The following is a 144,179-nucleotide window of genomic DNA, read 5'->3' on the forward strand; positions in this document are numbered from 1 at the left end:
CTTCTAATAGGCTAAGAATTATTATAAGTAGGCACTGTGAAAGCAAACTTTTCTCTATCCTTTTCTTCTAAAGGTATAGTGAAGAAACAATCCTATAAATCAATAACTATGAGAGGCCATCCCTTTTTGGTAACAGAGAAGGCAGAGAAATTCCAGATTGTAGAGGGCCCATAGGTTAAATAACCTTGTTGATAACCCTTAGATCTGTCACCATTCTCCATTCTCCAGATTTCCTTTTAATGACAAATACAGGAGAAATCCAAAGGCTGGTAGATTCTTCTATACATCGAGCATCTAGTTGCTCTTGTACCAGCTGTTCTAAAGCCTGTAACTTTTCCTCAGCTAGAGGCTACTGTTTAACCCATATTGGTTTCTCAGTTAACCATTTTATAGGTAGGGCTGTTGGTACCTCTGAAGGTTTATCAGTTGCTTTGTGTTCTTGTACAGCCCGAATGGCTGGTGTCTGTCATCTAAAATATACTTTAATATTTTCCTCAGAAACATAAGCTTTGGGGCTGCAGGAATGTTAATCTGGGTATTCCATTGCTGCAATAGGTCACAACCTCACAAATTCACTGCAATATTGGTTATTAGTCTTCCTATTTGCCCTTCAAGCCCTATGCATTTATTCCCATTTCATGCTTTGCCTTACCTGAGATAGGGTTCCAGTTCCCAGGAACTAGACATCTATCCCTTGAAGAGGCCAATTCAAATGTCAAGATTCTGGAGTAATGATACATCCACACCCGTGTCTTATAAGCCTTCAATGTAAATGCCATTTATATAAACTCTTAGCTTTGGTCTTTGATCGTTTTTAGAAGTCTGCCAAAATACACTTTTCCTCTGTCCTACTGGATTTTTTGACTCATCCTCTACATTTAACCCATAATTCAGACCAGTATTGCTTTTTAGAGCAGGCATTGGATTTTTTAATTTTCTTGGTGAGACACATTTTCCACAGTAACTGGAAATGACTGGACCACATTCATCATGGGGACCTATGAGAGGATCCCCATGGCATTTCCCAATGGTATCAGATTGCCTTGTCTATCTTTCATTGACCTACATTCATTTGTCCAAAGTCGGCCTTTGCCACACATCCTACATACACCTGAAGTCTGTGTCCCCCTATTTCTGCCATTCCCAGAGGAGGCATTATTCCTAGGAATCTGTTGTCTACAATCCCTTCTCATCTGTCCCATTCTACCACAATTAAAACATTTGGTATTCTGATATCTTCTCCTACCATTGGAAATTGATTTTCCTACCCAGGCTTCAATACCATAGTCAAGTGTCTCGACATTCATTGTATGCAAGACCTGTTCACCTATGGGTGATGATCTGATCTTTAAAGGCCCAAGGATCTGTTTGCACTCAATGTTGGCATCCTCATATGCCAAAGATTCATTTATTATACTCTAGCTGCTGGGTCAGTCACCCCTATTTGTACAACCCTAGGTAGTCTTTACAAAAAGTCACTAAAAGGTTCTCTCTGACCCTGTTTAACCCTGAGATACGATTCAACTCTCTTTTCTGGTTCCTGAATCCTGTACCAAGCCTTTAAAGCTACTGTGCTACATAGGGAAAAGGTGTGGACATCATAAAGAGCTTGATCCTGAGGATCAGAGTAAACACCTTTGCCTAGAATTTGATCTAAGGAAATATCAAGTCCATTTTCTTTTTCTTGTTGCTCTAAAATTCTCCCTTCCTCTTTAAAAAAGAACCTCCAAAGTAAGTGCTGTCCACTTTCTAGGACTGTGGAGATTAACTGAGCCCAATCTTGAGGAGTTGCTTTGTTACTGAAAGCCCAGGTTTTGACCATTTCCCTAACAAAGGACAAATGCAGTCGTAAGCTACAATTTCTTGTTTAATTTCCTTTAGATCAGTCATAAGTATGGGCTTCCATGCATATTCTTTGACAACATTAGGGTAATTGGGGCCAGATACTTTTTCTGTTATTACTGGAAAGGCAGGTAGAACTCTGGGGAAGCTATCCCGGAGATTTTTACATAGTGAAAAGGCTAAATTTTGCCTTTGTACCTTTTGTTCCTGGTCATCAAATTCGATAATTTCCTCAATTTTTTTTCAAATCTATTTACCATTTCCTTTAATAATGTCTGGATCTCCTGTCCAGTGTTCTGCTCTAATGCCCTCATTGAGGATTTCAAGGTATGAAGTCTGTCCAGTAGAGATAATGTCTCATCCTTGGACATAATCTTTATAGCATACATATTACCTTCCTGTAGAGACATTCTATTCGTCAATCTGTCATACCACTTTGATAGAGTCTGATTAGTACATTCAACAGTATGAATTCTCTCAAATAATGTTTCAGCACCCACTGTCATTGATTGGGTTTTATGTGCCAAATCATCTGTTTCCTTCTCCAGAGTGCTTAATCTTCCATTAAATTAAGTCGTATCCTTCTTCAGATTTCCAAACTCTTTCTTGAGAAACATGGTTTCAGTCTGTAAAGACTGCAGCATTTCTAAAATGCCTCATTCTTAACCCTATTGTTAAACAATTTTTTAAGAAAAAAATATTGAGGACAAAACTATTCCCCAGAATTAAGATTAATGATGTAGAAGGGACATCATATAAGTTTTGTAAAACCTTGCACATGCTGTAGGTAAAGAGACTATTTAAACCTTGGACGGTTAGGCTGTCTAACATATTGCCCTTTTAAATTAGCAACTTATGATCTATATTTAGGATATTAAATCTTATCTGTGGTTTAATTAGCAGGATTAGGTGCAGTAACCATTACCTGCCAGTAGGTGTCGCGGATCACCTGTAAAACTAACCCAGCAGGGTGTAGGAGTGCATGTGAGATCACATGGTCGGTTTGAAATCTGATTTTAAAGCGAAATGCTGAAAGATAAACCACGGACTGTGTGTTCTGCAGATGTCTTTAGAGCAGTGGAATGGGCAAATGCAAACAAATCATTAGAAAGCTGCAGAAGAGCTGAATCAGACCAGGGAAGCCCGCATCTCATCCAGATTTCTGCAGTGAGTCCTGTTGGGAGGTAAACAGTAGGGTGCGTGGGGGGACTTGAAGCCATACTGAGGCGTGTAAAGAGAAAATATCAAGATTATGGCTGATCTGTAGCAAGAAAAGTCGCTGTTCTATATTGAACTGCTGGCTCCATGCACAGGCCATGGCTGGCTGAGGGAGGGCTCGTGCCAAGCCGGGTGCAGTCCACACTGGTGGCAGCCGAGATGGGGGTTCTAAAACCAAACGTTGGGCACCAGATGAAGGCGTAAGTCACAAAACAATCCCACAACAGTTTGGAATTATGATTAACAAAAGTGTTATTTATTTAAGGGGAAAAACTTAGAGATCACTGTCCTAGACAACAGCCCCCGGCACAATCAGGAACAGAGTCTAGCATCTGGAAGCAGGAGCCAGAAGCAAGAAAGCAAGAGCAGGGCTACTGCTGCTTTTTAAAGCCAAAGAGACCGTGCCCAAGTGGGCTGGTATCTTAAAGGCTATTGGCTGAAGGAGTGGAAGGAGCTCCTGCGGCACAACACCCCAATATCTAAACTTATAAATAAATAAAAGGCTAAAATTAAGTTCACAGCTATGTGTACCATATACTAAACACTTGAAACTGGGATATTCCTATCTTGCAATGCAGCAAAACAATGACCTAAGCTGTCTAGCAAAGGGCTTAGAGCATCTTTTCAGCCTGTAAGTATCAACACTTTGGGGGTTGAAATTTCTTTTTACAGGGATAACCTAGGACCACCTGCGTGTCAGAGTTTGCATTGAGATCCCTAAACCCCGCAAAATTGCAACTGTGAAATAATGACATGAATGATTTTATGGCTGGGTGGTCATCACAATCTAGGGAACTGTTTTGAAGGGTCAATGCATTGGGAAGGCTGAGAAATGCTGGGTTAGAGAATATCTTCTTACCTAAAGTCTATTCGTGCCGAAGAATGCATGTGTGGCCTCATCTTTGCTGACTGTTGCAAAGCTATTTTGATAAACTCAGTGATATAAGAAACTGTTATATTCTGTAATAGTATACTATAAAAGTATTAGGATATCTCTCAGTCTCTCTGGAGGATTGTGTCTATGACTTAAAGTTTTATTTTGACACTAAAAGGAGCTTCGATTGAGAAATTATTGTTTGTTAAGGCCCAACTTAACAGAGATAAAGGTATAAAGTCCTTTTCCCAAGGTCAGGCATTTAAAAGCTCATATTTCCACAGGGTCTTGAAGAAAATTTCTGCTTGCTAAAAAGGGAGTCATTCTTCTTATCTCAGGCAATAGGAACTTATGGCCCTCCCATTAACATAAGATTGTGGTGCCTATTAGCTTGTCAAGGGGCATTACTATACTCTAGGCTCCCTCATTTTCTGCTCATAAATTATTTCCTAGAAAAATCTAAGTCTTATAAAAATTAATAAATTATTGTAAACTGCCTCATGCTTTTTATTAGGTAGCTTTTTCATTTAAATTAACTCATATTTCTTATCTATGCTTTGCCACATGATTCGTGGCTTGTTACCTCACTTTCTACATGTCTTGCTTCCTCAGTGGCTGACTGGCTGGCATCTCTCAGGTTCCACATTTATTCTTCTGTATCTGTTTGGATATACTGCCTGGCTGTACCCTGCCTTTCTATAGGCCAAAGCAGCTTTATTTATCAACCAATGAGAGCAGCACATATTCACAGCATACAGAAAGACATCCCAGAGCAAAGAATAATTAATAAAAATATGACTAAAGTAAAGTATTTAATGAACAAATGGCAGCTTCTGGGAGACATTGAATCCTGGAAGGAACTGCTGAATTAAATCACCCTATATACTTTAGGAATGTCTTGGCTTCAGAATAGAAGAAGTTGGGGAAAGTATTGCATTGGGGAAAAGATTGTGCTTTTGTTTCCACAGGAAATGAAAAGCTACAGATTCCTTCAAAATTAACAAAGACCAGATTTGACCAGGGAGATATCCTGAGGCTGCCAATGTGAAGAAGGAAACCAGGAAAGGCTACCGTCCACATGGTGTATCTTTGCTGATTCCTCTGCATGGGAGCTGTTCTGAGATTGGACAGCAAATGTGACGACTAGTTTTCCTGGGACTTGGCCATTTTCTCAGCATACCTTGTAGATGCCATCACCCCAGACAACAGGACGCAGTCTAGAGATCACAGCATCCACATTCTCAAGAGGTGAGATGGATGATTTCTGGTCATTCAGAGGATGTTTATCATTGTTTAGGGGGATTGGTTGCAAGTTATTATGGCCATAGTCAGGGAAGAAACTCAACAAAGGAGGTTAGATTCAGTGATTTTTTTCCAAAATAAGTGAGTATATAAAAAAATATAGATTATTGAATCTACTTTTTGAAATTATAGGATAAAAAAGTAAATTATTGAGTCTGCTTTTAAATTAAAAATGCAACTACTAGTTTCAAACATTTCACATCGGTATGAATTTTTGTATATTGATACAAATTTAAGGTTATTTTTGTTTTGCTATCTATACATTTCTATTCTTGTTTAAGGTATTGTACCTATGCAACTCATTTTAAAATGTAATATGTAATAAAAATACAGGCTAATAGTCACTTATAATAATCAAACTTGTAGTCTTGTTAGGTGTGTTTGTAAGGTTAAACCTAGGTTTGTTTAGCTCAGATACAATTAATAGATAACACTTCTCAAACTTATCAGTGATCGGATGACTATGGCATTTAAAACGCTTAATGGAAAAAGTTTGCTATAACACAGAGAGATTCCCAGCTCCTAACAGTGATACCAAGGTCTCCAAAGAAGGGGACAGAGCAACACAACAACTCTATCTGGATTGTGGTAATGCCTACCCCTGGGCAAGAATGCCCCAATCCTGCACCTTCTGCCAAGACCCTGCAAAAACTGTGGATAAACAGGACACTGAAGATTTGATTGACCCACTTTGGCTATACAAAGTAAGGTAAGTCTCTCCCATACTCTTCCTTCACAGGAAAACCTCTCTCCTTCTGGGCCTGGTAGGCAAAGACTGATGCTACCATAGTACCTCTGTCCCTAATGCCATGGAGACCATAGGAGCCTGGGATGACTGTCTAGGTAATAGACATGTTATGTTGCACAGGTCATTTGGATTATACTTCATGCTATAATTTATCCTTCTCAGATCTTTGATGGTATTGATGACTAGGCTATTTCTATGTCAGCTTAGCAGCAGCAGGCAACCAAATTCTTCCCCAAGGCTGCAGCCAGCTTGTTAGCTCATTTTATATGTAAAGTAAAAAAAATCAAGCCTTCCTTCTTCTAGAGCTACTTAGTATCTTATAGAGGAAAGGGGTAGACAGGTTTGCCTTGCTAACAGACTTTATACTAAAAGAGAAACAGGTTTCAGATGTGACTGTCCACTAAAGAAACATGATTTTCAATGACTGTTCTCAGTAATAGCTGTTTATATTTCTGATATATAATTAGATGGTGTAAAAGATCTAAGGGACTAAGATATATAAATACCCAAGGATATGAAATCTTAAATAAGTTCTGAGAGTCTTGGAAAAGAATTTAAGATTTAATTGCAAGTTGTAAAGGTATAAATAAGTGATTTAAGGTGTGGGAAATAGTTCAGATTTTCCCCCGTCTATGTTACTGTCACACTAAGAGCTCAAAGGTCCATGGTTTAACATTGATCGATGGAGTTCTAATAAGTTGGTTAAAACACTGACTGCTTACTGCTCAATCAACGCTCCATATTTTAGATTTCTTTTTGTTTTCTTTTCTAAGTATAGACTTAAGGGTGCTTTTCACCAGGCCAAAGAGTTTTCTGTCCATTCTATATCTGGCTCTCTGGTCAGAAAAAAAAATGTTCACACTTGTTAACTCATATAGATTTTGCTAGGATTCAAAAATATGAGTGTACTCCAGCTGTTTTACTTATACCTGTTACCTACTTTTTCTCCAATATGGATGCCAGTACAGATTGGAAATGCTAATATTATCTAAAACATTTATGTCTTTTTGAAAACTAAAAAAAATTAGGTAAGCTTAAGAGAATCAGGGGAATCATAAGGCTTGGATCCACCTGTCACAGATCACAATGAGTCCAGGTAAGTACAGCCTAGTCTTCCTCACCTGTCTGTTACTGAAGATGGCATCTGTCTTTCTTCTGGTCCTAGGACTCCTCTGCTTCCCCAGTTACAAGGACTATGGGCCTGAAAGTTTCAAATGTAATATTTTATTTTAAGTTTATTCCTTTTAACTTCTGCTCCTAGTCTATATCTGTCTCAGCAGATTTCCACTTGGCTGCAGACGCATCCAAACATCAGCTGCTCACTGCAACCTGCTCCAAATGACTGTGAGCCCTGGACTTGCTGAAAGCTGATGTGGACCAGTCCAACTAATATGAATGTTCTCTTTCTCTTCAGCTGTGTCAGCAAATCAGATGATTCTGATGAATTCCCTCCTTGCCTTTGACTAACATTCCATCCTTCCTGGGCCCTAATACCAACAGAAAGTAGTTGTGGAAGAGAGTGTGTCACCCTTGCCCTCCAACAGACTGGAATGTTAGATCAAAAGGAAACGTCCTGTCATAGGGGACAAAATAGCTACCTATAGTGCCTGTTGGAATACCAGGAAAGATACCTGTTAAAATTAGACCCAGAGCAATCAGCAGACAGACTCATTAGCTGAAATAGTTCTATAATAGGACACTCAACCTACTCTATGTAAAACAGAGGCATTATTATATAGCTTTAAGAAAAATATTGTTTATATATAAACCACTCAGGAATTATTTTTTATTTTATTTTTTATTGATTTTTACTGAGTTTTACATTTTTCTCTGCTCCCCTTCCTGCCTCTAACCTCCCCTCCCCACCCCAACCCTTCCCCAAGGTCCCCATGCTACCATTTTACTCAGGAGATCTTGTCTTTTTGTACTTTCTACTTCCCATGTAGATTAGATCTATTTAAGTCTCTCTTAGTGTCCGCATTGTTGTCTAAGTTCTCTGGGATTGTGGTTTGTAGGCTGGCTTTCTTTGCTTTATGTTTAAAAACCACCTATGAGTGAGTACATGTGATAACTACACCCTCTTGTTTCTTAGGTCCATTTGATTGGTATATTTTTTCCCAACCTTTTACTCTGAGATGATGTCTGTCTTTGAGGTTGAGATGTGTTTCTTGTATGCAAAAGAAGGATGGATTCTGTCTTCATATCCAATCTGTGAGCCTGTGCCTTTTTGTAGGTGAGTATAACTTTTGTAGATTATATTAAGGGATATTAATGACCAGTGATTGCTATCTCTTGTTAATTTAGTTTTCATTGTTGGTGATGTTTTTCTCTTCTTTGGGATTTGCTGCTATGAGACCATCAATTTTCTGTGTTTTTGTTGGTGTAGCCAACTTCCCTGGGTTGTAGTTTTCCTTCTAGTATTTTGTGTAGGGTTGGGTTTGTGGTTAGGTTTTGGTAAATTCGAGATTTGTCATGGAATATTTTGTTTTGTCCTATGGTGATTGAAAGTTTTGCTGGGTATAGTGGTATGGGCTGGCATCCATGGTCTCTTAATGTCTTCATACGCTTGACTTTCTGACTTTCATTGTCTCCACTGAAAAGTCAGGTATAATTCTGATACGTCTGCCTTTATATGTTATTTGGTCTTTTTCCTTTGGAGCTCTTAATATTCTTTCTTTACTCTGTATGTTTAGTGCTTTGATTATTATGTGGCAAGAGGACTTTTTATTTGGATCCAGTCAATTTGGTGTTCTATAAGCTTCTTGTATCTTCATAGACATATTTTTCTTTAGGTTTGGAAAGTTTTCTTCTGTGATTTTGTTAAATATATTTTCTGTGCTTTTGAGTTGAACTTCTTCTCTTTCTTCCTTACTTATTATTCTTAGATTTGGCCCTTTCATGGTGTCCCATATTTCCTAGATATTTTGGGTTAAGCTTTTGTTAGATTTAATGTTTTCTTTAACTGATGAGTCTATTTCCTCTATAGGATCTTCAGCACTTGAGATTCATTCTTCCATCTCTTGTATTCTGCTGTTCATGCTTGCGTTTGTGGTTTCTGATGGTTTTCTCTTTGATAGTTCTCTGTTTAGGTCTGTACTCCATTTTTTAATTAGATTATTTGTTCTTTTGATGAACAACTTCTTGAGTTCTTAGTATATTTTGGAGATCAGACCTCTGTCTGATGTGGAGTTAGTGAAGATCATTTCCCATTCTGTAGGCTGTCATTTTGTCTTGTTGACCATGTCTTTTGCTTTATAGAAGCTTTTCAGCTTCAGGAGGTCCCATTTATTAATTGTTTTTCTCAGTGTCTGTGCTGCTGGGGTTATATTTAGGAAGTTGTCTCCTGTGCCAATGTGTTCAAGTATATTTTCCACTTTCTCTTCTATAAGGTTCAGTGTGGCTGGCTTTATGTTGAGGTCTTTGATCCATTTAGACTTGAGTTTTGTGCATGGTGATAGATATGGGTCTATTTTCATTCTTCTACATGTTGATATCTAGTTATTCCAGCACCATTTGTTAAACATGCTTTTTCCCTATTTGATAGTTTTTTTTTACTTCTTTGATATTTTTCACTTCTTTGTCAAAAATCAGGTGTTTGAAGGTGTGTGGATTAATATCCGGGTCTTTAATTTGGATCCATTGGTCCTCCTGTCTGTTTTTATGCCAATACCAGGCTGTTTTCAGTACTGTAGCTCTGTAGTAGAGTTTGAAGTCAGGGATTGTGATGCCTCCAGAAGTTCTTTTATTGTACAGGATTGTTTTGGCTATCCTGGTTTTCCCCCCACATAAATAGTAATATTTCTTTTACAAATGTTTGTCCTCTCACATATGGGGTAGAAATGTTCAGAACTGAGGCATCATCTTGGTGGATTTTTTCTTTGATGAGTGTGAAATGTTCTTTTCCATCTTTTTTGATTAGTTTTGTTTTGAAGTCGATTTTGTTAGATATTAAGATAACTAGACCAGCTTGCTTCTTAGGTTCATTTGATGGGAAAATCTTTTTCTAATGCTTTACTCTAAGGTAATGTCTATCTTTGATGTTGAGGTGTGTTTCTTGTATGCAGCAGAAGGATGGGATCCTATTTTTATATACATTCTTTTAGCCTATGTCTTATTGAATTGAGATTAAGATTGAGAGATATTGATGACCAGTGATTGTTAATTCCTGTTATTTTTGTTGGTGGTGATGGTGGTGGTGATTTTGTGTGTGTGTGTGTGTATGTGTGTGTGTTTCCCTTCTTTGGGTTTTGCTGATGTGAGTTTTGTGGGTATAGCATGAATTCTAATTGATCTTAATAACAAGAGTAAGATATTAGGGTAAATGCTGAAAGATCAGGGAAGTAAAAGAGCCAGTCACTACAGAGACCTTTTACCTCTAATGAGTCCTCAGAGCAAAGTGAGCAAAATCCTGACTCCACAAAACTTCAGGCTAAATGCTCCAAAATCCTGTCTCCTCCCCACACCTTATATTGTTCTCGTTGCCCAGCCATATTATTTCTGTCTCCACCTCCCTAGTGCTAGGATTAAAGGCATGGGATGCCAAGTGCTGGGATCAAAGGTGTGAGCTCTGTTTCTCTTTTAGACTGACTGAAGCCCAGGGTGACCTTGAACTCACAGAGATCTATCTGCCCATCTCCCGAGTGCTGGAATTAAAGTTGTGTGCTACCATTGCTTGGCCTCTATGACTAACTAGTGACTAGTTCCACATTGTTGTCATCAGGCAAGCTTCATTTGTTAGAGCAGAAACAAAATATCACCACATGTGGGCTCAGCTAACTTTTGTGGGTTGGAGTTTTCCTTATAGTACTTTCTGCAGGACTAGATTTGTGGATAGATATTGTTTAAGTTTGACTTTGTCATAAAATACTTTGTTTTCTCCATGTATAATTGAAAATTTTGCTGGGTATATCAGTCTGGACTGGCGTTCATGGTCTTTTAGAGTCTGTAGCACATCTGTCCAGGGCCTTTCCTACTTTTAGAGTCTCCATTGAAAAGTCAGTTTAATTATGATATGTTTGCCCTTATATGTTACTTGGCCTTTTTCCTTTGCAGCTCCTAATATTCTTTCTTTATTCTGTATCTTCAGTGTTTTGATTATTATGTGTAGAGGGAACATTTTTTTGGTCCAGTCTATTTGGTGTTTAAACTTCTTGTACCTTTAGTGTAGTGATTTTTTATTTGTATTTTAATAAGTAAAGCTTGCCTGAAGACCAGAAGGTAAAGCTAAGCCACCAGAGGCCGAGCAGTGGTGTCTCACTACTTTAATCCCAGCACTAGAGAGGAATATAAGGCAGAAGGAGACAGGAACTCGTTCTCTTTCAGTCTGAGGATTCCTTAGAGGTAAGAGCTCTCTAATGGCTTGGCTGCTTTGCTTTTCTGATCTTCACGTTGAAGCACAATATCTGCCTATGGGTTTTTTATTAATCATGCCATATTTATAAGCATGTCCTTCTTTAGGTTTGGCATTTTTTTGTATGATTTTGTTGAATATATTTCCTGGGCCTTTGAGCTGTGGTTCTTCTTCTATCCCAATTATTCTTAGGTTTGGTCTTTGCATGGTGTCCCAGATTTCCTGGATGTTTTGTGTTAGGAATTTTTTGATTTAACACTTTCTTTGACCAGTGAATCTATTTCCACTATCATATCTGAAATGCCTGAGGTTCTCTTTTCCGTCTCTTCTACTCTGTTGGTAATGCTTGCCTCTGCAGTTCCAAATCACTTACTCAGATTTTGCATTTCCAGAATTCCCTCAGTTTGTGTTTCCTTATTGCGTCTATTTCCATTTTACTATGTTGAACTATTTCCTTCACCTATTTGTTTGTTCTTGGCTTTTTTTTAAAAAAAAAAAGGGGGGGGGATTAATTTATTTCCTCCAATTTTCTGTCTTTTGCTCAATTTTTTAAACAAATTTTTGAAAATTTTCCTCTTTAAGGACCTCTATCGTCTTCATAAAATCATTTTATGGTTGCTTTCTGGTGCTTCGCCTACATTGGATGTTAAGGTCCTCCTGTGAAAGGGTAGATGGGTTCTGGTGGTGCCATGTTGCCCTTTCTATTATTGATTTTGTTATTATTCTGGCATTTAGGTGCCTGAAATTGGGGTGATTATAGGTCTGGTATTGATTCCTGTATTTGTCTTTGTTGGATGAATGTTTTCCTCCTCGGTTTCTGTTTTTTCTCTGGCCTTCTGGCCTTGGATCCCTAAATCTGGTGTGGCTTCTGGTATAGCCTAATTTTTCTTCCTAAGTTTTATGCAGGAATATGGAACCCAGGGTGTGGGGTGCCATCTTGAGTTGTTCAGTGGTTTTAGAGGAGTGTTAGCAGGTGGTAGGTATTTTTCCTTGGGTCCCTAGGACCAGCCTGGCCTCTGGCAAAGCTGACTGGGCTGGGGGCCAGAGTATGGTACCAAAGAGGGAGGGTGCCGTTGGGTGGGCTTTAAGGAGTGTTACTGGGTAGTAGGTGTGTCTTACTTGGGAACTTAGGACCAGTCTGACCTCTGGAAAAGCTGCAGGGTCTAAGATAACAATTTTTCTAATACCTGGGATTGACTGGGTGAAAGAGGCAAACGGATTTTAAATTTTTATTCATTTTACATACCAACTACAGTTCCCCCCACCCCTCCTCCTGCTCCCCCACTACCTTCCCCAACCCACCCCCGGATTCACCCCTCCAAAAGGGTAAGACCTCCTATGGGGAGTCAACAAAGCCTGACACATTATGTTGAGGCAGGACCAAGGCCCTCCTCCCTGTATCAAGGCTGAGCAAGGCATTCCACCACAGGGAATGGGCTACAGAAAGCCAGCTCATGCACCAGGGATAGATCCTGGCCCGACTACCAGGGGCCCCTCAAACACACTGTTGCCAACATGCAGAGGGCCTAGTTCAGTTGTATCACGGATATAAAAACCCAAAGAAGACATTCAGGTTCAAGCTGAAGATCAGAAAATCAAAACAGCCAGCCACTGACTCTTACCTCTACCTCAGACAGAAATGGGCGAGATCTTGTCTTCATGAATCCTCAGACTGAGGATTGAGACCTGTCTCCTCCCGTTTTATATTCCTCTCTAGTGCTGGGATTAAAGGCATGCACCACTACTGCCTGGCCTCTGGGGCTAACTAGTGTGGCTGCAGGGATTAAAGGTATGTGCCACCACTGCCTGGCCTGTATGGCTGACCAGTGTGGCTGCTTCGCTCTCTGATCTTCAGGCAATCTTTATTTATTAAAGCACAAATAATACACCACTATATTCAGTTCCATGAAGGCTCCACAGCTGTGGGTCTAGAGTTTGTGAGCTCCCAAGAGCTTGGTTTAGCTGTCTCTGTAGATTTGCTTGTTGTGATCTTGACTCTCCAGTCGTGTGCGCGCACGCACGCACACACACACACACACACACACACACACACACACGCTGATATAATCCCTCCTTCCTCTCTTTGACTGGACTTCTGGAGGTTGGCCAGGTGCTTGGCTATGGATCTCTGTATCCGCTTACTAGATGCAGGCTCTGTGATGACAGGGTATTCACCCATCTGGTATTGGGAGAAGGCTAGCTAGTTCAGGCACCCTCTACACTATTGCTAGGTGTACTAGTTGGGGTCATCCTTGTCGATTCCTGGGGTATTTCCCTAGCACTATGTTTCTCCCTAACCCAATAATGGCTCCCTCTATCACAGTATCACTTTCATTGTTTTCCAACTTCATCCCGTCCCCCAATTCAACCATCCTATTCCCTCATGTTCTCATCTCCCCTCCCCTCTACCAGATCCCACCCCCAATTATCCAGGAGATCTTCTAATTTTCCTCTTCCCAGGGTGATGCATGTGTCCCTCTAGGGTCCTCCTGGTTACCTAGCTTCTCTGGAGCTGTGGACTGTGGTCTGTTATCCTTTCCTTTACATCTAGCATCCACTTATGAGTGAGTGCAGACCGTGTTTGTCTGAGTCTGGGTTAACTCACTCAGGATGATTTTTTTGTAGTTCCATCCATTTGCCTGAAAATTACAAGATGTTATTGTTTTTTTTCCACCTAGTGATACTCCATTATACAAATGTGCCGCATTTTCTTTATCCATTTTTCAGATGAGAGGCATCTGACTTGCTTCCAGGTTCTGGTTGTTAGGAATAATGCTGATGTGAACATAGTTGAGCAAGTGTCCTTGTGGTATGATTGAGAATCCTTTGGGTATATATCCAAGAGTGGTATCACTGGGTCTTGAGGTAGATTAATCCCCAATTTTTTGAAAAGTTGCCATACTGATTTCCAGAGTGATTGTACAAGTTTGCACTCCCACCAGGAGTGGAGGAGTTTCTTCTTACTCCACATCTTCTCCTACATAAGCTGTTTTCAGTGTTTTTGATCTTAGCCATTCTCACAGGTCTAAGATGTCATTTGATTTGCATTTCCCTGATAACTAAGAATGGTGAGCAATTCCTTACATATCTTTCAGTCATTTGAGATTCTTGTGTTGATAATTCTCTGTTTAGATCTGTATCCCATTTTAAAATTGCATTATTTGATTTTTTGATGTCTAGTTTCTTGAGTTCTTTATATATTTTGGAGATCAGCCCTCTGTCAGATGTGGGGTTGGTGAAGATCTTTTCCCATTCTATAGGCTGTTGTTTTGTCTTATTTACCATGTGCTTTGTCTTTCATAAGCTTTTCAGTTTCAGGAGGTCCCATTTATTAATTGTTGCTCTCAGTGTCTGTGCTGCTGGTGTTATATTTAGGAAGTGGTCTCCTGTGCCAATGTGTTAAAGGATACTTGCTATTTTCTCTCCTATCAGGTTCAGCATAATCAGATTTATGTTGAGGCCTTTGATCCACTTGAACTTGAGTTTTGTTCAGGGTGATACATATGGATATATTTGTAATCTTCCATGTGTAGACATCCAATTATATCAGCACCATTTGTTCAAGATGCTTTCTTTTTTTCCATTGTACAGTTTTGACTTCTTTGTCAAAAATCAGGTGTTCATAAGTGTGTGGGTTCATATCCGGGTCTTCAATTTGATTCCATTGATCCACATGTATGTTTTTATGCCAACACCAAGCTGTTTTTATTACTATATAGTAGAGCTTGAAGTCAGGGATAGTGATGCCTCTAGAAGTTCCTTTACTGTACAGGATTGTTTTAGCTATTCTGTGTTTTTTGTTTTTCCATATGAAGTTACGTATTGTTCTTTCAAGGTCTGTGAAGAATCGTTGGGATTTTGATGGGAATTGCATTTGAATGGGCAAAACATTGTTTTTGGTAAGACTGCCATTTTTACTATGTTAATACTACCATCTGGATAGCTCAGTCTCTAGACCCTAGGCCCAGGGTAAACCCCATGCCCTCCCCCACCCATTGCATCTCCACTAGCCAGTCTGCAGGAAGACCATGCCACTTCATCAGACCCTGTAATCTACAAGCCCCACTCTGCCCCCCCCCCCGCCAACCCAGCCATTCACCGTGGCCTCAGTGGCCCCCAGAGGCACAGATACTGCCTGCACCAATCAAATGAAGGATGGCCCCCAGAGACACAGGCACCACCTGCACCAACTGGAGGAAGAGACGGCTAGATGCCAGTTCAAGAAGACATTCAACAACACTAAGAGTGGCATGGTACCACCAGAACCTAGTGGTTCTACAACAGCAAGACCTGAACATCCCAACATAGAAGTAGCAGAAGAAAATGACCGTAAAAATAACTTTATGAAGATGATAGAGGCCCTTAAAGAAGAAATGAAAAATTCTCTTAAAGAAATTGAGGCAAAGGCAAACAAAAATTGGAAGAAATCAATAAATTCCTTAACAAAAACAAAACAAAAAAAAACAATCAAACAGGTTAAGGAAACAGTTCAAGACTTGAAAACTGAAATAGAGGCAATAAAAAAAAAACACACACACCGAGGGAATTCTGGAAATGGAAAATCTGGGTAAACAGGAACTACAATTGCAAGCATAACAAACAGAATGCAAGGGATGGAAGAGAGAAGCTCTGGCATTGAAGATACGATAGAGGAAATATATTCATTGGTCAAAGAAAACATTAGAGTGAGCAAAATCATAACACAAGACATCCAGAAAATCTGGGACACCATGAAAAGACCAAACCTAAGAATAATAGGAATAGAAGGAGAATATCAGTTCAAAGGCACAGAAGATATATTCAACAAAATGCCTATGAAGATACAAGAAATTGTTGGGCCGTGGCGGCGCACGCCTTTAATACCAGCACTTGGGAGACAGAGGCAGGCAGATTTCTGTGAATTTGAGGCCAGGCTGGTCTACTAGAGCTAGTTCCAGGACAGGCTCCAAAGCTACAGAGAAACTCTGTCTTGAAAAACCAAAACCAAAAAAATAAAATAAAAAAGGAGGCCCCTCACTACATAATAATCAAATCACTAAACATACAGAATAGAGAAACGATATTAGGAGCTTTAAAGGAAAAGGCCAAATAACATATAAAGGCAGACTCATTAGAATAATGCCCAACTTCTCAATGGAGTTTCTAAACACCAAAAGGTCCTGGACAGATGTTATGCAGACACTGAGAGACCAAAAAAGAGGCAATCTTTATAGCAGTTGCCTATATTCTTTCTAAAAAGGGGGCCTAGAGAAAGCTGCCTCCTTCATCAACGCTGGACAGAAGGAAAATCCACTCTATCCTGACTGCATAGACTCACAGTAATCCCTTCTTTCCGGGAGCAGTTTCTCTACTCTTCAGAGAATGGTGGGTTTTGAGTTTTCCAACCATGTATGTCACTGGTTGTTGCTTATTCAGTAACTACTTACATTGTGGAAACACACACGTCCATCTATCTCCACACATGTATGTGACCACACTTTACCACGTACCTTGCATGCGTCTACTAAACACCAGCATGACAAGAGTATCCTGCAAGGCGACAGACATATTTCCTCCAGTTTATCTTTTTGGTGGAAACAACAAAATGTTCAATGTTGCCCATTACTAATGTTTCTACTAGAAGTTTTTTCAAAGAACTTGACTCAGAGCAATGTCTCCCCAAAGAATCAGACACACGAAGGTATCATTTAGGTAAGTGTTAACAAACAGGAGGTAAATTTTCCAGACATCACAATATTCTTTAGAATCCAGCAAAATAATAAATCCAAGTAATTGTAGAAACATAAATGTACGAAAATTGATGTAAATATATGCTCTTGAAAAAATTTTATTCCGTTACTTTAAAATTATCATGGGGCTGGAGAGGTTGCTCACTCAGTTAAAAGCACTTGTTTGAGAGGGCACATGCATGTTCAATCTCCATCACACATGGTGACTCACATGGAGCCTTTGACTCCAGTTCCAGGGAGATCTCATGCCCTCTTGTGGTTCACTCAGGAATGAGGCACCCAGAAAATGCATTTATATACATGCATTTGCCAATTACTGCAATTGGCATCTATATATTGGTTTAGGGTCTATTCTTTTTTTTTTGTTTTATTTCTTTTTTCTTTCTTTTTTCTTTTGGTTTTTCAAGACAGGGTTTTATAACATAAAGGGGCCTGCTTGTTGGGGTTTATGTCTTGCCCAGTTCCCCAAAGCCAGCAAGCCCCAAAGAAAATCACACAGAGATCTCCATAAGTTATAAAACTGATTGGCCCATTAACTCAGGCTACTTATTAGCTCTTGTAGCTTATATTAACCCATTATTCTTATCCATGTTAGCCACATGGCTTGGTACCTTTCTCAGCAGGGCAGCTCACATCTTGCTTCTTCGGTGATCTGGGCAGAACTGGCAGGAATGGGCTTCCTTCTTCCCAGAATTCTCTGTTCTCATTGCCCCGCCTCTACTTCCTGTCTGGTTGAACTGCCTATACTTCCCACCTGACCAATCAGCATTTATTTAAAACATGATTGACAGAATACAGTTATCCCACACCAGGGTTTCTCTGTAGCTTTGGAGCCTGTCCTGGAACTAGTTCTTATAGAACAGGCTGGCCTCGAACTCACTGAGATCTACCTGCTCTGCCTCCTAAGTGCTGGGATTAAAAGCGTGCACCACCACTGCCCAGCTGGGTTTATTGTTTCTTATATAGCTCCTTTACTTGAATGTTTTTCAACTTTGTCAATTGCTAATGTACTAGGGACAATGCATGTACTTGGGGCTGACGTGCTAACAAAATCAAGGTTCTGGGCAACAGTCTTGGCTTCCTGCATACTCTGAATGGTACTAATTTTGTACTTAGTAAAATATCAGCTAGGCCCCACAACTTGAATATGATAATGTTACTGTATTACTCATTCAGTCAATTTCAATTCTTATTTATATTTTAACTAGGATTACAGTGTCCATAAACATTTTCTTCACAGATTACTTATCCACAACAAATTAGACCTAGAACTCTGGTGGCATCCCAATTTACTCAAATGACCAAGCTTAATATCTTCAATAATGTGTTATCTGACACTAAATGTTTCTGGACATGTTACAACATGATAGACATCAGCAATATGTTCTTACTCAAAATGCTTCATATAAACCTAACTTCCCTTGGATGGAAGATACAGTGGCTCCAGGTTGGGAATGTAGTTTAGTGATTGAGCACATTCCTACCAGTCACAAGCCTCTGGGTTAATCAAAACTGAAAATTTAATGGACAGAGCAAGGCCAAATCTCTATCTCTATTGAATTCTCATTAGAATATATAGTTTGTAAAAACAGCAATTTGAAGGCCAATGACAAATTTCTCAATGACATAGAATTCTGGATCACTTCCTTAAGTATAATTATGACTGGAGTAGGGATGACATTCCATCTTGGCTGATGTAAGGGATGAAATCATGTCTACAATTTTATAAAGCGTCCCTACACAGCAAAAGTTGGACCTGTGAAGTCACTGTCTTGCTGTATTTGCCTCTAACTTTTGATCCTTCTGCCTCAGTTTCCCAATTATTTGGTTCCAGGCATACACTACTTCACCCAACTTTAAATGTATTCTTAACAATACAGCCCAAATACTTATCTATCATCTATCTATCTATCTATCTATCTATCTATCTATCTATCTATCTATCTATCTATCTATCTACAGGACGGATATAGGAAATCATTAACAATTTTGAATCTAGGTGAGCATACCAAACTGTGTTGTTACTATAAGTGGATCCAATTTGGCTATTTTTTGTTAATTTTTTTATGGGGAGCCCTTCAGACATTGTTCATAGTCAACTCAAAGTCTATTTCAGTTAGCTGGGGCTACACTCAGGTATTTTGGACCCAAGTGCAGCCCCAGGCATTTAGAGCAAAACCTACATCCTGTTATCCTGCTCAGCAGCTGAAGGAGGAAGCTTCTGCCCAAGCAGGCAGATTAACAGAAGCCAAGATAAGCATCATCTTATCTGGAGGACTGACAAGGCCTTACCTGGAGGGGGGCATTTGTATAAGCAAGTAGTTTAAGTCAAGATAAATTAATTAGCAGGGGCTTCTTGACCTCAGGTTCTGAGAATAATTTGGGTAATTTCCCACAATATTTTTCAACAAAGACAAATTCTTGCCCTGCTATAAATGTATAGTTTACCTTAACATCTGGGCAAAGAGCATAAATTTCAGGGTATTATTCTTTAAAATAGTTATAGGTTTAACGCCTTTAAAAAGTACTTAACAGCTGTGTTTTGAACATCTCCACACAAATATTAAATGGATTCTCAATGAATTCTCAATGAAAATCCTTTCACATTCCTTTTCATCCACCAGATTTTATCCAGAATGATGTTATTTAATAGTGGATGAATACATGGTGTTTTTACTAAACTATCTGCAATACAATTTTGCCTTTCATATGAGTTACAACAATGCCAATAAGAGGGAGAACAATGTAAAAGATATTTAACAGAACAATGGAATGAACCAAACATTCTCTCAAGAATTTTTTATTTATTAGAACCCCTTTCCCCACAACTTTGGCTGGTACTGTGTTCGCAATTAACAAATTATACATAAACAAAAAGTAAATGTCAGGTGGTAGTGGGGGCACACACTTTTAATCCCAGCACTGGAGAGGCAGAGGCAGGCAGATCTCTGTGAGTTCAAGGCCAGCATGGTCTACAGAGCGAGTTCCAGGACAACCAGGGCTACACGGAGCAACCCTGCCTCTAAAAAACAAAAACATAATCCAAAGTAAATGATCAGTCTAACATGACAGGAGTCATGGAACATTAATGGTGAAAAGGTGCCTCAGAGAAACTCGGCTCCAATAACTGTTTTCCCTATGCTCACTGTCCTAGGTGAGTAGTGTTTGAGAAATTATGTTTATATAATTAACAAGATGAGACTAAATCAAGAACATGATGGCTACCTTATTACTTCTGACGTTTATACACATTCTCAACAGAATATCACCTATGAACAACAGACGTCCCACATTCTCATTGGCAAAGAGGTCCTTGACATCAAGAATATATGAATACTCTGATGTTGACCAATTCTAGGACAAATTAAAGTTCTTTCCACATTCTTTTCAGTCATAGTCTTGGGATTATGAGTTCAGTAACATTTCCATACAAAGGATTGTCCACCTTCCTTACATGCATAAGACTCCTGAAGATTACATATTTTCTGATGTTATGATGTTGTATAAGCTCACCATTTCCAATAAAGGATTTCCCACTCTTTAATTCATAATGTTTCAGACCAATAAGGATTCTCTGATGAGCTTTAAGAACTGAGCTGATTCTATAAATAATCCCACATTCTTTGAATTCATAGGGTTTCACATCTGCATGGAATCTTTTATGTTGAAGACCTGAGCTCCAACTGAAGTCTTTCCACATTCTTTACAATGACAGGTGACTTCACTGTGCAGTGACGACTGAACTCAATCTAAACATTTCTCCACATTTCTTACATTCATACGGTTTCTCACCAGCATGAATTCTCTGATAAACAACTAGCACTGACTTATTGCTAAAGGCCTTTCCACATTCTTTACAATCATAAGGTTTTTTACTAACACGAACATTAGCATGCCAAACAAAGTTTCATTTTCAACTAAAGGCCTTTTCACATTTTTAACACTGGTAAGGTTTTTCATCAGTGTGGATTTTCTGATGTGCTTTAAGGTATTCACCACGAGTAAAGAACTTCCCACATTCTTTACATTCGTAAGGATTCTTACCAGAATGCATTCTAAAATGTCCAAGAAATTGGTAGTCATATCGAAAGGCTTCCCCACATTCCGAACATTTAAAGGGCTTCTCACCAGTGTGGATTCTCTGATGAATTCGAAGTCCTCTACCACGAACAAAGCCTTTCCCACATACCTTGCACTGATAAGGTTTCACATCAGTATGAGTTCTCTGATGTTGAGTAAGTTCAGGCTGAATTCGGAAGGCCTTCCCACATTCCTTACATTGAAAGGGCTTCTCATCGCTGTGAGTTTTTTCATGAATTCTAAGGCCTGTACCGCGAACAAAGCCCTTTCCACATACCTTGCACTGATAGGGCTTCACATCGGTATGAATTTTCTGATGCTGAGTAAGTTGGTAATGAAGTCTGAAGGCTGACCCACACTGCTCACATTTAAATGATTTCTTTCCAGTATGAATACTCTTGTGCCGAGTGAGCTGTGTCAGAACAGAGAAGGACTTCCCACATTCCTTACACTGAAAGGGTCTCTCACCAGAGTGAGTCTTCTGATGTTGCGTGAGGTTTGAGCGACGATTAAAGGCTTTCCCGCACTCTTTACATTGAAATGGCTTCACACCAACATGAGTAATTCTATGCTGAACAAGGGTGGAGACACGCTTGAAGGACTTCCCACATTCCTTGCATTCATACAGTTTTTCACTTGAATGAATTATTTGATGGCTCTTAAGATGGGCGAGAAGCCGAAAGGCCTCTCCACACTCCTTACATTCAAAAGATCTCTCACCACTATGGAATCTCTGGTGGCGAATGAGATGTGTATTAAGCCTAAAGACTTTCCCACATTCCTTACAATCGAAGGGTTTCTTTCCAGTGTGAATACTCTGATGCTCAGTAAAATTTGAACGTCGACGGAAGTGTTTCCCACATTCATTGCACTGATAGGGTTTCTCATCAGTATGGATTCTCTGATGTTGAGTAAGCAAAGATTGAAGTCTGAAGGCTGACCCACACAGTTTACACTTGAAAGGTTTCATGTTAGTGTGAATACTCTGATGCACAGTAAAATTTGAACGTCGGCGGAAGAATTTCCCACATTCCTTGCACTGATAGGGTTTCACATCACTATGAATACCCTGATGCTCAGTAAGGTGGTACTTCCGTCTGAAGGCTGACCCACACAGCTTACACTTGAAAGGTTTCTCATCAGTGTGAGTTTTCTGATGTTCAGAAAGGTACGACTGAAGCCTAGAAGCCTTCTCACATACTTTACACTCAAAGGGTTTCTCACCAGTGTGAACACTCTGGTGTTTCACAAGGTATGAGCCTGTACTGACTGTCTTGCCACACTGCTTACACTGAGATGACTTCTCTCCAGTATGACTGTCCTGGATCTGAGTGACGAGCTGTGCCAGTGCAGCGAGGGCCTTCTCACATTCCTTACACTGACCCGGTTTCTCGGCAGAGTGGCTTTTCTGATGTTGCATGAGGTTTGAGTGATGATTAAAGGTTTTCCCACACTCTTTACATTCAAAGGATTTCACAGCAGAATGAATGCGCGTATGTTGAAGAAGCATGGAGAGATGCTTGAAAGACTCACCACATTCCTCGCATCTGAAATGTCTCTCAGCACCGAGGGACTTCTGAGGTCTTGTGAGCTGTTGGGGTTTCAAGGCCTTTGCATCTTCTTCACGGAAGTCACAGGGCTTCTCTCCAGTGTGACTAGCCTGATGCTGAACAAGAGTGGACCTACAATCAAAGCGCTCCCCACACTCTTGACATTCAAGGGCTTTGTCTACATTGTGAGCAAGAGTCTGACTGGTGTTAGGAGGTAGTTTTTCCTTGTTACTAATTGTTTGGTCAGCATTTCCCTTTTGACAACTCTGTAGTTCCTTGAATGTACTACAGTCGGGGCCATTACTAAAACTGGAGCCCTGGAGGTCAAAAGTTTTACTTAGATGCTTTATGCTCTCTTTGGGTAGATTTATAATATGATTGTCTGGAGATATTTTTTGAGCTTCAGAATCTGAGTCCAAATCTGAAAGAAAATGAAAAAGCAAGAACATTTTAGTTTCCCAAGACACAAACACATAAAAAAGTCCATTTTATCAACGGCCCAACTCTAAAGTATTTTCTGAACTGAACAGCACAGAGAGCAGCAATAACAAAAGTTATGTGAGACAGTACTCTTTACAGTAGAATAGGTTGGAAACAGGAAGGCATGTCTGCTTAATGAGATTAAAACAAACTACTGAAGTAATTTTACATGCTTTATGCATACTACAGGAAATACACATGCTTTGGTGAAGCTTTTTGAAACAAATAACAACAAAACACAATACCAAGTATCTGTCATGCATTAAGAAAACTAGCTAGGGCCTGGAATTATTAAAAAAGAAAGGGAGTAAAGCTCGGTGGTGGTGGACAATGGTAATAATTCCATTAACAGGCAACCAGAAGTAACAGCGTCATGAGTCCCAGACAGCGTGGATTAGATAGAGAAGCTGCCTCCTGTGGTGTCTCCTGACCCTCTGACCTCTTTCCTAGGGACTGAGCAGATCCTAGTGGAGTGTCTGCTTTCTTCCCTCCTGTGGGACCCTTTGACAACCTCCATCCCCATTTCTAAGTGTCAGCTTCCAAGACATAGAAACAAATTTTACCTGGAGCCCCAGTGGCCACACCTATCAGGATCCCACAAGAATTCCCTACCAACAACACACAGCTACCATACTCTCCTAAGAACCAGAGAAGACAACAAAAGCCAAGAAACAAAACACTCACCCAACAAAGACGAGACCAGATATCAGCACCTAGAATTACAACCTTCTCAAACTCAGATGCCTAGATGCCAGCGTAAAAACACAGCAACAGCCACAGCAGCCTGTCAGCACTAGATCCAACATCCCTACTGCAGCAGGCTCTGAGTACTATAACATAGCCCCCCCTTAAAAGCCATTACAATGAATTTATGTATATGAATCTGATATTTATGAATATGATAGAGGTCGTTAAGCAGGAAATGAGGAAATGCCTTAAAGAAATCTATGAAAACACAAACAGTGGAAGGAAATGAATCAAACAGTCTAAGACCTGAAAGAAAGTAGAAACAAAATCGATAAAGAAAACCAAGCTAAGGGAATCTGGAAAAGTTCTGAGACTAAAAAGGGAACCTAAGTAGCAAGTCTCAGAGGGTGGAGAGGTGGCTCAGAGGTTAAGAGCACCAGCTGTTCTTCCAGAGATCCTGAGTTCAATTCCCATCAACCATATGGTGGCTCACAACCATCTATAATGAGATCTAGTGCCCTCTTTCTGGTCTGCAGGTGTACATGCAGGCAGAATATTGTATAAATAATAAATAAATCTTTAAAAAAACTTAAAAAAAAGAAGCAAGTCTCATGAACAGAATACAAGAGATGGGAGAGTGAATGCCAGGCATTGAAGACATGATAGAAGAAACGGACAGCTCAGTCAAAGAAAATGGTAAAGCTAAAGACATTCTTACACAAATTATCCAAGAAATCTGGAACACCATGAAAAGACCAAATCTAGGAATAAGAACAGAGGAAGGAAAAGAGAGTCGGGTCAAAGGCACAGGAAATATTTCCAACAAAATCATAGAAGAAAAGTCCCCTAATGTAAAGAATGTAATACTTACATAGGGCACAAGAAGCATACAAAACACCAAATAAAAAAAGACATAAGAAATCAAATGTACAGGACAAAGAAAGAATATTAAAAGATCATATGTACTAACATAAAGAAATTGGAGAGGATCTCATACTCCAACTTAATACTACAGCGGAAAACTCTAGAATAAAAAAGAAAAAATTAAGAAATAATGAACTCAGGGCTTAACTCAGTAAAATAGAAACAGTAAGTATAAGAAAAAATGCACAACAAAGCAAAGAGTTGGTTCCTGAGAAAATCAGTAAGACTGCCAACTCATTATCTAAATTACCTAAAAGGCAGAGGAAGAAGATCCAATGAACAATATTAGAGATAAAAGAAGGATATAACAACAGAGAGGAAATTCAGAGAATCAGTGGGGCCTAAGATAAAGCATTACTTGACCAAATTTGAAAAAAGAAATGGGTCAGCTTTCCAATACATACCACTTACCAAAGTTAAAACAAGATGAGGTAAACAACTTACACAGACCTATAATCTCTATAATCAGTAATTAAAAGACCCCCAACCCAAAAAGGCCTAAGGCCAGATGTTCTAGTGTACAGTTCTACCAGACTTTCAAAGAAGAGGTCAGGCCAATACTCAATTTAGTCCTCAAAACAGACATAGAAGGAACATTGTCCAATTCTTTTCTGGAGGCTACAGGCACCCTGATAACCAAACCACATAAAAACACAACAAAGAAAACTACAGGCCATTTTCCTTGATGAATACAGATGCAAAAGTTCTCAATAAAATACTTGCAAAATGAATAAAGAACACATCAAAAAGATCACCCACCATGATGTAGACTTCATCCCAGAGATGCAGGGATGAATCAAAATACGTAAATTGATAAGTGCAATTCCACCATAAAAACAAACTGAAAGACAAAAGCCAAACAATCATCTCATCATCTGTGGAAAAGGCCTTTGACAACATTCAACACAGCTAGATAACAGTCCTGGAGGACCAGGTGGTGGTGGTGCACATCTTTAATTCCAGCACTTGGGAAGCAGAGACAGGTGGATATCTGTGAGTTCGAGGCCCACTGGTTCCTCAGAGATATTTCCAGGACAGCTAGGGTTGTTACACAGAGAAATCCCATCTCAAAAAGTCATGAGAGAGAGAGAGAGAGAGAGAGAGAGAGAGAGAGAGAGAGAGAGAGAGAGAGAATGAATCCTGGAGAGATTAGGGATACAAAGGATGTTATTTCAACATAATGAAAGCAGTGTACAGCAAGTTCATGGCCAGCATCAACTTAAATACAAAAAAATTCAAAGCAATTCCAAAGTCCAGAACAGGACAAGGTTGTCTACTCTCTCCATAGTTATTTAGTAGAGTACTCAAAGTCTTAGCCAGAGCAATAAAACAATTGAATGGCTTACAAACTGACAAGGTCAGAGTATATCAATTTGCAGATGATACAGTATACACAAGTGACCCTCAAGACTCCACTAGGAAACTCCTACAGCTGACAAACATATTCAGCAAAAAAGGTGGATACAAAATCAATTCACAATAATCAATAACCCACTTGTGGTAGTGTCAAAGTAAATGGTCCCCAATGGGAGTAGCACTATTTGGAGGTATGGCTTTGTTGACGTGGGTACGGCCTTGATGGAGGAAGTGTGTAACTGTATGAGTGGGCTGTGAGGTCTCATTTATGCTCAAGCCACACCCACTGTCTCAGTTCACTTCCTGTTGCCTGCAAGATGTAGAATTCTCATTTACCTCTAAGTTAACATGCTTGCATACATGCTGCCACATGCCCAGCGGCAATTCCCCATTATGATAATGGACTGAACCTCTGACAATGTAAGCCACCAACTCACTTAAATGTTTTCCTTTATATGAGTTGCCGTGGCCATAATGTCTCTCCACAGCAATAGAAACACCTAAGACACCACCTATGTACAAATGACAAATGGACTGAGAAAGAGGCAAAAAGGTCAGGGAAACAGCCCTTTTACAAGAGCCTCAAATAATATACAGTATCTTCGGGTAACTCTAACCAAGGAACTGAAAGACTTGTATTAAAAAAACATAAAACATGGGAAAGATCTCCCATGTACATGGCTTGGTAGGATTAATATAAACACAACCATCACATCATACCACAAGTAATCAACAAGTTCAACAAAATCACTATCAAAATAACACAATTTTTCAGATATGGCGAGGTCAACTTTCATCTTCATATGCAAACATAAAAAAATCAGGATAACTAAAGCAAAACAAAAAAGAAAATCCTGAGTAATGAAAGAACTGCAGGAGTCACTAGCCCCAATCTCAAGCTGTACTAGAGAGCTATGGTAATAAGAGTGTGACAGGGACATAAAAACAGACAAGTTGATCAAGGAACCATACTAAAGACCCAGACATTGATCCGCAAACCCACAGACACCTGATTGTTGATAAAGAAGTCAGAAATAGCCAGGCGGTGGTGGCACACACCTTTAATCCCGGCACTCAGAAGGCAGATGCAGGGAAATCTCTGTGATTTTGAGGCCAGCCTGGTCTACAAAGATAGTTCTAGGACTGCCAGAGTTGTTACGCAGAGAAATTTGTCTCAAACAAACAAAAAGAAATCATAAAATTCAAAAGCAAATGGATGGAACTAGAAAAAAATCATTCTGAGTGGGGTATCATAGACCCAGAAAGACAAAAATGGCAATGGTATGTATTCAGTTCTATGATATTAGCTGTTAAATCAATACTAATCAACCTGCATTTGATAGAACGGCAGGGTTAGGTATAGAGTAAGAGACAGGTGGGCAGACACATAGATATCTTTTAGAAAAGGCAAACAGAATAGATAGTTATGAATGGATGGGGCGCTAAAATGGGAGGATCAATAGGGGAGGGAGAGAGAGAGAGGGAACAAGGGAGGAATTATGAGAAGAATACCTAAACTTTAGGGCCATTTGAGGGGTAGTATGGATATCTAATACAGTAGGAACGTCCTAAAATAAACACATATATGAAGGCTACCTGAATGAAATAGCCAAATAATGGGGGAGACGGAATCCCAACTGAGCGTATCTTGTCACTAAACGAAGGTTCCAGTGCCTAATTGAGCTATCCACCAAACAGGTGTCATGGGACCCCAAACAACTTAGGCTGTCGTCACAAACTGATGGCAAGCCCACAAAGCTGAGAACAACACCCACAAAACTCACTGAACATGAAGAAGTCGAGCTGGTGCCTACAGAGAGCATGTGCCCCCACGTTCCAGAGACTTTGGTACAGTAAGACATGCTGCACACTACCAGAAGAGAAACTTAAACACCAAGCCAATCACAAACCCTTGAATGTAGTCTTTTCTGCAAGTTATACCAGGGCCACGGAGGCAGAAAGTTTGTGGAAACAAAGAATCAATATGTAATTTCATTAAGGCCCACTCTACAAGATAGAACCCATTCCTAACACTGGCTGAATGTTTAAGAACATGGAACCAGACAGCCCAGGAACCTCTAGGGTCAAACTAAATATTACTGTTCGAGAAACACAAAAGCAAAAGACAAAGCAACAAAATGGGTCCTAATGACATTCTTGCTGTCATCAGAGGAGTTTCCTTCTGCAGAAGCTGCAAACAAGTCCAGAGACCCACACAGCCAGACCCATGCAGAGAATGAGAGACCTTGAGACCCTCAGCCCAAAAGGATGTTTCCATCAAATTTCTCCCATAAAAGTTCAGGTAACCCCATTGAAGAGGCAGAAACCAACAATGTAAAAGCCAGAGAGATGGAAGACACCAAGAAAACAAGGCCTCTAAGTCACCATGATCAAAGTTCTTATGATCTCACATACTGAGTACCACGCACACGGTCTGCACTACACAAACGTACCCGGTCCTTTGTGCACAAATTTATTATGGTTTCCAGTTTAGTATTTTTATGAAATTCTGGAGTGTGTAAACAAATGTGTTTCTGTTTCATGTGTCTACTTGCACAATGTTCTGTTTGTTCTGTCTAATTCCAAAGTCTTAGTTTTTGTTTTAGCTTATTATATTTTCTCCTAGAAGCCTGCTTTTAAAGAGAGACAGAAAAGAGTGGATCTGATGGGGGAGAAGATGGGGAGGAACTGGAATGAGCAGAGGGAGGAGAGGCCATAATCAGCTCTTATTATGTGAGGAATAAATACATCTCAATAAAAGGAGGGAAAAAAGACTAAGGAGACCCAATAATAAATCCATAAAGATGTTGGACACTGAAACATCCAGAAAACTAAAATCAACCCCAAAATGCTATTTAAAATAGAAAATTCATAAGGAAAACTACTTCTGATGATCCTGAGATAAAATGTTATTAGTATGAGAATATTTTGTTTTGATTAATTAGTATTGATGTAATGTTATTTGTGGATGATATCTTACTAGGAGATACAGAAAATACTTAGCATCAACTATCATATCAATGACTCACCATCAAATAGTACAACAAACAGTATTTAAGCATGTAGTTGTAGACGAAAACACAGCACCTGAAGCAAGTCTTTAATTAGTACATTTAGATAACATTTCTTAAAGCTGTTTTATTTGGGGGGGTTCTGTGGTTGAGGTTGTAATTTGGTTTTATTTGTTTTAAATGATTCGTTTATTTTCATTTTCTGTGTTCCCGTGAGTGCCTGTGCTGCGGTTTGCAGGATGTGCAGTGGCACTTCGGCTGACAAATCAGGTCAAAGGTCAACCACAGAACCATGCATTCTGATGGAGGCCTGCCTAGACCGAGGCACCGGGAATACTGCCTTTTGAATAGTAGCTGCTCTTCAGTGCGAATCTCCATGAACCCAGAGTAGTCTCCCTCTCTATGGGACTTGTCCCAAAAGCTTGAGCAGTGGATTAATCAATTACTGGGCACAATTGTTCTCATATACTGGTATATTGGGTGACTTTACCCCACACTGTGGGACCCTGGTGTGAAAGTAAGTCACATGGTCAAAAACCTTTGTTCTCGCAGTGAAATCTCTGCTCCATCCCCTGAGACAAACTTAGAAGTCAGCTCTCTGCAATTATCTTCTATGGCAGGACATTTGGCCAGAAGAGTCTGGCAAACAGACAGGGTCAACGATGAAACTAAGGCATGTCTGAGTCTGCTGATTCCTAGCCCTCACAGATGAGGGGGACGGATTCCTGAATCCACCAGAAGCCAATACGGGGAAGTGCAGCTTCAGTTAACCCTGCTCTAACCTTAACAGGCTATTCATATTCTGTACTTACATTTGCCTCGATTTACTGGTACAAGATCTTAGTCTAGGAAATTAACTGCTTGTGTCTTAACCCAGCTCTAGAGAGACACAGGCACCATGGGAATAAACAGCACAATTAGTCCCGGACTATAACTATAGATTTCCCTTTGTTCTAACTGCTCAGGATGAAAGATGTAACTGAGATCTGAGAGGTCCCCTTGAGCCTCTAACATCTGGCAAAAATGCTAATGTAGAACAAATGCCTCAAGGTTTCCTTCCTCAGTTTACACCCGTTGCCATAGCTACCCTGACGCTACAGGCTACAGGTCCAGAAAGCAAAGAGAGTGCCAGGAGAAAGAGGCGTGGCTACCCTTTTCCCCTTTTCATTCTTATATCGATTACAAACTTCTAGCTTAATTAGTCACACCTAGGATGTTGTACAGTACAAGAACACCCCTTGGCAGCAGAATTTCCTGCTGGCCTGGCACCGGAGAATCAGAAACCAGCTCTAACCCCCCTGCCCCACAACTGGCCCAAACCCATCCTTTGTTTAGCAGATACCTTTTGTCACTCTATGTGAATCTTGTTTGATAGTTTCCCAAGGATACAAAGTCTCTACAAAACTTGGTTGGGGGAGTTTTACCAACCCAATGGTATACCCAATGAATCAAGAATTTGCACTTGGACTTTTGGAAGCTTCATTCAGGTTGTTTTGAGCATACGAAAATCAACTGGCTTAATTGTACATATGGAGAAAAACAAAAATGCCTTGGGTGAAGGGAGGGTGCTTCAGTCCACCGAGACTGGGGATCCCTGCAGCCTCAAAAGGCTAAGTTCATTATCAAGTGTCTGAGTTTTCTTTCAATGGACCCATGTGAACACACATCTGTGCCACGGCATCTGTGACATCCCTTTTTCCCTTCTTAGAATTAAGTTCAATTCTTAATTGACCTTTTCACCTCTTAGAGTTGCCAGGGATTTTTACAAGCCATGCCTCCCCTGAGCCATAAAATAAGCTGACAGTTATTGGCACTGATCAGCCCTTATCTGTTTTATGACCTGAGAAAGTCAAGCCTTGTAACCATGCTATTGCCAAAGAATTGCTGATTGTGTGTGATGTCTATTAACTGAAAACTTTGCAGAGCGGCAAAATAAAGAGAAGATTCGGAAAAGCACATAATGAGAGAATTATTTCACCCTCAGATAATCTACGATCCTTCACTTGCTGTTACACCCCTTCTGAATTCTAAAAGGGTCACAGGGCTGGACCCCAAAGGCTCCCATTATACAGACATGCATGTATGTATGTATGTATGTATGTATGTATACAATTTGCATGGCTGGAGCCCAAGGAGGTCAAAAAAGAGCATCAGATCTTTTGGAACTAGTTATAGGCATTTGCAAGTCTCAGTGTGGATGTTGGGTACTGGAAGCAAAACATGGTCTTCTGTAAAAGTAGCAAGTGCTCTTAATCACTGCACTGTCTCTCCAGCCCCTCTAAGTTTTGAGAGAGTCTCAAGTAGCCTAGGTTGGCTTCAAACTCAGTATGTAGCTGAGGATAACCTTGAAGTTCTGATCTTCCTGCTTCCACCTTCCAAACATTACATGTGTGTGTGTGTTTGTGTACACCTTGTATTAGTCAGGGTTCTCTAGAGGAACAGAACTGTTCCTTTTACATATGTGGGATTTATGAGAGTGGCTTACAGACTGTGATCCAGCTAGTCCAACAATGGCTGTCTGGCAATACAAAGTCCAAGAAACCAGTGGTTGTTTCCTCCATGAGGCGGGATGTCCCAGGTGACTTTCGGTACATGCTGGATTCTGAAGTAGGCCCCCATGCCAGTGAAGGAATGGACTTGCCAGCGAGTGAGGGAAAACAGACAAAAGGCAACAGATTCCTTCTTCCACATCCTTTTTACAGCATGTCAACAAAAAGATGGGGCAAAATTTAAGATAGATTGTCCCACCTCAAAAATAGGTGGGTCTTCCCACTTCAAATGACCTAACTAAGAAAAGTCTCTTGCAGGTGTACCCAGGTGCTTGGGTTTTAGTTAGTTCCAGACGTAGCCAAATGGACAACCAAGAAGAACTACCACAGCCCCACGCCAAACTAGGCAGAGGCTGTGCTGTGTGTGCTCACATATTTTTTCCCTGCTTGTCCAGCTACTCTTTTTGAGTCAGGATCTCATTGGTCTGGAGATTGACAGGTAAACTAGGCTGATCCTTTGTTAGCCAGACAAAGGATCTGCCTTTTCAACTTCCCCAGTGCTGCAGTTGAGAGCACAGGCTACACCATCACACCCTGATTAGAGTCACTATGAAGACATGCAATTAGAATATGTACTATGCCTTATAGTGGTATATTATTTGTATTCTAATAAATAAATCTTGCCTGAGACCAGAGGCAAAGGTGAAGCCACTAAGGTCAGGCAATGGTGTCACACACCTTTAATCCCAGGATTTGGGAGATAGAGGCAGATGGTTCCCTGTGAGTTCCAGGCCACCCTGGACTACACAAGATCAATGCAGAAATAGATCCAGGTGGAGCCACACGCCTTTAATTCCAGCACTAGACAGAATATAAAATGCAAGAAGAGGGAGGCTTAGTCTGCTTAGTTTAGAGTCGCCCAGCATTGGCAGAAATAAGACTTCTCCAGTGGCTTGGCTACTCTGCTTTTCTGGTTTTCAGGATGAACTCCAATTTCTGTCTCTGGGTTTTTATTCTTCATGCTACAATGCCTCACCATGTTACTGCATTCACTGGTGTTCAAGTGTCTTATCAATGGATCAGCAGTTAAGAGACTGATTGCTCTTCCAGACGACCTGGGTTTGATAGCAGTTATATTAGCCACCTGCAACTCCAGCCCCAGGGGATCTGACGCTCTCTTATGGCCTCTTTGGGTACCTGTACACACACACACACACACACACACACACACACACACACACACACACACAAATACATTTAAAATGACAGAGAGAGGGTGACTGCTCCAGTACAAGGGAAGAACAACTTAGTGACTTGAACTGGCAGCCCCTGTGGCAGCTTTTGCTACGACCTTGACTTCCTTCCCAGGTCTCAGGCACGTTCTTCCATAGGCCTTGGTGCTCTGAAGGGAGTGTGTCAACCCCGGGTCAGGCATGGGGACCTCTCCGACCACACGCTGAGATGGCAATGCTGCAGCCCCTTCCTCTTACTCACCTGGGCTGGGCCTGTCTGCTTCTCCCGTCACAGCCATCCAGGGCTCTCTCTCCTGCTCTAGTAAGGTGATCAGATCGGGTTTGGAAATGGAACTTCCCACTTAAAAGAAAGGAAAAATGACACATGTGGAGACTTTCTTTCTTTGAAACTCGGCCTCTCTTGTTATCCCAGGATGTCCCGGAACTCAATATGTAGACCAGGCTGACCTGCAACTTTCTTGATCTGCCTGCCTCTGCCGCCCAAGTGCAGGGATTAAAGGCAGGTGACACCATGTGCAGATTTTTAAAAATACAGACTTATTTATTTATTAAAAAGGTCTCTATAGTTCAGTATAGTGGATCATGTCTATAAGCCGAGCAGTTGGGGAATGAGCCAGGCCAGTCTGGGCTGCCTAGCAAGACTTGTTTCAAAAAAAGGGGGGGAGGGGCTATGTTGATCTCATTTAAATGCAGACAGGATCTTCTCACATACGGAGAGAGTATATATAGTGGGTAAGAACATGAACATTTAGGCTACACTGTCCACTGTAAACCCTGTCTCTGCAGCTCAGTAATAATGGGCCATTAGTTTAGGCAAGTCCCATAAGAAGCTATGTACAATTATCCCATCTAAAAACTGGAAAAAGCGGCACACATGTCATCACAACACCTGAGGAGTGGAAGCAGGCAGATGAGAAGTTCAAGGTTGGCTTTAGTTTCATGACAGGTCCAAAGCCACTGAGCTACATGAGACCTGGCCTCAACAAAAAAGCAATTAATAACAACAACAATAGCAATAATAATAATTTAGATTGAATTGGTGATATCTATTGGATAGGGTTGATACTAAGATGAAATACTTTGAATGCTGTGAGACTAACACTAAAGCATCATTTCTCTTCACTTCCACTTATTACTTAGTAATGCTGCGGATGGAAATAGGACCTGAGCATGCTGGACCAGTGCTCTACCGTTGAGTTACATCCCCAGGCAAGAAAACTGTTATCGTTATTATTAATTATGTTAGCTTCATTCACATTAACACCTCATTGTAACAGATTTAATCGATGAAAATGAAAAATTCAGAGTTTGAAACTTCCACCACAAAGCAGGTAAAGGAAGTATTCATTAAGGGAAAAAGAATGTGTCCACTTCTATTCTGAATCGTTTCTATTGACTCATTAGTAAGTAAATTATAAAAGCTCTTGTATTTAATTCTGTATGCACACATGTGCAGTGTATGTATGTTCTTATGAGGGTGTGTGTACAAGAGTGTGTAATGCATGCATGGGTCTGTGCACAGGCCAGACAGCAATGTGAGGTGTCTTCTTTGATTGCTCCCCACTTTGTTTTTAGAGATAGGTTCTCTGTGAACCCGGAGCTCATTGAGAGGATTTCTAAGGTATGGACAGAAGGCAGGTGTTTCATGAAGCTCCTATTTTTAAACTAAGGAAATCCCACTTTACTCCTTTAAGAAAGAGGGACTCAGCTTCTTCTTTAAAAATTCTAATGATTAAAATTCATTTTATTTTATGCCCATGTGTCTATCCACATGTACGATGGTGACCACGGAGGCCAGAAGAGGCCTTCAGAATCCCTGCAACTGGGGTTACAGAGGGCTGAGGGCTGGGTCCTCTGCAAGAGCAGTCAGTTCTCTTAAACAAAAATCTCTGTAGTCCTTAATTTCATTTATTGATTTATTTCCTTATTTATTTCACTGTTTATTTGTTCTGTTTTGTTTGAAACCTGGCCTCACCCTGTAGACAAGGCTACCCCGGAACTCACAGCAATCTTCCTGTCTCAGCCTTCTGAGTGAAGGAATGACAGGCATGGGGCCACCAGGCCCAGCTTCAGCTACCACAGGAAAAAAGGCCCTGTCTTCTCATTCAGAGTGAGAAAAACCAACAATGTAGAGGACACCCCCCATTCATGGGGACAGATGGCCTTACCCACTGTGACAAGGTTTCTGTAGGTCTCCAACATAATGTCCCTGTATAAGATCCTCTGAGTAGCATCCAGGCAGGCCCACTCCTCCTGAGAGAAGTCAACAGCCACATCCCTAAATGTCACTGACTCCTGAAACCACAAACACAAGTAGAGTGAGATTGGAGAAGTGTTCAAGATGGAAAAACAGAAGGGAAAGAACTCAAGGGTGGGAAGGAGCCACATGGAGATGCTCAAGGCACCTGACTGCACGAGCTCCCCCAGGAAAGGAGGACTGTGGCCCCCCTACACATCCAATAAATGTGTGCTTCCATTCCATCTGCAGCCTTCCAGTTACAGCACAAAAGAGAACTGTCACCCAGGCTCTGTGTAAGACACCTAAGAAACAGTGTGAGTCCCTGAGTTTATTATGGTATCATGTGATAATATAAAGACTTTTTGTCACAAGAATGATTTTTATAAACTACACAAGAGTCCATATTGCTGGCATATTAGATTTAAGGGGTTTTTCCCTTAAAATCAAAAGCCAACATTCTACCAAGATAGTGCAGATGTCTCAGGCTTCCTGAACGCTGGAAACTACAGTCCCCCCAATCACAGCCTGGATGACCTTCCCTCTCATCACTGAACTCTCTCTTAAAGTCCCTCAGAGGTCACCTCGTCACACACATGCACCAAGGCCATTCGCTCTCAAACCCTGTGCCATCAGCCTGAAAACACCAAAGATGTCAATCATTGCAGTGCAGTGCAGTCAAAGGAGACCATCACCTCAACAGTCTGAAACCCCCAAAGACCCTGATTCCCTGTGGGGCTGTGGCCCCTCTGCAACAACAGTCCTCCCTGACCACAGGCAGAAGAGAGCAGGTGTGCAGGAATGCACTTAGAGAAAACTGCAGAAGCAGCTGGAAACAGGCCAGACAGGAAGTGATCTGACCTTCCAACCTTCACTGTAATGGGGTTGACAGGGCTGGAGGATTCCGGGTCCTTGGGAAGCTTCACAAGAGAAAGACAGCAAAGAGTCATCTAACCTGGAAGCCACCTTATGTAAAGAGAGAATGTCAACTTACACAGACCACGTCCTGAGAACCAGAGCTGGCCATTCTTCTTCAGGATTCTCCCTGCGGGACAAAAAGAAAGCCTTGCATTGGACTGTCACGTGATGTTCCCAGACTGACTTATGACACCATGATTTCATCGACTCCTTTATTCTCAAACATCCCATCCCCACTCACACTCCTCTCCCATGGCCTCCCCGACATGAAGCAGAAGCAGACAGGAGTCTACACAAAGCCGATTCTGTCCTAACCCTGACAACCACTGCGCAAGGGCTCAACGTGGACGTGCAGAGCATAAGCCCGTCTGCCTTCCTCCAGAAGATGTCGGCAGAAGGGATCCCATCTTCCATCCTGAGCTCCAGCTAGCCTAGACGGGGTCCTTCCTCCTACTGTGAGCAGGTCTTCCTACTGGAACCCCACCTTCAGGGCTGACAGGGCTGACAGCATCCAAACTGAAAGTCCTTTGGAAACTCAGGGCTGAGTGAGGCACAGCAAGGCTGGGGGGGGGGGGGGGCGGCAGGAGGTCTGCAGTGCAATCCTTAGGCCGTGTTCAGCAGTCTGAACCCACTTTTCATAAATGGAATCCTACACCATGGAGTACTTTCCTGAGTACCTTCACTCATCCATGGTCACGGCTTATGTTGTACCAATAGCCATGAATCCTGATGAAGAGAATTAGCTGCAAACCACGCTGTCACAATAGGTGAGTATGATTTTATTCACTCTTTCCATATTATGGGCTATTTTGCAGAAAATAATTTTAAATTTAACTCAGGTATCCTAAGGCCTTCTTGAACTGGGTTTCTCAACCTTACCATGCTGATATAATTATCAAAACAGATTAAAATTTAATAACTGAAACTGACACTACTTGAAAAATATACAGTAAATCGTCCACAACACTGGACATTTGGGGTGTTACTTTAAAACAAGCGACAGAAGGAAAACAGACAAATGATGGGATTTACATCAGCTAAAACCTTCACACAGCAGAGGAAACCATCGAGAGTAAGGGATAATCCAGAGAGCGGGAGAGAGTATTTGCAAAGCACACCTCTGACACAGTTAACACCTAAACTGCACAGCGAAGGAATGCAGACAATTCCCTGACACGGACACACACTAATGAAGAAACAGGCAACCACAGAAACACACATTTCTTCACATGGAACATCAGTATGGCTGATAATAGGTATATGAAAAATAAGCACAGTGAGATACAGGTTAAAGTCCCAAAGAGCGGAGCGGCCTCCTCACGACTATAAGAATGCCCATTATCAGATGGCTGGAGAGATAGCCCAGGGCTAGAGTACACTTTGCTCTTGGAGAGGATGGGCTTTGATTCCCAGCACCCACAAGGTGGCTCACAACTATTTCCCACTCCAATTTCAGGAGAGTCAACACCCTCTTTTGGCTTCCTGAGGCACCAGGCTTATACACAGTGCACACACAGGCATGCAGCCAAAACAATTATAATTGTAATATATGTCCACATATTTTATATGTATATATATATGTATGTATGTAATTGATAAACATTTAAAAACATTTAAAAAGTGCCCATTTTCTGAAAGAAATATTACGTGGAGAAAGTGTAGGAGAAAGCACATTACTGGAGGGAATGCACATCAATAGTCATCGTGGAACACAATCTGGCGAGTTCTCAAACAATTACAACTAGAACTGGCACACGATCCAGCAATCCCACTGCTGAGCAGAGACACAAGGGGATTACAATCAGTGTCTCCAAGAGACACTTACAGTCCCGCATTTATTCCTGCAGAGCTTACACAGCTGTAATAAGCAACCCCACCCCACCAAGAGATGAGTGGACAAAGCAAATCGAGATTGAGGTTCACGGGCACAGTGGAAAGATATCCAACCATTTACTACAATATGTTGAGTATGAAGGAAAATGAGAGAAATAAGCCAAAGACAAAAAGAAAATGCTGGGGCTGGAGAGATGGTTCAGCAGCTGGGAGCTGGGATGGCTTTTCCAGAGGTCAGGAGTTCAATTCCCCTACAGCTCCCAATGCCTGTCACTCTAGCTCCAGCAGACCCTAATCATCTGGTCTCTGCGGGCATCAGTGCTTATGTGCACATAACGCCACCCACAGAATTCTGAATAAAAGTAACTACCTGTCGGGTGTTCTGTGTTGCATAGGCCGTTTGAAGAAAGAGGCCACTCCGAGATGAAATTTTAAGTCCTGTGTGTCAGCAAGAAGGTCCAGTATCTGATGACCTAAGACCCAAAAAGCCATACAAAGACATATTTACTGACCCTTAGGCAGGGTTGTTTTTCAGGTAAAGTATTTCCTCATACCAAGGTCCCTAATCTATTCTCTATGTCTCTCTAAAGTAAAGTATCTCATGCCCTCATGACTTCAGTTCTTTACTGTGTATTCATTTGTTATCCACAATAACCCAAGGGCCTCAGGTACGCCAGAGAGGTGTCTTGTGGCCAAAGGCATGTGAGGGCAGCCACACCCCACAAGAAAAACAAGTCTACAAGTCATTGGAAACAATCACCGTTTCATCTAAAAAATAAAACTCTCTGTTCTACGTTAGCATATTTTCATTTCCTTGTTGTTTTTGAGACAGGGTCTCACTGTGGAACCCAGCTAGCCTGGAACTTTCTATGGAGACTAAGCTGACCATGAACACACAGAAATCCTCCTGTTTCTGCCTCCCAGTGGTGAGATTAAAGTGGACACTGTAAAGTCTAGCTTTTCTGTTGTTGTAATTAAGTAACTTTCTTTAAAATACAGCCAGTAATCACGTTATTTTTAGCACTCTTTTGTACTACAAAAAACTGAAGAGAAAGAACTGAAAATGACCACATAAAGCAACAACAAAAACACATCAGATCCTTATCATACGGCTGGCACTGCACTAACAGGCTTTACAACTGTCATTCTTTACAATTGTTCATGACTAGAGAACCAGAAGGGGACATAATCAAAATCCCAGCAGAGATACCACATAGCCACATCCCCACGTTCAACCACAGCACTGCCCATCTGGAGCTGGCTAATGTTACCAGTTTCTATACACAGACACCCTGAAAAGCATTACCTCTCAAAGATGGAAAATTTAAGTGCTATCCCTTTCCCATTACGGAAATTCTCAGGAGTGAACAGAAATCAGCTACCACCGCCATTCTTGCCCTGCTTTGAAAACAAAGCCTTTAAAAATAAAAGACCACCTGATGTGTGTCCTCATCGAAATAGTATCCTGTTTACCAAATCGGAGTTTGAAAGCCCAAACGCAAACCCCCGGAGGTACCCATCTTCGACATCTTGGAGAAAGGGAGTGATTGTAAAGAGATGTCAAGGGTCTCCAAAACGATCATGTGACTATTAGGTGGAAAGGGAGGGGACACTGTAAGGGGCACAATGGTGGAGGCATCGATTTACATATTCCTACCTCACTTACTGACAACTCTATATTCTAAAACTAAAAGCTCATTTTTCAAAGAGAGAGAAAGCACAAACTCACTCTTGAATCTCAGATGTGTAGCGATGAGGCCCGCACTCTTCTCCGGGCCCTCCTTGTGAACACCGGCCGACGCGGGGAGCCTGAGCAGGCACGAGATCCCAGACTGCACATCCTAGTGACACATCCTAGTGAGCACTTTCCTTCACCTCCACGACACTCACGGCGGCTGGAACGCTGAGAAAGTTACGGACTCAACAAGTAGCTGCGCTCCTAGGCGACTCCGGGAGGCGCCTCCGGCCTCAAATGCGCGCCCCGCGCTCAAGTCTGGACCTCAGGGGCAGCTCCCCTTCAGACTGCGTCCCTGACCTCTCATCACCGCAGCCTGGTCCTCTGCTTCAGCCGCTGTGGCCGTGAGAGAAAGCAGGAGCAGATCCGACTGGAACACTGACACGGACAATCGGAGACATCGAGGTGTGTAAATGCACATACATGCACACATGCACACACCACACCAAAAACGTACACACACCACCATCCCTACACACTCGCACACATCACCATCCACCCACCCCACACCACCGTTCACACCCAGCCCGCTGGCTCCCGCCTTACTCACTGGAGAACAACGCCTACGCCAACTTCTTCCTCCAACTAGAAGGCTCCGACCTTTCGCGGCAGCGGCGCCAGGAAACCGGAAGTCTATCGGTTACTTCCGGCGCTGTGACTCCTGGGAAATGGAGTCCTCGCGTGCGGAGCCCCCGGGAAGCCCGAAGCTTTGAGAAATCCCGGCGTACAACCTAGATCACCCGTCTGGGAGCCCAGCCCAGTGGTTGGAGGAAGTTTTCAAAGGGTTGCGAGCCTAAAGCATAGGCTCCTTGGTGTGTTCCAATGGTACTTCCGAGTTCTAAGTGTAATGTATTTTCTCTCCTGTGCAATGTACAGACGAGCCTAAAGGTGTTGTTGTTGTTGGGTTTTTTTGTTTTTGTTTTTGTTTTTGTTTTTTTCCCAAGACAAGGTTTCTCTGTGTAGCCCTGGCTGTCCTGGAACTTCCTTTGTAGACCAGGCTGGCATCGAAGTCACGTAGATTTGCCTGCCTCTGCCTCCTGATTGCTGGGGTTAACTGTGTGAGTCACCACTGCCTGGCTGAGTCTAAGTTTATAAAGTACAGAATTGGAATAAGATCAGATTGGTACATAACTGTTTTGAGGACGCTTTGCCTGAGACCCACTGTAGAAGGATTCCACCTAGCTGATAAATTTGAAAACACTGAACTACATAATTGGTTGGTTTTAAACGTGGAGAGGAAGGGCAGGTTACATCAGAGACATCCATTATATGCTGGACCCTTCCAGGATTCAGTGACCCTGTTTTCTAGGTAGAAAGATGTGACTGAGGACCACATCGAGTTGAATTGCCAGAACGGCCCATTAGATAGTCATATACCCCATGTAGAAGCCTGAATGACTACTACGTAATGTATCCTAAACAAAAAGTGTGTTTAGCTTTTGTGAGAAAAACACACTTCCATGGTAGCATGACACTACTGAACATCCAAAATCACTTTTGTTGTTGCTTATATTTACACAAAACTTCTTTTTCATGCCAGGGTTTGATGGAAACAAATGTCAAAAGAATAGACCATCCTAGTAAGACTAATAATCAACCACATTAAATGTATTGTGAATGATTGAAACACCTAAAGAATACAGTGTCAGGTGAGATTTGAAAACAAGCAGACCCAACTTGTGTTAACTACAGAAAATATGTTAAAAGGAAGTAATCTAGCAGATTAAAGTAACCATCCTCACAATAGTCAAAAGAAGACTTACATCAATTTTAAAATCGGGGCAGATGGGGAACAAAGAACATTGCCAGTGAAAATAAAGAGGGCTCATCAAGGGAAAATAAGCTTGGTTGGGTGTGGTAGATCATGCCTTTTATCCCAGCAATGGGGAGGCAAAGCCAGGCGGATGTCTGTAAGATGGAGTCCACCTAGGACTGTATAGTGAAACCTTCTAGGTTTCAAACTGGGACAAGAGACTGAGGTGCCTGTTTAGCATATCAAAGTGGATACTGGACTTCAGGTTCTCCCTTCATCCTTCAGTCCCTGTCAGGGTCTGATGTGGGATTTCCCTCTGTATGCTGTGATTACCTTTAATGAATAAAGAAACTGTTTTGGACCTGTGGTAGGGCAGAAGTTAGGTAGGTGGGGAAAACTAGACTGAAAGCTGGGAGGAAGGAGGAGGAGCCAGGAGAGAAGTTATATAGCCCCACCGGAGACCGACGTCGAAACTTTAGCCGGTAAGCCACAGCCACATGGCAATACACAGATTTTTAGAAATGGGTTAAATTAATATGTAAGAGCTAGCCAATAAGAATCTAGAACTAATGGGCCAAGCGGTGATTTAATTAGTACAGTTTCTGTGTGATTATTTCGGGGTTGAGCAGCTGGGAACTAACAAGGGGTCCAGCCTCATAGGTTCCTTCATGGTAGGAGCATTGGATTAGAAATGTTAGGCAGAAAAAAAACAGAGATACAAAATAAATAGAAACAAGGAATGGTCAGGAGGACAACACAGTGAATATTGAATCTGCCCATAGACTTTTCTTTATAAGCTTTATATACTCCAATTCAAAGAGAAGGGGAGGACAAAAGACCTTTTCACCAAACTAAATGATCATCTTCTCAAATACCCAAAGCATTAAGTAACCACACCCTAGTCAAAACCCAGAGACAAATCTGTTAATAACCTTGAGAGGAAGAACAGGCCTGAACTCTCTGAGTTTTGGTCAAGGTGGAACAAACCCACATTTGTGGGCTCTGTCAAGTCCCTACCTATTTCAGGGCCCTCCTGGCTGGCGTACCCTGCCCTCTACCCTAAACTTCTCCAGCCCAGGGGCTGGGCTGCTCTCCCCTGTATAATCTAGCCATTTTGTTGCTTGCTTTCATACCTTTGGGTCCCCTGGCTGCTACACTTGGTTTCCATCTTTTTCCTCTCCCTTCCTCTCCCCTTCTCCCAACATGGCTTTGTCTTATGATCTTTCTGGTCTCTCTAGGTGTCCCTGTCTCCAACACAAGCTATGTTCTCCTTCATAGCTACAATAAACCTTCATTTCCGCCATACCTAGGACAAATCATATTTCTTCCTCTTTTTTTTTTTTTCATTTAGAGCTCTAAAAACTGAAACAAACTCAGAGTATACTCCTTGCTATGCCCAGTCTGTGGAAACCCCAAAAGACCACCAGGGAGACTGACTTACCAAAATGCAAAGCAAGATTTATTGTGTACACGTATTCAAGCCGGCAGGGACCTCATCAGCACAGCAGCGAGAGGAGGCACCCTGCCCTTCTAGAAGGCACTGTTTAAAGGCAAAAACCAGAAAAGTTACATTAGCAGGGTTTGGGGTGACAGGTTCAGTCCTAATTGGCTTGTGTCTAGGGACTTTTCACAAATTTTATTTTTGAGCCTCTCCTGTTGCTTGTCAAGTTTTCTTATTGGCTGACCTTCAGGTGGGGACGTTCTGTGGTTGTCTGTTCTTTCCAGATGGCTACCCTGTTACTTTTGCCCCTAGCCATTTCTGAGAACTGGAGTGTTTTACAGGAAATAGCTTACACAAGATACAAGATGGAGGCAGAGGGCAAAATGGAGGGGCTTTGGTCCTTCACTCCTAATAGCACAGCTTCAAAATATGAAGGGGGATGTATATGCCTGCTATAGCAATAAGGAATGACAGCCACATCCATGATCATATTCAAATGTTTTCAATCACAATAATTGATAGAACAAAACCAGAAAAGCAACAGCACATAGTCAATTTGGACAGCATACCAGCTGTGAACACTGTCAGAATCAAAATGGAGACAGTTAAGCTTCAATGGAATCAGGGGCCCTTGAAAGGAGTCCTTCTTCCCTCCCTCCCTCCCTCCCTCCCTCCCTCCGTCCCTCCCTTCCTTCCTTCCATTTTTCTTTTCTTTCTCTCTTTCTCTTCCTCTCTCCCCTTTTCCTTCCTTTCTTTTCCTTTTCCTTCCTCTCTTTTCTTTTCTCTTCTTTTCTTTTCTTTCTTTTTCTCTGTGTAGCTCTGGCTGCCCTGAAACTTATTCTATTTACCAGTCTGGCTTTGAACCCACAGAGATCCACCTGTCTCCACTCCCAAGTGCTGAGATTACAGGTGTGCACCACCAACGCCCTGTGGGAGCTCTTTCTTGTACACACACCTATGCCAAAGATGCCCATTACCTGGGGACACTTCTGTGGAAAGCTTCATTTTCTTGTGCATTTTTTGGGGAAAACTAATACTTTATATATCTCTACTCCATTTCTAAAAATTAAAGACCACATCTGTCCTAAGGCATCCCACAGCTGATTACTGAAGCGCAGACCACAGGTGAAGTCCCCATCCTGACCCAGCTGTTTCTGCAAAGCTTCCTGTTTCGTTCTCCCACTGGATTCGGGGTCATTTATGAACACTCTGAGTTTCCTGTCATGCCAGTGCACACCAATCTTCCTTTCTCTCCGCGGTGTCATTTCGGTTGGTTCAGCTTTCCTGTGTTCACAGTTCTTTGCTTAGTGCCGTCCCACATCCCTCATGGAAAAATTAGATAATTGCCTCCCCTTTTCTCTACAGCTGCTATGTGCAGCTTGGGGGAGCTGAATACATAACCAGGTAGATTAGTGTCTGCCATAAACATTTCATTATCTACAATCACTTGAGTTCCTGCTGCGGTTCTGCCCAGCAGATCCCCCGTCTCAGCTCTCAGTGCCTTGTCTCCTGCTCTGTGTGTGCATATCGTCTGCTCTCCTCACACAGAGATGATGTCTCTCTTCAGATGCTCTTCTCTCCCACTCTAAAGGCCATCATGGCTATGTGTTGAGAAGTCCCTCCATTCCCTTCCAGCTTGGGTTTTTATTTCTTTATTTTGCTTTTGGTTCCCAGGCTAGCCTGGAACGCATTACATGTAACCCAGGCTTCCCTTAACTTTCTGGCCATTCTCCTGCCTCAGTCTCTCATATTCTGGAATTAGAGGCAAAAGCCATCATGCCTCGCTTCAAACTTTAAAAGGAAGGAGTCGTTTGAATTGTAGGCATCCAGAACTTTTCTTCTAGACATTAGACCCTGTCACATGTAACTTGGCGTGGGTGTGTGGGTACACACTGGTCCGTGAAATGAAAAATCAGAGACACTTGCGAATAAACTTAACTTCTGCCTCTGTCGGGGGCTCAGGCTCGGTGAACTGAAGCACTTCCCCTGTTGGCATCTTTACTTTTTGCTATATTTACACTTATCCAGCAGATTTCCATATAATTAAAACAACCTGAATGAAGTTTCTGAAAATACAATGCCAGATGAGGTACCACGGTTTTTCGGGTTTTCTCTAAACTAAGTTTTGCATAGGCTTTGTATCCATGGGAAACTCTCAGACAAGGTTCACACAGGGCAACAAAAGGTATCTGTAACACAAACAGTGGATTAGGGCTGTGTGCTGACTCCAGAACTAGGCTGACTCCAGTGGGGCTTTATGGCTGACAGCACCAGGCTAGCCAGACATTATGCCATGGATCCCCCATTCCCTTATACAAAATTTTTATTATTTTGAAGGTTACAAAGCCTCATAGTATATACAGCTTTTTCTTATCCATCTGTTTTACAATCTTACATGAGTAGGCCAAAACACATTTTAAAACAAATAAGGCTATTATTGATAGAACAAGAGCAACACCTGCTACAATACGAGATTCATTAAAATGATTCTTAGGGTTGACTAATGCTATGGTATCTGCAAGACTTTACATACTATCCATTCCTGTCATATCAGGTAACATTTTTGTAAAAGTCCCCATATTTGTTTGTAAATCATAGACCATTTAAGAAGAATTAGGGTGACCCATCAAATGTATCTTGACCTTATCCCAATCATACTTGCTTTCATTAAATACAACAAGAAGATACATTTTAATCACATTTTAATTTTATCTGCTCCTTCAAAATTTTTAACTGTTATCCTAACAAAATTAACAGCTTGCCTTAACTCAGCTGATTTATTTATTTACTATCTCATTATCAATTTTTTTTGTTTGGTCCAAAGTTCTGTTGAATGTTTATGCCAGTCTCTAACGAATTCAGCAGTTTGACTATCTTAATGAAGCCTGTTTGGGTTAAGGCTTCACTCCAGCCCCTGGGCCCCCTATACCCAAAGAGTCTGGAATGTTTGGGTGGAAAGTTCCATCCCAAGCCCCCTCCCCTGGGAGTTGCCTCAGTCCAGACTCCACCTCTGAGAAAGCCTGCCAAACAGTGACCCCCTCCCCAAAGATGCTCAAGACCACTCCCACAGGGTATTTAAACTGCCCTCAGAGAACAAACACGTGATTTCCTGGTCTTCCTTCTCTAAGGGCCTGGAAGGCCACCTGGGCACACTAGTATCCAATCAACCTGGGCGTTTTCTAATTTGGTTTGACTTGGTCTGATTGGGATTATTGTGCCAGTGGAGAGGTTTATTGGGGTGCAAACCTTTCCAAAGCGCCGCTCCAGCTGTTGCTGCTGTGGCCTTCAATGCTATGATTCCTAAGATAACTGCAACAACCAATCCAAACATTTGACTTTTTTTTTCTTTTTGTAATAGTCTCTCAGTGAGCTTCTGCACCAGGGTCATCACAGGAGAGTCTTGGCTTCAACAACCTCAGTGGTATCCAAATTGCCAGCCTTGCTCTGTATAATTACCACAAACAAGTACAACAAGGAACAGAACTCAGGTTTCTGGGTCATCTGCCTCCCCTCTGTCACACAAATTCTTAAGCCTCCCCAGGTGGTGGGAGTCACTGGCCTGCTCAAAGGTCATTTGTTTCTCAGAGGCAGCTCAGCAGCTGAAACTTCTGAGAAATTCTTCTTGCTGGGCTGGAATCCCCCCCCCCCCCCGGGGGCAAGATTTTTCAGTAGCTTTGGAGTCAGTCCTGGGACTTGCTCTGTAGACCCAGCTGGCCTGAAACCCACATAGATCCACCCGCCTCTGCTTCCCAAGTGCTGGGATTAAAGGCATGCGCCACCACTGCCAAGCTGTGCTGAATCTTTATCAACTTTGATGGATTCCACAATCTTTTATCTCTCGTGGAAACAGAAGCATAACCTCGGCCCTAACTCGACACTTTCCCTGGATTTACGCTGGTTGTTTTCTAGAGCCCAGGGCTTTAGCAGGTGCTGTCCCCGCCCCCCATTAGGGTTAGAAGTTAGGAAAGCATTATGCATTCTGTCTTCAGGGCCCTGATATCCCCTTCTAGTTAACAAGCATCTCCTTTAGGGTGCAATTAGATTTTTTTTTTTTAAATCTGTATCTTTTGTAGCTGAATTTCTGTTTACTTATTTTAAATCCTGAACAGTTAGGAGAATCTCCTCTTTCTGGTTTTTTTTTTTTTTCAGGAGAGATTTGTAATCCCCAATAGTGTACATTTTTCCATACTGCATTACACATTCTTTCCGAGGTAACTGTACCAGAAGCAGCCAATAGAATCTCATCCTGTATTGATAGATAAGAGACTGAGGAAATTGTTTACATTACCACTTCCAGTGGTTGAGCTACAAAATATTGACACAAAGCTGGGCTATTTAGCAATTTTTTAAGGAAGTACTTTCATTGATGTCTTCACAGACTGGAATTAGTGTAAGCAGGCTGTATAAAGGCAAATTTTTCTCCATCCTGTTCTTGTAAAGGGATTCCAGGCTGAAGAGATTCCATAGGCTGAATTGTCTTATTAATAGCTCTTAGATCAGTGAATATTTTCTATTTTTTAGATCCTTTTTTATTACAAATAAGGAGAATTCCAAGGACTAGTAGTTTTCTCGCTGCACTTAGCTTCTAACTGTTCTTTTACTAGTTTTCTTAGTGCCTACAGTTTTCCGTTAGTTAAGGCCACTGTTCACCCACACAGGTTTTAACACCCTTCCCATCCTTTAAATCCTATACATTTAACCCGTCTCACATTTTGTTTCACCTGAGATAAAGCTGAGTGGAGACCTCTTACAAAGGTTATTAAGAAGTGTGACCTTATTAGAGTAGGTAGCTTTATTGGAGGAAGTGTGCTACTGTGGAAGTGGGCTTTGAGATCTCATGTGCCCAAGTTATGCCCGGTGTGGGACACAAGTCTCTTCTGCTGCCTGTGGATCAAGATATACACACTACCGTGCTTCCTGCCATGATGATTATGACTAAACCTCTGAAACTGTAAGTCAGACCCAACTAAATGTTTTCCTTTGTAAGAGTTGCTATGGTCATGGTGTCTCTTCATAGCAATAGAAACCCTAAAACACCTGGCTTGATCATTTTCATTAAAAATTATTAGGGTTAGCACTAACAATCACATAACAGATTCTATATGAGGCTGTTTTATGGTGCATGCTTTTAATCACAGAACCCCAGACAGAGGTAGGTGGATCTCTAAGTTCAATGTAAGACTGGTTTACAAATTAAGTTTCGGGGTAGCCAGGGCTATACAGAGAAAACCTGGGTCAAAAAAAAACAAGAAGGAAGAGGGAAGGAGGTGAAAGAGAAGGAAGAGGAAGAGGAGGAGAAAGAAGAAGGTGAAGAAGAAGAAGACTAAGACGATCTCTCTCTTTCCAACAGTCTCTGCCACACTGGTCTATCTATGGCATTCATCACCCTTCTAATAAACCTCTTATTCCAAAGACACTCCACCTTAGTGTTTCCTTGAACCCTAAACCTACAACTTTTCCCTAATGACATCACCATGGCAGGAGAGATAGTCTGCAGGTAACAGCACTTGCTGATCTTCCAGCAACTGGAGGAGGACCTGAGTTTGACTCCCAAGATCCATGTTGAACAGCTTACCACCATCCACCTGTAAGTCCGGCTCCAGGGCCTCTGATGCTGTCTCCTGGCTTCAGGCACACCTGTGCTTAAATGGCATGTGCACCTGTGTAAACACAAGGCTTATGGGGGAAAGGGAGAAACACTAATAAAAATTAAAAATGTTTGCTGGGCAGTGGTGGTGCACGCCTTTAATCCCAGCACTTGGGAGGCAGAGGCAGGTGGATCTCAGTGAGTTTAAGGCCAGCCTTTTCTATAAAAGCAAGTTCCAGACCAGCCAGGACTGTTATCCAAAAAAAAAAAAAAAAATCCTGTCTCAATAAACCAAAACCAACCAACCAAAGAAACAAATACATGAAAATGTTCTGAAAGTAAATTTTTCTAAAAGCCTGCAAAAAGTCACACCACCCCATCAACTTGGAGACACGTCATGAAGAAGAAGAAGAGCCACCTGCTAGGTGGACATGAGCCCCATGCATTGTGAACCTGAGCACTCTGTTCCCAAGCTACTGACCTGTGATTCTCTGATGGGGAACTCCCTAATTTGTGGGAGCCCACTGTGACTCTATTTTGACTCTATTTTTTTTTTTGTTTTTCAAGACAGGGTTTCTCTGTGGCTTTGGAGCCTGTCCTGGAACTAGCTCTTGTAGACCAGGTTGGCCTCGAACTCACAGAGATCTGCCTGCCTCTGCCTCCCAAGTACTGGGATTAAAGGCATGCGCCACCACTGCCCGGCAAACCTGCATTTTTATTTTTATTTTATTTTATTTTAATTTTATGATTTATTTATCTTTTATTTTATGTGCATTGGTATGAAGGTGTCAGGTCCCCTGGAACTGGATTTTCAGACAGTTGTGAGCTGCCATGTGGGTGCTGGGAATTGAACCCAGGTCCTCTGGAAGAGCAGTTAGTGCTCTTAACCACTGAGCCATTTCTCCAGCCCAAACCTGCATTTTTAAATTACACATTTTTATCTAAAAGTTGGAGTCAGCTTCCTCTTTACTCTGCGTAGGTTCACTTGCTCTGGGGGATTCAGACCACAGCACTGTGCAGCTAGGGAGAGGGCTTCACTGCGTAGAGCTGAGGCCTCTGGCCGAAAGCCAGTGCAATCTTCCATGTGTGGGATGAGACCCTCATTAGAACCCGTTGAGCTGTCTGATGCCTGGAGATCTGAACAATGTCCTTGAACCAGAACAACCCACACAAGCTGCTCTAGAGTGCTCGACCCACTAGAGATGTGAGAGGTAAACGTTTTCTGCTTGGAGTGGTGGGATTTTTTTTTCTATTTTAAACCTAGAAATTTGCTATTGCATATAATGGACCCCAGGTGGTAACAGGAGTCCAAGCATAAGAGCAAAGAGAAAAGGGGTCCATTGGCCCTCAGTTTACATACCTTCGTGTGTGTAATCTATCTGTACTCCATTACAAATATCATCAAGGAGAAAGAAAGGAGGGGAGGGAAGGAGATGGTCAAGTTTCCCACTACCCCCAAAGGAGAAGGACAAAAAGGGGTGGATTAAAAAGTTTTCTTGTTTTTGTTTTTCCTAGAACCAGGCAACTTTGCTATGTTCGTTTTAAGTTCAATAGGCAAATCATGGAGAAATTGATGAAAATTAAAAGGCAACAAACAAGGTAGCTCTGCCAGATGTTAAAAGCAATGTAAATGGGGCAGTGAGGTGGACAAAGGAGCTTGTAGCCAAGCCTGGCAGCCTATGCCCCATCCCTGGCACCCACCTGGGGTGAGCAGGGGGAAGAAAGCACAGTCCAGGAAGTTGGTCCTTGATGGCCACAAATAGATAAGGCGCTTGGTTGCACACATGGGGACACATACACAGCAAACATACCTAATTCTAAGAAGAGAAGCCAGACATGGTGGTGCACATCCATACCTGTAATCTCAGTACTCAGAGAAATGAGGCAAGAGAGTCAGGCGTTTGAGGCCAGCCTGGGCTAAGTAGACTTTGTCTCCAAAAACTTCACATGATAATAACAATAGTAATAACAAATTTAAGGTAGGGATATAGGGAAACATGAAGGAACCTATTACAAGTGGACAAGATACATGAGAATTCACACAAAGGTATGTAAATATCTCTGTGAATACATCCTTATGCACAATATACCTGAGTATGGAAGAGCCTGCCTTCCCAGCCTCCCAGAGCTGGGGAGATGAGGCATGAGGTGGGAGTTCAGGGCCAGCCTCAGCTACAGGGTGAGATGTTGCGGGATATTTGAACGAACTGTGAAACTCCAAGACTGTGTTAATAAAATTAACCTTGGATCAGGTGGCAGAATCAGTGTCTAGCTGACAGGAATTAGCCATAGAGAGGATGGAGGAGCCAGGAATACGGCTAAAGAGATGTCCAGGAAGAAGCAGGAAGGGATTTAGAGATTCCGTTCTTTATGGTTTGGGACGAGTGGGGACATACCTCTCTTGCTGGGTCTCTGACTAAAAAAGAAGGTCAGCTGGTTGCTTCTTGGCTTTTCTGATCCAGCAGGTTTTTACCCTGACATCCGACTCCTGAGTCTTTATTGATAAAAACTGAATGATAGAGACTTAGTTAAAAACAAACAAACAAACAAACAAAAAACCTGCCTTGGCAGCTGTGACCATGCTGGTGCCAACAGGACCAGAAATCCAGCCAGGGCGCAGGGCCATGGGGTACTGATTTAGGTCCTCAGGGCATAGATGGTAGTTAAAATTTCAGCAAATTCAGATGCAGCTGCTTATCTGTTGGAGACCAGCAGCTTCCACAAGTTTACCACTTACCAGGGGAGGGATGTGAGGATTAGAAAAATAAGTGAGGAGAACAAAGATGAGAGAGAAAATAATAAAACAGAAGCATGGGACAGCACTGGGAGGGAGTTCAGTGAGTGCTGAAATCAGTGAAAATAATAAGACAGAAGTATGGGACAACACTGGGAGGGAGTCCAGTGAGTGCTGAAATCAGTGAAAATAATAAAACAGAAGCATGGGACAACACTGGGAGGGAGCTCCAGTGAGTGCTGAAACAGAAGCATGGGGTAGCACTGGGAGGGGGTCCAGTGAGTGCTGAAATCACTGCATTTATTTTTCCATACAGGTTTATATCCCAATACAAAAGGGGAGAGAAGGCAAAAGACCACTTTAACATGATACAAAGGACAACCAAGACAGTTACTTGTCCCAGTATTTGAGATGGGACATTAAGTCATTGATTCTCGAGAAATGCCTTCAGTTGTTAGGCAGCGAACCCACCCCAGACCAAGTATCCTGAAGGCAGCCACTCCTTAGATCAAACTTCCTTTTCCAAAAGAAGGAGCAGAAGTATGCTTGAATTTCCTGACCTTCAGTCAAGGTGGAGCAGAACTACCTGTAAGGGCCATAAGGGCCATCTTAACATCAAAAATCAACACCCTAGGTCAGGCTGTGTAGCCACACTTGTTGTCAACAACTTTGAGCTAGCTGAAGCTCTGACCTTCAGACAGGACGGGATAGGCTCACATTCTTGGGCCTCCACAATTACCCAGGAGTAAAACAACAGTGAGACCTGTCTTAAAAGGAAAGAGAGAGAGAGAGAGAGAGAGAGAGAGAGAGAGAGAGAAGAAAAGTGGGGCTGGGAAAATGTTCAGCATATATCAGTGTGCACTGCTCTTATAGAGGACCCCAGTTAAGTTCCTAGCACTTATATTGACTTCCTATCACTTCACCTCCAGGAGATAGAATGCTATCTTCTAGAATCTATACACACTCACATTCATATGCAGAGATGCACACACAAATAAACACACATACACATAATTTAAGAATAACTATTTCTAAAGGAGGGAGGCAGGTGTGGTGGTGTGGTGTACGCCTTTAATCCTAGGCAGATCTCCATGAGTTCAAGGCCAATCTAGTCCACAGGAAGAGTTCCTGGCCAGCCAGGGCTACATAGTAAGACCCTGTCTCAAAAGAAAACGGGGTGAGAAGGAAGGAAAGAAGGTATGGATTTTCCTGACATCCCATTTGTCTTGTCTCCTGAGTCCAGCAAAAACCCTAATGTTGAGTGGCACCACTGGCAAAGCCAAGGGAAGGGACTCTGCACCCCTTCCTCTCCACCTCCACAGAATGAAAGAAACTTATGTCTGAGGGGATGGGTGTGCCCATTAGCATGATTTACTCAGGACATGCTGTGCATACATGTTGAAATGTCTCACTGTGGCTGGGGGCAGGGCTCAGCTTTGGAGCAGGAGCCCAGAATCTTCTAGAGAGGAATATGGGTCTGGGTCAGTGATAGAACTTCTTCCTAGAATCCCCCAGTGAGGGTTTCAGTGTGACTCATTGATAGAGCCCCTGTTTAGAATCCCCCAGTGAGGGACTGGAGATGTGGCTCAGTAGTAAAACATCTATCTAGGATTCCTTAGGGAGACATATAGGTGTGGCTCAGTGGTAGAGTATCTGCCTAGAATCTCCCCCACCCCAGGGAGGGCTGGAGCCTTGGCAGGAACAAGGCCCTGGGTTCTTTCCACTGCACAGATACATGGGAGGAGAGTCCAAAGTATGTGATTAGGAGGATCACTTGTAAGGGTTAGAGTTAGCCTGCAAGCCTCACTTTCTTCAGGAGAGATAACTTTCCGGAATGCTGGGGGTTGTTGCTCAAGTAACATAACAAATCACATGTTTTCAATTTAATAAACAAGGCTGATTGCCCCAGCTACAGAGAATCTGCTTGCTCACATATAGGTGGGACATATGTAGGCAGAAAGGATGTCAGGATGTATGTTTGTCCCGGACTGAAGGGGACTGAAGGAAATCGGAAAGTCCATAGCCTCTGGGTTTAACCTTTATAGGCAGCTGAATGATCTAATTCCGTGCCACTTCTCTGGGAATCCCAGGCATGGATCTGGCCAGTGTCCATCTACCTGGTCAGTATTTTAAAAACTTGCTCCAGTTGGACAATTGTGGGTTTGTTTTTTGTTGTTTTTTTTTTTCCCACAATTTTTAGGTTGAAGATTTTCTGGAGGCCCCCAGCGAGATTCTCTACCACATTCTAAAGCTGGACCTTTACTCCAGATCTCTGGGGCTGAGGGTGACTCAGAAGGCACATTCCTCCAGCTGTTCCAGGCTCGGAGGCTGCTGTGGGTCTTACAGACTATTGGAGTAAAGTGCAGTGCCGAGGAGAGCAGCAGCAGCAGAGGCCTCCTGGGGACAACCGAGGCCTCCTGGGGACAACCGAGGCCACCTGGGGACAACCGAGGCTGCCTGGTGACTCACAGTCTGGTTCTGTTCTGTAGGACCCCAGCTGGGATGTGGAGGGGGCTCGATGGGTCCCCAGATACTCTCCTCTCCAGGGCAAGAATTGAGACATCACCCACCCACCTGGTTAGGCTGTTTAAAAGTTTTGTCTGTCTGTGGTGTGTGTGTGTGTGTGTGTGTGTGTGTGTGTGTGTAAGGGTTTTTTTTTTCAAACATGGGAGCCCAGACTGGTATGAGTCAGGCTCAGGTGAGTATGACTATGAATGATGGTGGCCACTGCATTTTGTTCTTGACTGGTCTCCTCTGAGCGTATGAGCTTTCTGTGTTCCTTGTTTATTGTTTTGCTTTTGCTATCTCTCTCACTGCCAGCTGCCAGCCACCACCGCTAGTGCCACTTGCCATGACTGTTTTGATGGCCGGCGCTCAGAATTTACCTCCTAGTTTTCTGGTCACTGGGTGCAGCTTAGGAGAGAGTCAAATTTTTTTTGGGGGGGTGTGTGGATAACATTAAAATTGTTTTATGCTGTTTTACTTTATTGAAAATCTGGCTCTAGAGTTGGGTTATGGCTTTCCCTTCTCTAGACCCAGGTATCCTTATTTAAGTTTCTTCCATGTCCTGGGTCAGGTGATCTACCTGACTATGGCAGAGAAGAGAGAGCAAAGTAAAACAGTCAAAAAGATTATTGGTTTTATTTATTACCTAAGACTTTTGCTAAGATATAAACTTTATCTCCAGATTTGTAAGTGAACTTTGAGTATCTCAAGATTTATAAGTGTATATAAATCTTGGGTATGGTTAAAAAAATCTGTAATCAGTGAAAGAAAAGTTGGCTTAAAACTCCTAATACAGAGGGTTGATAGTTAAAATCTATACATAAATAATCTTAAAGGAACCATGCGATGGGACACCATCTTGGGATGCTAGCAACATGTGGCTTGCTGCCATCTTAACTTCTGTCCTCCATCAGGATAGAGGCAGCCACATGGCTGGCAGGTATCTTTGCTAAGGCTGGAGAGAGTAGATGTCATGTGACTTCATCACCATCTTGATTACAGGTGACCACATGATATAAGCAAGGATGTAACAACAGGTTTCCAAGGCATTTGTGATTAGGGCAGATTTTTGTATGATAATTACTGTTCTGAAAACAAAGTCTTAAAAACAAGGTTTATGAAAGAAAGGATTTTAAAACAATGCTTGTTTAATAAACTATATTTTTTGTCATTGTTTTTTGAGATAGGGGTTCTCTGTAGTTTTGGAGGCTGTCCTAGAATTAGCTCTTGTAGACCAGGCTGGTCTCGAACTCACAGAGATCTGCCTGCCTCTGCCTTCCAAGGGCTGGGGTTAAAGGTGTGCACCACCACCACCCGACTATTGTTTAATAAATTATTAAAGCTGTACCCCCATGAGTTCATATATAAAATGCACCTCATGCTGACAGCTGAACTTTTTAATAGTCACCCAGGTGATAGTGTTTTTTAAGCATGAGGGGTCATGGAGAACAGTTGAGATTTGGCACAGTGTGCAGGGCTGGAGTGCTTTAGAGAGTCCAGTTACAATGGGTGACAGTCACCAGAAACCCCAGTCACAATACAATAGAGCTGGCTGGGACGTAGAAGACAGGCTGCCATCAAGGGTGGTACCGGAGAGATGACCTGAGCTACGCGGGGAAGCCCAGAGGATTCTGAATAAATCCCAGATTTTGAGCACTGAGTTATTTACCCTGTTGGGGGCTGGACTGGCCTTTTATAGTTGTGCCGTGTTTCTTCCTTCTTGAAGAAAAAGAGGTGGTACTTTTTTAAAAAAGGAACTTTCTTTTTGATATTGCAGAAGCTTACAGTTGAGAGCTTTTAATTTTTTTTCTTTGGTTTGTCAAAATAGGTTTTCTCTGTGTAGCTCTAGTATTGGGGTCCAGTGCCAGCCCAGACCATAAATTATCTCTCAGCACCAGCAGGGGGGCGTGGGAATAAAGACACAACTCACATGGCTTTATTGCGAGGGAGTTTTCAGGGATCCCTCATGAAGTCCTGAGTTCACATCCTGAAAATTTCCCACATTTATTCTCCAAACAGCTTTTATACCAAAATGTAAACTGAGGGGAAGTTCATTAGCATTCTGTTTCCTAGGTAACCAGGTGAATGACTTTAGTTATGTTCACATCTTTCTCTCTCTCTTTTTTTTTAAGATTTATTTATTATGTATACAACATTCTGCCTCCATGTATGCCCACATGCTAGAGGAGGGCGCCGGGTCTTATTACAGATGGTTGTGAGCCACCATATGGTTGCTGGGAATTGAACTCAGGACCTCTGGAAGAGCAGCCAGTGCTCTTAACCACTGAGCCATCTCTCCAGCCCCTGCTCACATCTTTCTATGCCCTCTCTGTCATTTCTTCCTATCTTCCTACTCTGTATGCCAGCTCTGTCACGTAGGCCAAATTAGCATCTCTTTTCCAGATGTCCTCCAAATTACAAAGAAGGAGCAGAACAACATCAGCACATCCTGACCCTTTGTTTAGGATGGCAGGAGTGTAAAAGGCTAGGCGAGCACCTCCTGTGTGGCAGGTTCAACCTGGCCTGAAATTCTGGCTGCCATACAAAGTAGAAATATGGACCTTATAATGTATGGCACTATACCCTAGCTGATCTGGAACTTGCTTTGTAGACCAGGCTGACCTCAAACTCAAGATCCACCTGCCTCTGACTCCCAAGTGCTGGGATTAACGGTCCGTACCATCAAATGCAGCCAATTTTAAACTACTTTAAAAGGAAATTTGGGAGTTTTACAGAAAATCTAAATTTAAAAACTATATATTTTTAAAAGAAGGGATTTAAAGATATTGACATTTATAAGACTATAAGACATTTAAAATTTATAAAATGTTTACCAGCATCCTTATTGGGACGCTCACAACCACCAGGAACTGCAGAACTAAGGAATTTGGTGCCCTCGTCTGGTCTCTGCATGTACCTGCGCTGATGTACACATCATCCCACACAGAAACATAGTATAACACATGTAGTTTAGGGTTGTACACCGTTCTTGTTTGTGCAGAGGCAGTGTGCACTAGTTACTAGACAGCTACACTATCACACGGAATATCACAATAGTACTCTAGCACTGTGTGGCTGGTGGTGGTGGTTTTTAGGGGTACTATTTGAATAACTGTGGCCCACAGAGGTTCATATTTTTGATGACTGGTCACCAGAAAGTAGAACTCTTTGAAAAGATGAGAAGAATTGGGGGAGATGGCCTTGTTGGAGGCAGCATATCACTGGGAGTGGACTTTGACTTTTCAAATTTTCTCTCTCTCTCTCTCTCTCTCTCTCTCTCTCTCTCTCTCTCTCTCTCTCTCTCCTTACAGGTCAGGATATATAACTTTCAGCTACTGCTCCAGCACCTGCCTGCTTGCTGCCATGCTCCCCACCATGATGATAATGGACTAACCCTCTGACACTGTAAGCCAGTTCCCAATTAAATGCTTTCTTCTGTGGGAGTTGCCTTGGTCATGGTCTCTTTACAGCCATAGAACAATGACTAAGACAGTTGGTTAGGTGGATTAAATGCATCCTTGATTTATGGTGTTTTCAACTCATCAAGAATTTATCAGGAAGTGACCTCTTTGTAAGTTGAGGAACATCTGTATTATCCAATAAAGAAGATAAAATGAAGGTAGACACTCTCTCAACCGTGTTAGGTTTATTTAGCATGGATTTCCCTGTTCTTCACAGCAAAATGAAATGGAGGCAGGAAAGAAAGATCGTTAAGGGGGCATGGGAAAAGAAAGATGCCCGTCACCCTGCCACCTGACAAGGAGTTTGAACATTTTAACTGCCACAATCTGCACAGTAGGATTGACTACCTGGGGCAACCAGGAAGAAAGAAATGACAGTCACACATCCAGCAAAACCAGGATTTGATAGGTCGTGTATGCTAATGGAGAAGCACCATTAGCAACACAGGAAATGCTGTGGGGTGTCCACCAGGGAAGACTACGCAGAAGCAAGTTTAAGTGAATAGACAGTCTTTATTAGCTGGCTGGTGATTACACTGGGTGTCTTAGTTAGAGTTTCTATTGCTGTGAAGAGACGCCATGACCACAGCAACTCTTATAAAGAAAAGTATTTCATTGGGGCTGGCTTACAGTTCAGAGGTTCAGTCCATCATCATCATGGCAGGATATGGCAGTGTGCAGGCAAACATGGTACTGGAGAAGGAGGTGGGAGTCTACATCTGGATGCAACAGAAGGAGATTGAGAGCGACACTGGGCCTAGCTTGAGAACAAGGCCATGCCTCCTAATAGTGCCACTCCATAGAGACCAAGCATTCAAGCATATAAGTCCATGGAGGCCATTTCTATTCAAACCACCACACTGGGTATTTGAGATCCCAGTTTAGTTAGCCCGGAGCCCTTCTCAGGGTGAGGTTTCAATGACCAAAACCAGGTTCTAGGCTGACAGATTTTAGTTAGCAAGAACAGTTAGCCAGAACCACAACTAAAGAAGCCAAAAATCATTTAGAAACTTTCCCAGAACTATGGCCTTTGATACATTCTTTATTTTTGTTTGGTAGGAGCTGAGTTTTATGGCCAAAATGGTACTTCCATTATGGAGTCATCTGTAATAAGATCTGAGGAACAGCTAAGGTCTGGGGTCAAGTTCCTGGTCTTAGTGAATAAGTCAAACTATGGGCTCATCCTGCTCTAAGGGGGTATAGTTGGTTATAAGGACCATTAATTTGACTGAATTAATCCTTTGTTTTACACAATTGGAAGTTAGCCAGGAGCCGAAGACTGGTACCAATAATCTGAATTATTTCCTTGTTTTGTTGGTTCTTTTTTATCATGGTGTTCTGCTTCCGTAAGATCTGACTGTAAGACATTTTCTTTTCTCTTTCTTTCTTTCTTTCTTTCTTTCTTTCTTTCTTTTTTTTTTTTTGGTTTTTCGAGACAAGGTTTCTCTGTAGCTTTGGAGCCTGTCCTGGAACTGGCTCTTGTAGATCAGGCTGGCCTCAAACTCACAGAGATCCACCTGCCTCTGCCCCCCAAGTGCTGGGATTAAAAGCATGCACCACCACTGCCTGCCCGGCATAAGACATTTTCTTAATTAGTTATTGATGGGGGAGGGTATAGCCCATTGTGGTTGGCTCAATCCCTGGGTGGGTGGTCCTGGGTTCTACAAGAAAGCAGGTTGTACAGCCCATGTGAGCACACCAGAAAACAGTACCCTCCAGGGCCTCTGCATCAGTTCCTGCCTCCGTGCTCCTGCTTTCTCTGAGTTCCTGTCCTGACTTCCTTTGATGATGAGCAGCAATGTGAACCTTTAAGTCAGACGAGTCCTCTCCTCTGAAGCTTACTTTCTTGTCATGTTATTTTGTCACAGCAATAGTGATTCGAACTAAACACATGGCAAGATTTCTTTTAATTACTCTTGATTGATTAGTATAGAAACAACGTGTTTCTCCTAAAGCCAGACAGAGCCTCCCTTATTTTTAGAAGTAAGTTTTGTTTTTTTTTTTACTCTTTTTTAATATTTATTTATTATGTATGCAATATACTTTCTGTGTGTATACCTGAAGACCAGACATCATGACAGATGGTTGTGAACCACCATGTGGTTGCTGGGAATTGAACTCAGGACCTTTGGAAGAGCAGGCAATGCTCTTAACCACTAAGCCATCTCTCCAGCCCTAGAAGTAAGTTTTAACCTCTGATTTTTTAAGGCAACTTATGCCATGGAATCTGTTGTTTTAATTCAGAAACGGAAAATTTTAATACCTCTAGGCCCTGACCAACCTGTCTGTTTAGTTTCTTAAAGTTTTAGTCTCTCATGAAAAAGGCTGATGTGCCTATGACTGTTGAGTCAACTGTGCCAGCTCTTACCAGGAGTGGGATGAAAGCTGCCACTCTTTTCTCCTTTGTGGTCCAGGATCCTATATTAAAATGCATTTTCTCTTCTTCCGTAGTTATACATGGAGGTGTATATTTGTGCACTAAGACACATACAAGGTATTTTTCAGTTTGGAAAGTATCAGAAGAGGCACATTTAGTTAAACTACTAGTTCTTGCCCACCAAGTAGTCTCAAGAGTGTAACAAGAGGGCCTGCTTGTTGGAGTTTCTGTCCTGTCCAGTTCCCGCAGTCATTATGTCCCAAATAAAAATCACACAGAGTTCTCCATAAATTATAAACTAATTGACCCATTAGCTCAGGCTTCTTGCTAACTCTTATAACTTATATCAACCCATTATTCTTATCTATGTTAGCCACATGGCTCAGTACCCTTTTCAGCAGGGCAGGTCACATCCTGCTTCTTAGGTGTCTGGACAGGAGTGTGCAGAGAGCTTCCTTCTTTCCAGAATACTCCTTTTCTCTTTGACCTGCCTCTACTTCCTGTCTGATTGTCCCACCTATATTTCCTGGCCTGGCTACTGGCCAATCAGCATTTATTTAAAACATAGTTGACAGAATATAGAATTGTCCTGCACCACAAGAGCTCAGTAAGATTGTTGTTGCTCAGAGGAGTTAACCCACAAGGGAGATCAGCAGGCATCAGAATAAGGGGAAGTGCCTACATTAAAGGTTTTGGATATTATACAAGTTCCAGCCCCTTGTAAGCCCTCTAACATTAATTCGGGCTGTCCAGTCACAGTGAGTTTTTTTCAGTCAATGGACTGACAGTCTGGTTAGTTCCTATAACTATGCAGTATGGGGTTGGAGGAACTAAGCATAATGAGCAATCCTGACTGATTTCTGGGAACGATTATCTAAGTGGTGGACCTTGTCAAGAGTAGAAAATTGGGATGGGGATCCCTCAGCTTCCTGGACAATGGTAGGAAGGATAGTGGCTTCCATGTTTGTTAAGTGAGGTAGTTTCTTTAGAGGATTAAGTTGGTCAGGGTTTTGGTATGTGGTGCGGGAGAATTGTCTGTATTCTGTCAATCATGCTTTAAATAAATGCTGATTGGCCAGGCAGGAGGTATAGGTGGGAAAACCAGATAGGAAGTGGAAATGATGCAAGGAGAGCAGGAGAATTCTGGGGAGGAGGAAGTTGATTCCTCCCACTCCTGCCCAGATCACCGAAGCAGCAGAATGTGAACTGCCCCACTGAAAAAGGTACTGAGCCACATGGCTAACATAGATCAGAAAAATGGGTTAATCAAGATGTGAGAGTTAGCTAATAAGTAGCCTGATCTAAAGGCTACTTACAGAGTCCTTTGTGTGATTTTTCTCTGGGACTAAACAGCTGGGGGGTCGGGCAGAACAGAAACCCCCAACAAACAGGCCCCTTCATGTTACAGGTATGAGTTGGAAATATTTGTTAGGACCCAATGTTTGGGGAACCAGGAAGAGGGGGTAGTTCAGTCAGGATATAGTAAGTATATCTCAAGGGTCCCTTCCTATGGCAGAGTCCAAGTACCCAGATTTTTTATTTCCTATAGGTCAAATTTTTTTTGTTGTTGTTGATGTCCTAGGCAGTAGAGGATAGAACTCATAGGTAAAGCCAAATAGCCTCTAGGAGGGTCAAGATTCTCTCTTTGGTTTTAATTACCTTCTTCCCAACACTGAGAAGCCCTCTTTCTGTTAGGTAATATCATGGGTATGGATGGTAGTAAAGGTACAGCAACTGTCTATATGTCGGTGGACTTTTCTTTTTCCCATCTGAGAGCCTGGATCAATCAGTTCTGCTCTTTGGGCCGAGGTCTCTGGCCCTAAGGCTTGGGCCCCAATCATTTCAGTTAAAGTAACTACTGAAGGCCCTCATACCTGGTTTCATCTGTAATGAAGCTGTTTCTATCCGTGTAGAGCATTGCGTAGAAATCTCAGATAGTCATGGATGAGCACTTGCAAGTCTTCATTAGACAAGAAGGTCTCAGCAATGACGGCTGTGGGTTTCTCACATTGAACACCAGGGTGATCCAGAGGTAGGGTCTGGTACTAGGTCATGCAGGCATTAGACAGCCCAGCATTCCGGTGTTCCTCAGAGCAGGGCCTCAATGGCATGATGTGCTGTGAGTATGAGATCCTGACCCAGATAACTCATTTGCCTTTTTTCACTGGACTAGCAGTTCCTACCACAGCACTTAGACAGTGGCTCATCCTGTGCCCACAGGAGCCAATTATTTGGACAGGTGTGTCATAGGGCTTTTCCATGGCCCCACCTTTGGGGATAAAACCCCTTTGGTAGTTTGTTCTATAGACAAACAGATGAAAAGGCTTTGAGATGTCCAGTAGTGCTAGGACTAGAGCCAGATTGAGAGTTAGCTTTAAAGCCCCAACGCTTTTTGTTTGGGTTCAGTCCAGGTGTATAAAAGCCTTGCTATTTTCTCAAACTCTGGAATCCTGAGTCAGAAATACCTAGCTCATCTGGGAACTCTCAAACATGACTCTTAGTCTTAGGAGTGGGATCTGAAGGATGGCAGCTGTCCTACTCTGAGACAGGCTCCTTTTGCCTCCCTTCATCGGGTATCCTCTGATATACATAGTTAGGCTTTCTTAGCTGACACCGCAAAGCCCAAGTTCTGGAGCTCTTGCATTGTTCCTTAGTGACCCTTTTATAATATGTTTTAGTTTTAGAGTCTAGGAGGAGATCATTCTATATATTATAAGAGTATGATCCCAGGAAAGCTCTGATGGAAAGGCAAGAAGTCAACACTTAATGTTTCATCAAACATGGTTAGAGAATTTTTAAGTCTTTGGTGCAACCTGGTCCAGGTAAGTTACCCTGCAATCTTCCTTGGATCAGTCCACTTAAAAGCAAATGTAAATTCACTCTCCACAACCATGGGGAGGCTGAAGAATGTGTATTGGAGTTCCAAGAGTGTACACTTGATTCTCTGGAAGAATTGGACTCAGGAGTGTATGGGTTTAGGACCATGACCATGTAAATGGATAATCCCAACCCTCTCATTTTTTCTTTTCATTTAATTTTATTTTTTAGATTTTAGACAAGTCTATAATCAGAGGACCCAGGTTTCTTCACAGACAGGAGAGGTGTGTTCCACACCTATCTCTCTAAGACAGGCAATATAGACTACAATTTCCCTTTTTCTTTCCATGATCACTGGGTATATTTTAATCTCATTGGGGGTAGCTGAATTGGTTAGTTGAACTTGGTATTGGGAAAGTTCTGGGAGTCAGTTTCTGCCCTCACCCTCAGGAAACTATTGTTAATGTAAAATATAGTCCAACTCTATCCTCTGACTGGAGGCAGGAGTTCCAGCCTCCTTGATGGAGGGCAGAACACCAAATTTTACTGGGTATCTGTAGTCTAACTGAATCTCATCAATAGAAAAGGTGATGGTGGTTTTCAGTGTATGCAAAAGGTATTATCTCTCAATCCGTTTCTTTTGTTTGTTTGTTTATTTGTTTTGTTTTGTTTTTGTTGTTAAGCACCTTTTGAACTACTTCCAGGAACTAGAATATTTAAATCCATGTAAATTTTATATTTTTTTCTAAAATATAGGGCCAACAGGGTAAAAGGAACAATCATTTTAGCAGCTGTCTTTAATTCTTCAAAAGACCTAGAGAAAATTGGTCAGAGTTGGACAAAAGGGAAAATCCATTCTTTCCTGGCTACATTATCCTTCAGTATCTCCCATAATCCCAATTCCCAGCCAGCACAGTCCGGGAGCAGTTTCTCTACTCTTTTTAGTTTTCCAATTACACAGGTCACTTTATGAGAAGAAGACATAAACCAAGAATACCAAGAGCAAAATTTTGTACTGATTACAGCATCAGTTACACCACACAACTTGAATTATGTTAACATTATATGTTAACTTTAGCTATTCATTTAGAAATTGATTTCAATTTTTATTTGTATTTAACCAATATTAGATGGTAGCTACCATCTTAGCCAAATGACTAAGCTTAATTTCATCAATATGATAGTGGACACATTTCTGGTCATGTAACAAGGTGATATATAATCTGCAATGTGTTCTTATCCAAAATGCTTCATCTGAACCTAATTTCCCTTGAATAGAAGATACAATGGCTAAGGGCTGGGAATGTTGCTTGATGATTGAGCACATTCCTACCACCCACAAGGCCCTGGGTTAAATCAACTCTAAATATTTAATTAAGGACAAGCAAGGCCAAATCTCTATCTCGATTGGATTCTCCTTAGGATATATATTTGTATAAAGGACAGTTTGAAGGCCAATGACAAATTTGTGACATGTCAGGGTCCAGCCCCAACATAAAACATTTCTTACCAGAGTAGAGGCTTGGGAATATTAAAGACACAATTCACATGACAGTATTGGGAGGGAGTTTCAGTGATCATTCAAATCCTGAAATCATCCACATTTCTTTTTCAAACAGCTTTTATAACAACGTAAACTGAGGGGGAAGGTAACAAAAGCTTCATTTGTATTCTGTTCCTTAGGTAGTGGGGAAACACTTAAATCACGTCTTGCTTATGTCTATTTTGTCATGTAGGCTGAAACACCTCTTCCCCAGGTGTCGTAATTGCCATAGAAGGAGCAGAACAGCATTAGCATGTCCTGACCACTTTCAGGATGGCGCTGGGTTTGCTTTACTATCAAAGGAGCTAGGTGACCACCTCCTGTGTGGAAGGTGCCAGAGGCACCAGTTAGTCTCACTGCTATGCCGACCATAAGACAAATGTTGGAAATGGCCTGCATTCTCAGCTCCCACAACTCTTCCCTCGTTATTAATTTTAATAAAGCCTGTGCTTCTGCAACAGGACAGATGATCAAATCTGTCTTAGGCAAAGACTTCCTCGTTTACCCAGACTTACTGTCTTCAGAAAAGGCATTCTAATTATGCAAGTTCCTGTCTTAGGCATCTGGGGTGAAGCAGCTTCAAACCCATCTATGACTGCTGACTTCTGTGAATAGAGATTAAGGGACAGAAATACCTTTGGGCTCTGTGTCTCAGAGCCAAACTTTCTTGTCAAGAGAGTTCATAATGTTTTATGACTAATCATACTCCTGAAGGCTACAGTCTCCTAGTTAAAGGAGAGGAGGATCATCCGGGTTGGAAATGTTCTCTTCAGCTGGCGTAGAGCGCCTCTTAACAATTGCATACTCTATTAAAATCTAAAATTCTTAACAAACGCATTAAGTCCAAGCATTCACAGGACATGTCAAACTTTTCTCAACAACTTATAAGCAGTTTCAAACATTACCAGGTCAATACCATAATTCTAGAATGGGAATTAACAATAAGCCCGCAATTTGACATGTTGCAATTCTCTTAAACCAATTCTAATCAAAAGACAAGAAAGGTTTTTTTCTGATGGGTAAGAGTCCAATGACATTGCTGCTGTTAAATACCAGTCCCAATCTCTGAGCAGCAGTCAAACCCTCAGGCTGCCCCCTCATCTGTGAAGAGGGACTCCAGTCATTTCTTATTTTGAGTCTTTCTTTCCCTGAAGGGAAAGTTTAGGTCTTACTTCTCAGATCTAATATTTTAATCAAAACGAGTCCTGTGTCCCAGAGATTAAAACAGTTAATGTTCAGCCTGTGTTTCTAGTCCAGCCCCAAAGCAAACAGGGTTCAGACTGCAAGTAAGTTGTGGTCATCATGGTGGTCCCAGCAGGGCCTCATTGGCTGTGTGGATCCCTGTCCGGCAGTGCAGGTCCTGCGGATCAGGCACTCCTCTCCATGGGGGCAGGGAAGGCAGGACCACAGCCTCTCAGTCTGACTCCTCCGTGGGGGCGTTATCAGCTACCATGTCATCAGGTCTGCCACTCCTTTACTGTACGTGCAGTCATCTCACCCAGCTTTATTTTCTTTCTGTGAAGAAAGCACAAATACATCCTCGAGCCCAAATTAATACAGGGTCGGGTCTTTTTATAATCCAGTGCAGGGGCTTTCACACCGTGCGTTAGCAAAGGTTGCCTTGGTGTCACCATGCCAGCTCTGTCTGCAGCGTTTATCCTTTTCAGTTGTTTTCAAGGAGCCGCGGGCGCGCTCCACAGTGCCTCCTCATTACTAACCATACATGCAGTCCTTCCATTGGCTCCACAGTGCCTCCTCATTACTAACCATACATGCAGTCCTTCCATTGGCTCCACAGTGCCTCCTCATTACTAACCATACATGCAGGCCTTCCATTGGCTCCACAGTGCCTCCTCATTACTAACCATACATGCAGGCCTTCCATTGGCTCCACAGTGCCTCCTCATTACTAACCATACATGCAGTCCTTCCATTGGCTCCACAGTGCCTCCTCATTACTAACCATACATGCAGTCCTTCCATTGGCTCCACAGTGCCTCCTCATTACTAACCATACATGCAGTCCTTCCATTGGCTCCACAGTGCCTCCTCATTACTAACCATACATGCAGTCCTTCCATTGGCTCCACAGTGCCTCCTCATTACTAACCATACATGCAGTCCTTCCATTGGCTCCACAGTGCCTCCTCATTACTAACCATACATGCAGTCCTTCCATTGGCTCCACAGTGCCTCCTCATTACTAACCATACATGCAGTCCTTCCATTGGCTCCACAGTGTCTCTTCATTACTAACCATACATGCAGTCCTTCCATTGGCTCCACAGTGCCTCCTCATTACTAACCATACATGCAGTCCTTCCATTGGCTCCACAGTGCCTCCTCATTACTAACCATACATGCAGTCCTTCCATTGGCCCCACAGTGCCTCCTCACCACTAATAGTATATGCGACTCATCCACTGGACGAGCCTTCTGTGAAATCTAGCATAACATCCTTTAGGGGATCTTTTGCTATAATTTTAGTAAAAATAAATGAATGTAGTGCAGACTGCAGCAACAATTAGCCGGGGAAAGAGTATTATTCTGGCCTTTAAATTGAGCAAATGCAATTGTCCAAGCATCACTACTTTAAAATTATCAATTAATCTATTGCTTAGTATAAGAAATATTGATCATAGTCAATACTCTGCTAAAATATCTCCTAGATTCTATCCTGCTCTTCTGTGCTAAGCAAGCTACTGCTTCAAAATAAGAAGTTAGTATCTTAACTGGCAAAATGGGAAGGTGCCGTCAAAAAAAGCAGACCATTTTTCCATAGAACTGCTGTAAGAGTAAGTTTTGTAAGTAATATACATGCTTACCAAAACTGAGCATGTATAATTGTAATAATTATATTATTATATTATATTATTTTATTATTATAATTAATATAATGTATATGCTGTTTCTATAGAGCGTACTCTACCTGCTTAAGTACCTGTCTGGTAGCTTCTGTAAGTTGTCTACTGGAATCTGGATCACTGCTTCCTTTAAGAATCTTTCTTAGTGGCTCAAGGTCTCTCATAAGAATATTCTAATTAAGGTTTTAGCCATTATATATGTCATTAAAAGTTTGTAAGTTATCCTGTTAATCTAAGTTGTAACTCTGCCTAGCTGATAGAAAAAATGGAAAAAAGAAAGCACATTTAACAAATGATGCTGGCCTAACTGGATATCAACATGTGGAAGAATGAAAATAAATCTATATTTATTGCTTTGAACAAAACTCAAGTCCAGGGGAAGATGGCCGGCCGGGAACCTGAGCTCCTCTGAGGTCACCCTGTCCCCTCCATGCCTAAGTGCATCGCTGGGCGAGTGGGATGGATAGAGCGGGCAGCAAGGGAGGCACCCAAGGGGGTGTGGAGCTGGGAATGTGCTCCACAAACCACCAGGGAAGGCAGGAGGGCACGTGGGGTATGAGGGGGCGGGGCAGCATGAGTCAGCAGCAGCTCCAGACTGCCCAACCTTCTGGTGGATCGGGCGCAGGATGGTGCACCAATGCTGCTTGGACCCCATAAACCTAAAGAGCCTACTGACATAAAAAATTAGGATTAGCATAAAAGAAAATGTGCAGTATGTGTCCATGAGAAAGGCTCTGAAAGTGAAGAGGTCCTGTTTTGATGTGTCGCTGGTGTTCTTAAATCGCAAGTTCATAGATCTTGTCAGATCTGCCCCGGGTGGCATTCTTGACTTAAACAAGGTTGCCACAAAACTGGGAGTTCGAAAACGGCGGGTGCGTGTATGACATCACCAATGTCCTGGATGGAATCGAGCTGGTGGAAAACAAATCCAAGAACCACGTTCGGTGAATCTGATCTGAAGAACTTCGGAGCTGTACCCCAGCAGAAGAAGCTCCAGGCCGAGCTCTCGGACCTGGCAGCCATGGAAGACGCCTTGGAGGAGTTGATTAAAGACTGTGCTCAGCCAGCTGTTGTAATTAACCGATGACAAAGAAAACAAAAGATTCTCATATGTAACCTATCATGATATCCACAGCATGTAAACCCTCCATGAACAGATTGTCACTGCAGTGAAGGCTCCAGAGGAAACCAGACTGAATGTTCTGGTTCCCAGAGAAGACTCTAACATGGTACATATCAGGAGCGCCAAAGGACCCATTGATGTATATTTGTGTGAAGTAGAACAGAACCAACTGATGGAGCAGGGACCTCTAATGCCTAGAGAAAGAAGAAAACCTCCTCAATGAAAGCCACTCAAAGTGAGTGACCCATAGCAGTGCAAAGTGATTGGGGGTTTCTGGGGCCTCCTGCATGGACCTCCTGCTGGTTTGATCCTCGGCAGTAAGTCTTCATGGAGTGCTCTGGTTCTCTCTCATTCTAGATTCTTAGCAGCGTTGAAGACCAGTAGTGTTCTTGAGTAACTTCCTGCTTAGGTTCCTGGATGGTTTTCACGTTCAAAATTAGCTTTCGATAATTCTTCACTGAGATGGACTTCTGCCTCCTGAAATCATTTTATCATAAGCATGTCACAAGAACAGACAGCTGACCAGTTGGTTGTGAACTCTGTCCTTCCCTGATGGATGGTGTTAGCTTTTGAGAAGAATTGCCTTACACTGGCTCACATTTGCGAGTAGGCGTCATGTACTGGTGAGGTGTACACACAGGGCCAAATGTGGCACCTTTGTATATACCTGTATTATGTTTAGATTGCTTATCAAATATGTCTGAGTGACACCTCTACCCTAGAACAACCAAAATAATGCATATAGGGGAAAATGATAGGGAGACCTTGACTTCTTCAGTATCGATAACTTACTAGAACCCTCTGGATAAGGGTGGGTGGAGTTTTCTAAAGTTTTATTTGTAGGAGTTTCACAGATACGCTGTACATTTAGGTTCCCATACTTAAAGTATTTTAATACAGATCCCAATACGACAATGAGAGGCAGATACTTCTCGATTTTAAGCTGCCTGCAGAGTCACAGTGTCCCAGTAGAATGGTGACATGCCTTGAGGTGTTAGGGGCTCATAAAGGAATGCCCTCCGGCAATGGGTCAGTTCACTCCAGTGTGAACTTGGTCCTGGTGAAAGGGAAAACATTATCACACTTTCTGCGAGCAGATTTGATAGTGTTTGTGTGTGCAGCCTGGCTCCTCTGTCAGAGGGGCTTCCCTCCCCTGCATTCATTGTACCCCGCCCCCGCTCCAGCTCTCATCCCGCCTTCCCAAGCACCTAGCCACATCTACCTCAGTGGAAAAGTCATTTACCTCTCTGTGCCTCAGTTTACTCAGCAATTTACCAGTAGACTGTGAGTTGCATGGGAAACCTTTTCATAGTCGTGCTCAGCACCTCACCCCGCACCTAGTCCGGAACAAGTGCCCAATAGACAGACGTCTAGCAAACCAGTGAGTGGGTGAGTGCAACATGGGTCAGATAGGACCTGGCTTATTGTTGTTTCGGGGTCTGGGGAGCATCATTGGTATGTTAAATCTCTCATTTTACAAAAAAAATTGAAGCAACTTGATAAAATGACCATGTATACAAAAAAATTTTAAGTAGGGAATCCAACGTTAAAGTATTAAAAGGATAACACAAAACAAAACAAAACAAAAGAACCATCAAGTCTAGATGGATCAAAGACCTCAACAGAAAACCAACCACACTGATCGCCATAGAAGAGAAAGTTGGAAGTACACTAGAATGCATTGACACATCTCAAATACAGCCCCAGTGGCACAGACACTGAGATAAACAATTAATAAATGGGACCTCCTGAAATGGAGAAGCTTCTGTAAAGCAAAGGACATAGTCAACATGACAAATCATCAGCCTGCAGAGTGGGAAAAGATTGCTGTGGGAAATCCTTCAGCCAGTACCCTTTAAGTTACCTGCCCACTTTGACAGGTAAATGCTGATGTAAAGTAAGCTCTCTCTCTTCCAGCTGCTGGATTCGGTTGCTATTCCCTTTTCGAGCAGAAGACTGTGATCTGTAAGTCTATCACTAAATAAACAACCTTTTATTATACTCAATTCTGACCTAGTGTGGGATTTCTTTTTAGAGCCCATCTTCATTTGGCACCCCACGTGGATCCCAATTACTCATCTACCAGGTGGACCAGTCTAAAAGGCCCAAACAGTTCATGGCCCAGAAGGTCTCCCACCCCCAACTGCCTGGCTTGTTTTCATCTACTAAGTGGTTTTTTAAAACCCTGCCACAGCTGAGCTAAGCATGGTGACTTGAAAATTCCCCAAGCTCGCGCACACACCCGCCCCCCCCCAACGGCTGCATTCCTTGTTGCACAGCGACTTGCACAGCTTCTGATTTGCACTTCCTGCTCGTGAGTTCTGGACTCCTTGTTCCATGTACAAAATTGATTTAATTGCCTTTGACTTTTAAAGCAAAGCATATTGTCAGTATTTAACCAGGCACCAAGGTGGAAAACCAAAGTAGGGAAGGACTGTTAGTACCACTGCCAATGATGACTCTTCACCACGAGGCTGTAACTGCTACATTTGCTGGACAATAAAGATTATTACACCTAAAACACTGGTTAAGAGCATTGCCCGCTCTTCCAAAGGTCCTGAGTTCAATTCCCAGCAACCACATGGTGGTGCACAACCTCCTGAAATGAGATCTGGTGCCCTCTTCTGGCCTGCTGGCATGCATGCAGGCAGACCACTGTATACTTAATAAATAAATAAATTTAAAAAAATAGTTGTTAAAAAAAAAGAAAAAGAAAATGCTTTGATAACACAGCCAAGAATGAGACACTTTTAGAAATGATACAGTCTTAACACACTAATAATAAATAGCTAGTTTACAGGACTAATACCATCAAAAACCAAAAGTTACCTAAAAAATTAATACTAGTGAAAAGGATAACATTAATTTGACAAACAAGATTCAATTCATGTCAAAGGGTACTGAGACAGTATCTGAGAGAATTCATACTGTTGAATTTGACAATAAAAATCTGTTAAAAAGTTATAATAGGTTAGCAGATAGAGTATTTCCCCAAGAAGGCAATCTGCACTCTATCCAAATAATGTCCAAGGATGAGATGGTATCTTTAAAGGGAAAACTTCAGACCTTGGAATCACATGTGTAGAATGAGAATCAGAGGCTAGGTGCCTCAATGAAATCACTAGAAGTATATACAGGCCAAGAGAATAAGGCTTTACAAAAGACAGTAGTAAAAAGATTTGAAAAGATTGAGGAAATTATTGTAACTGATGAACAGGGAAAGAAGGTACAAGGACAGGATTCAACATCTCCAGTAGCTGTCAGAAATTACCCAGGGTTTTAGCTTTCTACCCTGTAATCTATAATGACAAAGAATCAAGTTCTAAAGGACCAAAGGATTCAAAGAAGGTGGATGGTTACCTATGGGAATGAATGATCTAAAAGAAATTAAGCAAGCAGTAGTATCTGATGACTGCCATTCAGCATTTCTTAGGGAGATGGTAAACACATGGGTTTCTAGCAATAAGGCAACCCAACATGACAGGCTTCAATTAGTTTCAGCAGTCCTGGATGATGGACCTCAATTACTGTTGAAATGTTATTTACGAGAAGACAAAAAAAATTTAGAACAACAGGGAAAAGCAAAAGGACTTAAGACTTTCCAAGATTAAATTCTTGTTGAGGATACTTATGCTGACTCACAGGCTCAAGCTCTTTACGATGAACAAATCTTGTGCCTTTGCCACAGAGCAGCCTTAAATGCTTGGGACAGGATTCAAGAACTAGGAAAACTGATTGAATCATATACCAGGGTTAAACAGAGCCAGAGAAAACCCTTTAATGAAAAACAATACTTGGACCTTTCAAGGTTAGATCAGCACTAATGGATGAATGGATCCTGCATACAATGAACACTGAGACATTTGACCATAATACTGAATCTTGGGTAGGAGAAGCAATTTCCAAAAGAACGAGGAGACATCAAAATGCCAAATGTTTTAATTGTGGTAAAAAGAACATCTGAGGAGGGATGTAGAGAAGAAATTCCTAGAAATAATATTTTCCTGGAAATTGCAAAAAAAAAAAAGGTATGAACCTTATGGATTATGTAGAAGGTGTGCCAAAGCCGACATTGGACCAATGAATGCTGATCAACAAAAGACAGACAAGGCAGCCAGATACTGTTGGGAAACTCCTTAAGGGGCCTCTCACAGGTCAAAAATGGTCCAGTCATTGTTGGTTTGATAGACACAGGAGCAGACATGAGTATCATTACTCCAGAATCTTGGCATCCAAATTGACCTCTTCAAGAGGCAGATGTTCAATTACTAGGAATTGAAACCCTATCTCAAGTAAAACAAAGCATGAATGCATAGGGCCAGAAGGACAGATAGAAGTCTAAGACCATATGTGGCTAATATCACAGTGAATTTATGGGGTCATGACATGCTGCAGATAAACATTCCTGCAGTCCAAGAAACTCATAATTCTGTGAAGGATATTATAAGGTACTATACACAAAGACACCAGTCATTCAGGCTGTATAAGAATGCAAAGCAACTAGCAAACCTTTAGAGGCACCAACGGCCCTACCTTTAAAGTTCTTAACTGAGAAACCAATATGGGTTAAAAATTTTTTTGGGTCCCTCGAGGACAGGCCTTCACACCCACACTTGATCTGCTTTGTACTCTTGTGGTTGGTTGTTCCGAAAACAAGAACAAAAACAAGAACAATCTGTTGTTTTCAGCAATGTTTCTAAAGATGTTTACCCCTACGGTGATGAGCTTCTTGATTTTGCTGGCTCGGCCTCCCCTGCTGAGGGCTATATATACTGTGTGAGGAAGTGGAATAAAGGCTTGTCTGCAGAACCTGAAGTTGTTTTGTGTGTTAATCCCAATGTCCCTCGCTCAGAAGAACTACAGTTGCCATGCTGGCATGACACAATTGCCTTTGACAGAAGACAAATTGCAGGCTTTAGAACAGCTGGTTCAGGAGCAACTAGATGCTCACCATATTGAAGAATCAACCAGCCCTTGGAATTCTCCTGTATTTGTTGTTAAAATAAAATCTGGTAAATGGAGAATGGTGACAGAGCTAGGAGCTGTTAACAAGGTAATTCAACCTATGGGCCCTCTACAATCTGGAATTTTTCTGCCTTCTCTATTACCAAAAGGATGGCCTCTTATAGTTATTGATTTAAAGAATTGTTTCTTCACTGTACCTCTATAAGAAAGGGACAGAGAAAAACTTTCTGTCACAGTACCTACTTATATTAATTCTCAGCCTACTAGGAGATACCCACACCCTGTGCCAATACTTTGTAAGCCAGTCACTGGAAATAATATGTACAAATTCCTATATCTATAATTTACTATTACATGGATGGCATTTTACTATCTGATTCAAATGTAGGTACTTTAGAAAGAATGTTTGAAGAAATAAAGAAAGTTTTGTCAAAATGGGTTCTACAAATTGTTTCTGAAAAAATGCAGAGAGGAGATTCTCTCCATTACCTAGGTTATAAAATAGGTTTACAGAAAATTAGAGCACAAAAGGCACACATTAGGAAAGGCAGATTGTGGATTCTTTTTTTTTTTTTTTTTAGTTTTTTTGAAACAGGGTTTCTCTGTAGCTTTGGTGCCTGTCCTGGAACTAGCTCTTGTAAACCAGGCTGGCCTTGAACTCACAGAGCTCCACCTGCCTCTGCCTCCTGAGTGCTTGGATTAATGTCCTATATCATATAGCTTTTGACATGAGACAGAAACTCTGAATTTTTCTTTTAAGCACTTGCTTGAATGTAGAGAAGGACAGAGCCATTGTTCAACTCCAAAACTACCTCTATATATTCATGTGTGTGTGTGTGTGTGTGTGTGTGTGTGTGTGTGTGTACATATACTTTGTCGTTTGTACTTATGGATCATATTTGATTTTCTTGATAATCCTTACTGGGTAGTTATTTTTCCATCTATCATCATTCAAACATCCAGGGTCTCTTGAATTTTTGAAGATGAGTATTTTCCTTCAAAGACAAGAACAGAACCCTGCCCCCACCCTATATGCTTTCCTTACCACCTGTATGGATGTCACCATTGTGGATGAGCTGTCATTTCTCCTTTTCAAGAGGGTTCTCCTTTTCAAACTGAATCTTTATTAATTTTGTTGGTATCCATAATTTTTTTCTCCTGTAGAAACAAGAACAAAACCTCTTTCCCAATGCAGCACATTTCCTGGTGTCCATTGTGAGGTCAGCACATCCTTGAAATAAACCAGTTGATTTAATTCAGAATTTTCTGATCTAATGAGAGCACACCAAGGTCAGCTGGACTGGGACTGAACGAGCACATGATCATACCGGATTCTCTGAATGAGGCTGGCACGGGGACTGTCTGAGAAGCCATTGAAAATGGCACTGGGACTTGTTTCCTCTGCATGTACTGGCTTTTTGGGATCCTAGTCTGTTTGGATGCTCACCTTCCTAGACCTGGAGGGAGAGGGGAAGAACTTGAACTTCCCACAGGACAGGAAACCCTGACTGCTCTTAGGACTGGAGAGGGAGGAGGAGAGAGAGTGGGGTGTTGGTACCCGGGCCTTTTCCCCTTTCTTCAAGGCGCTATGCAGGGCTGTTTTTCTCCTAGTTTCCTGCCTTCTCTGCTCGTTGCACTGGCTTGGGGGATTAGCTTAGAGAGAGCTTTGTCCTCTCTTGATATGGTAATTCCACCTGCAAGCAAAGGTTCCCACTGAGGCGCCTAAAGTGTCTGACACCGCAGCTGCTGGCACCCCCTCCCCTCTGTTCTCAAGTCGCTGGCGCCGGGCGCCTGGCACCCTCATTCCCTGTCCCGGATGGGAGGAGGCTCTCGTCATTCTGCCCCCAAGTATATATACCTGACATGTGCTTAATAAAGTTGACATTTACCCTTTGGGCAAATGATCCTAATCTCTCTCTGTGTGTCTGTTTAACTCCTAGGATATTGATCCAGACTCACGTTTCGGTACGGGAAGCACGCCCCTTATCGGAAAGTAGGGTTTCCGCAGATTTGGGCGGAGCAGTGGGGGGAGTGGGAGGGTATTGGGAAGAGGGGCGGACATGGAAACTTTTATAAATTAATAAAAAAAAAGAATTTTCTGTTATCCAATGTCTCTCTGCTGCTGTTGTCCCTTTCTCATTAGCATTAAGAAAATTCAACGTTAATAAAGCATTATGTAATCAATTTTTGGGGGCATTTTCCACCCCTTTCTATTTGTTTAACATATCCTTTAAAGTTTGATTTGAACTTTCTACAACTGCCTGGCCTGTAGGATTGTGTGGAATACCTGTAATATGCTTAATATTATTTTATTTTCTTAGAGACAGATGATGGACTATTATCTGTCTTTATTTGTACAGGGACACACATGATAGCCATAAATTATAATAAATGTGTGATTACTGAATCAGTCTTGTCTGAGCTTAAAGCTGTTGCCCACTGAAAACCTGAATAAGTGTCAATAGTATGGTGTACATATTTTAATTTTCCAAATTCTGCAAAGTGGAACACATCCATCTGCCAGATTTCATTCCTTTGAGTACCCTTTGGGTTAGTCCCTGCAGGTAGCGGTGTTAGTTTATAGAAAGAGCAAGTAGGGTATCTCTTTATAATCTCCTTAGCTTGTTGCCAGGTAATAGAAAACTCTTTCTTTAAACCTTTGCTATTGACTTGATGTTTCTTATGAAATTCTGAGGCCTGCAACACGCTTCCAATCAATAATCAATCAATTTCTGCATTACCTTGTGCTAGAGGACCTGGCAGACCAGTATGGGACCAGATGTGTGTGACGTGTATAAGACAAAGCCTATTCCTGATTATGTCTTGTACCTGGATAAATAATAAAGTCAATTCTGTATCATCTAGTATAAATTCAGTGGTTTCAATATGCAAGATAACTCTTTCTGCATATTGTGAATCAGTAACTATATTAAGAGGTTCTTTCAAATCCTTTAACACCATGAGAATAGCATATAATTCTGCCTTTTGGACAGAATTATAAGGGCTTTGTTCCACCTTACTTAATTCTTCTGATTTGTATCCTGTGTTCCCTGTTTTGTTTGCATCAGTATAAAGGAATGGGCTCCAGTTATTGGAACATCATGTACAATTAGGAGAAAAATCCAAGAAGTTCTTCTTATAAGATTAAGCCTATCGCTTTTAGGATAATTGCTATTAATTTCTCCCCCAAAATTAGCAAAAAGCTCTTTGCCATGGTTCATTGTCTTCCCATAACTTTTTTATTTCACCAGTAGTGAAAGACACTATAATCTCTGCTGGGTCTATACCTGCTAATTGACAAAGTCTCAATTTACCTTTTATAATTAATTCAGAGACCTTTTCCATATAAGTTTTTAATTTTTTACTTGGTTTATGTGGTAAAAAATCCATTCTAATATAATATTATTCCTATGCATTAAAATTCTTGTAGGAGAAATTTTGGAAGGCAATATGACTAGAATGTAATTAAGATTTGGATTCACCCTATCTACATGTGCCTCCTGTAATGTTTCCTCAACAACTGTCAGTTCTTTTCTGTTTCAGCTGTTAATTCTCTGGGACTATTCAAATCTTTATCATTATCTAAGGTTTTGTTTAAATGAATTATTAGATTCAGGTATTATCCCAGCAGCTGGTCATAGACTGGAAATGTCTCCTAACAATCTTTGAAAGTCATCAAGAGTCCTCAACCGATCTCTCCTAATTTGTGCCTTTTGTGTCCTAATTTTCCACAAACATATTTTATAGCCTAGGTAATTGACAGAATCTCTTCTCTGTATTTTTTTTTTCAGGAACAATTTGTAATCTCAATTTTGGCAAGATTTTCTTTACTTCTTCAAACATTCTTTCTAAAGTATCCATGTTTGAATCAGAGAGCGAAATGTCATCCATATAATGGTAAATTATAGACTTAGGAAATTGTTTACATATTATTTCCAGTGGCTGACTAACAAAGTATTGGCACATTTTGGGGTTACTGAGCATTCCCTGTGGGAGGATAGTTCATTGATATCTTCTAGTAGGCTCAGAATTATAAGTAGGCACTGTGAAGGCCTACTTCTCTATCCTTTTCTTGTAAAGGTATAGTGAAGAAACAATCTTTCAAAATAATAACTATAAGAGGCCATCCTTTTGGTAATAGAGAAAGCAGAGGGATTCCAGATTGTAGAGGGCCCACAGGTTGAATAACCTTATTGACAGCTCTTAGATCTGTCACAATTCTCCATTTACCAGATTTCTTTTTAACAACAAATACAGAATCCCAAGGGCTAGTTGATTCTTCAATATGGTGAGCATCTAGTTGCTCCTGAACCAGCTGTTCTAAAGCCTGCAACTTGTCTTCAGCTAGAGGCCATTGCTTAATCCTTATTGGCCTCTCAGTTAACCATTTTAAAGGTGCCTCTAAAGGTTTGCTAGTTGCTTTATGTTCTTGTACAGCCTGAATGGCTGGTGACCTTTGTGTACAGTACCTTATAATATCCTTCTCAGAATTATGAGTTCTTGGGACTGCAGAAATGTTAATCTGGATATTCCATTGCTATATCAGATCACAACCCCAAAAATTCACATATGACCTCAACTTCCCTCTTTGACCTTCTGGCCCAATGCAGTCAACCCATCTCGTGCATTGTTTAACTTGAGATATAGCTCCAATTTCTAGTAACTGAACATATGCCTCTTTTTATTTTATTGATATTTATTGAGCTCTACATTTTTCTCTGCTCCTCTCCCTGCCTCTCCCCTTCAATTCTCCCCCAAGGTCCCCATGCTCTCAATTTACTCAGGAGATCTTTTTTTGTACTTTATACTTCCCATGGTAGATTAGATCTATGTAAGTCTCTCTTAGTGTCCGCATTTTTGTATAAGTTCTCTGGAATTGTGGTTTGTAGGCTGGTTTTCTTTACTTTATGTTTAAAAACCACCTATGAGTGAGTACATGTGATAATTGTCTTACCTCACTCAAAATAATGTTTTATAGCTCCATCCATGTTCCTGCAAAATTCAAGCTGTCGTTATTTTTTCTGCTGTGTAGTACTCTATTGTGTAAATGTACCACATTTTTCTTATCCATTCTTCTATCGAGGGGCATTTAGGTTGTTTCCAGGTTCTGGTTGTAACAAAGAAAGCTGCTATGAACATAATTGAGCACATGTCCTTGTGGCACGATTGAGCATCCTTTGGATATATACCCATTACTGGGTCTTGAGGTAGGTTATTTCCCAATTTTCTGAGAAATTGCCACACTGACATCCAAAGGGGTTGTATCAGCTTGCATTCCCACCAGCAATGCAGATGTGTTCTCTTTGCCTCACAACCTCTCCAGCATAAGTTGTCATCAGTGTTTTTGATCTTGGCCATTCTTACAGGTGAAAGATGGAATCACAGAGTTGTTTTGATTTGCATTTCTCTGATGACTAATGATGTTGAACATTTCCTTAAGAGTCTTTCAACCATTTTAGATTTCTCTGTTGAGAGTTCTCTGTTTAGGTCTGTACTCCATTTTTTTTATTGGATTATATGATCTTTTGGTGTCCAATTTCTTGAGATCTTTGTATATTTTGGAGATCAGACATGTCTGATGTGGGGTTAGTGAAGATCTTTTCCCATTCTGTAGGCTGTCATTTTGTCTTGTTGACTGTGTTCTTTGCTTTACAGAAGCTTTTCATTTTCAGGAGGTCCCATTTATTAATTGTTTCTCTCAGTGTCTGTGATTCTGGCGTTATATTTAAGAAGTGGTTCCATGTGCCAATGCATTCAAGTGTACTTCCCACTTTCTCTTCTATGAGGTTCAGTGTGGCTGGCTTTATGTTGAGGTCTTTGATCCATTTGGATTTGAGTTTTGTGCATGGTGATAGATATGGGTCTATTTTCATTCTTCTATTTTCATTCTTCTACATGTTGATATCCAGTTATGAAAGTTAAAAAAATTAAAATAAAGTTATTTGTTAAATACGCTTTCTTTTTTCCATTTAACATTTTTTGTTTCTTTATCAAAGATCAGGTGTTCAAAGGTGTGTGGATTGATATTCAGGTATTCTATTTGGTTCCATTGGTCCTCCTGTCTGTTTTTATGCCAATACCAGACTGTTTTCAGTACTGTAGCTCTGTAGTAGAGTTTGAAGTCAGGTATCGTGATGCCTCCAGAAGTTCTTTTATTGCATAGGATTATTTTGGCTATCCTGGGTTTTTTGTGCTTCTCCAATTAAGTTGAGTACTGTTCTTTCAAGGTCTCTGAAGAATTTTGCTGGGATTTTGATGGGCAAACATCTGCCTCTTGAAGTGGCCAATTTGGATGCCAAGATTCTGGACTAATGATACTCACATCCGTACCTGTGTCTATCAAACCAACAATTACAATGCCATTTATATGTACTTTTAGCTTTGGTCTTTGATCATTTACAGAAGTCTGTCAGAATATATGTTTCTTATTTCCTACTGGAATTTTTGACTTATCCTCTATGTTTATGCCATCATTTAGAACAGTATGGTCATTTACAGAAAGCTCTGGATTTTTAAAATTTTCCTGTTGAGACATGTCCTCCATAGTTACTGGGAATGACTGGGCTACTTTTAGCTTGGGGGCCTTCCTGAGGCCCCTCAAGGAGTTTCCTTATGGTAATAGGTTGCCTAGTCTGTCTTTAGTTGATCTGCATTCATTGGTCCAGTGTCAACCTTTGTCACATCTTCTACATATACCTAAAGGCTCAGTCCTCCTATTTTTGCCATTCCCAGAGGAGATTTTATTCCTAGGAATTTCTTGTCTACAATCCCTTCTCAGGTGTCCTATTCTACCACATTAAAACATTTGGCATTTTGATGTCTTCTCATTCCTTTGGAAATTTCTTCTCCTACACAAGATTATAATATTCAGTATTATAGTCAAATGTCTCAATGTTCATTGTATGCAGGATCCAGTCATCCATAGGTGCTGATCTAACCTTTAAAGGCCCAAGTATCTTTTTGCATTCTAAGTTGGCATTTTCAAAAGTCAGAGATTGAATAGGTACTTGTCTAGCATCTGGGTCTGTTACTACTATTTGTACAGCCTTATTTAATCTTTTTTAAAAGTCATTAAAGGGTTTTCTCTGGCCCTGTTTAACCCTGATATATGATTCAATTATTTTTCCTTTTTCTTGAATCCTGTCCCAAACATTTAAGGCTGTTTTGTGGCATAGGGACAAGATTTCTTCATTGTAAAAAGCTTGAACCTGTGGGTCAGCATAAGGGCCTTCACCAAGAATTTGATCTTGGGAAGTCTCTAGACATTTTTCTTTTCCCTTTTGTTCCAAAATTTTCGCTCCTTCTCTGAAATAAATTTTAAACGTTAACTGAGGTCCATCATCCAGGACTGCTCAAACTAACTGAAAGAAATCATGTGGTGTTGCTTTGATGCTAGAAGCCCAAGTTTTTATCATCTCCTTAACAAATGTAGAATGCAAGCCATAAGTTACAGCAGCTTGCTTAATTTCTTTTAGATCATTCATTCCTATAGGTATCCATCTACCTTCTTTAGATCCTTTTGGGCCTTTAGAACTTGATGCTTTGTCAGAGTATATTACAAGGTAGGAAGCTAAAATCTTGGGTAAGTCATCTCTGACAGCTACTAGAGATGTTGAATCCTGTCCTTGTGCCTTCTTTCCCTGTTCATCAGCTACAATAATTTTTTCAATTATTTCAAATCTTTTTATTATTGTCTTTTGTAAACCCTAAATCTCCTATCCTGTATATATTTCTAGCCAGCCTCTGATCCTCATTCTGCACATGTGATTCCAAGGTCTGAAGCTTCTCCTTTAAAGATGCCATCTCATCCTTGGACATTACTTGAATAGCATGCAGATTGCCATACTGAAGAGACAGTCTTTCTGCTCACTTATCATAACTTTTTAACAAATTTTGATTATGAAATTCAACAGTATGAATTCTCTCAGATAATTTCTTAGTACCCTTAGATATGGATTCAATTTTGTCCATAAAATTAATGCTATCCTTTTTAATAGTATTAATTTTTTCAGGGAACTTTTGATTTATGATGGTATTAATCCTGTCAACAAGCTGTTCATTATTAGTCTGTAAAGACGGTATCATTTCTAAAAGTGTCATATTCTTTCTTAATGATAGAATATAGATAAGAAAACTGAAACCCAATACCCAATAAATTGAAGTATCACCATAGCCATATAAGCCTCGCATAATACAACCCATAGTATTAGCAAAAAGAAGTTACTAAAAGTTGCAATATTAATGAAGTCTGTTATATTGATTTATTAATTACATGTTATATGATCTGGTAAACTGCAATCTTTATTGTCCATAAGATGTTGTGGTTGTAGAGTTGTGACTAGAAGGAATGCAACCATTGGCTACAAGATTGGTCCTGGGCTGCTTTAATTTCTACCTTGGTATTGGCTAAATACTGAGAAATATGCGTTGCTTGACAAATTAAAAGCAATTCCATACACAGAGCAAGAAATCCAGAACAAATGGGCATGGAGCAGAAACGGGAAGCTGTACAAGTCACCACGTGGAAAGGAACTGCCCCAGGGAATGCAACAGTCATGGCACTTGGGAAATTTCCAAGTTGTCACATGCAGTAAACTCCGCTGTGGCCGGGATTCTACCAAAAACTGCTTAGGTAAAAGCAAGCCTAGCAGGCAGGGTTGGGAGACTGTCTGGAACAGGGAATGGCTAGGCCATTAGGCCATCCACCCGGTAGGCGTGGAGTCCGAATCCACGTGGGCACCAAATAAAGGATGCTTAAAAGAAATCCCACACTAGCTCAGAATTGAGAAATAGATGGTTACTTATTTAGGGGTAAACTCACAAATCAGAATCCTCTGCTGGAACAGAGATCAGAAACTGAAATCAGCAACTGGAACAGAGAGGCTGGTAAAGAAGGGTGGACACAGACTTTGCATCAGCATATATTGTATAAGAGACCATGCCCCAGTAGGCAGGTAACCACTAGGGGCAAGGCTTCCTATAGCACTCTGGCAGGTGGAGCTGTGCCGATTTTTACTATCCTTTCCTTTTTATTTTAACTTGTAATCATAAAATTAAGAGAATTCCTGAATCCTCTCCTCTGTAAAAGCTCTAGAAATATCTATATATATGCTCTTTGGCTCATGGGTCAAATTAGTCTCTATGTATTTCTATTGACCTGCTCTGTGTGCCGCGGGAGTTAAAATTAGCTCTCTAAACTTTTTTTTTGCCTCCTACCTAGGCGATTTTTTAAAGCACTGCTGCTTGTAGGAGATGGTGGGGCTTCATGTTGCCTTCCCTGAGTCCTGGAGTGGCCCAAAGACAGCAAAGCCAAAGTTGTAGACATGGCCAGCTCAGGGATGGGAATATGCTATTTACAAACTATATAACTCTGCTTTCTTTCTGCTCCACTTTAGCTCCTCTAGCTACCAAAATACAGCCAAGCAACTGTACCAATAACTGAACACTATCTCCTTGTTCCATATTTATAACTATATACAGTTTTACTCCCGATTTTTATTTTCTTACTCTCTTTGTTTTTTAAATTCTACTACTTATTTCTGAGTTCTCATTATTCACCTATCCACCTGTGGTGAATTTTTTCAGGCTCCTCATGTTCTCCTCCATATGTCTCGTCACTTCTGTGCATATTGGGGTTCACCTGTCAGTTCCACACTGTGGCGCCATTATGTCAGTGTCCAGCCCAAACACAAGACATTTCTTACCAGTGTAGAGGCGTGGGAATATTAAAGACACAATTCACATGACAGTTTTGAGAGGGAGTGTCCAGTGATCATTCAAATCCTGAAATCACCCATGTTTATTTTTCAAACAGCTTTTATATCAATGTAAACTAAGGGGAAGGTAACAAATGATGATGCGGTGTGATCGGTAATTAATGGTCCACCAGACTAGCTTACAAAAGATACAGCTTTAATAAAACAGAAGGAAAACTTACACCAGAATCCCAACCGTCCAGAATGCTGGAGCCAGGCCAGAGAGGGCGGGGAAGTGCACCCGCCAGGTTTATAGGTAAACTTTTGCCTTAGGGCAACATACCCCACAGACAGAATGTGATTGGCTGAACTCCCCTAACATCTCCCCCTTTTTTCTAAAATAAGACAGAACAAAACCAAATACAACTATAAACAATAGAAACAAATAATAAATATAAAGTTACAAACAACAAACAATATTAAACAAGAAACATGTAACAAAAGTTTTACTAAACATTCTATTTCAAGGAGTCTAAATAATGTAGAGGGTAACTGCAACTGTAGCATGAGGGCCGGCTGGCTTGTTGGGGTTTCTGTCCTGCCTGGTACCCCACAGCTGGCAAACCCCAAAGAAAATCACTCACAAGACTCCATAAGATTATAAACTGATTGGCCCTTAGCTCTGGCTACTTATTAGCTCTTATAACATATATTACCCCATTATCCTTATCTACATTAGCCACATGGCTCCGTACCTTTCTCAGCTGGGCAAGTTACATGCTGCCTCTTTGGTGGTCTGCGCAGGAGTGGCAGAGGAAGCTTCCTGCTTCCCAGAATTCTCCTGTTTTCATTGCATCACCTCTACTTCCTGTCTGGTTGACCCACCTAAACTTCCTGCCTGGCCAATCAGCGTTTTATTAAAATACATGATTGAAAGAATACAGACAATTCTCCCACACCATTTTCCTCTTTTTTTTTTTTAAACAAAGGAAAATACCCATAGTCCATTTGTTGGGAATGTGGGCGTAGTATTTTAGGCTACTTTCTGTTGGTTGGGGGTGCTGATGATCTTATGGGGAACTAAAGAAAATTATCATCAAGTCCTGACTGGAGTATCCTGTGAGTCTTGATCACCGCAGGCAGCAATCCTGAATCTGTTTTGGATGTAGAACTCTGTATCTAGGCCATCTGTTTCTACTGGAGATTTTTTAGGTGGTCTCCCTTGGTCAAAGATGATTTTTTTTTTAACTCTGAATAAATCCAGAGCCTCTCATTTTTTGTGGAAACAAAAGCAAAATCTCTTCTCCAAAGTAACATATCTTTTGACTTCAATTTTGAAGCCAAGGTATTTTCAAAATACCTAGCTTGGATTAGTTTAGCAGCATTTATAAACAAAAGTCTTTTAGCAGCTGTTGCTCCTTTCTCAGCATTCAAACAATTTAAAGAGAGTGTAATAACACACAGTATCAAGATTTTTTGTGTATTTTTCATCTTTATGCGGCTTTATTTTAACCTCTATTTTTTTAATTTTACTTTTAACTTTTGGCTTTTTGAGACAGGTTTTCTGTATATATCTTTGTCCTGGAATAACTCTGTAGACCAGGCTGTCCTTGAACTCACAGAGATCCCTCTGTCTCTGCCTCCCCAGTGTTGGGATTAAAGGTGTATGCTACCACACCTTGAATTTACAGAGACCTGTCTCTGCCTCCCAGGCATTGGAATTAAAGGTGTGTGCTACCACACCTTGAATTTACAGAGGTCAGTCTACCTCTACCCCTTGAAGTCACAGGGGTCAATATGCCTCTGCCTCCCAGGCATTGGGATTAAAGGTGTGTACCACCACACTCTATTTCTCCCTTTCTTTCTTTTTTATTTTTAATGACTTTAACCTTTAGCCTGCATGCATTTTTAACACATTGTAAACCATTTAGAGGTTTTCTTTCTCTTTGAATCTCTCTTTACTGTATCTCTCTCTTTTTCTGACCACACAAGTCTTCAATGGGTAAGGCTAAAGTCGTGGCTTTGACAGTTAGATCCAGCCCATTCCTTAGCTTTCCAGCCCTGTGGCTGAGATAACAGCCAGAGCTGTGTTCACTGCCACAACTCTATGGCGTTTCAAGGTCCTTGTCAGCAAGCAAGCTGCATCATTTTGCTCACAGACCACACTCAGTAGGACTGCCTGCCTGAAAGAGTCAGAGTTTGCCCTGGCAGGACTGTCCAGAAAGCTAGCATTTTAAAACAACGTGGCTTTTTTCCTGCTACATCTGAAAACCGAAAAGCATCCGTTCTGCTTTTCACCAACACCGTTTAAGTGTTTCGTGGCAGGACCTCTTAATGAGCTGCAGGGTTTTGCAGCTAAAGCTGAGTCAGGAAGCCTCTCTTAGATGAGAGCACTTGCTTGCCTCTAGCAAGCAGAGCAGACTCGAGAAATTGCTTCTACCAAGAAAATATGCTTTACTCTATTCTTTTCCAAGCTTTCGCAGGCTTTCTGTGGATTCAGTTATCCACTCAGGCGCCATATGTAGCATGAGGGCCGGCTTGTTGGGGTATCTGTTCCCGCCCAGTACCCCACAGCTGGCAAGTCCCAGAGAAAATCAGTCACACAGAGAACTCTATAAGTTATAAACTGATTGGCCCAGTTTGGTCAAACTGATTGGTCAGGCTACTTATTAGTTCTTATGACACATATTACCCCATTATCCTTATCTACATTAGCCATATGGCTTGGTACCTTTTTCAGCTGGGCAAGTTACATGCTGCCTCTTCGGTGGTCTGCGCAGGAGTGACGGAGGCACCTTCCTGTGTCCCAGAATACTCCCAGTCTCTTTGCTCCACCCCTACTTCCTGTCTGGCTTTCCTGCCTATACTGTCTGTCTGGCCAATCAGCGTTTTATTAAAATATGATTGACAGAATGCAGACAATTCTCCCGCACCATCTAATCTAATCTAATCTAATCTAATCTAATCTAATCTTCAACTCCATCAAAGATCTGAGAAGGGAAATAATTTTACTCAAGCAGCCTGGAAGTACAAGCGGGAAACTTTTGAAATGTGTAACAAATGGAAGAGACAACTGAATACCTGGGCAATCATCCAAAGTCTCACTTGGTGATTTTCAGTCAACCAACTTTGGCTAAGGCCTGATGTAACTGACATGCCATTTTTTAAAGGCAAGAAACCTTTTAGGACTCTCTCACCCTGTCTTGGCAAGATAAGACAATCCTGATATTATCTATTTATGGATATTTTGTAATTCTGTCATTGGTCGAGGTATGGGCTTTTTCTTTGCCCAAAGGCCAGTTCTGCCAGGAAGAAGACACGCTCCAAGTGGAGTACCTTTGGTGCTCAATATTCTCTCAGGAGTAGAGCGGTGATGCCAGGAGTGATTGTGTCTCACTACTATAGAACTATGAGTTATATTAAAGGGCATTTTTTACAGCTCTTCGAAGAGGTTGAAGATTATACTATCTATACTAAATATGATCTCTATGCACCTAAATAACCTGATTAGCCTAAATATAAATAAGTATGACAAACATATATGACTATTGATTTATATCTATCTAACTTGAAGACTAAGAGAATAAACAACTGTGCAATGAATGAGGACAATGATCTCCAAATGTAAACAATGTATATCATTACATAAATATCTTAATCAGAGGTAGAAATGTAAATATATGTATATATATCAATACAAATCGAGGTAGAAGCATACTCACATACAATATATAGAGGTAGAAGCATACTCACATACAATATTTAATATATCAATGTACAAGAATCAACACCAATACAATTTTCTAAAAACAATAACTCACAAATACCAATATATTATTATCCCATCCAGATGGCCCGGATGTCTGAGTTCTACATCCAGAACAGATTCAAGATGCTGCCTGAGATGATCAAGACTCACAGGATACTCCAGTCAGGACTTGATTATAACTCTAAATTTTCTTTAGGTCACCATAAGATTATCAGCACTCCCAACTAGCAGGAAGTAATCTAAAATACTACGCCTACATTCCCAACAAATGGACTATGGGTATTTTCCTTTGTTTAAAAAAAAAACAAAGGGAAATGGTGCAGAAGAATTATCTGTATTCTGTCAATCATATTTTAAATAAATGCTGATTGGCCAGGCAGGAAGTGTAGGTGGGAAAACCAGACAGGAAGTAGAGGTGGAGCAAAGAGAATGGGAGTATTCTGGGAAGGAGGAAGCTCCCTCCGCCATTCCTGCCCAGACCACCAAAGAAGCAACAGTTGAAAAAGGTACCAAGCCATATGGCTAACATAGATCAGAATAATGGGTTAACATAAGTTATAATAGCTAATAAGTAGCCTGACCTAATGGGCCAATCAGTTTATAACCTAATGTAGACTCCATGTGATTTTCTTTGGGGCTTGCCAGCTGTGGGGTACCTGGGCGGGAAAGAAACCCCAACAAACAAGCCGGCCCTCAAGTTACAAACAAAAGCTTCATTTGCATTCTGTTTCTTAGGTAGCAAGGAAATTTATGTCACATCTTGCTTGTCTATTTTGTCATGTAGGCTGAAATACCTCTTCCCCAGGTGGCCTCATAATTACAAAGGGAGAACGACATTGACATATCTAAAGTACTTTCAGGATGGCACCAGGTTTTCTTTACTATCAAAGGAGCTAGGTGACAACCTCCTGTGTCAGAAGGTGCCAGATGCACCAGTTAGTCTCAATGCTACTCCAACCATCAGGAATGTGGGAAATGGCCTGCATTCTCAGCTCCCATCGTGAATGTCATAAAATCTGGATAATTTCCTTAAGAATAATTATGATATATATGGATGTATATTTGGGGTATACCACTTCAAAGCATTGTTAGAAGTGACAGGAGTGTTGTTTTACTTTGTAAATGCTGTAGTTTGAAAGATAATCACTTTCTTTTGAAAGTGTATTTAGCTTCTTAGAAGCTTTCATGAGAAACGCACATCCGTTTCTCTCAAAAGAGAAGCACTCTCTCCAAACACTTCAAAGCATTGCTAGAAGTGAAAGGAGTGTTGCTTTACTTTGTAAATGCTGTAGTTTGAAAGATAATCACTTTCTTTTGAAAGTGTATTTAGCTTCTTAGAGGCTGAAACACTCTCTTCAAACACTTCAAAGCATTGTTAGAAGTGAAAGGAGTCTTGCTTTACTTTGTAAATCCTGTACTTTGAAAGATAATCACTTTCTTTTAAAGGTGTATTTAGCTTCTTAGAGGCTCTCATGAGAAACACACACACATACATAGGGAAAAAGCATCAACATAGGAAATTGATAACAATTTTAAATCTAGATGATTATCCAGAATGGTGTTGACTAGTCCAACTTTTCCATAAGTATGAAAATATTCATACATTTTTGAGGGGGGAATTGAGACAGGGTCCCTCTATGTAGCCCTGGCCATCCTGGAGATGAGACTGGCCTCAAATTCATAGAGATCCACCTGCCTCTACCTGTCAAGTGCTGGGATTAAAGATGTGCACTATCACTGCCTGGCTCACACATGTATTTTTATAAATGGTTTCAATTTAGCTATTTTTGTTAATGTGTTACAGGGAGTCCATCAGAGAAGACCACTCTGACAGAGTTTATATTAACTAAAAGAATTTATTCTAGCCAGCTGAGACTACATTCAGGTATTCAGGACCTAAGTGTAGCCCTAAGCATTTAGACCAAATCCCACATCCTGTAATCTTGCTCAACAGTGCAGAGGGAGATTTTGCCCAAGCAGGCAGTTTAACAGTAGCCAAGGTAAGCAGTAGCTGGAGGGGAAGTTTTGTAAATATGGGCCCTTTAAGTGAAGCCTGACAAATTATCAGGGGTAATTTGACCTCAGATTCTCTGAATAGAGTTGTGTAATTTTTCATGAGATTCTCCATCAAGACAATCAAATTCTACCCAAACATGACAAGCCTCAGGAAGAATAAGAGATGGATGATCCCATGGACTTTTTTGCCCTGTCACAAATGTACAGTTTATCTTACTGTGTGGGAGGACATAAATGATAGGGCTTTTACCTTTTGAAATTCTTATGGGTTTTAGCCCTTTAGAAAGTACTTATTCATCAATAGCTGTGTTTTTAACATCTCCACACAAATACTTAAGGAATGGGTTTGCAACTCAAATCCTTTCATATTCTTTTTTTATGCATTACATGTATACAGAACAAAGTTTTTAAAAATCTAATAGAAAACGAATGCATGAGTGTTTTCTAAACTATCTAAAGTACAAATGGTCTGTCATATCAGTTACAGTAATGCCAATGGAGAAAAATGTAAAACCCATTTTACAGAACACAGGCATTAAACAAATACTCTGAAAAATCTTATTACTTATTATATCCCTGTTCCCTCTACTTTGACGGGTACTGGGCTGGCCATTCACAAATTTTGCAGTAAGAAAGTAAACATTTAGTATGTCTATGTTAATATGACAGGAGACATAGAGCATGAATCGTGACAAGGAAGGTGCCTCAGATAAACCTAGTTTGAATAACTGCTCTCCCTAAGCTGACTGTCCTGGGTGAATAGTGTTTGACAAATTAAGTTTATAGAATGAGATGAGAGTAAAGAACATGATAGTTATCCTTTATTTTTGACATTCAAAGATATTCTCAATAGAGTTTCATCTTTAAACAACAGACTTCCCACATTCTGATTCTCTAAGTGTTTCTTGGAATACTCTGATGTTGACCAAATCCTAGGGCAGATTAAAATTCTTCCCACATTCTTTCCAGCCACAGTCTTGCCAATGAATTCTCTGATGTTCAGTAAAATTTCCATACAAAGTCTTGTCCGCCCTCCTTACATGCATAGGACTCCTAACAATGATGGATTTTCTGATGTTATGTATGCTCATGACTCACAATAAAGGCTTTCCCACATTCTTCACATTTATAGGGTTGCAGAACTATAAGGGCTCTGATGACGTTTAAGAGCTGAGTAATTCTATAAATGTTCCCACATTCCTTGTATTCACAGGGTTTCACTCCAGCATGGATTCCCTTATGTTAAAAAAAGGCCTCAGCTCGAATTCAAAGTCTTTACAGTGAGTGTTTCATGCCCGTGACTGCTCCATTGTGCAGTGAAGGCTGAACTAAATCTAAACATTTCACCACCTTTCTTAGATTCATATGGTTTCTCACCAGTGTGAATTCTGATATACTTCTAGATTAGAATTATCACTAAAGGCCTTTCCACATTCCTTACATCCATAAGGTTTCTTACCAATATGAATTTTAGCATGTCAAACCAAGCTTGATTTTCAACTAAAGGCCTCCCCACATTCTTAACATTGGTAAAATTTCTCATTAATATGACTTCTTTGATGTACTTCAAGGTCTCTACCACAAGTAAAGTACTTTTCACATTCTTTACATTCATAAGGATTCTTGTCAGTATGAATTCTAAAATGTCCAAGAAATTGGTATCGATACTGAAAGGCTTCCCCACATTCCTTACACTGAAAGGGCTTCTCACCAGTGTGAATTCTCTGGTGAATTCTAAGGCCTGTACTACGAATAAAGTCCTTCCCACATTCCTTGCACTGAAAGAGTTTCACGTTGGTATGAATTCTCTGATGTTGACGAAGTTGGGACTGAAGTCTAAATGCTGATCCACACTGCTGACATTCAAATGATTTCTCTCCAGAATGAATAGTTTGGTGCCGAGTGAGCTGTGCCAGAACAGTGAAGGCTTTTCCACATTCCTTACACTGAAAGGGTCTCTCACCAGAGTGAATTTTCTGATGTTGCATGAGGTTTGAGCGACGATTAAAGGCTTTCCCACACTCTTTACATTCATATGGCTTTACACCAACATGAATAATTCTATGTTCAACAAGGCTGGAGACACGCTTGAAGGACTTCCCACATTTCTCACATTCAAATATTTTTTGACCTGTATGAAGAATGTTTTTGTGGTAATTAAGCTGGCTGGGAAGATGAAAAGTCTTTCCACACTCCTTACATTCAAAAGGTCTCTCACCACTATGAAATCTCTGATGTCGAATAAGATGTATATTAAGTCTAAAGACTTTCCCACATTCCTTACAAGCAAAGGGTTTCTTTCCAGTGTGAATACTCTGATGTTCAGTAAAATTTGAACGTCGACGGAAGTGTTTCCCACATTCTTTGCACTGATAGGGTCTCTCATCAGTATGAATTCTATGATGCTCACTAAGTTGGTTCTTCCGTCTGAAGGCTGACCCACACAGATTGCACTTGAAAGGCTTCTCATTAGTGTGAGTTTTCTGATGCTCAGAGAGGTATACCTGAAGCCTAAAAGCCTTCCCACAGACATTACACTCAAAGGGTTTCTCACCAGTATGAACACTCTGGTGACGCAAAAGGAATGAGCCACAACTGAATATCTTCCCACACTGCTGACATTCAAATGATTTCTCTCCAGAATGAATGTTCTGGTGCCGAGTGAGCTGTGCCAGAACAGTGAAGGCTTTTCCACACTCCTTACACTGAAAGGGTCTCTCACCAGAGTGAATTTTCTGATGTTGTGTGAGGTTTGAGCTACGATTAAAAGCTTTCCCACATTCATTACATTCATATGGTTTCACATCAGCATGAACAATTCTATGTTGAACAAGGGTGGAAACACGCTTGAAGGACTTCCCACACGCATTGCATTCAAAGGGTTTTTTGCTTGTATGAACAGTTTTATGGTTATTAAGCTGACTAGGAAGATGAAAAGCCTTTCCACATTCTTTACATTCAAAAGGTCTCTCACCACTGTGAGATTTTTGATGACGAATGAGAAGTATATTAAGTCTAAAGACCTTCCCACATTCTTTACACTTGAAGGGTTTCTTTCCAGTGTGAATACTCTGATGGTCAATCAAATTTGAACGTTGACGAAAGAACTTGCCACATTCCTTGCACTGATAGGGTCTCACATTAGTATGAGTTTTCTGATGTTGACTAAGTTGGTTCTTCCGTCTGAAGGCTGACCCACACAGCTTGCACTTGAAAGGTTTCTCCTTAGTGTGAGTTTTCTGATGCTCAGAGAGGTATACCTGAAGCCTAAAAGCCTTCCCACAGACATTACACTGAAAGGGTTTCTCACCAGTATGAATACTCTGGTGCTGCACAAGATATGAACCAGTTCTGAATATCTTCCCACACTGCTGACATTCAAATGATTTCTCTCCAGTATGAATGTTCTGGTGCCGAGTGAGCTGTGCCAGAACAGTGAAGGCTTTTCCACACTCCTTACACTGAAAGGGTCTCTCACCAGAGTGAATTTTCTGATGTTGCTTGAGGTTTGAGTGACGATTAAAGGCTTTCCCGCACTCTTTACATTCATATGGCTTCACACCAGCATGAATTATCCTATGTTCAACAAGGCTGGAGACACGCTTGAAAGACTTCCCACAGTCCCCACATTCAAATGGTTTTGTATCTGTATGAATGGTTTTATGGTACTTAAGCAGGCTGAGAAGTTGAAAATCCTTTCCACATTCCTCACATTCAAAAGGTCTCTCACTACTGTGAGACTTCCGATGTCTTATAAGTTGTTGGTGGAATCTGAAGGTTTTCCCACATTCCTTACATTCACAGGGTTTCTCTCCAGTATGAATACTCTGATGCTGAATAAGAGTTGAACTACAACCAAAGTATTCACCATACTCTTTACATTCATATGCTCTTTCTACATTGTGAACAAGAGTCTGACAGGTGTAAGTAGGCAGCTTTTCTTTGTTACTACTCTTTTGATCAACATCTCCTTGACAACTCTGTAGTTCCTTGAATGTGCTATAATTGGGGCCATTACTGAAACTGGAGGCCTTGAGGTCAAAAGCTTTACTTAATTGTTGTATACTTTGTTTGAGTAAATTTCTATTATATATATGATTTTCTGGAGATGTATTTTCAGCTTCATAACATAACTCCAAATCTGAAAGAAAAGGAGAAGTGAAAATACATTATTTTTCTGTAACAAAAACACATTTTCCTATAACATAAAATTTTAAATGAACAGACAGACTCTAAGCCAGACTCCAAAGTTTCAAAGAAACTGAACAGGAGCAAGTACAGCAGCAATAATAAGCCTTATATGAGACAATACTCTTTATAGCAGAACAGATTGGAAATGGGAAGAAGAAATGTCTGTTTAATAAATTATAACAAATTAATCTGAAATAGTCTTATGTCATTCTTTCCATACTACTTGAAGTAAACAACTTTTGGTAAAGGCTTTTGAACCAAATCATGAAAAAAAGAGTATACCACACAAATACGTAATATGTGTCATGCTTTTAGAAAACTGGCCTGGGACTTCTTATAAAGAACGTAAAAGTCTGTGCTGGTGGTGGTGGTACAATTGTAACCCAAGCAAAAAGGATCCAGTAGAAACAGCGGCATGAGTTTCAGGCCAGCACTGTCTAGATAGTAAGATCTGCCTGTAAAAAATAAAAACAAGCTATAAAACCAAACCAAACCAACAGAAAGAAAGTAGGGAAGAGAATTCATTAAAAATTTTAAGAAGACTAGGGATCTCCAGCCAGGGAAACAGGCCTTTCCCTGCAGATCTTTACCTAACTGCAGATCTTTACCTATCTCTCCTCTCCTCCAAATCCAATCCCAAAGTCTCATCCCTAGCTATGCAGCAGACCACCTGCTGTGGTCTCCTCTTTATTCCTGCCCTGATCTCCAATACACCTAAACTTAAGGAACACAATGAAGCCGGTTCTATGAGGCACATTCATAGCACTGTTTACGTACATAAAACAATTGGGAGAGATCTCACTCAAGCAACATAATAGCACAACTAAAGCTCCAGAACAAAAATATGAAATTACACCCACAAAGAGTAAACAGAAAGAAATAATTAAACTTGCAGCTGAAATAAATAAAATAGGAACAAAAGAAAGAAATACAAAAAAAAAAATCAATGAAACAAGAAACTGGTTCTTTGCGAAAACCAGTAAGGTCGACAAACCCTTAGCCAAATTAACTAAAAGTCAGACAGAAGATCCAAATTAACAAAATTAGAGATTAAAAAAAAAAAGACAAAACAACCACACCTAGGAAATCCAGAAAATCATTAGGACATAGAAGCCTAAACTCTACCAAATTGGAAAATCTAAAAGAAATGGGTGATTTTTAGGATACATACAACTTACGAAAGTTAAATGAAAATCAGAAAAGAACAGAATAAGAATAGAATCAGTAACATTAGTCTCCCAAACAAACAAACAAACAAACAAAAGTATAGGGCCAGATGATATTAGTATAAAAATCTACCAGACTTTCAAAGAAGAGTTCAGGTCAGGTCAATACTCCTCAAATTATTGTCCAAAATTGAAACAGAAGGAACATTACCCAATTCTTCTTTCAAGGCCTTAGGCATCTTGATATCCAAACTACATAAAGATCCACAAGAAAATTACAATTCAATTTCCCAGATAAAAATAGATGCAAAAATTCTCAATAAAATAATTTCAAACTGAATCCAAGAACACTCAAAAAGATCATCCATTAGGAACAATTAGGCTTCATCCAGAGATGCTGGGATGGTTTGACAAATGTAATCCACCATATAAATAAACTGAAAGACAAAGGCCACAGGATCATCTCATTAGATACAGAAAAGGCCCTTGACAACATTCAACACAATTTCATGATAAGAGCCCTGGAGGGATTAGGGGGAAAACAAGAGACATAACTTAACATAAAAAAGATAGTGTATGGCAAGCCCATAACCATCACCAACTTAAATATAGAGAAATTCAAAGCAATTACACTAAAATCCAGAAAAAGACAAGATTGTCTACACTCTCCATACCTGGACAATAAAGTACTTGAAGTTTTACCTGAAGCAGTAAGACAACTGAAAGAGATCAAAGATGTTGAGCATCATGAGGCCCAGGCATGAGGCCCAGTGTAATTTCCTGAGCTTAACTTGAGTTAGCATGAGGTCAAGGGTAACTTCCTGAACCGAGCTAGAGTTTGGAGACCTGTCTCTGGCTACCCGACTAAGACCTGCCTCCACCCAGCTACCTCTGGTGTAGCAGAATATTATTGGTCCTTGTTCCTTGATCTGCCTTGGCCCATTCCAGGCTTCTCTAACCCCATCACAACCTTATATAAGTCCCTGTTTGATACCATTAAAGAAGTTCCTGTTTTGACAGACTTCCAACTCAGTGGGTATTTTTCTTAAAGAAATGTTCAACATCCTTAGAACTTCAGGGAAATACAAATCAAAACTACTTTGAATTTTCATCTTACACCCATCAGAATGGCTAAGATCAATAAAACAAGTGACCACTCATGTTGCTGAGGGAGCCAGAGGCAGGCGGATCTCTCTGAGTTCGAGGCCAGCTTGGTCTACATAACAAATTCCAGGATTGGCTCCAAAGCTATACAGAAAAGCCTTGTCTCTCAAAAAAAAAAAAAAAAAACCAAAATAATAATAATAACAACAATAGCAACAACAATAATAATTTGGAAAAAATCTCGCAACGTGGAACTATACAGCATGATAACTCTGCTTACTCCCCACACAGGAATCCCCATTGTGCCCCCAATTACACCAGGAATAGAAGTAGAGAAGTGAAAGATTTACTAAATGGGCATACCTAGTCCCATGGATGAAAAACTATCTAGAGAAACAACGGGCCAGACCCAGAGCCTGAAGCCCCTTAGGGCAAGAGCTCAGTTAGTAAGTATAGGATAGTGCCCACGATGAGTGGCTTATGGGTAAACGGGAAGATCTGGTATGCCCCACGGTGAGCCGCCGTATCTGATGGGAATGGCAAGAGTCATAAAGCCAGCACAGCTGCCTGACAAAGATCCAGCAAAGCTGAGCCGCACAATGGTTTTGATCTCCACATGTTGATGCTTGCGGAGGATTTATTCTGTACAATTTAGGGACAGTGGATTGATGGAATTTTCTTAGGAATCATTTATGCCTTTTCCCAGAGTACTGCTTCTAAGCTTTCCCATGAAATTCCTGAACATACTACCCATCCCAATTTTAGGAAGATATCCTTATCTACTTGAAGGTCTTCCTTAGGCCTTGGAGGTTGTGATGCACACAAGAAATCAGAACTCTCTTTATGAGGCTCTGAAACATTCTTAAAACATCTGCACCTATACTTGCCCAGCAACAAGATAATCAGAACAAAGTAAACTTGAAAGGTCAGCAAGACTCGGTGGGTTGAGGAGTTGACCGCAGATCAGAAGTCTCTTCCCACTACATACTCGGGTGATTATTTGGCATCTACAGCAACAAAGTGAGATTAGCTGGAGTTCCTCTGCCCTACACAGGGACTCATATTGATGGGCAAACAATAAGGTAGAAAGGTGATAAAAGAGCGAGGTGTCAGGACCCCCCTTTCTGGGAAAATTAGCTCATGCAGAGGCACTGTGATGTCATATGACCAAGGAACAAAAGAAGCCAGGATTAGATATATAACCAAATTCTATGAAGATATAAAATGCAAACATTGTATTATGCCAGAAACTGAATAAAAACTGCAGCATCTCCGGCCTAAGGAACTTTCTTGGGCACCCTGACCATTAAGAGTTAATAATACACTGCTTGGGATAGGCCAACTGCCCGGGCTGGCTTGGAGGTTTTCTTTCTGTTTAACATCCTTGAAGCCACAGAGCAACCAGCCTGAGAAAAGGCTGTCATATCCTCTAGATTCTTAAAAATTGGGGCATGGGGTTGATGAGTAAAAATGATTATAAAAGGTAACTCTGTTTATCAAGGACAACTAAAGCTGAGAAGAAAAATGACTGTGAAAGACAGCTCTGTTCTATCACGGTTCATCAGAAATGACTACCCTTATGACCGCAGATGTGCAAGAAAAAAGTTTAACACATGTCCAGAAACAGAAATGATATGATCAATGCTTTGGAACAACACGAACCTATCCCTGCTTATTGAATTCTGTATAAATCAAGAAGCAACTCTGATCGCTAGTCAGTCAGGCTGCAAGATTCTCGCCACCACCATGGCCGGGCTCACTCCTTCCCTGTTGCCTATTCCTTATGTCCTCTCTGAAACCTGTCAACAGCCAGGGCTTGGTCCCCAACACTATGGGGAATAGATTCTGTTGAGAAGTTAGACTGCCTTGATCCCCCTCTGTCATATATAGGAGCACACATGTAGGTATCAGAATGTTATGGTATATGGAAAGTGAGCTTATGCGGGTAACAGGCCAGTATCAAAGGAATGCAATTTGGAAACAGCCCAGGGCTTGTTGTACTATGTGGTACAAACACTACACCATGCCCTTGAAGAATGCAAACTACTTTTATGAGTTTATCTCTCAGGACATCTGACACTTCCTGACTACAAAGGCTCAGTCAATGCAGCAGCAAGTGTAGGAGGGCACCTGGAGGGGTTACTGAACCTTAGAGGACAAGAGGCATTTAGATTCTTGCTAGATTTACTGGGTTTAACTTCAAGAAAAATGCTGTAGTAACGTTGATGATCACTTTCACCCCAGAATTAAGTCTGCTTTCAATATTGCTTATGGTTAAACTATAATGAACTTACAGAGTATATAAGGTGTTGCCTATTTTTAATAAACAGGCAGCCATCCTGACTCACCCTTACCATGTCAGTCTCCTTCCCTCACTGACTCCATACCTCCTCTTTGGGACCTGAACCCCACTGGAGCTGGACACAAGCAACAGCCCCCATGCTGAGCAAGGAGGAAGGCTACATTGTTTGTGCTCCTGTTTCATTCACTTGGCCATCTATTCTCTTTGTGTCAGGGTCTCATTTATCTGGAGTTTGACAAGTAAACTAGACTGATGTGCCAGCAGTGAGAAGTACAGGCTACACCATCACACCTTCTTTAGAGGGACTGTGAAGATACACAATTGAAAATATATGCTATGTATCACTGGGCTACTGTCTGCATGGGTATTCAAACTGTCTTCTCAGTGGATCAGAAGTTAAAAACGTTGTAATTCCAGAGGACCTGGGTCAAGTACCAGCAGCCACCTGTAACTCCAGTTCTAGGGGATCTGACTCTCTCTTATGGCACCTTTGGGTACCTGCACACACATACAAAGACACAACCAATAATAAAATACATTTAAAATGACAGAAAGAGGGTAACTGCTCCAGTTCGAGGGAAGAGGGGAGAACAACTTAGTGACTCATGAACTGGCAGCCCCTGTGGCAGCTTTTGCTACGACCTTGACTTCCTTCCCAGGTCTCAGGCACATTCTTCCATAGGCCTTGGTGCTCTGAAGGGAATGTGTCAACCCCGGGTCAGGCATGGGGACCTCTCCGACCACACGCTGAGATGGCAATGCTGCAGCCCCTTCCTCTTACTCACCTGGGCTGGGCCTGTCTGCTTCTCCCGTCACAGCCATCCAGGGCTCTCTCTCCTGCTCTAGTAAGGTGATCAGATCGGGTTTGGAAATGGAACTTCCCACTTAAAAGAAAGAAAAAATGACACATGTGGAGACTTTTCAAGACTTGGTCCCTCTAATTATCCCAGGATGTCCTGGAATGCAATATGTAGACCAGGCTGGTTTTGAACTTATTGATCTGCCTGTCTCTGCCACCTAAATGCTGGGATTAAGGGTGTGTGGCACAATGAGCTGCCAGTATAGATTTTTAAAGATGCAGACGTATTTATTATAAAGTTCTATACAGGCTGACATGGTGGATCATCCTGTAAGTCCAGCAACTGGGGGAAAGAGCAGGCCGGTCAGTGCTGCATAGCAGGACGCTTGTCTTGGAAAAACAGAATAAAGAGCCCAACTAATGCTGAGGAAAGACTTCAGAGAAGGAGAACCTGGGTGAGAAGCCAGCTGTTTCAGAAAAGGGCTTTATTTTATATTTTGCCACGAGGCTCGTGGCCTACCAGCAAGGTTCCAGCTGGCAGCTCGCATCTTTCCCCTCTGGAGGCTACACGGTGTCTCCTTGACTCCACCTATTTTCTGTCTGTCTCTCTCTCTCTCCACATAATATGTGTGTGTGTTATATACATATATATGTATATGTTTATTATATGTATATGTATATATGTATGTATGTATCTTCCAGCCTGGCTATATTGTTAAGCCATTGGCCAAAAGCAGTTTCTTTATTCATTAACTAATAAAAGCAACATATATACAAAAGGACTTCCACACCATAGTTTCAAAGCGCATACAAAGCCACCCAGAGCTACACGAGACATAGCCTCAAAAATAAAAAAAGAAAAAGAATAAGAATGAAAATAATTTAGATTGAGTTGATGATATGTACTTGACAGGGTTACTACTAAGATTAAATACTATATAAAAATATTTCGATGTTGTCTGACACAGTAACACAAATCATTTTTAAATTTTATTTATTGATTTACTAATGCTGGGGAAGGAACTAGGGTCCAGAGTATGCTAGGTAGTGCTGTACTAGACCCACAGGCCCAGCCATGAAAATAGTCATCACCATTATCTATGCTGCCTTCTTTCGCATTTACACCTCATTCTTACAGATTTGCTCAATGAAAAAGACAAACATCACACCCTAAAACTAAAGCAAGTAAAGGAAGTGTTCAGAGAAGGAAATAGACTGTGTACACTTCTGTTCTGAATTGATTTCATTGATTCATTAGTAAGTAGATCGTAAAGACACTTGTATTTCTGTATGCATGCGTGCATAGTGTATGTATGTTTTTATGAAGGTGTGTGCACACGTGTGGGTAGGCATGCATGCATGGGTCTGTGTACAGGCCAGAGAGCAGGATGAGGTGTCTTCTTTGATTGCTCCCCACTTTGGTTTTTGAGACAGTGTCTCTCATTGAACCCAGACCACACTGAGGGGATCTCCAAGGTGTGGACAAAACACAGGTGCTTCAAGAAGCTCCTATTTTCAACAAATCTCACAATATTCTTGGGAAGAAGGAGCTCAGCTCCCTCTTTAAAATTATATTGACTTCAATTTCTTTTATGTGCATGTAAGTGTCTGTCTGCATGTATGTCTGAGCACCACATGCATGCATGGTCACCATGGAGGCCAGACGACATCAGGTCCCTGGAACTGGTGTTACAGAAGGTTGTGAGTCACATTGTAGGGCTGGAAATTGAACCTGGGTCCTCAGAAAGAGGATTCAGCTCCCTTAATCAACAAGCTATCTCACTAGCCACTAATTCTATTTATTGATTTATCTCCTTATTTATTTCATTTTGTTTGTTTCTTTGTTTTGTTTTATTTGAAATAAGGGTTGTAGACTAGGCTATACTGGAATTCACTCTGAGGGTGACCTTGAATTCACAGCAATCATCTTTGCCTCAGCCTTCTGAGTGAAGGAATGACAGGAATGGGCCACAGCTTCAGCTACCACAGGAAAGATGGCCCTGTCTACTCATTCAGAGGGAGGAGAGAAAAAAATGTAGAGGACACCTCCCCATTCATGTGGACAGATGGCCTTACCCACTGTGACGAGGTTTCTGTAGGTCTCCAACATCATGTCCCTGTATAAGATCCTCTGAGTAGCATCCAGGCAGGCCCACTCCTCCTGAGAGAAGTCAACAGCCACATCCCTAAATGTCACTGACCCCTGAAACCACAAACACAAGTAGAGTCAAATTGGGGAAGTGTTCAAGATGGAAAAGAGAAGGGAAAGGACTCAAGGGTGGGAAGGAGCCACATGGAGATGCTCAAGGCACCTGACTCCACGAGCTCCCCCAGGAAAGGAGGACTGTGCCCCCCCTACACATCCAATAAATGTGTGCTTCCATTCCATCTGCAGTCTTCCAGCTACAGCACAAAAGAGAACTGTCACCCAGACTCAGTGTAAGACACCTAAGAAACAATGTGTGTCCCTGAGTTTATTGTAGCATCAGGAGATAGCATAAAGATTTCATTTTCTCATCAGCATGATTTCTATAAAATATGTAAGATTCCACAAACTATGTAGGAGTGCATATTACTGGCTTATTAGGTTTAAGGGGTTTTTCGTAAAAACAAAAACAATAGCTTTCAAGATCGCACATGTGTCTCAGGCCTACCTGAACTCTGAAGACTACAGTCCCCCCCAATCACAGCCTGGATGACCTTCCCTCTCATCACTGAACTCTCTCTTAAAGTCCCTCAAGCAGGTCACCTCGTTACACACATGCACCGAGGCCATTCGCTCTCAAACCGTGTGCCATCAGCCTGAAAACACCAAAGATGTCAATCAGGAGCTCCAGTGCAGTCAAAGGAGACCATCACCTCAACGGTCTGAAGACCCAGAAGACCCTGATTCCCTGTGGGACTGCAGCTCCTCTGCAACAACAGTCCTCCCTGACCACAGGCAGGAGAGAGCAGGTGTGCAGGAATGCACTTAGAGAAAACTGCAGAAGCAGCTGGAAACAGGCCAGACAGGAAGTGATCTGACCTTCCAACCTTCACTGTAATGGGGTTGACAGGGCTGGAGGATTCCGGGTCCTTGGGAAGCTTCACAAGAGAAAGACAGCAAAGAGTCATCTAACCTGGAAGCCACCTTATGTAAAGAGAGAATGTCAACTTACACAGACCACGTTCTGAGAACCAGAGCTGGCCATTCTTCTTCAGGATCCTCCCTGCGGGACAAAAAGAAAGCCTTGCATTGGACTGTCACGTGATGTTCCCAGACTGACTTATGACACCATGAATTCATCGACTCCTTTATTCTCAAACATCCCCACTCACACTCCTCTCCCATGGCCTCCCCGACACGAAGCAGAAGCAGACAGGAGTCTACACAAAGCCGATTCTGTCCTAACCCTGACAACCACTGCGCAAGGGCTCAACGTGGACGTGCAGAGCATAAGCCCGTCTGCCTTCCTCCAGAAGATGTCGGCAGAAGGGATCCCATCTTCCATCCTGAGCTCCAGCTAGCCTAGACGGGGTCCCTCCTCCTACTGTGAGCAGGTCTTCCTACTGGAAGCCCACCTTCAGGGCTGACAGGGTTGACAGCATCCAAACTGAAAGTCCTTTGGAAACTCAGGGCTGAGTGAGGCACAGCAAGGCTGGAGGGGCAGGAGAGTCTGCAGCTGCAGTTCCCATCTCTAAGTACAATTTCAGGGGATTTGATACCTTCTCCTACCATCCTCAGGCACCAGGCATGCAAACGGTGCACACACAGACGTACAGACAAAACACTGATAAGTATAAAAAAACAAAATGAATATATATATATATATGTATATTTTAAAGTGTCCATTATTGGAAAGAAAAGATCATGTGGAAAATGGGAAGGGGAATAATGTAGATTAACACAGTCACTGCAGGAAGCAATACAGACTCTCAACAATTACAAACAAAACTGTCACATGATCCATGAATCCCACTGTTGAGCAGAGACACAGAATAGAACTAAAATCAGTGTCTCCAAGAGACACTTACAGTCCCGCATTTATTCCTGCAGAGCTTACACAGCTGTAATAAGCAACCCCACCAAGAGATGAGTGGACAAAGCAAATCGAGATTGAGGTTCATGGGCACAGTGGAAAGATATCCAACCATTTACTACAATATGGTGAACATGAAGGAAAACGAGAGAAATGAGCTAAAGACAAAAAGAAAATCTGGGGCTGGAGAGATGGCTCAGCAGCTGAGAGCTGGGATGGCTTTTCCAGAAGTCAGGAGTTCAGTTCCCCAACAGCTCCCAATGCCTGTCACTCTAGTTCCGAAGATCATCTACCTATAGTATTGTACTCAAAACGGCCCACACATAATTTTAAATAAGATAATCTTTAAACCAAAAGACTAACATCTCACTCATGCAGCATTTGAAACTCTTATCTTACAGGAACAGGTAACAGAGTGTGCGCGGCTGAGGCTGGATGTGCAACACCGTGGTTGAGAGTGGGAGATGCAGACCCGTAAGATGCTGATCAGAAAGATGCTAATCAAGGACTACACAATTTCACCGACACAACACAAGTCCCAGATACCTCATGCAACACAGTGGCTATGATTAGTGGTTTTGAAAAACTCAGAGTAGACAGACGTTAAGTGTGTTCACTACAAAATGTGACCAGCTGATTTAGTCACCCCAAAGGACACGAAAACTCCAAATGCTGTACACAATACGAGAAATTTCATCTCCACGTTTAAGAAAATCTGCTCTACACTAGTTCCTTCATTTTCATTTTGCTGTTTTGAGACGGTTGCTCTGTGTTCCCCGGCTACTCTGGAACCTGCTATATGGACTGAGCTGTCCATGAACACAAAGAAAGTCACCTGCTTCTGTCTCTCAAGTGCTGACATTAAAGTGTATACCATAAAACCTACCTTTCCCTTTTCTTGAGTCATTTTCTTAAAAATACAACCAGTAATCACATTATTTCTAACACACCCTTGTCCTACATAAAACTGAAGAGAATGAACCCAAGAATGATCACACAAAGCAACAATAGGTTCTCACTATACGGCTGGCACTGCACCAACAGGCTTTACAACTGTCATTCGGAGGACACAACAAGCCTAGAGACCCAGAGAAAGGCAGAACTCAGAATCCAACCCAGAAACCACAGAGCCACATCCCCATGTTCAACCACAGCACTGCACATCTGGACCTGGCCAATATTACCCATTTCCACACAGACACCCTGACAATTATTAGGTCTCAAAGACGCTGAATTTTGTGTTATCCCTTTCCTGAAATCCTCAGGAGGGAACCAGAAATTGCCTATCACCTTCATTAGTCCCCTGCTTTGAAAACAAGGCCTTTAAAGGTAAAGGCCACCCGATGTGTGAGCAAATCGATATAGTAAATCACAGTTTGGAAAGCCCGAACGCAAATCTCCGAGGTTCCCACCTGTAACATCTTGGAGAAAGGGAGTGATTGTAGAGATGTCAAGGGTCTCCGAAACGATCATGTGACTATTAAGTGGAAAGGGAGGGGACGATGTAAGGGGCACAGTGGTGGAGGCATCGATTTACATATTACCCCTTCACTTACTGACAACTCTATAGTCTAAAACTAAAACCTCCTTTCTCAAAGAGAGAGAAAGCACAAACTCACTCTTGAATCTCAGACGTGTGGCGATGATGCCCGCACTCTTCTCCGGGCCCTCCTTGTGAACACCGGCCGACGCGGAGAGCCTGAGCAGGCACGAGATCCCACACTGCACATCCTAGTGACACATCCTAGTGAGCACTTTCCTTCACCTCCCACGACACACAACGGCGGCTGGAGCGCTGAGAAAGTTACGGACTCAACAAGTAGCTGCGCTCCTAGGCGACCCCGGGAGGTGCCTCCGGCCTCAAATGCGCGCCCCGTGCTCAAGTCTGGACCTCAGGGGCAGCTCCCCTTCAGACTGCGTCCCTGACCTCTCATCACCGCAGCCTGGTCCTCTGCTTCAGCCGCTGTGGCCGTGAGGGAAAGCAGGAGCAGATCCGACTGGCACAGTGATGCGGACAATGCTCAAAGTGTACACTCACGCACACACACGCGGACAGACACACGGACACATACAAATACACACATACACACACGCACACACACATACACATACACCACCGCCCGCCCGCCCCACACCCAGTCCAGTGGCTTCCGCCTTACTCCGTGGAGGATTAAGCCAACCAGCAATTTCTTACTCCCACCAGAAAGCTCTGACCGTCCACGGTAGCTCCTTCAGAACGCCGGAAGTTGATGTTTCAGTCCAGCGCTGCAGCCCCTGGGAAATAGAGTCCCGGAGTAAAGAACGCCAGGAAGCCTAGCGCTCTGCGGGTCAGAGAAATCCCAGCATGCAACTCGGGCCTTCAGGGAGCTGCGCCCAGTGGTTTGTGGGAGTTCCCACGGGGTACGCGCTTAAAGGGGAGGCTCCCTCGCGTGAACAAAATGTGCTTCCGGGTTCCGCGGTAACGTGTCTTCTCTTTGTGGAGTGTACAAGCGAGCATATGTGTAAAGTGCAGAACTAGAATAAAATCAGATCGAGCCATAACTCTTTGAGTACGCTTTGCCTGAGACCCGCTGCAGAAGGATTCCACCTCCCTGTGCGATGGGAGGGTCTATGATAATTCTGAAAAGACTGAACTAGAGAATTGGTTGGTTTTAAACGTGAAGAGAAAGAGCAGGCTACATTAGAGATTTCTGTTTGGACACTGCCAGGTTCAGTTGAAATTTGAAAATCACTTTTGTTGTTTCGTATATTTAAATAAACTTTTTTAAAATTAAGAATGGGATCGAAAACTAATGTCAAGATAACAGACGACTCTAGTAATACCAGTAATCATAAACATGTGTTATACGTTTAGGTATATCAAAACCTAAAGTATAGCGTGTCAGGTGAGGTTTGAAAACAAGCAGACCCAACCATGTGTTAACTACAGAACATATGTTAAAGGTAAGTACTCCAGCAGACTCAAGTGGTCATCCTCTCAGTAGCCAAAAGAAGACTTAAGTCAAGTTTAAAATTAAAGCAGATGGAGGACAAAGAACATTGCCAGTGATAATAACGAACGGCAGTTCATATAGTGAAAATAAACTTGTCTAAATTCTCTGGGATTATGGTTTGTAGGCTGGTTTTCTTTGCTTTATGTTTAAAAACCACCTATGAGTGAGTACATGTGATAATTGTCTTTCTGTGTCTTTATATTTCCGCATTCAATATAATGTTTTCTAGCTCCATCCATTTTCCTGCAAAATTCAAACTATCGTTATTTTTTTCTGCTGTGTAGTACTCCATTGTGCAAATATACCACATTTTCCTTATCCATTCTTCAGTCGAAGGGCATTTAGGTTGTTTCCAGGTTCTGGCCATGACAAGCAAAGCTGCTATGAACATAGTTGAGCACATGTCTTTGTGGCACGATTGAGCATCCTTTGGATATATACCCAAAACTGGTATTACTGGGTCTTGAGGAAGGTTGTTTCCTAATTTTCTGAGAAATCGCCACACTGACATCCAAAGGGATTGTATCAGCTTGCATTCCCACCAGCAATGCAGAAATGTTCCCTTTGCCCCACATCCTCTCCAGCATAAGTTGTCATCAGTGTTTTTGATCTTGGCCATTCTTACAGGTGGTGAAAGATGGAATCACAGAGTTGTTTTGATTTGCATTTCTCTGATGACTAAGGATGTTGAACATTTCCTTAAGTGTCTTTCAACCATTTTAGATTCCTCTGTTGAGAGTTCTATGTTTAGGTCTGTACTTCATTTTTTTTATTGGATTATATGATCTTTTGGTGTCCAATTTCTTGAGATCTTTGTATATTTTGGAGATCAGACATGTCTGATGTGGGGTTAGTGAAGATCTTTTCCCATTCTGTAGGCTGTCGTTTTGTCTTGTTGACTGTGTCCTTTGCTTTACAGAAGCTTTTCAGTTTCAGGAGGTCCCATTTATTAATTGTTTCTCTCAGTGTCTGTGCTGCTAGGATTATATTTAGGAAGTGATTCCCTGTGTCAATGCGTTCAAGTATACTTCCCACTTTCTCTTCTATGAGGTTCAGTGTGGCTGGCTTTATGTTGAGGTCTTTGATCCATTTAGACTTGAGTTTTGTGCATGATGATAGATATGGGTCTATTTTCATTCTTCTACATTGTTGATATCCAGTTATGCCAGCACCATTTGTTAAATATGCTTTCTTTTTTCCATTTGATATTTTTTGCTTCTTTGACAAAAATCAGGTGTTCGAAGGAGTGTGGATTGATATCCGGGTCTTCTATTTGGGTCCATTGGTCTTCCTGTCTGTTCTTATGCCAATACCAGGCTGTTTTCAGTATTGTAGCTCTGTAGTAGAGTTTGAAGTCAGGGATTGCGATGCCTCCAGAAGTTTTTATTGTACAGGATTGTTTTGGCTACACTGGGTTTTTTGTTTTTCCATATGAAGTTGAGGTTCTTTCGAGGTCTTTGAAGAATTTTGCTGTTATTTTGATAGACATTGCATTGAATCCTTTTTACTTTCTTAAAGTCTTTTTTTTAACCTCCCATGAAAAAGGTTGGTGTGTCTATGACTGTTAAGCCAGCTGTGCCACTCTGACCAGGAGTGGGATGAGGACAGACACACTCTTGTCATTTTTGGTCTAGGGTCCATATTAAAATTTATTTCTTCTTCTTCCCCATTATGCAGGTATAAGTGGGGCAGAGTGTGTACTATGATGCATCAAATGTGTTTCTCAGTTTGGAAAGCAGCGGAAGAGGCACATTTAGTCAAAACATTAGTATGTGCCAACTGAAGAGTCCAAGAATAAGATTATAGAAATGTAGGTTCCAGAAATAAGAATGAAGAAATAAAGAAGTTATAAGCCTAAGAGAATGAGTGCAGACTGTCAGCAGCTTTTTCAGCACTTTAAGGATTAACTATTAACAGTGGCTTACTTTGTTTTACACCCCATAGCTGTCTGCAAGGCTCAAGTGGCCCTCTGTAAACTGAGAGCTAACTTTTAGAAAACCTCCTCCACCCCCTTGCACTTAACTGTTCTAATGTTCTTTCATCTCTGTATTGTGGAAGCCAAAATGTAGGTCCATTTTTACCTTGTCTAATGGTCAGAGTTTGGAGATTTGACAAGCATAGTTGCCCTCCTAAAGCTGGAGGTAATTGCTTGGTTCTTTTGAAATTAAGATTGCTCAATGCCGTTCTGAGGAGTGGTCAGGATATGCAAATGTACTTCTGCTCCTTCCTTAACTATGAGGTCACCTAGGGAAGGGCGGTCTTCAGTGTACGTGAGACCTAGAGCACTCTCACTCCCTAGACAACAGAATTCTCATGATGTGATGCCTCTGAGTTGACTGTGAGTTACCTTTGTTAAATGAAGTTATCATGTTAAATAAAGTCTTTTGTTACCTTCTCCCCCATTTATGTTGGGTGTAAAAGCTGTGGAAAAATAAACGCAGGCAAATTTCAGGATTTCAGTCACTGGAACACCCTCCTGATACTTTCTGTTTTCTGTATTATTTTTATGTGTCTTCATATTCTTTATTTATAGTTCTTAAATTCCCATGTCCCTACCCTGGTAAGAAATATTTTTGTTAAAGCCAGTCCTCGACACTGTATCTACACAATACACCTAATGCCACCCTATGGTGTTATTTATGACAGAAAAGTCTTTAAGAGAAATAAACCAGGGGTTTGGATGGCCCTGGGCTTAACAACACATGTTATTCTTGCAATGAACCTAAGTTCAGATCCCAGAACCCATATCAAATGACCCACAAGTGCCGGTAACTCAAGCTCCAGGGTGTCCAACAACCTCTTCTAAACTGTGTAGGCACCTGCACTCATATGCACGTACTCACAGATTTACACGTGTACACAAAATGAAACAAAAAATAGATCTTAAATGAGTAAACCACCTCATGTTTTTCATTTCTACCTTAAACGTTTCACCTTTAAACCTTGTAAACTACATCTTTTGTGCAATGTAATATATATAGCCCTTATCCCCAACCCCTATAACTTAATAATCTAATTTTGCCTTATTCTAGATCATCCTGAAAACCTCTTCTGTGCTGTAAACAAGAACTCAACTCTTATTCGGGGGTCCCTATGATTAATGGGCTCCTCTGGCTACCAGCAGGGTAGAGTGTTATTTCCCTGCTACTGGTGCCAAAATGAGGCTTTTAAACTTCCGAAAAAATTTAAAAACTCTTCTTTTTAAACTTAAAACCTTTAAGACAGATTTTACAAATACTAAGTCATTTGAAAGAAAGGATTCTAGAATTACCAAAATACCTTTAATCTGAACAGCAGAATCTTAGAATAAATTTAATCAATCCTAGATATCCATGGCCAATTGTTAACTATTACCATTTCTGTAACTGTGTAAGCAGGGTGTAATGGATGGGAGCCAGGGTCTGGAAATATAACAGTATTTACTGGGGAACCAAAGAGATTGTTTTCCTATGATTGATGTGGTGCATAACAACAGAAACCTAGAGACCACAACTGGTACAAGAGTCACTGACATGGAATGTGGTCCTGAGAACAAAACACGGGTCCCTCATGCCCCAAACCTGATGAGCACAGGTAGAGAGCAGCTGGGCTGGCTTTGGGTTACTCTGAATTGTATGGAGAATCAGCTTTCTGCCTATCACTGAATGGCTCCATTTTAGAAAGCAGGAAACCTGACTGAATTACTCTACTTTGAGTTGTAAATGCCATGAAGAAATGATTCCACACCTTACTAAGTGAACAACCATCTGCCAGCACACCAGGAGGCACAAACTGGTAACTTATTTGTACCAAAATGACACCTGAAAATCTATCGTGCCTGACACCAGAACGTATCAGTTGTGGAAGATGGGATAACCTCACCTGGGACCAAAAAAGGACCACCCCAGTACAAAATATGCCAGACACACTGACTAGTCACTCATCAGAAAAACTACAAATGAAAAACACCTCCATCTGTCACCAGACTCTAGGTTGGTTTCTCCTGTCCTTGACACCCAGCTCACAAGATTAACATTTGGGTGACCTGCCATGTGGACTTGCATTTGATATTTCTGTTATTGATTTTTTTTTTTTTGGTCTTTCGAGACAGGGTTTCTCTGTAGCTTCTGGAGCCTGTCCTGGAACTAGCTCTTTTTTTAAACTTATTCATTTATTAAAAATTTCCACCTCCTCCCTACCTCCCTCTGTAGTCCTAAGACCAGTCAGCTTTCCATGCCCCATGGGAAGTCCAAGGTCTTCCCCCCTCCATCCAGATCTTATAGATCTTTATAAGGTGAGCATCTAAACAAATCAGGTTCCCACAAAGTCAGTCCATGCAGTAGAATCGAAACTCAGTGGCATTGTCCTTGGCTTCTCAGTCAGCCTTCATTGCCAGGCACATTCAGAGTGTTCAGTTTGATCCCATGCTCCATCACTCCCAGTCCATCTGGCATAGGTGAGCTCCCATTAGATCCATCCCAGTGTCTCAGTGGATGGACGCACCCCTCGTGGTCCCGACTTCCTTGCTCATGTTCTCCCTCCTTCTGCTCCTCATTTAGACCTTGGGAGCTAAGTCCAGTGCTCCAATGTGGGTCTCTGTCTCTATCTCCATCCATCGCCAGATAAAGGTTCTATGGTGATATGCAAGATATTCATCAGTGTGGCTATGGGACAAGGCCAGTTCAGGCACCCTCTCCTCTGCTGCCCAAGGAACAATCTGGGAACCTCTCCTTGGACTTGGGAACCCCTCTAGAATCAAGTCTCTTGCAAACCCTAAAATGGCTCCCTTAATTAAGATATTTACTTCCCTGCTCCCATATCCACCCTTCCTCCATCCCACCCATCCCATTCCCCCAAGCTTTCCCGAATCCTCCCCTTCTCCCTTCTCTCTACCCATCTCCCCCTACATCCACTCCACCCCCCGTGCACCCAAGTTTTGCCTGGTAATCTTGCCTACTTCCAATATCCAAGAGGATAACTATTTGATTTTCTTTAGGTTCACCTTATTTAGCTTCTCTAGGATCACGAATTATAGGCTTGAAGTCCTTTAATTATGGCTAGAATCCACTTATGAGTGAGTACATACCATATTCCTCTTTTTGGGTCTGGGTTACCTCACTCAGTAAAGCGTTTTCTAATTCCATCCATTTTGCATGCAAAATTCAAGATGTCTTTGTTTTTTACCGCTGAGTAAAACTCCAATGTGTATATGTTCCCCACCTTCTTTAACCATTCTTCTGTTGAGGGGCACCTGGGTTGTTTCCAGGTTCTGGCTATTACAAATAATGCTGCTATGAACATAGTTGAACAAATGCTTTTGTAGTATGATAGGGCATCTCTTGGGTATATTCCCAAGAGTGGAACTGCTGGGTCCTGAGGGAGGTTGACTCCCAGTTTCCTGAGAAACCACCACACTGATTTCCAAAGTGGCTGCACAAGTTTGCATTCCCACCAACAACGGATGAGTGTTCCCCTCACTCCACATCCTCTCCAGCATAAGCTATCATTGGTGTTTTTGATTTTAGCTATTCTGACAGGTGTAAGATGGTATCTCAAAGTTATTTTGATTTTCATTTCCCTGATCACTAAGGGGGTTGAGCATGACCTTAAGTGTCTTTTGGCCATTTGAAGTTTTTCTGTTGAGAATTCTCTGTTCAGTTCAGTACCCCATTTTTTAATTGGGTTAATTAGAGTTTTAGTGTCTAGTTTCTTGAGTTCTTTGTATATTTTGGAGATCAGACCTTTGTCTGATGAGGGGTTGGTGAAGATCTTCTCCCAGTCAGAAGGTAGCCTTTTTGTCTTAATGACAGTGTGTAACATGAGGGCCGGCTTGTTGGGGTATCTGTCCCGCCCAGTACCCCACAGCCGGCAAGCCCCAGTAAAAATCACACGCAGGACTCCATAAGATTATAAACTGATTGGCCCTTAGTTCTGCCTACTTATTAGTTCTTATAACTTTTGTTACCCCATTATCCCTATCTATGTTAGCCATATGGCTTGGTACCTTTTTCAGCTGTCAGCTCACATGTTGCTTCCTTGGTGATCTGGGCAAGAGTAACGGAGGGAGCTTCCTGCTTCCCAGAATACTCCCAGTCTCTTTGCTCCATCCCTACTTCCTGTCTGGCTTTCCCACCTATACTGCCTGCCTGGCCAATCAGCGTTTTATTAAAATACATGATTGACAGAATACAGACAATTCTCTATATTTTGGAGATCAGACCTTTGTCTGATGAGGGGTTGGTGAAGATCTTCTCCCAGTCAGAAGGTAGTCTTTTTGTCTTAATGACAGTGTCCTTTGCTTTACAGAAGCTTCTCAGTTTCAGGAGGTCCCATTTATTCATTGTTGCTCTTATTGTCTGTGCTACTAGGGTTCTACCTAGGAAGTGATCTCCTGTGCCCATGTCTTGTAGACTACTTCCCACTTTCTCTTCTATCAGGTTCAATGTGGTCAGATTAATATTGAGGTCTTTAATCAATTTGGACTTGAGTTTTGTGCATGGTGATAGATATGGATCTACTTTCATTCTTCTACAGGTTGACATCCAGTTGTGCCAGCACCATTTGTTAAAGATGCTTTCTTTCTTTCATTGTATACTTCTAGCTCCCTTGTCGAAAATCAGGTGTTCATAGGATTGTGGGTTAATATCTGGGTCTTCTATTTGATTCCATAGGTCGACTTCTCTGTTTCAATACTGTAGCTCTGAAATACTGTTTTCAATACTGTAGCTCTGTAATAGAGCTTGAAGTCAGGGATGGTAATGCCTCCAGAAGATCCTTTATTGTATAAGATTGTTTTGGCTATCCTGGGTTTTTTATTTTTCCATATAAAGTTGATTATTGTTCTCTCAAGATTTGTGAAGAATTTTGATGGGGATTGCATTGAATCTATAGATTGCTTTTGATAGAATTGCCATTTTACTAGGTTGATCCTCCCAATCCAAGAGCAAGGGAGATCCTTCCATTTTCTGGTATCCTCTTCAATTTCTTTCTTCAAAGACTTAAAGTTCTTGTCAAATAGGTCTTTCACTTCCTTGGTTAGAGTTACTCCAAGATATTTTTTGCTATTTGTGGCTATCATGAAAAGTGATGCTTCTCTGATTTCCCTCTCTGCTTCTTTATCCTTTGTGTATAGGAGGGAACTGATTTTTTGGAGTTGATCTTGTATCCTGCCACATTACTAAAGGTGTTTATCAGCTGTAGGAGTTCTTTGGTAGAGTTTTTGGGGTCGCTTATGTACACTATCATATCATCTGCAAATAACGAAAATTTAGCATCTTCCTTTCCAATTTGAATCCCCTTGATTCCCTTATGTTGTCTTATTGCTATTGCTAGAACTTCAAGCACTATATTAAAGAGGTATGGAGAGACTAGACAGCCTTGTTGTGTTCCTGATTTTAGAGGAATGGCTTTGAGTTTCTCTCCATTTAATTTGATGTTCGCTGTCGACTTGTTGTTAATAGCTTTCATTATATTTAGGTATCATCCCTGTATCTCTAATCTCTCCAACACCTTTATCATAAAGGGGTGTTGAATTTTGTCAAATGCTTTTTCAGCATCCAGTGAAATGATCATATGGGTTTTTTCCTTCAGTTTATTTATATGATGGATTACATTGATAAATTTGCCTATGTTGAACCTGCCCTCATCTCTGGGATGAAGCCTACTTGATCATAATGGATAATTTTTCTAATGTGTTCTTGGATTCGGTTTGCCAGTATTTTATTGAGAATTTTCATGTCGATGTTCATGAGTGAAATTGGCCTGTAATTCTCTTTCTTGGTTGTGTCTTTGTGTGGTTTTGGTATCAGGGTAACTGTAGCTTCACAAAAGGAGTTTGGCAATGACTCTTCTGTTTCTATATTGTGGAATACATTAAGGAGTATAGGTATTAGCTCTTCTTGGAAGTTCTGGTAGAATTCTGCATTGAAACCATCTGGTCCTGGGCTTTTTTGGTAGGGAGGTTGTTGATAACAGCTTCTAATTAGTTAGCTTCGCGACTAACAGGTCTATTTAGATTGTTCACCTGTTCTTGGTTCAACTTTGGTATATGGTACTTATCTAAAAAAATGTCCATTTCTTTTACATTTTCCAATTTTGTGGCATACAGGCTTTTGTGGTGAGATCTAATGATTCTCTGAATTCCTCTGTGTCTGTGGTTATGTCCCCCTTTTCATTTCTGACCTTATTAATTTGCATGTTCTCTCTCTGCCATTTGATTAGTTTGGCTACGGGTTTGTCAATCTTGTTGATTTTCTTCAAGAACCAGCTTTTTGTTTCACTGATTCTTTGGATTGTTTTCTGTTTCTATTTTGTTGATTTCAGCCCTCAGTTTGATTATTTCCAGTGTTCTACTCCTCCTGGGTGAGTCTGCTTCTTTTTTTCTAGAGCTTTCAAGTGTGCTGTTAAGTCTCCAATGTGTGCTTTCTCCGTTTTCTTTAATTGGGCACTTTGTGCTATGAACTTTCCTCTTAGCACTGCTTTCATAGTGTCTCATAGGTTTGAGTATGTTGTGTCTTTATTTTCATTAAATTCAAGGAAGACTTTCTTTCTTTATTTCTTCCTTGACCCAGGGGTGATTCAGTACTTGACTGTTCAGCTTCCATGAGTTTGTAGGCTTTCTGGGGGTGGCATTGTTGTTGAATTCTAACTTTAATCCATGGTGATCTGACAAGACACAGGTGGTTACTAATATTTTTTTGTATCTGTGAAAGTTTGCTTTGTTACCGAGTATGTGGTCAATTTTTGAGGTTCCATGAGCTGCAGAGAAGAAGGTATATTCTTTCCTATTTGGATGGAATGTTCTATAGATGTTTGTTAAGTCCATTTGATTCATTACCTCTATTAATTCTCTTATTTCTGTTAGGTTTCTGTCTGATTGACCTGTCCATTGGTGAGAGAGGTGTGTTGAAGTCTCCTACTATTAGTATGTGTGGTTTGATGACTGCCTTGAGTTCTAGAAGTGTTCCTTTTACATAAGTGGGTGCTTTTATATTAGGGGTATAGATATTCAAGATTGAGACTTCCTCCTGATGAATTGTTCCTGTCATGAGTATGAAATGTCCATCTCCATCTCTTCTGATTGATTTTAGTTTGAAGTCAATTTTGTTAGAAATTAGAGTGGCCACACCTGCTTGTTTCTTAGGTCCGTTTGCTTGAAAAACCTTTTCCCAACCCTTTACTCTGAGTAGATGTCTGTTTTTGTGGTTGAGGTGTGTTTCTTGTAAACAGCAGAATGTTGGATCCAGTTTTCATATCCAATCTCTTAGTCTGTGCCTTTTTATAGGTAAATTGAGCCCATTGATATTAAGTGATATTAATGACAAGTGGTTGTTGACTCCAGTTATTTTTTTTTAATTTTTTTGTGTAGTAGAGTTTGTGTGTTTCCCTTCTTTGAGTTGTGCTTGTGAAGGGTCGCTTGATGTCTGAGTTATTGTAGGCAGTGTTGGCAATGTTGGATTCCTTGGGTTGTGATTTTCCTTCTTTTACTTTCTGTAAGCCTGGATTTGTGGCTATGTATTGTTTAAATTTTTTTTATCCTGGAATATTTTGTTTTCTCCATTGATAGTGAATGATAGCTTGGCTGGTATAGAAGTCTGGACTTGCATTCATGGTCTCTTAGTTTCTGCAGTACCTCTATCCAAGACCTTCTGGCTTTCATGGTTTCCATAGAGAAGTCCGGTGTAAGTCTGATAGGTTTACCTTTATAAGTTTTTTGACCTTTTTCCTTTGCAGCTCTTATTATTCTTTCTTTAATCTGTATGTTTTGTGCTTTGATTATTATATGGCGAGAGGATTTTTTTTTTGATCCAGTGTATTTGGTGTTCTGTATGCTTCTTGAACCTTCATAGTAATATTGTTCTTTAGGTTGGGAAAGTTTTCTTGTATAATTTTGTTGAATATATTTTCTGGGCCTTTGCAATTCTTCTCCTTCTTCTACCCCTATTATTCTTAGGTTTGGTCTTTTTATTGTGTCCAAGATTTCTTGAATGTTTTATGAGAATTTGTTGGATTTGCTGTTTTCTTTGATCAGAGTGTTTATTTTCTCTATGGTGTCTTCAGAATCTGAGATTCATTCTTCTATCTCTTGTATTCTATTTGTTATGCTTGTTTCTGTAGTCTCTGTTCGTTTACCTAGATTTTCCATATCCAGCCGGCCCTCAGTTTGTGTTTTCTCCATTGCCTCCATTTCAGTTTTCAATTCTTGAACTGTTTCCATTACCTGTTTGTTTTTTCTTGGTTTCCCAGGGTGTCATTTACGGATTCACTCATTTCTTCAAACTTTTTGTAATACTTCTTCATCTCTTTAAGGGAGTTGTTCATCCCCTGTTTAAGGGACCCTATCGCTTTCATAATGGTACTTTTTCCCATTTCTTCTGGATTAGGGTGTTCAAGTCCTTCTGTTTCAAGATCGCTGGGGTCTGGTGTTTTCATGTTGTTTTTCAGATTGTTGCAGGAATTCTTGCCTTGGCGCCTGCCCATCTCTTCCTTCAAATGCTCTCCAATGGATCTTCTGGTACAGGGTCAGGTTCCCTTGTTGGCCAGGGACCTCACCCTCTGATGGAGCTTCTGCTACAGGATCAGTGCCCCTTGCTGGCCAGGAATCTCGCTGACAAAAGGCCTACCTTGCTGCAGGCAGGCTATTGAAACACAGGAACTCCCTCCTGCTGGGTTGCACTTACCACCCTGTCCCAGCCTGGAACTAGCTCTTGTAGACCAGGCTGGCCTCAAACTCAGAGATCTACCTGCCTCTGCCTCCCAAGTGCTGGGATTAAAGGCATGTGCCACCACCACCCTGCGATATCTGTTCTTGAACACCTGCACTCCCTGTCATTTTTCTGGTCTCTCCAGACACTTCTATGGGCCTCTATCAGCTGTGTCTGGACTTCAGCACAGCCTCTTTGAACTCTGAAACTTCTTTAGCCCTGTCTGAGTCATTTTGTAACCTGAATATTTGTATATTACTGTGTGACATATTAATGTGCAATGGAAGACTTCATATTGGTAATCAAGATTGGAATAAAAGAGCAGGGCAGTGGTGGCAGCAGTCAGGAGGTAGGCGGATCTCTGTGAGTCCAAGGCCAGCCTGATCTGCAGAATGAGTTCCAGAACAGCCAGAAATACACAGATAAATCCTGTCTCAAAAAAAAAAACCCAAATGAACAAACAAAAAGATTGGAATAAAGAACCTGTTATTGTCAGCAACCAGCTACCAAGCAAAATTGGGATACTTGACAAATTGTAACCAGCAAGCCAAATCTTGTAAACATATTGCTTACTCAATAACTGATACCATAGAAGCACACATGAACATCTTTCCACATTACACACACATGAAAACACATAGCATATACTCAAGTCCATTTGTTTCAACACAACACAAGCATGAACATACAGTATCTTGCAGTGTTATCTTTCCTCCAGTTTATTTTGGTGGCATGATGGCTATTCTTGGTTGTCAACTTGACTATATCTGGAACGAACTACAATCCAGAAATGGAGGGCACATCTGTGAGACATTTTCTGCTTTAAGTGGGAGAATCCACTTCTAGTCCAAATCTTTCAGGTAGGAAGAAACACATCTTTGTTGCAGGGATTCTCCTTGCAATTGCCCTGCCTTTCCAGAATTCACTTTGTAGACTGTAGTGGAATATTAATTTAAGATGTATTACATTTATTTATGCTGTACAGTATTTGTTTAATGATGCAAAGATGTATTGCAATCTTTTACGTTCCATTTCTTTCTGTGAAGCTGTGTTAATTTTCCTGTTTAAAACACCTGATTGGTCTAATAAAGTGCTGAATGGCCAAAGCAAGGCAGGAGAAAGGATAAGAGGGGCTGGCAGGCAGAGATAATAGGAGAAATCTGGGAAGAGAAAATCAAGAAATGAAAAAAAGGAGAGAACATTAGGGCCTGTAAAATCCAGGCACACAACAAGGAATAGAGTAAGAAAAGAAATAGAGAAAGGTAAAAGCCCAAAGGAAAAGGTTGATGGAATAATTTAAGTTAGGAAAAGCTGACAAGAAACAAGTCAAGCGCTGGAGAGATGGCTCAGCAGTTAAGAGCATACCTGCTCTTCCAAAGGTCCTGAGTTCAATTCCCAGCAACCACATGGTGGCTCACAACCATCTGTAATGAGGTCTGGTGCCCTCTTCTGGCCTTCAGGAATACACACAGAAAGAGTATTGTATACATAATAAATAAATATTTTTTTAAAAAAGAAACAAGTCAAGCTAAGACTGGGCATCTATAAGTATGAATAAGCCTGCATGCGTTTATTGGGGAACTTGGAGGGAAGCCCCCCTTCACCAGAGAGTAAAAGAATAATCAATTACAGTAAATCAGGCTGGGTTTAAACTCACAGAGAGCCACCTGCCTCTGACTCCTGAATGCTGATATTAAGGCTTGCACCATGGTCCTTTCAGCCAATTTTGGCTATTTTTTTTTTAATCTTTTATGGGTCACCACAGAAGATCACTCAGACGGTTTATAGTCAACTAAAAGTCTTTATTCCAACCAGCAAGGACTACACTCTGGTGTAGTGGAGACCTGTGTAGCTCCAAGCATTTAGAGCAAGAGATATTAAAAGCAAAAACCATATTCTGTTATCTTGCTCAGCAGATGTAGGGGAAGGTTTTGCCTAAGCTGGCAGTTTAACAGAAGCCAAAATAAGCAGTTAACTGCAAGGAGAGGTTTGTACATGCAGGCAGGTTAACAGAAGCCAGACTAAATTAGCTAGGGAATCTTGACTTCTAGTTCCAAGAACAGAGTTTAGTAATTTTCCACAAGGTTCTCCATCAGAAGTCAGATTCTATTCACCCCCAAAATGGCTTCAGCAAGACTAGGTGACAGAGGAGACTGCACTATCATGTCCCATCACATATGTATAGTTTGTCGTAATGGTGGACAGAGAGTACAAATTATAGGGTTTTAGCTTTTGAAAGTTTTATGTATTAAACTCCTTTTAAAAGTACTTATTCATCAATAGCTTTCTTTGTTTTTTTTAACTTCACACAAACACCCAAGGAATGGATTCTCAACAAAAATCCTTTCATATACATTTTCAGTCACCAGACTTTATACAAATGAAGCTGTTTAAAATTGAACAGTGGAGGAATGTGTGAGTCTTTTCTAAACTATCTGCAATACAATTTGCGTTTTGTATCAGTTACAGGAATGGCAATAAAAGCAAGAACACCATAAAAGTCACTTTACAGAATACAGGCATGAACCAAATGCTTTTTCAAGGATTTTATATCTATTGGCCCTGCATCCACAATTTTGTTTGGTTCTGTGCTCACCATTAATCAACAAGTCAGAAAGTAAAGATTGAGCCATGGAATGTTAATGGTGACAAGGAAGGTGCCTCAGGTAACCCTAGTTCCAATAACTGCTCTTCCTATGTGGGTTGTATAGTGCTTGATAAATTAAATTTATAGAAAAACAAGAGTAAATCAAGAACAAGATGGCTACCCTATATTTCTGACATTCAAAGATATTATCAACAGAGTATAATCTGTGAACAACAGACTTCCCACAATCTCACTCTCTAAGGCTTTCTCCTCATCAAAAATACATAAATACTCTGATGCTAACCAAATCTTAGGGCACATTCTTTTTAGACACAGTCTTGCCAATGAGTACTCTGATATTCAGTAAAATTTCCGTATGAAAGACTTGTCCACCTTCTTTACATGCATAGGACTTCTGATGATGTTAGATTTTTCTGATGTTTTGTAGGCTCATCATTTACAATAAAGGCTTTCCCACATTCTTCATATTCACCAGGTTGCAGGCCTAGAAGGGATCTCTGATGAGATTTAAGAGCTAATTCTATAAATGTTCCCACAGTTCTTGCTTTCACAGACTTTTACACCAGCATGGATTCTTAATGTTGAAGAAGGCCTAAGCTCAAATTGAAGGTTTTCCCATATTCTTTACAGTGACATAGAGTTTTATATTAGTATGAATTCTCCATGGTATAGTAAAGGCTGAACTAAATAAAGTTTCTGAAATTTCTTACATTCATATTGTTTTTCATCATAATGAACTCTCCAATATACAATATACAGCTATCTTAGAATTACTGAAGGCTTCTTACTATTATAAATTTTAGCATGTCAAACCAAGCAGCTTGATTTTCACTAAAGGGCTTCCCACTTTAACACTGGTAAGGTTTTCCACCAGTGTGAATTCTTTGATGTACTTTAAGGTCTCCACCACGAGTAAAGAACTTCCCACACTGTGTACATTCATAAGGATTCTTGCCAGTATGAATTCTAAAATGTCCAAGAAACTGGTAATGATACTGAAAGGCTTCTCCACATTCTTTACATTGAAAGGGCTTCTCACCAGTATGGATTCTCTCATGAATTCTAAGGCCTGTACCACGAATAAAGCCCTTTCCACATTCCTTACACTGAAAAGGTTTTACATCAGTATGAATTCTCTGATGTTGGGTAAGTTGGTACTGAAGTCTGAAGGCTGACCCACACTGCTCACATGCAAATGATTTCTCTCCAGAATGAATAGTTTGGTGCCGAGTGAGCTGTGCCAGAACAGTGAAGGCTTTTCCACATTCCTTACACTGAAAGGGTCTCTCACCAGAGTGAATTTTCTGATGTTGCATGAGGTTTGAGCGACGATTAAAGGCTTTCCCACACTCTTTACATTCATATGGCTTTACACCAGCATGAATAATCCTATGTTCAACAAGGCTGGAGACACGCTTGAAGGACTTCCCACATTTCTCACATTCAAAAGGTGTTTGAACTGTATGAATGGTTTTATGGTAATTAAGCTGGCTGGAAAAATGAAAAGTTTTTCCACATTCTTCACATTCAAAAGGTCTCTCACCACTATGAAATCTCTGATGTCGAATGAGATGTATATTAAGTCTAAAGACTTTCCCACATTCCTTACAAGCAAAGGGTTTCTTTCCAGTGTGAATACTCTGATGCTCAGTAAAATTTGAACGTCGACGGAAGTATTTCCCACATTCCTTGCACTGATAGGGTTTCACATCAGTATGGATTCTCAGATGCTCACTAAGTTGGTACTTACGTCTGAAGGCTGACCCACACAGCTTGCACTTGAAAGGTTTCTCATCAGTGTGAGTTTTCATATGTTCAGAAAGATATAGGTGAAGCCTAAAAGCCTTCCCACATACATTACATTCAAAGGGTTTCTCACTGGTATGAACACTCTGATGTCGTGCAAGGTATGAGCCACTACTGAATATCTTCCCACACTGCTGACATTCAAATGATTTCTCTCCAGAATGAATGTTCTGGTGCCGAGTGAGCTGTGCCAGAACAGTGAAGGCTTTTCCACATTCCTTACACTGAAAGGGTCTCTCACCAGAGTGAATTTTCTGATGTTGCATGAGGTTTGAGCGACGATTAAAGGCTTTCCCACACTCTTTACATTCATATGGCTTCACACCAGCATGAATTATCCTATGTTGAAAAAGAGTGGAGACGCGATTGAAGGATTTTCCACATTCCTCACATTCAAATGGTTTTGTACCTGTATGAATGGTTTTATGGTACTTAAGCAGGTTGGGAAGATGAAAGGCTTTTCCACACTCATCACATTCAAAAGGTTTCTCACCACTGTGAGACTTCTGATGTCTTGTAAGTTGTTGGTGGAGTCTGAAGGTTTTTCCACATTCCTTACATTCATAGGGTTTCTCTCCAGTGTGAATAGTCTGATGTTGAACAAGATTTGAACTACAACCAAAGTACTTCCCACACTCTTTACATTCATAGACTTTTTCTCTGTTGTGAGTAAAAGTCTGGCAGGTGTAAGTAGGCAGTTTTTCCTTGTTAGTAATCTTTAGATCAGCATCTCCTTGATAACTCTGTAGTCTCTTAAATGTATTATAGTTGGGACCATTACTAAAACTGGAGCCCTGGAGATCAAGAGATTTATTTAATTGTTGCATGCTCTGTTTGGGCAGATTTATATTATAAATATGACTTTCTGGAGATATAGTTTCAGCTTCATAACATGACTCCATATCTGAAAGAGAGAAGAAAGCAAGAATACATTATTTCTCTACAACAAACACACACACACACACTCCATTAAATGAGCGGCCACACTCAAACATATTTTCTGATAAGCTGAGCAGGAGCAAGGAGAACAGCAATCACAAAAGACAAAAGTAGGACAGGTTAGAAACGGGAAATGGGAAGGCATGTTTGCTTAACAAAATTATAACTAACTATAGTGAAATAATTTAGAATGTCTCTTTATGTACTACTAGAAACACAGACCCTGCAATGAAGGTTTTTGAACCTGAGGATATGTAAAAGTCAACCCAACCTGATGGCACTGTGTTATTACTGCCTGCCCCCAAATGAACTGTTGTATCCCGATTGGTGTTCAGATGGTACTAATAATTTACACAGGTTCCCTATGATGACTAAAGAAATTTAATACGGAGGCAGACATCCCTTAAGGGTCACTGACCTTCTGCTCTGGAATACATGGGAGATCCTAGTGACATGCAAGTGAGATAATAGGAAACTGGGCCAGGAAATGTTAACCCTTGCTTTTGCTTCTGGAAAACTCGTGTATCTCTCAGAAAACAAACCAAACAAGAAACAAAATAATTACTTGCTTATCGCTGTGGAATCGAGGTGAGATGGTCTTTTCTTACTAGATAGCAGGAAACAAAAAAACAACTAAGGGGAGTGAAACAATTTTCCTGCCCAGCAGTGGAATCCATGGATAGTTGTAATGCGCACCTTTCTGATGTCTGCTTTAAAACCCCACCTTACCACACTTGTGTACAGCATGCTACTTTGTTCTAAGGCTGCTATCCTTCTGCTAGTAGTAAGAATGCATCCATTCAATCTAAATTTGAATGGGCTCTTAAGTCTTTGGTCTTTCCCAATGGATTTAAAGTCACAACACACCAAATCAAGGGGAGGGGGAGTATACCACAAAAAATACATATCTGTCATGACAAGGAAACTGGTTTGGACTTGGAATTCTTTTTGTTTGTTTGTTTGTTTGTAGATAGAGTTTTTCTGTATAGCCAGGGCTGTCCCAGAACTCACTCTGTAGACCAGGTTTTCCTGGAACTCAGAGATCCACTGTCCTCTGCCTCTTGAGCGCTGGTATTAAAGAAGTGCACCACTAACTCCTGCCCTGGACTTGGAATTCTTAAAAATTAAAGGGGGTATTAATATGTAGTGGTATTGGTAGACAATTGGAATCCCAGCAACAAGGAGTCACACGTAACAGGGTCATGAACTCTGGGCCATCTTGGACCAGACTGTGAGACACTGTTTGAGAAAAACAAAAACAAGCTAAAAAGAAAAAAAATGGGGAGAGAATTCACTACAATTTTAAAGGACACAGAGCATCTCCAGTCATGGAAGAAGGTAAGCTAAGTGCAGATCTTTACCTATCCCGCCTAGCCACCAATTCCAATCTCCTAGTCTCATCCATAGCTCTGTAGCAGAACACCTTTTCACAGATGTCGTGGAGTGGATATGTGGGTTCATGTGGGCCACTGAAATGAAGACTCAGAGACACTTGAGAATGAACTTAGCCTTTTGTGGCCACAGGGATCACCATCTTTCACAGAGTGAAGCACTTTCCCTTCACCCAGGGTATTTTTATTTTTTTCCCATATGTACACTTCAGCCAGCTGGTATCCATATGCTCAAAACAACCTGAATGAAGCTTTCAAAAGTACCATGTCAAATGCAAATACCTGATTCAGTAGGTACCATAGTTTTCCAGGTTGGCCCTAACCAAGTTCTGCACAGGCTTTGTATACTTGGGAAACTCTCAGACAACATTCACAAAGGGAAACAAAAGGTATATGCAACACAGAGGATGGACTAGGGCTAGGTGCTAGCTCCAGAGCTAGGGCAGGTGTGGCCAGAGGGGATTGGTGCTAGCTGCTAACTCTGGTGCAAGGCCAGCAGGAAATTCTGCAACACCACCTGCTGCGGACTCCCCTTCATTCCTGCCCTGATCTCCAGGCAATCATGCAGATTGACACTTCCCAATTTTCTTATCCCCACTGCTTTATCCCAACCCCGAATCCAGCAGGCATTCTCTAGAAACCAAAAGGTCACTCTAGTCAGCGAAACAGGCAAACTAACCACAGATCTTCACCTCTCCCTCGATTCCACCAAATCCAATCCCCAGTCTCATCTCCAAATCTGTAGTCAACCATCTGCTGTGGCCTCTCCTAACTCTCTTCCCCGATTCCCCAGGGGGCTAAGCAGACCCTAGTGGAACACCTGCTTTCTTCCCTCTTGTAGACCCGTCCAAAACCACCTACCTAGTCTATCCAGCTCCCAAGACATTTCACCTGGAACCCCAGTGGCCATACCTATCCAAATCTCACAGGAATTTCCCACCAGGTAACACAGTTACCACACTCTCCTAAGAACCAGACTGGGCAAGAGAAGCCAAGGAACAAAACACTCACCCAACAAAGGCAAGACCAGATATCAGCACCTAGAATTACAATTTTCCCAAACCTAGATGCCTAGATGCCAGAAGAGAAACAATAATGGTATGGAGTCCACAACCCTACCACAGCAGGACCTGAGTACTGCAACATAGCTAAAGCACGAGAAAAAGACATCACAGTACCCTTTATAAATGTGGTAGAGGTCAGGGAAGAGGAAATAAATGAACCCCTTAAAGAAATCTATGAAACACAAACAGCAGAAGGAAATGAATCAAACAGTTCAAGACCTGAAAGTAGAAACTGTTATTCCTTTGGGTCTGATCTCTTTAAGAGCTAACCACGCCCACTCCCAGCCACTTCTGACGTCCCTCGCCGCCATCTTAACTCCCTCTCTTTGGTCTTTCTCTCTCAGCGTGTGCACACGTGTTTCTCTCTGTCTCTATGTTTTTATGTCTTTATGTTTGTCTATCCCTGTCTCTCTGTTTCTTTTTAAGTAATAAATGTTTACCCTTATATTTATTTACTATGTCCTGTGAGCCTTTTATCCGCCGTACCCGTTCGCCTGACTCGCCTGGCCACATGGCGCTGCCACCCTGGAGATCCTTGTCGGACTAGCGGCTGCTCTGCGAGCCTGCCAGGGAACATACCCGCTTTTTTAAAAGAACAATAGAAACAGAATCAATAAGAAAAACTCAAACTGAAGGAAATCTGGAAAGGAAAAGTTTAAGAATTGAAACAAGAAACTCAGAGGCAAGTCTCACCAACAAGAATCAAGAGATAGAAGAGAGAATCTCAGGCATTGAAGACATGACAGAATAAATGAATACCTCCGTGAAAGAAAATGGTAAAGCTAAAAACATTTCAGCACAAAACACTCAGATAATTTACCACACCATAAAAAGATCAAATCTAGAAATAAGAATAGAGAAAGGAGAAGAAACGCAGGTCAAAGACACAAAATACTTTCAGCAAAATCACAGAGGAAAATTCCCCTAACTTAAAGAATAAGATGCCTGTTAAAGTAAAAGAAACATACAGAACACCATATAGACTAGACCAGAGAAGAAAGTTCCCTGGGCACATAATAATTAAAACACTAAATGTACAGAACAAAGGAAAAATATTAAAAGCTGCAAAGGAAACAGACCAAGTAACATATAAAGGCAGATATATTAGAATAACACCTGGTTTCTCAATGGAGACTTTAAAAGTCAAGGCACTAGACAGGTGTTCTACAATATCTGAGAGACTACAGATGCCAGCCTAGACTATCATAACCATCCAAACTTTCCATCACCAAAGATAGAAAGCAAGACAATCAATGATAAATACAACAAATTTAAGCAGTATCTATCTACAGATCCAGACCACCAAATCAAGAGGAAAACACACACACTACAACAAAATAAAGGGAGTCAACAAACACTTCTCACTGTGTCTCTCAACAAAGTTATCAGTTCCCCCAGTAAAAAGACAGAGACTAACAGAATGGATGTAAAAACAGAATCTGTCCTTCTGCTCTACCCAAGAATCACACCTTAACACCAAGGCCAGACATCATGTCACAGTAAAAGAATGGAAAAATATATTCTAATTCCAAGCAAATGGACCTAAGAAGCAAGCTGGTGTAGATATTTTTGTATCAGAACAGATGGGTAGGAAGACTACAGGCTTACCAAAAGAAAAATCAAGCCACATCTATGCACCAAACACAGGACAGTAAGTTCATAAAAGTACTATGTGATGCCCAGCTCCCAAATACAGAGGCTTATTCTTAGTGATGAATGCCTGGCCCTAGCTTGGCTCATTTCCGGCCATCTTTTCTTAACTTAAATCACCCTGACTATCTTTTATCTTTCTCTATTTCTGTATACCTTTCTTTCCTCCTTACTCCATGAATGGCTGGGTGGGTGTCCCTGATGTCCTCCTCTCCTTGTGCTCTGGATCCTCTTTCTCTTCCTTCTCAGTTCTCTTTCTGTCTTCCAGCCCCGCCAATCCTTGCTCATCCCTTGCTATTGGCTGTTCATCTCTTTATTAGAACCACCAGGCACAGCAACAAAGCTTCAGAGTTCAACAAATGCTGCATAAACTAAAGTCACACACCTGAAAAGAATATCCTCAACACAAAGGAAACAATGCCACAGTTTAAATCACACACTGACCCTCACACACCGATGGGGGAGGCTGCGATACCCCAATCTTGACAATATTTACAGAACATTTCACAGAAACACAAAAGAAAATATATCTTCTCAGCAGATTATCACTTTCTCCACGTACTTGGATACAAAGCAAGTCTCAACAGACACAAGAAAATTCAAATACCATCTTGCAATCTGTCTAACCACCAGAAACAACAGAAAACATACAAACTTACAAAACCAAACAACTCAATATTGAATAAAAAATGGATCAAAACAGTTACTGAGAAAATTAAAACTCTTCCTAGAAATGAATGAAAATGAAGACACAATACACCCAAACTTACAGGACACAATAAAGGCAGTTCTAAGAGGCAACTGCATGGCAGCATGGATTGCTGTAAAGAAACTGGAGCAACCTCACGCTATCAGCTTAACACTATACCTGAAAGCTCTAGAGAAAAAGGACAAAAATACACCCAAAAGGATTGACATTAAGAAATAGTTAAATTCAGGACTGAAATCAGTAAAATAGAGACAACAACAATAACAAAAAAAATACAAAGAATCAATATAACAAAAAGTTGGTTCTTTGAGAAAACCAGTAAGACTGACAAACCCTTAACCAAAATAACCAAAAGGAGAAAAAAGACACAAAAGAAAATTAGAGGTGAAAGAAAGAAATATCAACAGACACTGTGGTGGTCCGAATAGGAAAGAGCTCCACAGACTCAGGACTTTGAATGTTTGGTCATAGGGAGTGCCACTATTAGGAGGTATGGCCCTGCTACAGGAAGTGTGTCACTGGGGGTGGGCTTTGAGGTCTCTGAAGCTCAAGACAGGCCTAGTGGCTCATCACTGCTACCTGTGGATCAAGATACAGAAAGCAGTTTCTTCTACAGCACACTCTCTGCCTGCACACAACCATGCTGCCCGCCATGAAGATAAAGGACTAAACTTCTAAACTGTAAAACAGCTCCAGTCAAATGTTTTCCTTTCTAAGAGCTACCATGGTTATGGTGTCTCTTTACCACAATAAAAACTTAGCAGACACCAAGGAAATCCAGAGAATCGTAAGGACATACTTTAAAAGTCTATACTCCAAAAAAATTGGAAGAATAAAAGAAATTGGTAATTTTTTCAATAAATACCACTTAGCAAAGTTAAATCAAGATTAGATAAATAATTTGAACAAACCTATAACTCCTAGTGAAATGCAATCAGTAATTAAGTCTCCCAACCAAAAAAAAAAGTTCAGAGTCAGACAGTTTTAGCACACAATTCAACCAGAATTCCAAAGAAGTGTTCAGGCCAATATTCCCCCAAATTATCCCTCAAAAGAGAAAGAGAAGGAATGTTACCCAATTCTTTTTTCAAGATCAAAGGAACCACAATACCCAAACCACATAAAGATCCAACAAAGAGAGTAACTGAGCAATTTCACTAATGAACACAGATGAAATTTTTTAAATAAAATTCTTGCAAACCAAATACAAGAAAACACCAAAAAGACCACCCACCATAATCAAATAAGCTTTTGCCCAGAGATGCAGGGATGGTTTCACATACATAAATGAGCAAATGTAATCCACCATAGAAACAAACAGAAAGACAAAAGCCATAGGATCATCTCATTAGTCGCAGAAAAGGTCTGTGACAAAATTCAACACCACTTCATGATAAAAGTTCTGGAAAAATTAGGGATACAAAGGACATACCTCAACATAATAACGGCAGTGTGCAGTCAAGTGTATAGCCATCATCAACTTACATGGAAAGAAACTCAAGCAATGCCATTAAAATGGGAACAAGACTGTCCAACCTATCCATACTTATTCCATAGAGTACATGAAGTCTATCGGCTAGATAAAAACTAGATATCAATAAAACAAATAACCCAACTTAAAAATGGAGTCAATATCTAAATAGAGCATTCTCAAAAAGGAAACTCAAAAAGCTGAAAAACAAAGAAATGTACAACATCCTTGGACATCAAAGAAATGCAATAAAAACTGCTTTGAGCTTTCATACACCTGTCAGAAAGGTTAAGATCAGCAAAACAAGTGAGGAGCTGTGGATTAGAAACCTGTATAGCCCCTATGGAAGTCATGTGAAGGTTCCTCAGGAAGATGAGAACCGATCTACCTCAAGAGTCAGCATGCACAGGGTCTGCCCCACCCAAACTGTGCCAGGTGCTTTCTGCATAAGTTTATTAGGGCCTCCAGTTTAGTGTCTATGTGGGATTTATAAGTGTGTAAACAAGTGTGTTTCTGTTTCTTGTGGCTTCTCTTGGGTGGTATCCCTTCTATTTGTTTATTTTGTCCAACTATAATGTGTTAGCTTTGTTTTAGTCTACTTTATTTTACCATATTGTATTTTATTACTATCCCTTAGAAGCATGTTTGTTTTCTAAGAGAGAAATGGAGTAGATCCAGATAGGAGGTGAAGTGGGGAGGAACTGGGAAGAGCAGAGGGAGTGAAGCCAGAAGCAGCATATAATCTGTGGGGGAATCTATTCTAATAAAAGGGGGAGTATACGTGGGTTCTGGGGATAATCTGTCTCTCACTTGTACTATGTACACGGTTAACCATGTAAGGGAGATGTTTTCACTGTTTGCTCTGTATTCACTGGAATCGTCCACTGGAAAACAGAACGTAACCACACTGTAATTCCAATATTGTCTGGAAATATATAAGCTACAGGAAAAAAGTATACAGTACAAAGGACACAGAGAAAACATAGAAGAATAGAGAATAAAAGTCATCAAGACACAGTGTGACTGTTATTTTCCTTTAACTCCCTCAGATTAAAAAAAAAAAAAGTGCTGCTAGAGGCTGGGCCCCAGGCAGTGATACTCTCCCATTTGCCAGGAGCTTGTCAAGCAAACTAGGTAGAGTTTCCAGGAAAACAAGGGCTCTGCCTCTTCCATCACCCCAGTGCAGCAGTGAGAAGCATAGGCTACACCATGACATCTTCTTTAGAGGGACTATGAAGACACAGAATTAAAATGTTTGCTATGCCTCACTGTGTTACATTTACTGGTGGTCAAAGTGTCTTACTATTGGATCAGCAGTCAAGGGCACTGACTGCTCTTCCAGAGACCTGGGTTCGAGTACCAGGAGAGAGAGAGAGAGAGAGAGAGAGAGAGAGAGAGAGAGAGAGAGAGAGAGAAATACATTTAAAATGACAGAGAGAGGGTAACTGCTGAGTACAAGGGAAGAACAACTTAGTGATCCATGAACTGGCAGCCCCTGTGGCATTTTTTGCTATGACCTTGACTTCCTTCCCAGGTCTCAGGCACGTTCTTCCACAGGCCCTGGTGCTCTGAAGGGAGTGTGTCAACCCCAGGTCAGGCATGGGGACCTCTTCGACCACATGCCCTGCCTTCCTCTTACTCACCTGGTGTAACATGAGGGCCGGCTTGTTGGGGTATCTGTTCCCGCCCAGTACCCCACAGTCAGCAAGCCCAAAGAAAATAACACAGAGTCTACATTAGGTTATAAACTGATTGGCCTATTAGGTCAGGCTACTTATTAGTTCTTATAACTTATGTTACCCCATTATCCTTATCTACGTTAGCCACACGGCTCAGTACCTTTCTCAGCTGGGCAGGTTACATGCTGCCTCTTCGGTGATCTGGGCAGGAGTGACGGAGGGACTTCCTCCTTCCTGGAATACTCCTATTCTCATCGCCCCGCCTCTACTTCCTGTCTGGTTGACCTGCCTATACTTCCTGCCTGGCCATTCAGCGTTTTATTAAAATACACGATTGACAGAATACAGATAATTCTCCCACACCAACCTGGGCTGGGCCTGTCTGCTTCTTCCTTCACAACCATCCAGGGCTCTCTCTCCTGCTCCAATAAGGTGATCAGATCGGGTTTGGAAATGGAACTTCCCACTTAAAAGAAAGAAAAAATGACACATGTGGAGACTTTTCTTTTTAAGACTTGGTCCCTCTAATTATCCCAGGGTGTCCTGGAATGCAATATGTAGACCAGGCTGGCTTTGAACTTATTGATCTGCCTGCCTCTGCCACCTAAATGCTGGGATTAAGGGTGTGTGGCACAATGAGCTGCCAGTATAGATTTTTAAAGATGCAGACGTATTTATTATAAAGTTCTATACAGGCTGACATGGTGGATCATTCTGTAAGTCCAGCAACTGGGGGAAAGAGCAGGCCGGTCAGTGCTGCATAGCAGGACGCTTGTCTTGGAAAAACAGAATAAAGAGCCCAACTAATGCTGAGGAAAGACTTCAGAGAAGGAGAACCTGGGTGAGAAGCCAGCTGTTTCAGAAAAGGGCTTTAATCTCATTTAAATGCAGATGGGAGCTTGTACTTAAGAGGAAAGTATACATAGTGGGTGAGAACATGAACCCTTAGGCTACACTGTCTAGGGTAAATCCCCTCTCGGCAGCTCAGTAATAATGCCATTTATTTAGGCAAGTCCCATAAGAGTTTATGTCCAACTTTTCATCTAAAACCTGGGCATGGTGGCACAGGCTTGAAATCACAAGACTTGAGGAATGGAAGAGGGTAAAGGAGATGTTCAAAGCCAGCCTTAGTTTTGTTGGCAGAAGCTGCTTATTTATTTCCTGGCTGCCCAGACTCCAGAAATAATCACACAGAAACTATATTACTTGCAATACTGTTTCGCTAATAGCTTAAAAGTATTGCCAGCTAGCTCTTACATCTAGAATTAACACATTTCCATTATTTTATTTTTACCACAAGGCTTGTGGCCTACTGGCAAGGTTCCCACATTGGGCACTAATTTGTTAGCAGAAGCTGCTTGTTCGTTTTCGGGCCGCTCAGACTCCCGAAATAATTACACAGAAACTATATTATTTGCAATACTGTTTAGCTAATAGCTTAAGCATATTGCTAGCTAGCTTTTATATCTAGAATTAACCCGTTTCAATTTTTTATATTTTACCATGAGGTTTGTGGCCTACTAGCAAGGTTCCACCTAGCAGCTCCTGCCTTTCCCCTCTGGTGGCTACATGGTGTCTCCTTGACAACACCTATTCTCTCTATATATATTTCTCTTCCATCCTGGCTATATTCTGTTAAGCCATTGGCCAAAAGCAGTTTCTTTATTCATTAACTAATAAAAGCAACACATATACAAAAGGACTTCCACACCATAGTTTCATAACGCATACAAAGCCACCCAGAGCTACATGAGACATAGCCTCAAAAAGAAAATAAAAAAGGAATAAGAATAAGAATGAAAATAATTTAGATTGAGTTGATGATATGTACTTGACAGGGTTACTACTAAGATTAAATACTATATTAAAATATTTCGATGTAGTCTGACACAGTAACACAAAATCATTTTTTAAATTTTATTTATTGATTTACTAATGCTGGGGAAGGAACTAGGGTCCAGAGTATACTAGATAGTGCTGTACTAGACCCACAGGCCCAGCCATGAAAATAGTCATCACCATTATCTATGCTGCCTTCTTTCACATTTACACCTCATTCTTACAGATTTGCTCAATGAAAAAGACAAACATCACACCCTAAAACTAAAGCAAGTAAAGGAAGTGTTCAGAGAAGGAAATAGACTGTGTACACTTCTGTTCTGAATCGATTTTATTGATTCATTAGTAAGTAGATCGTAAAGACACTTGTATTTCTGTATGCATGTGTGCATAGTGTATGTATGTTTTTATGAAGGTGTGTGCACACGTGTGGGTAGGCATGCATGCATGGGTCTGTGTACAGGCCAGAGAGCAGGATGAGGTATCTTCTTTGATTGCTCCCCACTTTGGTTTTTGAGAAAGGGTCTCTCATTGAACCCAGACCACACTGAGGGGATCTCCAAGGTGTGGACAAAACACAGGTGCTTCAAGAAGTTCCTATTTTCAACAAATCTCACAATATTCTTGGGAAGAAGGAGCTCAGCTCCCTCTTTAAAATTGTATTGACTTCAATTTCTTTTATGTGCATGTATGTGTCTGTCTGCATGTATGTCTGAGCACCACATGCATGCATGGTCACCATGGAGGCCAGATGACATCAGGTCCCTGGAACTGGTGTTGTGAGCCACACTGTGGAGCTGGAAATTGAACCTGGGTCCTCAGAAAGAGGATTCAGCTTCCTTAATCAACAAGCTATCTCACTAGCCACTAATTCTATTTATTGATTTATCTCCTTATTTATTTCATTTTGTTTGTTTCTTTGTTTTGTTTTATTTGAAACAAGGGTTGTAGACTAGCCTAGAATTCACTCTGTACCAGAGGGTGACCTTGAACTCACAGCAGTCATCTTTGCCTCAGCCTTCTGAGTGAAGGAATGACGGGAATGGGCCACCAGGCCCAGCTTCAGCTACCACAGGAAAGATGGCCCTGTCTACTCATTCAGAGGGAGGAAAGTCAACAGTTTAGATGACCTTACCCACTGTGATGAGGTTTCTGTAGGTCTCCAACATCATGTCCCTATATAAGGCCCTCTGAGCAGCATCCAAGCAGGCCCACTCCTCCTGAGAGAAGTCAACAGCCACATCCCTAAATGTCACTGACCCCTGAAACCACAAACACAAGTAGAGTGAGATTGGGGAAGTGTTCAAGATGGAAAAAGAGAAGAGAAAGGACTCAAGGGTGGGAAGAAGTCACATGGAGATGCTCAAGGCACTTGACTGCACGAGCTCCCCCAGGAAAGGAAGACTGTGGCCCCTTTCCATATATCCAATAAATGTGCGCTTCCATTCCATCCACAGCCTTCCAGTTATTGATAGGATAAAAGGGTAGACTATTGATTCTACTCTGAAAAGAAAAATGGGAGCATATAGATATGGTAAGATAAAAGGGAAGATTATTGAATTTACTTTCAAAAAGCAACTACTAGTTTTAAATGTTTTACATTGGATTTGGACTTTTGTACATTGTATACAAATTTTTTATATTGAGATTAATTTTGTTTGAACATATTGTACATATACATTTCTAATCTTGTTCAAGGTACTGTACCAATGAAAATTATTTAGCAATGTAATGAAAATTTCTAGTACTTGAAAATTATTATTATCAACTGTTTAGGATAATAAGGAAATGCAGGTTAGTACTAATCACTTATTATAATCAAACTTGTAGTCACATTAGATATGTTTTGAAGGTCAAACAAAGATATTTTAGATAGACAGGTCCTCTTGAAACACTTCAGAGATCTACAGATTATGGCATTTAAGATATTTTAATAATCTAGGTTCTTCTTTGCTGACAATGAGACATGTTTGTTCCTGGCAGCACCAATCTACTTCAGAGAAGATAATGGGCATTGAAGAAATGCCACATGGCGTTTACTTTCTTTGTGGCAAAAGTAAGCTGCTAGGCAATAAAATGCCCTTGCCTTGACTGCTGACAATATATTGTCCTAACTGGACAAGCAGGACACAAAAGATAGTGACTGTCAAACATTGTCAAGACAAGGAAGGACAGCCCTTCAGAATATCCTGCTTCCCAGAAAACTCTGTTGGATATGTAGGCCTGTAGGTCAAAGATGGATGCCCCAACCTTGCAGAGGAACTGTGGGTGACTGTCCAGGCAGCCAGCAGCTTGTCATTTCTCACTTTTGGAAGCCGCCTGCTTGCTCTTCCTGCTTACTAAGTTAATATTATTTCCTTCTCTGGTCTCTGAGATAGTTGAAGACTAGATATAGTTTTCCTTGTTTACCAGATGCAGAAAGCAAGTTATGATAGAAAGTAAATTAGGTACAAGACTTTGGACTCATCAGGAGAGGACAGACATGGAGTATTTTCTTTGAATATGCCAAATGCAGCTGGGCTAGACATTGTAGATGTATTTATTGCCTGTATGCATTATAGACAGTTATAGTAATTATTGTATATAGTTTTTCCTAGTTATAGTCATTTTATTTTAGACAAAAAAGGAGAAATACGGTGATATTTTATGTTTTAATAAATAAAGCTTGCCTAAAGATCAGAAGGGCAAAGTTAAGCCACTAGAGGTCAGGTAGTAGTGGCACACACCTTTAATCCCAGGATTTGGGAGTCAGATGGATCTCTGTGAGTTCAATGCCACCTTGGGCTACACAAAGTCAATACAGAAACAAATCCAGGTGGTGGTGGCTCACTGATGGGGAATCTTTGTCAGCCAATGATCTTTAAGGGATGGGATGAGGTTAAGGCATGACTTTTGGGAAACGGGAGAAAAACGCCAGGCAGCCCAAAGTTCGTTCGTTCTCTCTCTCTCTCTCTTTCTCTCTCTCTCGTTCCTGCTCTACACAGCTGAGCTTGGACTTCTCATTCCTGTTTTGTGAGTTTGCCCCTTACAATAAAGTTAAATATATTTGATCTATCTTTTAGCTAGCCTGTTTTTTTCTTGACCCAAGATAATTCAACAGTACACATTTAATCCCAGTCCTAGGGAGTCACATACTATTAATCACAGCACTAGAGAGAATACAAAATAGGAGGAGAGAGGCTTAGCCTGTTTAGTTTGTGATCGCCCAGCCTTGGGACATGTAAGACTTCTCTAGTGGCTTGGCTGCTTTGCTTTTCTGGTTTCCAATTTCTGTCTCTGGGTTTTTTAATTCGTGCTACAAGTTACACTGCACAAGAGACAACTGTCACCCAGGTTCAGTGTAAAATACCCAAGAAATAGAGTTTATTATGGTATCAGAAGGATTTTTGTAAACTACGTAAGAGTGCATATTACTGGTATAATAGGTTTAACCTTTTAATCCTTTTAGAAAACTAAAACTTTCAAGATGGCACATGTGTCTCAGGCCTCCCTGAACTTTGTTGACTTCACTCCCCTCCCAAACACAGCCTGGATGACCTTCCCTCTCATCACTGAACTCTCTCTTAAAGTCCCTCAAGCAGGTCACCTCGTTACACACATGCACCGAGGCCATTCGCTCTCAAACCCTGTGCCATCAGCCTGAAAACACCAAAGATGTCAATCAGGAGCTCCAGTGCAGTCAAAGGAGACCATCACCTCAACGGTCTGAAGACCCGGAAGACCATGATTCCCTGTGGGACTGCGGCCCCTCTGCAACAACAGTCCTCCCTGACCACAGGCAGGGGAGAGCAGATGTGCAGGAATGCACTTAGAGAAAACTGCAGAAGCAGCTGGAAACAGGCCAGACAGGAAGTGACCTGACCTTCCAACCCTCACTGTAACGGGGCAGACTGGGCTGGAGGATTCCGGGTTCTTGGGAAGCTTCACAAGAGAAAGACAGCAAAGAGTCATCTAACCTGGAAGCCACCTGAGTAGAGAGAGAATGTCAACTTACACAGACCACGTCCTGAGAACCAGAGCTGGCCATTCTTCTTCAGGATCCTCCCTGCGGGACAAAAAGAAAGCCTTGCATTGGACTGTCACGTGATGTTCCCAGACTGACTTATGGCACCATGATTTCATCGACTCCGTTATTCTCAAGCATCCCTACTCACACTCCTCTCCCATGGCCTCCCCGACACGAAGCAGAAGCAGACAGGAGTCTACACAAAGCCGATTCTGTCCTAACCCTGACAACCACTGCACAAGGGCTCAACGTGGACGTGCGGAGCATAAGCCGTACACCACTATGCCCAACTCTCAAGTACACATGTGGTAATAAAATGAAATCATACATTTTTATCTCCCCACAAAATTCATAGACAAATTTTCATTTTATCTTTCCTTCCCTTGTGCCTCTGCATACAGCAGGCTAGATAGTCTTTCAAGGTGCTTTAGCTCCACCTCCCATCTTGCAATAGGGGGGCTGGGATTGAAGACGTGCACAGCTGCATCTGGCACTGCACAGTTTCATGCCTGAGCACCGCACACAGTGAGCCATCACCTCAGCCACCACTGATACATCTCTGTGATAGTTTAGAGTATGACCTCATGACGTTTATGACTGTGTTTCATGAAGTGTGTGACCCCAAAGACCAGAAATAAAAGTACAGGAAGTTCTGCTGGATGTGGTAGCATAGGTCTCTATTGCCTGCACTGGGGAGGCAGAGGCATGAGGCTTGTTCACAGTTCCAGGAGTTCCAGACCAGCCTCTCTAGTGAGTGGTGCTGGCCAAACTGAGTATTACCACAGGAGAACAACACTAGACCTTTAGTGACACCACATGCAAAGTCAACTCAAAACAGATCAGAATTTAAGAACTGAAACTAAAACTACTAGAAAAATATAGAGAGAAAAGTCTCCATGACACTGGACTATAGAAATTACACAGAGGAAAGTCTCCATGACACTGAACTATAGAAAAATACAGAGATGAAAGTCTCCATGACCCTGGACGTTTGGGGTATTACTACAAAACACAGGTGACAAAAGCAAAACGAACAAATGGGATTAATATCAAACTAAAAGCTTTGCACAGCAGAGGAAACTGTAATCTAGATAATTGAGAGAAAGGGAGAAAGTATTTTCAAATTACACATCTGATGCGGAGTTAACGTTTAAACTCCAACACAGTGACGCTGACCTTTTAAGGGATGCAGACAACTCAGTGACAAGGACACATGCTACTTAAGATTAAAATAGGCAAACACACAAAAAAGACATTTCCTCCCATGGAACACCAATGTGACCCACTAGTGGTACACGAAAAACAAGCATAGGTACACATTTGAGAGGTCTCCTCGAGCCGGAAAAAGTGTCAGTTACCAGGGGGCTGCAGAAAGAGATGGATCAGGGTTTAAAGTATTTCATACTCTTGCAGAAGATGTGGGTTCGATTTCCAGCACCCCGGTGGTGACTCACAACCATCCCTAACTCCACTTTCAGGAGATCTGACACCCTCTTCTGGCCTCCAGGGGCACCAGGCAAGTACATGCTGCACATCAGTTGTCTAGGGAAAACACTCACAAATATGAAAAAAAACTAAATAAATTTTTAAAGTGACCATATCAGCAAGATAGCATAATGAGTACAATGAAGTGGAAACACCACCATCTCCATGCAGAGTCTGAAACCGTCACCTCACAGGAGCAAGTACAATGGTGGGTAATGGGGTGTGCGCAGCTGAGGCTGGATGGGCAACACCGTGGTTGAGAGTGGGAGATGCAGTAAGGGAGTCGGGAAGATGCTGATCAAGGACCACACAATTTCACGGACACAACACAAGTCCCAGATACCTCATGCAACACAGTGGCTATGACTAGTGGTTTTGAAAAACTCAGAGTAGACACTGAGTGTGATCACTACAAAAATGTGGCAGACAGCTTTAGTCTCCAAACTACCTTGTTGTACACAATACAAGAAATTTCATCCACTTGGGGGTAGTAATACCACATGCCTTTAAACTCAGCACTCAGGAGGCAGACGCAGGTGGATCTCTGTGAGTTCCGGGACAACCAGGACTGTTACAAAGAAAAACCAAGAGAGATCCAGTTTTGAAAAGCAACAACAACAACAAAACTTTCATCTCAAAATTTAAATAAATTCTGGTCTACCCCATTCACTTCCTCCTGCATCTGGATTTTGAGACAGGGTCTCACTGTGTAGCCCAGCTAGCCTGCAACTAGCAATGTGGACCAAGCTGGCCACGAATGCATATGCCTCGTGCATATGCCTCTACAATACTGAGATTTCAAGCAAAAACCATAATTTATTTTGATTCAATTTTGTAAAAATACAACCAGTAATCAATCACGTTAACACTCCTTCGTACTACAGGAAAGTAAAGAGAATGAACTCAAAACGACCACAGAGAGCAACAACTAAACATATTAGGTCCTCACTATACGGCCGGCACTGCACCAACAGGCTTTACAGCTGTCATTCGGAGCACATGACAAGCCTAGAGACCCAGAGAAAGGCAGAACCCAGACTCCGAGATACCACAGAGCCACATCCTTACATTCAACTACAGCACTGCACATCTGGACCTGGCCAACATTACCCATTTCCACACAGAAACCCTGACAATTACTAGGTCTCAAAGACAGCAAATTTTCTGCTGTCCCTTTCCCACTCCCAAAATCCTCAGGCGTGAGCAGAAATCGTCTATCACCTCCTTTCTTCCCTGCTTTGAAAGGAAGGCCTTAAAAAATCAAAATCCACCTAAATGTGATGTCATCGAAACAGCGATTTAGCAAATCAGGGATTGAAAGTACTAACGCTAACCTCTGAAGGTTCCTATAACCTCTTGGAGAAAGGGAGTGATTGTAGAGATGTCAAGGGTCTCCGAAACGATCATGTGACTATTAAGTGGAAAGGGAGGGGACGATGTAAGGGGCACAGTGGTGGAGGCATCGATTTACATATTACCCCTTCACTTACTGACAACTCTATAGTCTAAAACTAAAACCTCCTTTCTCAAAGAGAGAGAAAGCACAAACTCACTCTTGAATCTCAGACGTGTGGCGATGATGCCCGCACTCTTCTCCGGGCCCTCCTTGTGAACACCGGCCGACGCGGAGAGCCTGAGCAGGCACGAGATCCCACACTGCACATCCTAGTGACACATCCTAGTGAGCACTTTCCTTCACCTCCCACGACACACAACGGCGGCTGGAGCGCTGAGAAAGTCACGGACTCAACAAGTAGCTGCGCTCCTAGACGACCCCTGGAGACGCCTCCGGCCTCAAATGCGCGTCCGGCGCTCAAGTCTGGACCTCAGGGGCAGCTCCCCTTTAGACTCGGTCCCCGACCTCTCATCACCGCAGCCTGGTCCTCTGCTTCTGCCGCTGTGGCCGTGAGAGAAAGCAGGAGCAGATCCGACTAGCATACTGACACGGACAATCGGAGAGCTCGAGGTGTGTAAACACGTACACATACACAGACGCGCACGCACCACACCACCATCCCTACACACTCGCATACATCACCATCCACCCACCCCACACCACCGTTCACACCCAGCCCGCTAACTCCCGCCTCACTCACTGGAGAATTACACCAAGCCAACTTCTTCCTCCTACCAGAAAGTTCTGACCGTCCAGACTCTCGACCAGGACACCGGAAGTTGATATTTACGTCGAGCGCGGAGGCTCCTGGGAAATGTAGTCCGGGTTGACAGAAATCCTGGATGCCTACAATTTAGGAGAAATCCCAGCATGCAACTTGAGCAGCCCTTCTGGGAACTGCGCCCAGTGGTTTGTGGGAGTTCCCACGGGGTGCGCGCTTAAAGGGGAGGCTCCCTCGCGTGGTGCTGGCGCACGCCTTTAATCCCAGCACTCGGGAGGCAGAGGAGAGCTCGAAGCCAGTTTAGCTTGGTCTACAGATTGAGTTCTAGGCTCCAAAGGTACCTAGAAACCCTGTCTCAAAAAAAAAAATAAAAACAAAACAAAACAAACAAAAAAAAAACTAACGGGTTCTTCGTGTAACTTATTTTCTCTCCTATGAAGTGTACAGACGAGCCTAAATTTAAAGTGCAGAATTTGAATAAAATTAGATTAAGACGCCAGGCAATGGTGGCACATGCCTTTAATTCCAGCACTTGGTAGGCAGAGGCAGTTGTATCGTTCGAGGCCAGCCTAGTCTATAGAGCAAGTTCCAATACAACCACAGCTGTTACATACAGAAACCCTGTCTCGAAAAACAAAACAAAGCAAAAAATAAGATCGAAACAAAACTGCTCTGAATACGCTTTGTGTGAGACTCTGCAGTAGGATTCTACCTCGCTGTGAGACAGTGGGACTATAATGAATTTGAAAAGACAGAACTAAGGAATTGGTTTGGTTGGTTTAAAACGGGAGTACTTAACATCAGAGATTTCAGAGAACCAGATGTGCCAGGCCCTTCCATGGTTCAGTGTCCATTCTATTTATACAAGAAAATATGATTGAGGACTGAAGGGTTCAAGAATAAGAATTTAAAAATATAAACCGGGCGGTGGTGGCACACACCTTTAATCCCAATACTTGGGAGGCAGAGGCAGGCAGATCTCTGTGAGTTCAAGGCCAGCCTGGTCTATGGAGCAAGTTCCAGGACAGGCTACACAGCTACAGAGAAACCCTGTCTTGAAAAACCATATATATATATATACATACATACCTAGGAAAATAAGAACAGACTGTCACAGACTGTCAGCAGTTTTCTCAGTAGCTTAAGGATTAACTATTAACAGTGGGTTATTCCACTTTACAACCCATAACTCTATTTACAAGGGCAAAGCATCTATCTCCATACCGAGAGCTAGCCTACGGATATGAGCTGAGTCGACTTTTAGGAAACAAATTTATGACCTCTGGGTTATGCATTATCCCTGCTATGTGAAACTGACAGCATCAAAGGGGAGAGCACAGGACTTCAGTAGACACCACCTCAAAGTACGAATACAATAGTAAGTACAAGCACTAGTTTAACTAAAAGATTCTGTTAATGGAGATTGTAAAATAAGGCAATCTGTATCTGAGTTTTACCTTGAGATTATAAAAATTCCTTTGTTCAGACCTAATGCTTGGTGCCCCTACAATAAAAAGGTGGGTTCAGAAACCGTCCTTTGACACAGCCTTACAGAATCCATCTCTGGCTGTGGTCTCAGCTAGCTGATAAGCTTTTTGTGCCCCATGGAGATTTTTTTATTTTATGTTTTTTTTTTTCCTGGATTCTGGTTTCTGGAATAAAGTTTGCTTCTTGTTTATTAGACTTTGGTGGTCTGTCCCCATCCTTTTGAAACCCCTTGAACACAACAAAGACCACATTGGTATGTAACACACGAGCCGTGACCATGTTCAAGGATAAAGGATTAACACGTGGGAGTATCCTAAACAAACTCGGAAGAATGCTTCCCTTTAGGAGAAAAAAAACCTACTTTTGTGGTAACACAACACTGTTAAACTTTCAAAGTCACTTTTGTTGTTTATTTACATGTTTTTTTTTCATTCCAAAATGTAGTGGGGAACAAATTTCAAGACAGTTGACATCCCTAATAAGACCACTAAGCATATGAAATAGATAAGAGTGCCCGAAGAGCCAAAAGGGTAAGTTGTCAAATTGGTCTGGAAACATGCAAACCAAACTGTGTTCTACAGAAAATATATTAAAGGTATGTACTCTAGCATATTCAGTGTGATGATCTTCACAGGAATTAAGAGGAGACTGAAGTCGACTTTAAAATTGAGGGAGATGAGGGACAAAGAATATTGCCAGTGAAAATATAGAGAGCAAGATCATGGTGAGACATGGCTTTTAATCCCTGAACTGGAGAGGCAAAACCAGACAGATGGCTGTGAGATGAAGACCAAGTAGGAGGAGTTCAGCTAAGACTATATAGTGAAACCTTGCTAAATATTTAAATAAACTCATAGTATACTCCTAATGGCATAGCTTCAAAGATGAAGGAGGGGAAAACTTAGAGCATTTTTAAGGAATGACAGCCAAATCTACCATCATATTCAAATGTTTTCAATTTCACTGATGAACAAACCCAGAAAAGAAACAGAGCGTAGTCGAATTGGACAGCATATCAACTGTGAATGTTGTCAGGATAAAAATAGAGGCAGTTAAATGTGGAGATTTGGAGACTGTGATATAAAATGCAGGGATCGTGCCACCCGTGCCAGGGGAGGTGTTGAGTACTGCGTTGGAATCTAAGAGAAGTTCCATGGAATGGAATCTAAGAGAAGTTCCATGGAATGCTATGGGACATTTCAGAGTGACAAGTCCTCTGGCCTTTTTTCTAAGTGCAAATGTCACATACCCTGTGGTTTGCTGAAGTGGCTGCCCTGAGGCTGCAGTCTCAGCTTGAAGCAGCTGTTCTGCTCACTGGAGGAAATCATAGAATAGATTGGGACTGTGAGATAATGTCTCTGGAGACCCGTGTTTAAAATAGGCTAGGATGTCTTGTGAGCCCCCAGACCACCCTTGCTACGTTAAGCTGCTTTGTGTGCATAATCTAAATAAGCCCTTGGTTAACTCATGATCTATGGTTCCTCTTTTAGATAAAACTGTTGACTGAAGCAATTGTTTCCAAACCGTATAAAAGGAATATTTAATAAACACACAGCATGCAGTTGCAAATGCTATTTTCCACTCTGCATCCCCTGTGTCCTGGTTTATTCGACAACCTTACCCAGGGACCCCCAATGCACTAGATGTTGACAGCTAAACATTAATGGAATCAGATTAGCTTGAAAGGAGAGCTATAATGTACACATACATATGGCAGATAAGAATCCTATACTCCTTTAAAGACCACAAAAGTGTACAAGGCCCACATGACCTTACACACAAGAGATGCTTCTGTGAGTACATCTGTTGGTTCTGTTTCTCTTCAACTACAGGATGATGTCATTTTGTTATTTGTTTCTTATAGCCAAGGATGTTCCAAAACTACTTCTCTAACCTACACTTCACCTTTACAAACCCTTGCTTCCTTGACCTCCCCGAATTATCAGGTGCTCTATTGTACATCTTCCATATTACAGTCCTCTGCTTGCCCCTGAACTTTTTTAAGACATCTATTCTCTCAGGGTTAATTTTATTGGTGTACATTCTTATGTATACACACTTAGGGATGAGAACTTGGTTTCAGGTATTCTTTACCACTCTCCACCTTATTTTTTTGAAAGAGATTTTCAGTGACCCAAGAATGCCCAATTTACTGGATAAGCTCACCAGTGAGGGTCTGTGATCCACCTGATCTAGACAATAAGCTCTGCAGACGCTTGGTTTATGTCCCTACCTCTGGCTTTTTTATTATTGATTTTTATTGAGCTCTACATTTTTCTCTGCTCCCCTCCCTGCCTTTCCCCTCCTCCCTTAAACCCTCCCCCAAGGTCCCTATGCTCCCAATTTGCTCAGGAGATCTTGTCTTTTAATACTTCTCATGTAGATTAGATCTATATATATATATATATATATATATATATATATATATATATATATATATATAAGTCTCTCTTAGTGTTCTCATTGTTGTCCAAGTTTTCTGGGATTTGGTTTGTAGGCTTGTTTTTTTTTATTTGCTTTATGTTTAAAAACCACTTATGAGTGAGTACATGTGATAATTGTCTTTCTGGGTCTGGGTTACCTCACTCAAAATAATGTTTTCTAGCTCTGTCTGTTCTCCTGCAAAATTTAAGATGTCAATTTTTTTCCTGCTGTGTAGAACTCCATTGTGTAAATGTACCACATTTTCCTTATCCATTCTTTGGTCGAAGAGCATTTAGGTTGTTTCCAGGTTCTGGCTATGACAAACAAAGCTGCTATGAACATAGCTGAGCACATGTCCTTGTGGCACGATTGAGCATCCTTTGGATATATACCCAAAAGTGGTATTACTGGGTCTTGAGGAAGGTTGTTTTCTAATTTTCTGAGTAATCGCCACACTGACATTCAAAGGGGCTGTACCAGCTTGCATTCCCACCAGCAATGCAGAAGTGGTCCCTTTTCCCCACAACCTCTCCAGCAAAAGTTACCATCAGTGTTTTGATGTTGGCAATTCTTACAGGTGTAAGATGGAATCTCAGAGTTGTTTTGATTTGCATTTCTTTGATGACTAAGGATGTTGAACATTTCCTTAAGTGTCTTTCAGCCATTTTAGATTCCTCAGTTGAGAGTTGGAGCTGATGGGCCAGGCAGTGTTTAAATGAATACAGTTTCTGTGTGATTATTTCAGGTATAAGCTAGCAGGGCAGCTGGGAAGAAAAGCAGGCCCACTCCTCCTTTTAAATGAACTACACAATCACAATACCTTAATTAAGATCAGAAATATATATACATATAGCAAATTGACCTTAAATTTATATCCATAAATCAAGATTTATACCAATGCAAATTATTCATATCTATATCCCCTTTAAATGTAAAAGAACACTAATAAGCAATATTTGGGAATATGGGTGTAGTTTTTCTCTTCAAACTGCTTCATGCTGTATGGGGGTGCTGTTAATCAGGTCTTTCATGGTGTATCCTGTATGCTAGGTTCATCTCAGTCAGCAGTTAAGCAAAGTAAGTTTTCGAGGGTGTTCACAGCAACCTTTCAGGAGGGCGTGATCTGTCATACCACATTGGTCTAAAAGCACTCCACAGAATCTCATCCTCTGTGAAAACAAAAGAAGAGCCTCTTTTCCAAAGCATCATTTCCTTAGACCCAAATTCTGAAGTCAAGATACCTTTATGATATACATGCTGGATTAGCTTAGCAGCACAGAAAATGAAGTCTCTCTGTACTTAGCTCCTTCACCGTCAAAAAATTAAAAAAAAACACAATAATACACATAACCCAGACTCTGTGAATTTTCCACTTTTACATAGATTATTTTTTTATCTATGACTATCTGTACTCTGTCTCTTTACAGAATTTACCCTTTTTTAAAAAGTATTAACTTTATTTTATGACTCAGTATACCCTTTATTTTTTCTCTCCCAAGCCTACGTACATTTATACAACATTGTGACCCATTTAGAGGTCTTTTACGTCTGAATCTGTCCTATTGCATTGTCTTTAATTCTCTAAAGTCTTGAAGAGCTTTTAAAATGCTAAGCTCTTAAGAATCTAAGCTGCAACAATCCCAGGTCAAATATAGGTACTGCCTGCTTGCCCTGCCCAGTCCAACAGGGCAGAGCTGCTTGTGCCTCTGAGCCACAGGCATGCAATGCCCCTCTTCCAGGCACACTGTAGCACTTTATTTACAAACCCCATCTGAATGCTCTGTCTCCCACAAGAGACAGAGGTCATGCTAGGAGTATAGCCCAGAAAGCCGATATTTTAAAACTGTATGGCTTTTTTTTTCACTACAGCTGAATCAGGAAAATCTCTCTTAAAGCAGCTGTGGCAAGCCACCAGCAAACAACAAGAAACTGTGTTAAACTCTGCATTCTTTTTGAAGCTATTTCAGATTTTACATGTAGTC

The 144,179-nt window shown here is 41.4% G+C and overlaps 3 protein-coding genes and 1 pseudogene across 18 annotated transcripts; 1 reads left to right on the forward strand and 3 right to left on the reverse strand.

Annotated features, from left to right (window-relative positions):
• Positions 1-19,847: 19,847 nt before the first annotated feature.
• LOC125404416 (uncharacterized) lies at positions 19,848-40,254 on the reverse strand. Its single transcript, XM_087907354.1, has 7 exons — positions 40,166-40,254; positions 39,610-39,993; positions 38,251-38,353; positions 36,124-36,174; positions 35,062-35,188; positions 33,135-33,233; positions 19,848-23,114 (listed from the first exon to the last, which is right to left on the reverse strand). The coding sequence occupies exons 4-7, from the start codon at positions 36,154-36,156 to the stop codon at positions 21,001-21,003; spliced, it is 2,373 nt and encodes a 790-aa protein (XP_087763480.1). The 5' UTR covers positions 36,157-36,174; positions 38,251-38,353; positions 39,610-39,993; positions 40,166-40,254; the 3' UTR covers positions 19,848-21,000.
• On the forward strand, positions 39,623-69,793 carry LOC125404947 (transcription factor E2F6-like; annotated as a pseudogene).
• A 19,271-nt stretch (positions 69,794-89,064) lies between these two features.
• LOC146896054 (uncharacterized) lies at positions 89,065-104,202 on the reverse strand. 7 transcript variants are annotated; one of them, XM_087907337.1, is made up of 6 exons: positions 104,041-104,202; positions 103,466-103,641; positions 100,986-101,036; positions 99,904-100,030; positions 97,814-97,912; positions 89,065-92,406 (listed from the first exon to the last, which is right to left on the reverse strand). In XM_087907337.1, the coding sequence occupies exons 3-6, from the start codon at positions 101,016-101,018 to the stop codon at positions 89,786-89,788; spliced, it is 2,880 nt and encodes a 959-aa protein (XP_087763463.1). In that variant the 5' UTR covers positions 101,019-101,036; positions 103,466-103,641; positions 104,041-104,202; the 3' UTR covers positions 89,065-89,785. The 7 variants fall into 7 exon arrangements, with proteins under 7 accessions (XP_087763463.1, XP_087763474.1, XP_087763471.1 ...); XM_087907348.1 differs by lacking the exon at positions 103,466-103,641 and having other exon boundaries at positions 104,047-104,202; XM_087907345.1 differs by lacking the exon at positions 103,466-103,641.
• An 11,788-nt stretch (positions 104,203-115,990) lies between these two features.
• LOC146896053 (uncharacterized) lies at positions 115,991-138,417 on the reverse strand. 10 transcript variants are annotated; one of them, XM_087907358.1, is made up of 6 exons: positions 138,265-138,417; positions 137,722-138,065; positions 134,672-134,722; positions 131,813-131,939; positions 129,206-129,304; positions 115,991-120,839 (listed from the first exon to the last, which is right to left on the reverse strand). In XM_087907358.1, exons 3-6 carry the CDS (start codon positions 134,702-134,704, stop codon positions 118,978-118,980), a joined length of 2,121 nt encoding a protein of 706 aa, XP_087763484.1. In that variant the 5' UTR covers positions 134,705-134,722; positions 137,722-138,065; positions 138,265-138,417; the 3' UTR covers positions 115,991-118,977. The 10 variants fall into 10 exon arrangements, with proteins under 10 accessions (XP_087763484.1, XP_087763486.1, XP_087763502.1 ...); XM_087907360.1 differs by having other exon boundaries at positions 137,722-138,107; positions 138,265-138,347; XM_087907376.1 differs by lacking the exon at positions 131,813-131,939.
• Between the last annotated feature and the right edge of the window lie 5,762 nt (positions 138,418-144,179).

This window comes from Myodes glareolus, chromosome 1 (genome assembly GCF_982192425.1).
Source record: "Myodes glareolus chromosome 1, mMyoGla1.1, whole genome shotgun sequence".
NCBI classification, from domain to species: domain Eukaryota; kingdom Metazoa; phylum Chordata; class Mammalia; order Rodentia; family Cricetidae; genus Myodes; species Myodes glareolus.

Excerpts from the sequence above, each read along its gene's own strand:
- LOC125404416 (XM_087907354.1), bottom strand. The coding sequence starts at position 36,156 with ATGGCCAGCTCTGGTTCTCAGGACGTGGTCTGT. Across the intron at positions 33,234-35,061 it reads CAGAAACCTTGTCACAGTGG|TGGGAAGTTCCATTTCCAAA; the intron begins GTAAGGCCATCT and ends CTTTCTTTTAAG. Across the intron at positions 23,115-33,134 it reads AGCAGACAGGCCCAGCCCAG|ATTTGGACTCAGATTCTGAA; the intron begins GTGAGTAAGAGG and ends ATTTTCTTTCAG.
- LOC146896054 (XM_087907348.1), bottom strand. The coding sequence starts at position 101,018 with ATGGCCAGCTCTGGTTCTCAGAACGTGGTCTGT. Across the intron at positions 100,031-100,985 it reads GTTCTCAGAACGTGGTCTGT|GGGTCAGTGACATTTAGGGA; the intron begins GTAAGTTGACAT and ends TTGTGGTTTCAG. Across the intron at positions 92,407-97,813 it reads AGCAGACAGGCCCAGCCCAG|ATTTGGAGTTATGTTATGAA; the intron begins GTGAGTAAGAGG and ends CTTTTCTTTCAG.
- LOC146896053 (XM_087907358.1), bottom strand. The coding sequence starts at position 134,704 with ATGGCCAGCTCTGGTTCTCAGGACGTGGTCTGT. Across the intron at positions 129,305-131,812 it reads CAGAAACCTCATCACAGTGG|TGGGAAGTTCCATTTCCAAA; the intron begins GTAAGGTCATCT and ends CTTTCTTTTAAG. Across the intron at positions 120,840-129,205 it reads AGCAGACAGGCCCAGCCCAG|ATATGGAGTCATGTTATGAA; the intron begins GTTGGTGTGGGA and ends TCTCTCTTTCAG.